General features: G+C 47.1%; 1 protein-coding gene across 1 annotated transcript; it reads left to right on the top strand.

The window, feature by feature from the left end:
* Window positions 1–23,099: 23,099 nt before the first annotated feature.
* Window positions 23,100–131,366, top strand: GRIK4 (glutamate ionotropic receptor kainate type subunit 4). The gene is made up of 19 exons (XM_065417050.1): window positions 23,100–23,112; window positions 26,352–26,516; window positions 37,387–37,484; window positions 41,482–41,647; window positions 50,330–50,508; window positions 55,575–55,628; window positions 75,120–75,281; window positions 82,682–82,834; window positions 84,388–84,492; window positions 95,090–95,197; window positions 96,359–96,562; window positions 111,308–111,421; window positions 118,392–118,501; window positions 120,890–121,063; window positions 121,580–121,745; window positions 124,066–124,291; window positions 126,043–126,171; window positions 130,242–130,360; window positions 131,001–131,366. The coding sequence occupies exons 1-19, from the start codon at window positions 23,100–23,102 to the stop codon at window positions 131,364–131,366; spliced, it is 2,811 nt and encodes a 936-aa protein (XP_065273122.1).
* Window positions 131,367–144,179: the final 12,813 nt, after the last annotated feature.

Below are 144,179 nucleotides of genomic sequence, written 5' to 3'. Positions count from 1 at the left end.
ATTTTTCATAATGGGGTGAATCATTATTATTATTATTGTGTTACAGTAGCATCTAGGAGCCCTAGTTATGGAGGGAGACCCCTCCGAGCCAGGTACTGTACAAACACTGAACAAAGGGGTCCCTGCCCCCCAACAGTTTCCAGTCAGAGAGCTGAAGAGGAATCCTGTGTTGTTCAAAAGCTTCTCTCTTCCACTGGTGGAAGTTGGGCCAGTAAAAGATATTTCCTCTCCCACGGGGTTTCTCTCCAGTCTAATGTGACACTTTTGCAGGTCTTGGAGGAGTCCACCCATTTTGCTTGTTTGCATATGAAAATCTTCATGATTTTGATGCTACCCGATTTTGGGTACCAAACCTTCAGGGTTTTTCACACCCAAAATGAACTACTTTTCAAATGACCTTTTTCATGCAAAAACAACCCATTCGGCAAAGTTGCCCACCTAAGGGATGAGCAAAAAGTCACTCCTAGTAGAAGTGATGCTAGTGGTCATACTCAATTGTACTGCAAGCCAGTTTTGGATGTTCTGAAGTGGTTGCTTAGCAGAGGGTGTTGCCCATGCAAGAATGTTGTTAATGCAGGTTTCACTATGTTTCAATGTATAACATGTGTGATATGTGTTCCCGAGGCTAATTGATGGCTTTAACGCCCCCACACAGCCTGCTCCCACCCTCCCATAAAAATGCTTTTTATTTGTAAGTTGGAAAGGGATCAGGGCTCATTTGGCACCAATTTGCTTTCCCTGGTTGGTCTCATTGATTCAGACTCCTCATTAGATGTTTAATCAGGAACATGACAAACACAGTCAAGCGCTTTTGGGATAGGCAAGCTGAGTTTTGAGGGAGCGGGGTAGCTTAGAGGAGACCCCTGCAGAAAGCCAAAGAGTGGACCTGGCATATTTGTAGCCAGGAACATATAGTTAAGATTCTGAAGAGCAAGGATGGGAAGATATCATCTCTGCTTCTAATCCAAGAATCTCTAATGGTATCCGTTCCGCTGTCAGAGCAGCAGGAGCTGGGGAGAAGATTACAAATCAGTGATTCATCCTACTAAAGAACCCTCAATGGCAAAGAGCCACCTGCTTCCTGCAGGCTGCCTGCTTTCCCGGCCGGGGTGGGAGTGGGGAAGGCAATTGAAGCCCAGAATGTCCTCATCAGAGAGCTAATTCCTGGCTTTAGCGTGGGAGAGCCGAGTGGCTTAACGGGAGACAGCCACAGGAGCGATGATCTCCACCTGTGTGGAGAAACACGTGCTAAGGCTGTCAGCCCTTGAATTCAAAGCTTTAACATGTTTGTGTGTGAACCCCCAGGATAATGATGACAGTACTTTGTAGGATCTCAGTGTGGGTGGGTGGGGCGTGGTTAAGTATTTTTATCCATAATTGACAGGTGCACAGAGAAACGACTCGATTTACCCAAGTTCAGAGGCAGAGTAGGCAGTAGAACCCAGAAACCTGGCTCCTAGTCCCCTGCTCCAACCATTAGCCCATGCTGCTTAAAGCAACTTTGTCACCTGACATGATCCCTTCAATTTATCCATCTGGTTTAAATGTTTCTGTGTGAGAGAGAGCGTAATAGATGTGCCCAGAGGCCGCATTGTGCTAGGCACCATGCAAACATACTGTTAGAGATTATGACTGACCCAAAGCACTTACAATCTAAATAGAAAACAAAAAAAGACAAAAGGTCTAAGAAAGGAAATACTGTCCCTGTTTTACAGCTAGGGAATTGAGGAACAGAGAGATTAAGTCCACAGGGCGTCTGTGGCCAAGGCGGGGTGTGTGTGATAGAAATTCTGTAGGAATGCAAGAGAATTAGAGAATGTGTGGGTTGTCTTCCTACAATATATGTGTGGACAGAATCTAGCACAGGGGTAGGCAACCTATGGCACGCGTGCTGAAGGTGGCACTTGAGCTGATTTTCAGTGACACTCACACTGCCCGGGTCCTGGCCACCAGTCCGGGGGACTCTGCATTTTAATTTAATTTTAAATGAAGCTTCTTAAACATTTTAAAAACCTTATTAACTTTACGTACAACAATAGTTTAGTTATATATTATAGACTTATAGAAAGAGACCTTCTAAAAATGTTAGAATGTATTACTGGCACGCGAAACCTTAAATGAGAGTGACTAAATGAAGACTCGGCACACCACTTCTGAAAGGTAGCCGACCCCTGATTCTAGCACGTTGTGGGTACTGCACAGGCATCTCCAAAGCAGTAAGTGTTTGGAGACCGGGTGGGGAGATCCTGGAGGAAATTATCTGTGAAGGAGACATGGGCATTCCCTAGTGACCACACATGAGGGAGCAGTACAGAAACTAGAATTGATGGGTCGACCCAAGAGAAAGGGGGCTGCCGCACTTGGAGAAAAGGTCCAGACTCCATTGTGTCCTCCTTCTGCTGTGATGCCCAGAAGCTTTATGAACCTAATGCCTCTTCCTCTGTGGCACTTACTGACAGCTCACTTCTAAACGAGATGCTGTGATTTGACAGGAAATGTGGTCTCAGTCCAGCTTCCGGTGGGCTGGTGTCCACCTAAAATATCACAGAGGGCCTCGGTAGGCCCCTTTCATTGTCAGCCTCGGCAGGGAATCCCAGGTTTGACTGATCCAATCTCTTCAGGTCTAGTGCCCTCTTCAGGTCTGAGCTCAGACACATGGGCAGGGAGCAGAGTAGGGGGACGGGCTTGCCCGGCCACTGCTCCCGCTGGGTGGATCAGAAGAGGAGTTCAGCCTCCCGGATGATGATTTGTCATCTTTCCCTAGCACTAAATACACTTAAAAGTAACTATCTGAACAATTCCGATTGGTAATGTGCTGCTTTTCACATCAGGCACTTGCTGGAAACCCACTACTAATTTGTATGGGCACCTCCTGCCTTTCTGCACAGGTCCTGGATGCCTGTTCAGATGTAAGCGTCTGTTGCCATTTCACATTAGTTCCCTGCTGCCTGTTTTCTTTGGACGATGACCATAGATGCACATTGGATACAGCTGTTGGCCGGATGGTTTGTGCCGACAGTTGGTTCAGAATTAGTGGATGCTACTTTGTTTCAAGGTGGCTTCCTGCTGTCATTTTGTAACAATAACACCTTGTATAGAGCCTTCCATCTGAGGATCATGTGGCACTTAACAAACATTAATTAAGCCTTTCAATCCCTCAGTGAAATAGGGAACTAGTTATACAATGGGTAAACTGAGGCACAGATTGCTTAAATGACTTTCCCAATGCAGCTAATCAATGACAGAGCTGGGGACAGAATCCACAGGTCCTGTCTGCCAGTCCCCCACTGCCAGTTTAAGATGGATGCCTCATTCGTACCCACTCTCCCAAAATTAAATGACGTGCACGTTTGGAAAGCGCTCAAAGGTACTGGCCTTCGCTGAGGTTTGATTGCCAACAGTAGGCAGTTTATGAAACGGTAGTAAACAGATCTTATTTAGAGCTAAATTGCCCTACACTGAACCCAGGTTTAAAAAAAAAAAAAACCCAATGCTCTGGATATTTTACTTTGCTCTACATCTAATTGGCGGCCTGACGCTGAGATGAACCAGTTCTTTTATTGGGATCAGGGAAGGTACATCTGCACTGATCACTAGAAACTGCCAGGAATAGAAGGGGCCAAATTCTGCTCTCATTTGCACTGGTGGAAATTTGGAGTGACCCCGTTGAAATCAGTGGTGTTACAACAGTGCCTGGCAAGATCAGAATCAGGGTGACTGTTTCTACTGGAAAACAGTCAGAATACAAGATGAATTTCACCTCTGTTCAGGGGCCCAGCCCAAGGCCTATGTACAAAGTTAGTCCCACTTAAGACCTATTTTGAGGGTGTACGCAGTGCGTAGACCTGGCCATCTGCACAGGGGTGAATTCACCCAGAGGGAAGCTGTTGGCACTAGTATAAGAACATATTGATGCGTCCAGGATAACTGCTAATGAGACGCAAAGTTGCTGAAGAGCCGATGGATCAATAAGTGCCTTCGTAAACATGCCTCAGAGGTCCTGGGCCTCATTGATCAAAAAGCAATAAGAGATGCACGTTCTCCAAAAGCAAACAGTCCCTTGATCTGGTGTGGCTGCAGGCAGCATGGTGGCATGTCCTTACTGGTAAGATCTTGACTCTCGCCTTAAAACCTTGTTGAGTGTCTAGCTAGGAGATAGCTCAGCCCTTCCTGCACTCAACCCTCTCCTTAAGCAAATGCCTAAGTGAAGGGATGGGCCCTCCACCTAAAAGTGAGTAGACTCAGTCTCTGCTTTATTGGCTATGGTGTTCCGTGTGTTCTTGAGCCCTGGTAATTTTCCTCCAGTCTCACTTAGGAAATCACTGAAAGGTTTTATTTATTCCTCCCACCCCGACCCCTACGTGGAAAGGCTTCCTGGAGAGGAGAGAGTCATTTGACTAGCAAGATGTGAAGTTTACCTAACCAGCCTAAGGGCAGAGGCTTCTTTCAGCTGATTCACACTGGGAGACTTTTAAAGGCTTCCTCTAACACTTGCAATATTTGGATTAGGCGTGTGATGCTGAAAGGAGAGGCACAGGTTGTTCAATCCAAGCGTAGGTGGGAAAATCCTTACCCTTTGGGAAGGAAGAGAAAATAGGTCAGTTGAGATGTCACCAACGTCCAAAAAATGTATCCCCAGTGGGACCCAGGTCTCCTCCCAGAGGGTGTCAAAGAAGGTAGAGAAAGGTCCATGCTGGCATAGAGAGCCCTCACACGATGGGGTGTGGGGGCTCAGTTACCTACTACAACACTGCTACAACACGTCAAGTAGAGCTGGTCAAAAAATTTCTGATGGAACTTTTTTCCGTTGTAAATGCCATTTTGTCAAATGTTTTGCAGAAACTTGTCTGTTTTCACACAAAAAACGTGTTGGGTTCAAGGGGGGAGAAATAGTCTCACCCACCCCAGAACAGTGTTTTAAAATTACAAGCGATCACTTTAACTTTTAAGGGGTCCTGCTTGCAGGCGAGAGGGTTCTGTAGGGAAGTGTGTGATCAGCTGCCAATCTGCAAAAGAGCCAGTGTTGAGTGAGGTGGGGTGAGTTGTGCCTCTGCTTCAAGGAGCAGCCTGCTTTGTCTCACTCTGTATTTGGTTTGTTGTATGTTAGATTCTGGAGTTTTAGAAATATAGTAGTGTTACGTTGCAACCTTTCAGGAAAAGTATTTATGTTTTTGTTTCTAACTCTGGTTGTGTATGCTGTGACCACAATAGCTAGGGCACTCACTTGGGCCCCTGCTCTGCCTGATTTGGAGTAGGGACCGGAACCTAGATCTCCCATGTGTTAGGTCAGTGCCTTAACCAGTGGGTTATTGGCTTTTCTGAGGTGGGTTGGTCTCTCTCATCATTTTGTTTTTGTTTTTTGCAAAACATTTCGACAGGTCTCGTTTTCATTCCTCATCAGAACAAAAACAAATATCAAAACCTTGACATTTTTCATGAAATAGAATTGTTGTTTTTTGGCCAAGCCCAATGTCAAGCCATGCATGGCCCTGTCTACGCTATGCTCAAAAAAGAGCTTGTAAGCACAAAGGGGCATGGTTGGCTCCAACGGTAGTTTATGTCCACTTGCCGCGTGGTTAATAGTCACTATGGCAACTAAGCGTTTTGTCCTTGCTAGAAGCTGAGGTTTGCAGATTGTTGTCCTCCTATAACTGGCTTAGCACACTGGTCTGGTGAGTCTGCAGTGTAGATGGGACTACCTATTGGTGTGGTTGTCACTGACCTGGCCAGTCCTTGTATCTGTACAGTAAGACATTGCAGAATACATTGCCCTGTGTGCTCTGGCATTTTATCCCTTATCATGGCAGAATGGTCCAGTGTTTAGGGCATTAGCCTGCAACTCAGAGGACTCAGGTTCAGTTCCCTGCTCCTCCACGGACTTACTGTGTGATCTTGAGACGATCAGTCTCTCCACCCAGTTCCCCATCTGTAAAATGGGTACAATCGCCTAACTCAAAGGGTGTTGTGAGGATACGCACATTAAGCATTGTGAGGTACTCAGGCACTACACCGATGCAGGCCACATAAGTACCTTAGATAGTGAGCCAGGTTTTCCCAGAACTCACTGACATGTGATGGTCTTGTGAAAGGAGCAGCTGTGTGAGTACAGCTCACCCAGGTTTGCTTGCTTTGGTTGTGCTTGTAGGAAGAAGACGCTGTGCACTGGAGGCGAAATTCACTCCATGATGAGAGCCAGCAGGTAGTCTGAGCTCTACTTAAGTGAATTTCGCCCTATGATTATTATGAAATAACATCTCTAAGCAGAGGCTTCCCAGGTCTCTTGCCCCCCACCCCCATTACACAGAGCATGGCAACACTGATTTCACAACTCCCACTCGTGTGTTTCCCATTTGTGGGTGCTTTTTTAATTAACAGCAAACAGCCTGGAAAAGACCAGAAGCGCTCCTTCCCTGTCTGGCAGGAACACCGCGTTGGCTGATGAGCCAGGAGGTAAAGAGCTCCCACTTTGCAGGAAAGGAGGCAGGGCGGGGAGACTTGGAGGTGGGGAGGAGAATAGTAGGCAAGGAATGGTGGAATAAATGACATTTGTTTAAAGACACATTAGACGATTAATGATGGGAGTTAAAGTGTAAAAGCAACAGGGCCTAAGTGTAATATTAATGGATTCCATTTTCTTTGCCATCTCCTGCAGGAACCCTTTGGAAGTGCAAAGGGAAAAAAAATCACTTTACAGTAATAACTGTTATTTATATAACAGAACAGTACTGGATATATCAAAATGTGAGGTTTCAAGGTAATAACTGGACCCTCGCAATCATCATTATCCACTTAAAAGGCAATTTCTCGGATGGCAAATGGATGAAAGGAAACTGCCCCAATTCCACAGCCAGTCATAAACAAGGTTTATTATTTTTATTATTATTATTCAGTTCCCAATCTGATAAGATTGTAAAAGAATGGAGAGGAAAAAAAAAAGAAAAGGAAGAAAGAATAGAGAAGGATGAAAAAGGAGCTGGTAACATTCCTAGGAGCCTTTGCTGAGGCAGTCTGATGAGGTCAATAGTGACTCCTGGCCCAATCCTGCTCCCTCTGAAGTCAAAACTCCCATTGCCTTTTGTGGTGCCCTTATTTCGCTCCCTGGGGAGTTTATGAATAACAAAAAAAGCTGGAATTACAACAGCAGCTTCCAATCTCAGTGGGTTGCTCTTCTTCCATCTCCTAGAATGCACAACTCTTGGGGCTGAATCTAAGCCAGTGATTCTCAACCTATTTACCATTGTGGGCCGCATATGCAGCTCTCTCTGTTTTATATGGGCCACATCCACATAATATATATACTGCCCATATGGCCCTGAGGATGTCACATGGGCCGCAGCTATGTGCTGATTGGGCCTCAAGCAGCCCGCGCGCTGCGGGTTGAGAAACTCTGATCTATACCATGTGACTTAATCCTGCTGCACCACTAATATCTAGTAGCTTATAGTCAAATGGATGGTTTGTAAGTGTGTCCCAAAGGTGGAAATCTGTTTGCATAAAGCACTCCACAAATATTTGATTAATACTTTCTCAGGAATCGGGATAGAATTGCAAATGGTTCACCAGTGTATGGGCGGGGGGGAACGGGACTAGAAAACGTATTGTAATTGATCCACAACAAATAATGTGATCTGCTCTAAATAACAATTGAGTTTGTAAACAGGCCTTGAAGTAACAGGTCTGACAGATCAGTTTAAACAAGCTTTGGTCTCCCCTAGGTAGGTTATTCAGTTGGTGGCAACTACAGGGTGGAAACACCGAGAGCTGCGTAAAACCTCTAGACTAGGGAGAAGCTGGGAAATCAGAAAGAGAAGGGAGCACCTGTCATTTATAAGCTATTTTTGTTATTTGTAAGGCCTTGATTCAGGAAGGCACTTAAGCATGTACCTAAGCCCATCTCTCTTCGGAACAGCACAGCTTTAAGCAGGTGTTTATGTCCCAGGGTATGAAACATTTGCCATTGTCTTCAGAGGAGCCAGGATTTCACCCACTGACTTTATGTGCTGACGTGCTGCCCCGAGCAGGGATGCTTGCCATTGACTGCACTTCCCGGTCAGAACGGTGGGGACGTCTATGCTGCAGCTGGATGTGTCATTGCCAGCTTGGGTAGACGTACAGGCGCTAGCTTTGATTGAGCTAGTGCACTAAAAATAGCTGTGTAGCTAGCGTGGTGCAGGTGGCAGCCGAGGCTAGCCGCCTGAGAACGAATGTCCGAGACCCTAGAGAGAGTCGTTGGGTGGGTAGCCCGCGCTGCTGTGGCTCCGCTGGTATTTTTAGTGTGCAAGCTCAATTGAAGCTAGCGCCTGTACAGTTTGCTGAGCTGGAGATGACACCCTCATGCAGTGTAGATGAACCCTATATGTGAATGCAAAGAAAGAAGGGGTGCTGCTGGGTCAGAATATTTATAGTGCCCTCTATTGCCCTCCTGGAGGGTAAGGTTCAGAGTCGCCACTTACGCAGAAGTCGGAAGGATGATAGGGCACTACATTTTTCCAGGCCATTTTTGGTGGCTGGAGCAATCGAAGGAGCTGAATCAGTAAGTGCAGCTGGTGTTAGCCCACTGGTCTTAAAGCCTTGATCAGTGTCGCTTTCGATGCCTTCATAGCTATTGGAACAGCCTTGCAAGGGGAGCAGTGGAGGCAAAAGACATATCTGGCTTCAAGACTGAGCTTGATAAGTTTATGGAAGGGATGGTATGATGGGATAGCCTAATTTGGGCAATTAATTGATCTTTGATTATTAGCGGTAAATATGCCCAATGGCCTGTGATGGGACACTAGCTAGGATGGGATCTGAGTTACTACAGAGAATTCTTTCCTGGGTGCTGGCTGGTGAGTCTTGCCCACATGCTCAGGCTTTAGCTGATCGCCGTATTTGGGGTCGGGAAGGAATTTTCCTCCAGGGCAGATTGGCAGAGGCCCTGGGGGTTTTTCGCCTTCCTCTGCAGCGTGGGGCACGGGTCACTTGCTGGAGGATTCTCTGCACCTTGAAGTCTTTAAACCACAAGGTTGAGGACTTCAATAGCTTAGACATAGCTTAGGGGTTTGTTACAGGAGTGGGTGGGTGAGATTCTGTGGCCTGCGTTGTGCAGGAGGTCAGACTAGAAGATCATAATGGTCCCTTCTGACCTTAAAGTCTGAGAGTCTATGATTGAAAGCTGGGTGAAATAGAGCGTCAACAGCTGCCAGCAAACTGAGCTTTTTGTCCGACAGCCTCAAGAGCAATCCCCCAATGAGAGGCCTGTGCCACCTACCGGAATACAAGCTGAGCCAGATTCTTCTCCCGGCTTTCGAAGATTCCCTTTTCGTTTGTGCTCAGGCTCACAAACACTGAGCGTCTGTGGCTGCCGTATGGGTTCTCATTAAGGTGGGCAAAAGCAAGCGGATTTAACTATCTGAACCACAACTTTATTTCACTAATCAACTCAAATGCTGGCTTTTTTCTAACATAAACCGCAGCCTTTGGATAACGCTATTGTTTAAGCTTATCATTGTGAACCTGATCCGGTTCCTCGGCGGATTAACGTAACTAATTCAATATCCTCTCTAAGAAGCATCATCATAAACTACAGGGGATGTAATTCACTTATGAGAACCTCCACTCAACCTCTGCTTTACAAGACAAGTCTGACTGGTTTTGTTATTTCTCATTCATGAACTGGAGTAGGTGTCAGTTCCAGTCTAATCCCACCATTTTGTTCCATTTTACAGCCCGGTTATTTTCTGGTACCTCCCTCGCGCTTAACTCTTGAGTTGTTCAGTCTCCTGAGTTATGTTTCTTTGTGTTTCTTTCATCTTCTTCACTAACACTTTCCACTGTGGTTTTTAATTTACTTTATACAATTGATTTTTCCTGCCTCTTGGGTTCTTTTCCATTTTTTCCCTGTTTCTGTTCCTCATCTTTAAATCTCTTTCTCTCTCCTTTCCCCCTTTTTTCTCCCAGATAGATCCAGCAGAATCAATATGAAGTGCCCACCCAAGGGGCCAGCAAAAATTGTTTGTGTAGCAAAGTGAACAACATTGTACTGGAAACCTCAGGGTAGTCTTAAGAAGGATGTTTGCCAGTGGTTAGAGCACGAGCTTGTAACATGGGAGATCTGGGTTCAGATCCCTGCTCTGTGTGATCTTAGGTAAATCACTTAGTCTCTCTGGGCCTCAGTTTCCCATCTGGACAAGGGGGATAAGAGCACTGCATTGCCTCATAGGGATATCATGAGGACAAATACATTAAAGCGTTTGAGTTACTCAGATATCACAATGATGGGAACCATTTCTCCTAAGGGCATTCAGCGCCAAAAAAATTAAAAATTCTGTGCACAATCTTTTAAAATTCTGCAAGTTTTATTTGTCAATAAATAAAAGCAAAGGCTCCAGCATGGCAGTGGGGAGCACAGGCCACTGGCTGCACGAAGGTGGGTGATCACCCTGCAGCTCACTCTCCAACTTCCAGAACACGGACTCAGCGGTGAGGCTGCACCCGACCCTGACACAGCACAAGGCCTGGGCCTGCCCCAGAAACACCCCGGGGCCCTGCCTCTCTGCACCAGGTGCACCAGGTGTGGGGCAGGCAGGCTCATCCAGGCAAGATCCAAGTGTGGAGGGGCTCAGTGTGGAGGGATCCAGGTGTGGGGTGAGAGGGTTCTGTGTGGGACAATCTGGGTGCAGGCAGATCACTGTCACTGGGGGAGACTAGTTGTGGGGGGATCTGGATGCACAGAAGCTCGTTGGGGGGGAGGGCAGGTTCCAGGTGCAGGGGCAATGGAACTTTGCAGGGGCTTCCAGGTGAAGGTGGTTGGGGCTCAGCGGAGGGGTCTGTGTGTGGGGATCTCAGCGGGGGGAGAGTCTGGGTGCTGGAAGAGTGGGGCTTGGTGGGGTGCTGGTCTGGATGCAGCTAGTTGGAGGTCAGTGGTGTGGGGGCCTGGCTGTGGAGGCTTGGGGTGGTGCAGGGGTTGGGGCATCAGGGTGAGGGTTTGAGTGCAGGGAGCTCAGTGGCGGTGGTCTGGGTGCAGGAGTGGGGGTCCAGAGGCAGGGGTGTGGATGCAGGGGGGCTCCAGATGCAGGGGTTGAGGTTCAGTGGGGTGGGGTTTGGGCATGGAGGGCTAAGGGGTTTCTGGATGTACAGGGTGAGGCTTGGCGGGGGTGTCTGGGTATGGGAGGTCCAGATGCATGGGGGTTGGGTGGATGTGGAGCAGCTCACTGTACAGTGACCCCTCCCCCCACAGCTGAGGAGCAATGTGGGGAGGAATCAGGGGAGGATGCTGAGCTTCCTGTAGCTGGAGGGAGGTTTCTGGGGGTGGGTGTGACACAGCCCCAGCCACTCCTTGCAGGGGAAGAGGAAGTCCTGTCCTCTCCTGCCTCCAGCCCATCCAAGACTAACAGCTGATCCTGGCTTAGGGTAAGAGTCACTAGCTGGGGTGTCCCCAGCCCTCCGGTGATTTTCCTCTCCACCGGCTGCTCTGGGTGCCTGAAACGATGAACCTGCTCTGCTAGGGAGTGGTGTGTGACTGCTTTTGCAGCTTGCCTTTGCTTTCCTGTCAGAAAGTCATTTTTCTGTGGGGGAAGCAAAGAAATCTGCGGGGGACATGAATTCTGCACACACGCAGTGGTGCAGAATTCTCCCAGGAGTAAACCATATAGGAGCCTAAGCTGTGTTGTGATGTCTTGTGGTTAAGACTCAGGATTGGGTATCGGGAGATTTGGGATCTAATCTCAGCCATGTGATCTTGGGTGAGTCATTTAGGCTCAAATTGTCAGAAGTGACCATGTGTTTCGGGTACCCATCTGAGACACTTAAGGCCTGATTTCTGAGAACAGCTGAGCACCAGAGGCTTCCCTTGACTTCAGCTGGCGTAGCAGGTAGTCAGCCCCCTTGCAACTGGCCAGAGATGGCTCAAGTTAGGTGGCTACTCTTGACAATTTTAGCCTAAACCTTGATGTGCTTAGTTAACCCATCTCTAAAACAGAGATAATGCTATTGGCCACTGTCAGAAGAGCGGATACTGAGCTAGATGGACCATTGGTCTGACCCAGTATGGCCGTTCTTATGTTCTCACGAGGTTGTTGTGAGACTTCATGTATTGACTGTAAACTGCAGTGAGATCCTTGGATGGAAGGCACTGTGTAACATTGCCACGTATTGTAAAGAGGACAGGTGGGTGCCTGCTAGAAGGGATTATTAGCGCAGTCTTCTCTGCCTGCCTGTCCGACCATCTCCAGATGATGTATAATTGGGTGCACGTATTCTCTCTCACACATGCTTGTTACCCCTTTTTGTTTTTCACTGCACTTCCCACGCATTGTGTATTCTCAAAGCTGCAGAGGGTCTCAATTTCCCTAGGCACTGTAGAAGACGTAGGGACCAATTAGAAGTGTCCCTGGACCGGTGCACAAATAAGAGTGTGCATGCATAGTACCGCTGTGGATCCCAAACTGAGACCATGGTGGTAACATGAGGGCAGCAGCTCTACAGAGTGAGCTCAGAGCAGTCTTCCTGTGGCTGAAAGGGGCTAAAAAGAAATGGAACACGTGCTAATTGGGGGTCAAATGGAAGCTGCGCTTTGTATCCCTTGCATCCGTTTGCAAAAGTAACAAAGAGCCTAATTCTCCCCCATTAATGCAGGGTCAACTCTCTCTGTAAGCAGCAAACGGACGCAGAAACTGGGAGCCCTTTTGCAACTAAGAGGGTTGCCAGGGAATGAAACCATTTTAAAAGGGTCCAGAGGAAAGGATTCCTGACTTGTTTCACCTGTGGGAGCAGAGAATAGTTAGCAAAAACTCAATTAATGCCGCGCACCAGAGAGAAGGGAGGAAGATGTTAAAATAATCTATTAAATTCCCGGGGGCTAGGTAAAAGGGAAAGGATACACAGACTGAGGGAAATTGGATCTGAAAGGTTTCCACCACTGGTGGAGCAACTCTTTAGCATCTCATTTTGATGTAGCTCAGCGGGGAACGTTGTTTTTCCGATGGCAAAGCAAAGAGATGAAAGCAATCCGGAGGTGCATCAGCCAGCGCTCTGGACTCACTGTTCCAAATTCAATAAAGCACCTTTGTGCAGTTTAATTAATATGTCTGAGGCTTCTGTGATGCGGGTGAGGTGGGCGGTGGGTTACCTGCCACCTCTTCTCTCGTGTTCTTCTGCTCCTCCTTCCCTGTCCTGAAATAAACTCCCTCGTTGTCATTCTTCCATGCTTTCATAATCACCTCCTACTCTTAAAACTCCCTCTCTTTTCTCTTGCACCAAGCAACCTCTGCCTAGACATTTGAACGGCGCTCAGCCACCTGGCATCTGTGCATTCGACTCTCTCCCTAAAACACCTGTCTCCTGGAGGCTTTCCTATTGCAATCCATCAAAGTCATCTTCACCACTTAGAGACTGGGCTGTTTCTGAAGTGCATTGCCTGTGTCTGAATTAAACCATAAATTCCTTAGTGCAGGGGCTGATTCTTTATCCGTGTTCAGTATGGTGCTGTGCAAGCACATTATCCATGCATTCTGTCCCTTGCTCTGCTGCTGACTCACTGGGTGACCTTGGATGGGTCATAGAGTCATAGATTCCTAGGCCAGAAGGGACCATTGTGGTCATCTAGTCCGACCTCCTGTATAACACAGGCCGGAGAACTGCCCCAAAATAATTCCCAGAGCAGAGCTTTTAGAACAACTTCCAATCCTGATTTTAAAAGTGTCGGTGATGGAGAATCCACCGGGAGCCTTGGCAAATTGTTTCAGTGATTACTTACTCTGACTCTTAACATTTTATGCCTTATTTCCCGTTGGAATTGGTCTCCCTTCAACTTTCAGCCGTTGGATCGTGTTCTACCTTTCTCTGCTAGATTAAAGAGCCCAATATTAAATGTTTGTTCCCCATATAGGTACTTATAGATTGTAATCAAGTCACCCCTTAACCTCTTTGTTAAGCTAAATAGATGGAGCTCCTTGAGTCTTTCACAATATGTCATGTTTTCTAATCCTTAAATCATTATTGTGGATCTTCTCAGAACCTTCTCCAACGGCCTTCTTGAACTGTGGGCACCAGAACCAAACACAGTATTCCAGCAGTGATTGCACCAGTGCCAAATACAAAGGCAAAATAACCTCTTGACTCCTACTCAAAATTACCCTCTTCATACATCCCAGGATTATATTAGCTATCTGGGCGACAACATCACACTGGGAGCTCATGTTCTGCTGATTATCCACCGTGACCCCCAAATCTGTTTCAGTCCCTCATCCTGTAAGTATGGCCAGCATTCTTTGTTCCCAGAAGTGTATGTTTACATTTAGCCGTATTAGAACACATATTGTTTGCTTGTGCCCAGTTTACCAAGTGATCTAGATTGCTCTGAATCATTGACCAGTTTAGGTGTCATCTATAAATGTTATCACTTCACCTCCCTGTGCCTCCGTTTTGCCATCTGTAAAATGGGGCAGATAAAGCTCATCTCCCCCCCCTCCCTTTGGAAAGCACTTTAAGGTTTGTGGGTGGAAGGTGCTTCAGAAGTATTAAGTAATAGTGGTAGTGTTGTTAATAACCAAAGAGGAAGGATGGTCTTGTCAGTAAGACGCTGGACGGGCGATGAGGAGACTTCTTTGGTTCAATTACTGGCTCTGCCATACACATCCTTTGTGATCTTGGGCAAATCACTTAGCCGCCTCGTGCCTCAGTTTCCCCCTCTGTGATACGGAGATGATAATCCTTTCACACATCCCTTATCTGCTTACTTCAGGACAGGGACCGTCTTTAACTGTGCATATGTACAGCACCTAGCACACTGAGGCCCCGATCTCTTTTGGGTCCTCCAGCTGTTACGACTAGCTGGTGAATATCCATAAGCTCTTCCCATTGAAGGAAGCATGAAACTTTTCCTATTCTTTTCCCCTTCTCACCTTGATATTGCGGCTGTGTCTGAGGCTATTTGCTCTCCTTATAAATGCAATTTATCAATTAGCTGTGGCAAGCTTGGTAATATGAGCCTAGCACCTCTGCACACCGGTCTCTCAATTCAAGCCGTGCAGCCTCTGCAATGCGTTGGTGACTGCCAACCTGAAACAATTCAGCAAGGATGCTGTTTAGTAATGCTCAAGTCCCAATGTCCCTCAAAGGAGGGAAGCAAGTGTTGAAGAAAGAGTAAAATGACTGTACAGGCCAGATGCAGAGCTCTTGCAGGACATGCTAAAAAGGATATGGGCCCCACTCCCTTCTTACTTAAGGGCTGATCCAAAACCCATTGAAGTAAATGGAAAGACACCCGTTGATGCTGGATCAGGCCCCTAATCTCTTAAATCTTGAAGGAAGGTTGGCTCAATCTGGGAAAGTTACAGCAGTGTCAACGTTAGAAGCATTCATCTTGTCACAACACTTCGTTCCAAAGCATTTCACAGACTTACCCTCATACAGGGATCACTTCACCCGTAAAATGCAGCCACCTCTGGGGTGAAACACTATAGCCGTTCAGGAATGTTCTATGCCATTTCAGGAAAGGTAGTGGAGATAGCCAGTTGGAACTAAAGTGGGGAGCGGGGGGGAGAGAGAGATAGAGGGGCCAAAATGCAGTTATCTTAGATTTAAACCAGGGCATATGCATTTATATCTCCTGCCTTTGGTGGGGATAGGGTGACCAGATGTCCAGATTTTATAGGGACAGTCCCAATTTTGGGGTCTTTTTCTTATATAGGCTCCTATTACCCCCCACCCCCTGTCCCGATTTTTCACATTTGCTGTCTGGTCACTCTATGTGGGGAGGTGCTGTGGGCTCTTTAAGTGAGCATGTGTGATTAGGGTCTTGGTTATAAGACTTAACTGAAAACTGCACCCTTCAGCAGCACAGGTCCCTCTACCAAGTTGTTCACTAGCACCACTATTTGGAGAAATCCGGACGCTCTTTGGGAGATGGACTGAACAGGCTGAATCTGCTTAGTTAGTGTAATCTGAGCAGTCTGTGAGGTGAGGTGTCCTGGATGCGGGAGGGTCACTTTGGGCACTGAAGTGGCCTCTCTCTCTGCATTGCCTTGCTGCGGGGGGTCTCTCTGCAAAACCCAGCTGCTGCTGTCTGTCTATCGAATGCAGAATCCAACTGCTGAAACACACAACGGGCCTCTCACGTCCATGATTGCTGCTATAAACCCTGACAGGCTACAAACCCTGGCTTGTCTTTACAAGACCTAGATCTTTAAATATTATTTCTCGCTTCCTTGGTTTTTGTCTGGCAAGGACTTGGGAGTTTGTTTGGCTATATCTCCCCCCACCCCATGTTCAAATTCTCCACTGACTTAATTAAGCTCTTGCTCGTCTCCTGGTCTTGCCTAGTTGGCTCGTTTCATCAGGGTTTTTAGTGCTATCCTTGTAACAACCGCAGCTGCTGGTGGTCACCTGAGACCATGAAATGGGCAGGAAAACCTCCTCTTAAAGCCCAGCTCAACTCGACAGTATTGAAACAAAAGATCCTGGGGAAACAATTCCAGCTACAAAGACCTCAAGACTTTGGAGGCAGGGGGAAAGGAGGAGGCAGGTTCTGGATTTGAATTTCCTAGTTGGTTCCTCTATCGATGATGGACTGAAGCAACCCTACAGAGTTGAACAGTCTCCTGCGTCCACGCTGCGCTTTGGAGCAGCAGAAGATACCAACACATGGATCCACGATTTCCTTCTTATCTGTAATGAAAGCTAGAGATGAGCCACGCTGACTCAGATCAAATGACCACCCAGCTCTCCCACCCTAGAACTTCGCCCATTTTGGGGGGGAACCGTTCTGAAATCCTCTGTATGTCCGGGGTCTGGTTTCCTTCCTGCAGGATGCAAGTCTGTTGATTTCGCTCCTATCCTGCAGTGGGCAGCATGGGGCCCCTTCATTCTATCTCCTGCCATTTCTGCCCAGGACCTAAGGGGCTGGTGATTTGTAAGGTTTTCAGCCCGGTTTTGCTGTTGTCTTGTTCATCCCCTCGCTGGGGCACTTCGGCTGAGAAAAGATTTCAGTCTCTGAATCTCATTTTTGTGTGGCAGCGTTTGCAAGTCACCTGAGGTGGAGTCAGGGGAAGGAGCGAGGAGCGTGGGTTCATTGTGAACGGCTTTGGTCTCTAACTATCAAACGGCTGCTCCGCAAACCCCTCCTCTGCGACTTTTACAACTTGAAGGATCTCATGGCACCTTTCTGATGCTGTCTTGGAGGCTGCCATTGGGATGGATGATGTCTCTGACCAGCGGTTACCAGCAGGATAGATGGCAGGGTCTAAACTGGATCCCTCCAGATGCGGAGTCATGGTACTATCCAGTCTGGGACTGCTTGGAATAGATGGAGGGGACCTCCTTGTCTGATTTCATGGCCTGTTCTGCTCACGGTCAGGGTGCCTTGGATAGTGTCTTCCCCCTCACAGCCCCAGCAGCTTATTCCTTGCCCTAATATGCCTCCTATATATCCGCGCACCATCCTACACCCACAAGCATCCAGGGGAGATTGAGGTATTTACTTATCCTTCTCCCAACACTTCTGCCTTAATTTTGGACTGCTCCCCACATGTCTCTGGGGCCTACCAGTTTCTGGCCACATGGTTTGTGAAACCAAATTGGAGCTTTGCCATAGTTTGACAGTATTTGCATCTGGGGTGGGACATTGTCTTCCTTGACATCAGTGGGTTTTGCCATTGACTTCAGTGGAGCCAAGATTTCACGTCTGGTGTCTACAAGAGACAGAATACTCTGAGCCAATGTTTCTGTTTCTCAGACTCATCTCTGGTTCCAACAGACTGTTGCTGTTTATGCTAGTGCAGCCAGCTGACCTCCTTTGTCCCCAAGAATCTGTATTCTGCAAGGCAGATGATCTCTCTCGGAAGACCAGGACCTTGTCTCATTAGAGTGTTTGTTCCCACCCATGAAGCAAAGGGAGGGGGAGCGAGTGAGGAAGGGACAAGACCCATCTTCCAGGCACCTGCTGTCAGAATGACAGCCTGAATGTTTTTCTGTTTTGACTGTGAAAGGGTTTTTTGTTGGTGGTGGTTGTTCTGCGGGACCAGGCAAGGCTGAATGGGGCTGATCCAGCTTCTCTCGAGTGCTACTGAAAAGTTCACCCTTGAGCGAATCAAACCAACCACTCGTAGGTACAGTGGCCCATTAATGTCTTGCCTCAGTGGCAGGCGGTTAGGGCTTCCGGGGAAGAGATACCACTCCTCTCCATGCAACAAGAGCTGCTTTACCTGAGATTACAGCATGCATCCGCCCATGCAAAGGAGGAAATAGCATCCAGTAACCTGGCAACATTCTTCCTCAGCTGTATCAGATGGACCATGTTTACCTAAGCACAAAGATTAGACTTTCCCATGGTTGTCTGGTAGACACGTGGCATTTGAGTATTAACATACCCCACCCATAGTCATTGGCAGGAAGTCAGCATCCTTCGCAGGCCCACCAGGGACGTAGGACAGAGCTGGAACCCATTGTTTGCCATCCTACGCAATTTTGGGCAGCTGTTGCATAGCTATTTTTTTTATTGTTTAATGCACACAAAGCAATTATTAAGAAAGAGAAAAGAGATGCTGCATTTCAAGCAGTGGCAACACAAAGCCCTGTGCTGTCTTATCGTTTCTCCCCACCTCTCCCTCATTCTCTCTCTTCTGAATTCACTCTCTCTGGATCTCATAAATGAGAGGGAAGCTCCATTTAAATGCAGATTTCGGGTGTTGGCCGAAAGCAATAAATAGCCCTCTGCTATGCTGATCTGATGAACGCTATCAAGTCTGTTTTTGAAGAAGAGAGTCTGAAGCTTAGGTATCTTTTTTTTTTCTCAATGAGATTCTTTTTCCTTCTGGAGTAACAGCAGATTATTATTTTTTTTTCCTAACCAGCAGTTCAGAGACTAAAATGGAAACACAAATGCACCTGTTTCTCCACTGGAGTTCTACTTGACAGACCTGTAATGAGGGAGTTTGCAAATTCCTCACAGTTTACTGAATTGACAGCCCGAAGGGCTGATATTGTAACCAACAGAGGGGAAATTCACAAAATAAGCAAACCTTGCTACCATCTTTAACCTAACCAAAAAATTGGAATTACCTCTTATCCGAACAATTTTAGGTTACAAAACCGATTAAATTGTGAGCAGGTAAAATCAGGTGGTAATAGCAACACAGCAGGCCTATGATCTGTCCATGAAGTGCAGAGAAGAATAGGAAAGAGATGTGGGAGGACTTGAGGACGATTCTCATTGCAGAGGCATTTTCCATGGCAGAACATTACTGCTGGTGTGTCGGAATGCGGCCCTTGGCATTTCAAAGGGGATAGCACATTTCTGAGAATTGGAACAGCCCAGGATGCTTAAATTGGCTCCCGTGCTAAAGAGCTAGCTGCAGTAAATCACATGCTTTTGAATCATTTGTCAGGGCAGGATTGAAAACCCAGGATTCTGAGTTCAGCTTAAGTGCTAGCGCGCATCTGGATTGAACCTAGCTCTTCTGCATTATTTGGGTTGAACTCAGGATACAACTTCAGTTTTGAGCGTCTTTGGAACGTACAAGGGGTTAGAAGTATATTTAGGACATAAATACAAAAAATATGAAATACCTATTAGATGTATGGGTGATATGCACCTTGAAAATACCTTGGGTAAATGGACCTCTTGACCCCAGAGCACTGGACTTTAGGAAGTGAAGTCCTTTCCTCAAGCCCATGTTTCCATAACATTGCATATTCAAGACCCTAACTTGGAAATAACAGTTGCTTTTGATTGATTGTCGGCTGTCAGTATATCCCCAATGGTACGAAAGCCATTTTAAGAGATTTAACGGCACTTAATAAACTTAACAGGGAAAGGTCAACAAACAGTGTTGTTGCAGCAGTATATAAACCTTCCAGTACCATCTGTTCCCTGTTGTTGTTGTAAAAATGCCACTTCATTAGATCTTGGTTGGATCATGAATTAAGTAGTGATATGTAATAAACATGCAATAGTCTCATCTGTTTGCTTATGTTACAGTCCTGTTCACAGAGTAAAAGCACGAGGGGAGTGGATGGTTCAGGGGAATAGAATGCAGAGCTTTTAGCCTCTTGGGCACCAGTTGAATCTAAGGCAGCAGGAGATGAAATTAATTGCTGTCTGAAAATTGGCTGGTGGTCTTTATAGGGTGAGTTGGTCAGTCTCAGCGCAGCTCCAAGCAGACAGCTCTCCATATCATGAAAACAACCCAGACTGTTGGAACTAACTGATCCTCGTGTTGGCAGGATCAGCAGAATGGACAAGAGTTGACCGAATCAGGGAGAATGAACACTTCTCTTGTTCCTAGAGGAGTTTCTTCAAGGGTAGGGGAGAGAAGTTGGAGGAGGGTGGCGCTCTTGCACCTGAGCTGTGGTTAGTGTGAAAACGCTACAGTAAAACTCTCACATTCTGAGTGTTTTCAGTTTCCCGCCGTTTAAAACGAATCCTATGTGTGTTTGTGGGATCAGGGCCTTATACACTGGAATAATTGCCCAAGGGCTGTAGAAGAAGCCACCATCTCTTGGGAGATTGCTAGAAACACTAGAAAACATGCTGTAGAAACACTCTTTGTTAGGGACAGCCAGCATCAGAGGTTTGCAGACATTTGCAGTAGTTTACATTCAACTCTTAATATAGACATGTTTGGCGGACACCTCCCCTCCCATTCACTATCCTGTATCATTCCCATGACTATTAGAGCGATCATTCACATGGAAAGGTATATGAGGAAAGTACTGATTGTATTTTTAGCTGTTGTTCTAATGCAGTTTAGCAGCTGGATAAAAGGAGGAGACAGCTGCATATGATCAGCCATATCTCTAACGACCGGGGGAACTAATAGATGAAGTGTTTATGGCCCAACTTGCAAGAGTTCACTCATTTTGGGGGCCCTATTTAAGATTAGAGATGGTTGAAAATTTACTGTTGAAAAACTTTTTCAAGAGAAAATGTGTTTTGTGGGTGTGTGTGTGTGGGGGGGGGGGGGTGTTGGAAATTTCTGCCAAACCTTTTTTTTAATGGATTTTTTTTGCAAGGGGGGGGGGAAATGAAAACCAAAAATATGTTTTTGGCAGCAGAAATGTGAACATTGATAGCCTAAACCCAACAGTTTTATAGATTTCAGATGAAATTTTTCAGTTTTTGGCAAATCTTGGGGTTTTTTATACAAACCTGAAAACTTTTTAGGAAAAGTTTAAATTAAAACGTTATCCATCTTCAAAATTTCCCACAAGAACCAAAAATGTTCCCTGACCAGCTCTGCTTGAGATACTTTGGGGCTTATTTTTGGAAGCACTGAGCATCTACAGCTCCTATTGACTCCAATAGAAATGGGTGCTGCTCAGTGGCTCCGAAATCCCAAATGGTTTTAAGTCAAGTCCACACACCAGTGGCCACTTCTGAAAGTTGCCCATGATTCTATAACAGAAAAACCCTGAAAGTTCTAAGGAGGAGACATTTATTATGACTGGGAGAGAAGCAGTGAAGCCATTCCGTGGCTAACGAAGTTCAAAGCATTGCTGTACATTTTTTCAGGATTAAGATTTACTTGATACATCGCTCCATATTTTATAGACGGGACTAGATGAAAGTGAATTTAAATAAGGACTTTAGTCTGCACTTAATGATGCTGCTATTAGACTAGATTTGGCAATGTGTCCCCAGACATAAAGTTTTAAAATCAACCTTTTAAAATATTAAATTAATCTTTTGGTCTGCTAGATGGAATGATAAATAAAGCTCAGTTCATCCTCATTACCCAGTCAGATTCATGGGCTGGTTTAATATCTGGTAAAAATTTACTAGTCACACAGTAAGCATGCGGATGCGCAAAAACTAAAGACATAAAAGGACAAGCCCTGCAGGGAATTAGGAATCTGCCACCTATATTTGAAGGAACTGACTACTTTGTATAGGTGCCTCTTCTGCCTTCTTGATGGAATCAGAACTGCTTAGCTGTCTGTCCTAGTTCCTTTAGCTCAAGGAGCTAAGGTCTTGTGCTTTTGGAAAAAGAGGAACTGAGTTCTTTCCCCACTGCTGCAATGAAGTTCTAAGTAGAGCATAATTTGAAGTATAGTGACCACTGTCAAGTGAGATGATCCAAATTCTTTCCCTGTTACCAACCTGAAGTTCCAGGAAACTAGAATGTTCGGTATACCGTTCCAGGTGAAGTCCTAGATGACCGACCATGTTTGCTGCAGCATCATAGACCACTATCTACTTTGGTTGCTAGGTTTAGTCGTGGTGTGCTGAGAGTTATTGCAGTAAGTAGAATTGGAATTGATTTGACTCCTTAAACAGAGAGGCAATTCTGCCTACCAGCTTTAAAAATATGGGGGATCCCATGCTGCTGGTGACTGGGGAGATAATGAGCGGTGATACACCTCTACCTCGATATAACGTGACCCGATATAACATGAATTCTGATATAACGCGGTAAAGCAGTGCTCTGGGGGGGCGGGGATGTGCACTCCGATGGATCAAACCCAAGTTCGATATAACGCGGTTTCATCTATAACACGGTAAGATTTTTTGGCTCCCGAGGATAGCGTTCTATCAAGGTAGAGGTGTATTTATTCCCATCTACCCTAGATCTAGTGGGATGATGGAATCTAGGAGGTACCTGGTACCCACTCTCTATTCCTGTCTCAGAGGGAGATAAGAGATGTTGTCAGTCTGTGCAGACTGGGGTCCTAGGAAGGCGCTTATGTTCCCTGTGTTTACGGCTGCCTTTGACTTTCTGCAATTTGCTGTGTGCCGGTGGGGCATTTTCTTTCCTCTCGCACACGTGTTCTCAATGCAAGCTGTAAAGTTCAGGTGCATTCAGATCGAGAGTTTATGGAGCGAGCCACAAAGTTCAGATCCTAGATTCTGAAGTCTTTGGATCTGGAAGTACAGTGGTTGATTTGGGCCTTCTCTATGCTGTAGTGATGGAAGAAAGGGAGTGAAAGAAATCCAAGAAAAAGTAAGTTGACAGTTAGCTTTTGGGGGTGTTTTCCCTCACACACACACCGGCTTTTATAATTTAAAATACCCATTATTAACTTCCAAAAATCCTGCAGTCAGAGTTCCTGGTCTTAGAAGAAAGTGCAACCTCCTCCAGTTGCATCGCGAGATCAAGATTGTACATGCTTTGCAGATAACGATGGTGCTTGTATGTAAGCAGAGCAGAAGAGCTGGTGTTGCCTGAAGGACTGGGAATGCTCGCCAAGACATCTGTGCAGAGAGACCCATCTTACAAGAATAGCTGCCATGTGTTTCCTTGTCGGAAGCTGGCTGGATTTAACACCCTGAAAACTGGAGCAAAACGGGAAGAGGAGGTCCCTTAGTGGATCTATCTATACCCCTGCCCCCACCCATCTGTCTTTCATCTGTCCCCATACACACCCATCTGTCTGTCTCACTGATACAGATTTCCATCGTATCCAAGTACCTATAGTATGGACAATACAAAGTGAAGAGCCCAATGCCTGCATCTACTCAATGAACTGATTTAATTTCTAACCAGTCTCTGTAATGTTCTCTCTCTTTCGCATGCATTCCTGGTACAAACTATAACACGGCCAGGCAAATTTCTTGGGTGACCTAAAAAAATAAACAAATGGAACTGACTGGAAATCTCAATGTCACGTCTCTTTTATACTCTGCTCCTTGTACCTTAAGCTAAGTGCTGGCCCCAAATGACTGACGGCTTTACAGCTGCCATTGCAAAGTCTGACTTGTCTTCCACTAGCCCGTGTCATATAGAAGCCCAGCTGCCAAGCCGACACTTGAGCACGACATGTTGTTTTATAGTAAATGCCAGACGGGAGGGGAAGTGGAAGGAGTGGGGGGGAAGGGGGAGAAAACCTTGTAGTGCAAAGATGATTCTGCTTGTCAGCTGCCCAAACGCTCCAGAAACACATCCTTAATAGCCCCGACGATGCGGCCGCTTTGCTTGTTTTCAAATCACAACAAGCTTTCGCTGCAGGTGAAATGTGCCAGATTGGAGCGTTTCTCATTAGCGGCGACCAGAGAGCTGCGAACATTATTTATTTATTTATTCGTTTATTTCTCACCAGCTTGCCCGGTGCAGCATTGGCTGGCGTTCTGGGGCTCTCGCACTGAGCTGGGGAGACGCCTGAGTAACTGCTCTCCGTCCATGGGCGGGCCTCTCCTTTCACTCCAGTGGAAGTTCCGCATGCGTCTCTGTGGGGAGAATTGTCATGCGAATTATCCCTGAATGGAGGGGAAGAAGGTGGCTTGCATGTCCTGAAGCTGGAGCTGTGTGAAATGAAACCCCAAATCCCAGTGGCCCGGTTGGGGTTTCCTTATAAACTCTCAGCATAGGCCAGGTTGGTCTAAACGTTTCCTTGGGTTCCCAAGCCTTTGGAATGAACCGGGGTTACAGCGGTATAGGTCCAGCAGGTTGTGGCTGTGAGGGCTAGGTGGGATGGGGTACAGCTGAGGAACACAGGAGTGCCGGCATTGTGCCTTCCATAGATTGAATTGCATGAAGAGGAGCTCAAAAGCTGTGTATGCGAAACCCTGTATAAAAAATGCTCAGTGCAAGCAGCTACCTCCTGCATGGGTCTCTGTACGCCCAAGGCAACCATAATGTGATCCTTATGTGCTTATCCCAGAAACATGTCTAGTTCTCAGCCCCTCAGGCCTCTCAGCCTGAAACATCTGGCTAATAGGGCATCAGGAGGAAACTTTCCCTGGGGGCAGGTTATTCCATAACTGCCCACCACACGATTTTTGCACCTTCCCTTGAAGCAGTTGGTGTAGACCACTGCAGGCAGAATAGTGGGCTAGATGGACCATGGGTCCGATCCAGCATTACAGTTCCTATGACAGAAATGCCATCACCTGGCTCAAATGGCAACTCCTTGGGATGACTTTGGGATCTTTTGGTCCCAGCTGGGAGTTACTCTTTTTGTCCAGCCCAGTGGTTTTCAACCTTTTTTTCATTTGCGGACCCCTAAAAATTCTTGAATGGAGGTGCGGACCCCTTTAGAAATCCTAGACATGGACCCCCAGGGATCTGCAGACCACAGGTTGAAAACCGCTGGCCCTAGCCAACATTCTCCTTTAACTTCCCATATGCCTTCTGCATGTATATTCTCTTGTTTTCCCCCTCCGCTGTTAGAGCAGCACTGTGCTTCAGGTTACAGCCAATTTGCTTTATTTCATCTGTCAGTTCTTTCTCCACAAAAAAAGCTTCTGCAGCAAAGTGATGCATTTCAAAGCTTTAACGAGGCCCCCAATTGCTGTAGCTAGTATTTTGTGTGTGTGAGAGAGAGAGAGATATTTACACCCACATAACTCTGTTTTGGTGGCTGTGATGCTGTTGTAAAACCAGTGTGAGGGAGATAAGCATCGGGCCCATTTGTATTCACACACCGAAAAAAAATGCTCTCTCCCCAGCTAAGATATAATAGCTAAGCCCTGCAACAAGCTCTGTTATTAACAAGACTCAGCAAACCATACTGCAGAAATTTTACTAACACACTGTGACGTATTTAGATTAATGCCACTAAACTCCAATCTATTTTTACCTTCTAGAAACAAACAAACAAAAAGTGCACGATGATATCTCCCCCCGCGTAGGACGGATTTGAATGGACAGCAAATTTGGGCCCAGGAGATAAGATCAAGAATCAAGTGCCTTCTGTTGAAAAATATTTCTCCCATCACTCCCACCCGGGCCCACTCGCTTCCGGAAATATCCAGACTGTGAGAGCTGATTTGCTGGTGTTAGCGCAGCACAGAGACTTTGTTAAATGAATGAACAAAGACCATTGTGTGTGTGTGTGTGTGAGAGAGAGTCATAAATCGCAGTAAATCATAATTGTTCTGGTCATTCATACAAATCTTGGATCTGTCCATGGATCCAAGTATACAACACGCTACTGTATGCTTTGTACTAGGGTGGCACTTAGGACTCTCAATCAAGGATGAGGGTCCTACTGTGCTAGGCGCTGCACAGACAAGTAACAAAGCTCGGCTTCGGAGAGCTCACAATGTACGTGTGAGACCGGACGAAACAGACGGAGAGGGTGGGTGAGGTGATGGTAAAACAAACAGAGCTTAGCGGAAATGCGCGTAGATCACCATATGCCTACCCAGGGCCTGATGATAACACAAGACTTTAGGGGGACTGTGCCTGGGCGCAGGTTTCAGTTTGCCCGGATCCAGCTGCAAGATCGGGGCCTTATTTATTGATATAATTATCTAGCTTGTTCATGCGCTCATACAGGTATTGAAAACCAGCTTTGCAAACTGACCAGTAAAATTTGCCAGGACAGTTGGGCTCTTCGCTTTCTGCCATGCTGCCCGCTACAGTGGAATGGTTAGGTTCTGCTCTGTACCGATTTCCGTTTCTGAGTTGCTGACCTTTCGCCTTGTTTCCTAGCCGCCATTTTGGATGACCCGATGGAGTGCAGCAGAGGGGAGAGGCTGTCCATTACTCTAGCGAAGAATCGTATTAACCGTGCACCAGAGCGAGCGGGGAAAGCCAAAGTGGAGGTGGACATTTTTGAGCTGCTGAGAGACAGCGAATATGAGACAGCCGAAACCAGTATGTACATCGCAATGTCACCATTCCTTTCTTTGCCTGTGTGTCTCCAAGTGCCTCTCTCTACAACGGCATTGTAGGTGTCCAGTAGGTGGGATCTGCAGAAGTTTCCTACTGCATGTGATGCCCACATTGGCGAATAGTCTCATTATAATCCAGTGGAGCCGCTCACTGTAGTAAGCGCTACTCTGTCACGAGCACTGGAAAGATCAAAACCCCATATTCAGACACTGAATGGCTCTCTAGCTTTGATAGTGTCTTAAAGGCACAGGTTTGTCACAGCTCCCCAAGTGAAGTAGAGTATAGGAACAGGGTAGTCTTCCTTTTTAAAAGTTTGTGTGCCCTCTAGTGGTGCTCACAAGCTATTTAAAGGGGTATTACCCTTTTCTCAGACACCACATCATCATGCTGCTAAAGTTTAATGGCTGGCCACATTGCTACATATATGAAGGTATGTCTACACATACTGCACTGCAGTGGTACCGCTGCAGCATGTCTGGTAAAGACGCTCTATGCCGACGGGAGAGACCTCTCCCGTCGGCATAATAAAACCACCTCCGTGAACTGAAGAAGCTGTGCCGGGACATAGTGCTGCGCACAAGAGCGCTTATGTCGGTGTGACTTACGTTGCTCAGAGTGGCAGTTTATTCACACCCCTGAGCGACGTATGTGATGCTAACATAGGCTCTAGTGTAGACGTAGCCTGAAATTCACACGAGTACAAAATTTCCACTGCAGAGCTGTCTAACGGCAGATCTACACTAGAAAATTAGATCGACCCAGCTACGTTGCTCAGGAGGGTGAAAAGGACGTAGTTAAGCCCACCTAGCTCCCCACTGCAGTTCTAGGTGGATGGACCTAGCTACAGCCTCTCGGGAGGGTGGATTCACTACAGCGATGGGTGGCTGTAATGAGCAGCTACACTGAAGCTGTGCCGCTGTAGCATTTTAAGTGTAGACGTAATCTACTTAAAGCATGTCTAGGCTTGGAAAAGAAATAGGGTTTTACAACGTGTTAGCTAACATTTCTTAACTGACATATTCTTAAACTCCACTTAGTGCTTGGTGTCAGCGAAGACAAACATGGTAGCTGGTCCAGTATCTTAAGACACCAATGTATTTGTTTACACTAGGTGCTAAGTAATGTTTTTAGACTATGGTATGTTGTCTGTTAAAACTCTTGAGCTGTTTTCCTAGAGGAAATTTATGCCCTATATTGCTATCAGTTTCCCTAATATAGATTAATCTGTAGTCTACATGTGCCCTTAAGGATTGTGGCTTTAGATACCAGCTTTTCACATCCACATCCATGACTTAAAAGCTGGTTTTATTTTTATTTATTTTTTAACACTGAAGAGTGTTAATAAGTCAGATGTCACCTAAGTCCTTTGGTTAGTTGTATTCCTCCCATCTCCTCCCAGCCCTGCCAAAATTCCCCAAACCTATAGTGACTGCCCCTTACAGAAACATGCATGGCTGGAAGAGACATCAAGAAGTCACCTAGTCTAGTGCAGACCTCAACACTGAGGCAGAATTATGTATACCTAAACCATCCCTGACAGGTGTTTGTCTAACTGTTCTTAAAAACCTCCAATGATGGGGATGCCACAACCTCCCTAGGTAACCTGTACAGTGCTTAATTATCCTTAGAGATAGACAGATTTTCCTAATATCTAACCTAAATCTCCCTTGCTGCAAACTAAGCCAATTACTTTATGTCCAACTCTCAGCGGACATGGAGAAGAATTGATCACCGTCCTCGTTATAAAACAACCTTCCCTCCCACACCCTTCTCCCAGTCTTCTCTTTTCTAGCATAGTATAGCAAGGCTGTAATTCTCCTCTACCAGCTGGTTTTAAAAGCCCATAGAAAATATGTGAAATTATGTAGAGACACAAGATGGGTGAGGTAATATCTTTTATTAGACCAACTTCTGTTGGTGAGAGAGACAAGTTTTCGAGCTACACAGAGCTCTGCTTCAGATCTTTGTCAGCTCAAAAGTTTGTCTCTTTCACCAGCAGAAGTTGATCCAATAAAAGATATTCTCACCCACCTTGTCTCTCTAGTATCCTGGGACCCACATGGCTACAACAACACTGCAAACGTTAAATGATGTAGGTTTTTAGAGCAATTTCTATGCAACCCTATTCAATGACTATAGAACCCTATTGGTTTCATCTCTGTTTAGTTCTGTAGGGCTTTCCCTTAAGGGTGAGATGTAGGATGTTAAAAGTGGGCATTGGCTGGACATCTTCAGTAACTACTTTTCATAACCTTCGGCCTTGATTCCTGCATGGTATGGAGACCCCTCCATCGCCACATGGTTCAATGAGAGTTCTGATGCTCATCACTGCACGTGTGACGTCAAGCATCTGCTCCTTGATTCCCCAAACAGGCATCTATGATGTTCATGCAGCCGTTTCTCTGCATTGGGTAAATACCATACAGGTCAGGAAATACTTGCATTTCCATCGATACATCTGAGCCCATCACCCATGAGACAGGTAGGTTAAAAACTTCAGGGCATGCTTACATTACAGCTGCTACAGTGGCACAGCTAAGGCGCTGCAGCAGCATTGCTGTAGTGTCATAGATGCTTCCTACATCCACAGAAGGGCTTTTTCCATCTATGCAGTTAATCCACCCCCTCAAGGTGCATGGAAAAATTCTTCTGTTGACCTAGTCACATCCACACTCGGGGGTTAGGTCAACCTAAGTACAGTACTCAGAGTGTGACATTTTTCACAGACTTGGGCAACATAGCTAGGTCAATCTGATTTTTAAGCATAGACCCGGCCTCATGTATGGCATCTCAGAGACTGTTTAAAGCATTAATCCTCTGCCTCTGCCTGTTGATCACTTTAGGATCCCGCATGTAATCCTTTCTGGTCCTCATGTCTGATTAGTGCCATGCTCATTCTGTTTTATTCCCCCCATCCCAAGGCAGAGCTAGTAAGTAGAGCATCAGTCGTGGGAGGGCTTCCTAACCTGCTTCATAGTGGGCAGAGAGAAGAGGAGCACTGAGCAAACAGCCCTGGCTGTGTGGGCGTTACCAGGGTCCGTTTCCCATTTGCACTCCTTGGGAAGTGTGTCCCACTCCAGAATACAGCCCATGTCCTTCCAGCAGCCCTTAGTAGGAGAGGAAATGAGAACGGTGCATTGTTTCCCTTGATGGTTTGTTTTGCGCACTTACTGTGTCATGTCTTTGAATTACATGGTAGCATTTTCTGTTCCCCTTTTCTTTAACACAAACCTCCTCTGTGTATCACTATTTGTGTTATTTAACCTCTGCCAGAAAACGGGCAGGGTTTGCAAGGTGGCCAGATTTAACGTGGTAAAAATCTTGCAGCCGATTCCCCTCTCCCTTACACCAGTGTACATTTAATAAGAGCTGGCTGAAAGTTTTCTGACTGGAACATTTTTCTGTTGGAAATGCCAGTTCGCCAAAAGTGAAATGTTTTGTGGAAACATGTCGATTTTGACAACGTTTCGTTTTGGAACAAAAAGCCAGAATGGAGCATCCTGATGAGGTGACAATGTTCCATTTCAGCCTTTTCAGAGAAAAATGCTTTGAATTCCTATTTTGCAATGACTTGTCTTTTCATTTTTTTAAAATTCTGAACCATATAGTGTAATATAAAAGAAAAAAGTGAAATCAGAACAATATGTTTCAGTTTTATTTCATTTAACCCCAAATGATTGTTGTTCAGAATTTTGTTTCTCAAGAAATTTCAATTTTGTTTTGTTTTTGTTCTGTTTCAGAATTAAAAAAAAACATTTTTAAAATTGTGGAATTTCCCGCAAAACAGAAAATCCGGTTCCTGCACACCTCTGTGATTAATGTCAATAAAGTTATTTATGATTTGCATGAATGTTAGAAGAGAACCAGGCCCTTTAGAGTTAAGGATTGCCTGGCTTTTTGAATACCTGACTTCTCAGCTTTAACATGATGCTAATGCTGTCATTGCATTTAATATTAATAAAAGTAGCTTAGATGTTTTAACCTATCACAGCAAAATTTTTGTACACCTCTTTAATATTGTTCTCCGATTTCACGCTTTTTGAATTGCTCCAAAACATCACAGCTAATATATGTAGCTGACTGATTCTAGGAATGTTGCTATTGCAGCCGAAAAATGACATTTTGTATCACAGATGATTAACAGTTTGAGAGAAGAAAGGCTTTTGTGGGTTTCTTTACATTTTATTTTAAAACTATTTTTCTTCTTTTTTTTTTTTTTTTTAGGTTGAGTGAGGTATTTTAATGCATGTGGCTACAAATATGCCATTCCTAGAACGGATAGAAAATGAACAGGTCTTAATCAAATTCATGCATGGTTTGCCACTGCCGCTTTATATCTAAAGGGAAGCAAATGTATCAACTTGTTCTTGTAAGGAAAGCATCTGTAAATTACTATGGTTTGAAGTAAGCCTGCAGTAAAAGGGTTATGGATGGGACAGTTTTGTCATTACAGGCAAAGCCTGCTTTTCTCAGTGTGTTTGACTTTTCAAATCTCTCTACAGAGATCCAAAATGGGCTGTTTAATCACATCTTTATCTAAACCACCTTCTCTTGAGGTCCAAGAAGGGACTGTTTTTCTACTGATCAATCTGTCTCCTGTGATCTAACGCATCTTCTATGAACCTTCCTTCTGCTAATCCAAACACCTACAGGCTGTTCAGCCACTACCATGACCAACTGGGGGATTTCTGGCTTTAATGTACACGCGAAAATAATATTTCTATGTGCTTAGCTGATGCTTCCATAGTCGTAGCCATGCCATATTGTGCTGTGAACCCATCAGATTTCACAAGCTAAGCAGGGCTGGGCCAGGTCAGTAATAAGATGTGGGAATACGTAGGATGTTGCAGGAAATAGTGTTGGCAATTTCAGTAAGTGGTGGTCTCACTCGGAGTTAGCGCCCTAGTATTCACTGGGGTCATTGCATTGCTGGAAGTGTCGTCTTTCAGAAGAGAAACAAGGCTTAGCCATTCGTGGTCAGTAAAGATCCCACAATGCTTTTCACAAGAGCTCAGATGTTAGACCCCTGCCAAATTCCGGCTGAGGTAATTGCATTTGTAACCCCCTTGTGTAGTTTCATTTGGATTCAAGATTCTTCTTTGCTTCCTGTCCCAAATGGTTGTGAAGGGTTGCTATGTGTTGCCTAATAGCTGCAACGGTCTTCACCTGAGGTGGATGCACTTATTGATGCGTGAAGTGTTTTCTATAGAGGCAGAGTTTATGTATGAATATACAAAGTGCTTGGAGATCCTTAGAAATGAAAGCCACCATCTTTATTAATTAGCTATATGTATCTAATCTGAACTCCGTTAGGTTTTTTATTTACAGAAATCGTTCCTTGCTCATTTAAAATGTCTCTTGCAGTTGTCTGAACATGCACACCCATGCTCATTTCCTAGCTTTCGTATAAAGGTCCTGATTCATTAGGGCCTGATTCAGGAAAGCACATAAACACCTGTGTCACAGAGTGAGATAGGTCTGTATCAAATGATATTGTGCAGTGTGCATTGAATGCATATCTAATGCACAGGGCCGTAGCAACAAAGAACGTGGCCCCATATGTCCGGGCGGGGCCCCTTACAATGCAGAAACTGGAATGCGGTATTTATTTTGCCACTTTTAGGGGCCCCCTTCCTTGCAGGGCCCCCTCCGGTCTGAGGGTACGGAGGGCGCTCGCTACGCCTCTGGAAATGCATTCCAGATAGGTGCCTTACCTGGGAAAAGGGATTGACACTTAGTTGAAGGACTATCACAGGGAAGCCATCAAGGTGGGAATCTGGGGCCATCAACTTTGAATGACTCTCCACCCCGGCTTACTCCTGTGGAACAATGTTTTTTCTACACTTGGGCCTGCAGGTGGGGCCAGCATGACTGTGGGAGGGGGGCTGGAGCATCCCAGTGAAGCACACAGAGGAGAGACAGAGGTCTGGCTAAGAACTGGGTGCTGCTCTATGAGGGAGGGACTCCGCCTTGCCTGAACCTCTTGCAAACCTTGGACTCACACAAAGTGGTGAGATCAGTTCAGGTGAAGGGGCTTCTCAGGACTTCAGCTTTGTTTCCAAGATCTTTAACTCTTGAGTGCTTGAAGAGTTAGGTGTGTGTGGTTAAGAAATCCCTCAGCTAAGCCTGTGGTCCTTGCTTTCCTGCCATGCTGTCTCCAAAGCAGCTAACCTAGAAGCCTGGAGTGGCCAAAAGTTAGCAAGGAAGTGGAGCAGAGATCCCAGCTCGAGAGCAAAGGACTGAAAGGTGTGAGGTAGGAGTATGAGAGTTGGCTTCTGGAAGAAGCTGGGAGCTCTCTCATCTGGAAACTGACTAAAGAAGAAAGTCAGAGGGAGAGACAGCCTGAAAATGGAGTTCGCTGGTGAATTGCTCTGGGCTGACCAGAATGGACAGTGCTTGAACTTTTATGTCTCTGTGTTAACCTACAGACATCCAGGGCTGAATTCCACTTGATGATTAAACCCTATTGTTTTGAGAACCACTGTTTGAGTGTCACTGCAAGTATTGTGGGGGTGGGGGGGTGCATTAGTCCTGGAGAGTGTACAAGTCTCTAAGCAGGACAGGCTGAGCAGTCTGATGGCATGAAGCAGGAGGGCTGAAGCCCCAGAGGTTCAGTCTCTGGAGGCAGTGAGGCTTATCCTGAAGGAAGAGTGGGACTCCTTGGGGACCTGGCACATCGAAGGGTTTCCTCCAAGAGACTGTTCCAAAGCTGCGGGCGGGGGCATAGCACCGGTAACACAGGTGAAGATTGGTCCAGATCTTGGACTGTCAGCAGACTTATAGCAATTCATACCAGCTGAGAATCTGGCCTGGAGAGTCTAGTGTCTAAACAATATCCATCAGTTGAAGTTCCAAGTCTTCTATGCCAGTGACTGTGCTAGCATCTGTGGTTCTCTGGGTCCATTTTCGTCAGTCCAGTTACACCAGGGATGAATGTGGCATTATGTGGACAATTCTGCATCCTCAAGAGGGCTGGTCTCTGAGCACACATAGACCGGTGTATGTAGTAGACTTAGGAGTCTAGATATGAGCTACCTGCTGCAGTTTGTCTTCATGGGTAAAGTACCCTGAGATAGGAAGACTGTTTGGGTTACAAGGCGCTCTCCTTACATGGTCTAATCCTCGGCCTCAGGCATCTCCACTTTGTTGCAGTGTTTTTTCTCTAATTCCGTAGTATGTTTCACCCTGAGAGTGATAAGCTGCCTGTTCTTCCTCTGACAATCCTTGCAACTCAGTTGCTATGACTACTTAACCTATTCTCCCAGTCTCTTTGTTCTTGGCTACCTGAGAGACAAAGGGAAAGGGCTCGCCAAACTTTCTCCTGCATGCATGACAAAAATCCCCCCTAGGACTTTTGACTTATTCAAAGGCACACAAATAGGAGAGGGAGCCCACATCTTCTTCCTAGATGCTGGCAGACGCCTGATACTCTGCAGAATAGCTGAACGGTCCCAGCTGTCACCAGGGACTGATGAATGTTTCTAAAACAGAATGCACAGTTTGCAAATTGCTAATATTCTTATTCAAAAAGGGCTATTCAAGAGGTATAAGTGTCTGCAAATTTCTAAGCACAGAGAAGCAAGTGCCAGATCCATGTGAAGTTGCTGGAGAAAAACATCCAGTAATGGGTACACTAGACTGATCTGAGAGAACAAAACCAAGAGGAGATGTTTGCATGGCATTTACGCTTCCTATAAGAACGTAGAAACCTTACTATGCATCCTGGGGACCGGAGGACTTGGTGGTTGAATATTGAGCCTTTCATCTCCAGGTTGTCTGCACAAACCCAGTCCAGGTCATTTGTGCCCACCTACTGGATGTTTGGTGTCCCACATGAAATGAATTTGATTGCTCTCAGTCACTTTCCCCTGGTCAAAAAACAACAACCCTCCATTACATCCTGGTATTTTGCAGCAGAATGGCCAGCCATTGAGTTGCTGGCTTACAGGTGGTTCATTCAAATCGACATAGAGGCAAATAGAAGGAGATGTATGTGGGAAGCTTGTACAGTACTTTCTTGTGTTGTATTGCGGACCGAGGCTTTCAGTGGTATTCATTTGCCATGTTTTACCAGTGCTAGATTGACACCGTTTTTTTAAAACCAAGAGAAGGATGATGGTATGATTAAATTTCCCCAGTTCACCTGGTATTATTTTATCCTGGTTTTCTAAGGTGTTGATGTGTGTTTTTGTTTTGTTTTCTTGTATTTTTTTTTGCCAATTTTAGGATTGAACTTTTTAGGAGCGATCTAATTTTTCATTTTTAGGATGTAAATTTCAGGGAGGCTGGGATGATGTCCTGACTGACTTTGCAATGCACAAGGGTTTTTTTCACCCAAGGAACTCAGAGCTCTTTACAAACATGAGTTAAGCAAATCCTATAATCTCCTTGTTAGAGTAAGCATCATCCCTATTTTACAGATGAACAGAGAGGTAACGTGACTTGCCTGAACTCACAGACATGGATCCTGAGGCGAGATTGGATCACTGTGATCATCTAGTCTGACCTCCTGTATAACACAGATCATCTGGACTTTTCTGAATTAATTTCCTGTTTGAACTAGAGCAATTTTTTTTTTTTAGAAAAATATCCAACCTTGATTTTAAATGGCCAGTGATAGAAAATCCACCATTACCCTTGGTTACTTGTTCCAATGGTAATTACCCTTACAGGTAAAAATGTGCATCTAATTTCTAGCCTGAATTTCTCCAGCTTTAAGTTCCAGCCATTGGATCTTCTTATAGCTTTTCTGCTAGACTGAAGAGTCCTTTATTATCAGATTTTTGTTCCCCATGGAGGTACTTATCAACTGTGATCAAGTCACCCCTTACCCAATTCTTTGTTAAGCTAAATAGATTGAGTCTATCACAATAAAGCGTGTGGTCCAATCCTTTAATCATTCTCATGGCTCTTCTCTGAATCTTCTCCAATTTATCAACATTCTTCTTGAACGGTGGACTCCAGAACTGGAGACAGTATTCCAGCAGTGGTCACACCAGTGTCAAAGACAGAGGTAATATCACCTCTCGTCTCCTATTCGATAGTCTCCTGTTTATACATCCAAGGATCACATTAGACCATTGGCCACAGTGTCACACCGGTAGCTCCTGTTCAGCTGGTTATTCACCAGGATCCCCAAATCTTTTTCACAATCACTGTTTCCCACCATATAAGTATGGCTTGCATTCTTTGTTCCTAGATGCATACATTTACATTTGATTATGTTAAAATGTGAAATGTTTCCTGCATTGAGTCCAATAGCTTGTCGAATGAGAGCTATCTTCTTTTGGAAGACATCCAATCTGGATTTAAAGACTTTAAGTAAGGGAGAATACACTGTATCCCTTGGCAAGGCAGTGCCAATGATTAATTACCCTCACTGTTTAAAAGAAAACAACATTGCGCCACGTTGAATATTTCTAGCTTCAATTTCCGGCCACTGAATCTTGACTAAATTTCACAACTGTTATGAAAGAATCATACCCTAAGACAGACAAGTCACTTGATATCTAAGAGACCACAACTTAGATGCGTGACCTGTTTTTTTTTTAATCGGGAAGTTCACAAATATTTGGTTCTGAAAACGTTGACAAGATGATCCTGTAGGGAAGGCAAATGAGTCTGGTGAACCAATTGGTATCCTCTTTCCTTGGAAGAAACTCACATTTGCGCTAGTGGAGCAAATACAACTTTGTATTTGTTCACAGGGCTTCTTTGGTCTGGTTGGGGAAGAGGTGGGAGAGTGGTGGTATTCAATCAACCACAGTTTTTCAGTTAGCCTGGGCCTGTGATATCTTTCAGAACAACTGCTCACCCACATTAAATTCAGAATATCCTTCAAGGGGTCTTTGGAGCTCAGAAATGACGAAGCTGCTGGTTTCAGTCTATGGAGGCTTCACTCATACAAATTACTCCAGCGGAACAACCCTAGATGGGTTGGTAGGGTTTGAATTCCACCATGGAGGTGACACCAATTGGACGGTCTTTGGAACCCTATCCAGCTCAGTCATGCTACGACTGAAAGCACAAAAGGTTCCTGTTTAACCCAGGAGGAGGCTTAGGGGAAGAGAATTCAGCTTTCTGAGTTTTTCAGGATCCTGTTAATGTTCTATCAAACTGGTGGCATGGATCCAGAGTGCTCACTGCCACTGAGCAGAACACATAGTAAAAACAAACCAAGTATAATAATTTAATTCATATTATTGTTCAGTTCTTCAGAGGATGAGCTAGCAAATTTGTGCCTGTTTGGCTTCTGCCGATGTTGCTTTAACCAGGGTAATGTCCTCCTTTTAGTATCTTCCATAAACTTCAATGAAAGATGTCCTGCAGCAATGGGGGTCTGGTCTGAAAAGAGAAATGTCCTGGTTGTGGGGCAAAGGGATGAGGCTCTGGCTGGGGTTGGAGGAGAGTGTGGTGGGATAACAGGAAAGCGGGGTTATTGAGGGGGGTTCCATGGGATTGGGGTGGAGGGTTTGCTGTGAGCTTTGGACAGGAGACACATGGTGGTGATATGGGCTTTGGGTGGTGGGGATTTCACAAGGTTTGGGATGCTGCATGGTCTGGCGTATAGGGCAGTGGGACTGTGGCACTCCAGGGAACAGGAGATGTGTTGTGGGTCAGGAACTTGACCCCTTAGGAACTACGAGGAACAGGGTGGCAATGACTCCATGAAGTTCTGGGTACAAAGGCAGTGGGTTCTGTATAGTGTGGGGGCATGGATGAATTTATACTCAGCCCCTGTGGATGGGGAAGAAGATACAGTAGGCATTGGTACTTACTGAGAATCTGGGATAACCCCCTATTAATTAACACGTTTCCTCTCCTGGTCTCTAATTCTCCGTGGTGATCCCAGTGTGCCAGATTCTTCCGAAAGGGGTGGTAGCCGTCCTGGGACCTTCGTCGAGTCCGGCCTCAAGCTCTATTATCAGCAATATCTGCGGGGAGAAAGAGGTGAGTGAAATCCCATGGGTGGGAATATCTCGAGGCTGTCTGAGAGGCTGACTGAGCTGCCTTGCAGGGCCCCCATAGCCCAATGGTGGCATTGCATGTCCACAGGGCATTGGGCTGCTAGGTCGTACTGGAGGGGCATGAAATTCGGTCTGTCTGGGACAGGGAGGAAGCCCACTGTTGGGGGGTGAAGGGGTGCAGAATAGTTCCCCTGGCCTCTTTTTCCCACTCTAGCACAATCTCGTGTCCACTGCAAATTCTCTTCCTAACACATATGACTCAGGGCAGGGTAGGCTTTGCTGGAGACCCTCAGGCAGAGTTCTACCCCCCACCCTCTCTGTCGGGCTCTGGATGGAGTGGGTACTTTGCTGTCTCTGCTGAATGTTACCTGAATGCCCTACGATGCAGCATCTCCCCTCTGATTTATTAACTGCAAATGAGATGATTATTCGCCTCCCTAGTTCCAATCCCATTAGACTTTCTGCCTTAGAGCCGCGAGTGCCTCCTCTGCAGAACCAGCAGGGAAGGTGTCCTGCTGCTGAGTCACTTTCTCCTTCACAGGGTCCCAGCTGGCGTCTTCTGCTTTTCTGTCACTCTCTTTCCCCACAGATGTCAGCCAAGGTCTTCCTGCTGTTCCTCCACCCATTTTTGCTTCCAGCTTCTCCTCACTGTTGCTCTCCTTCTTCTTCCTCTCCAGGGTCTGGCTGCTGCTTTTCTTCCGCCAGTCCTAGGAAGACCTCTTGCTGCTTTCCCGTCCGTCGCCCTGCCATGCACACACAGACCCCAATGTGGGTCTAACTACTGCTATGTCAGTTTCTTTCTGCCCAGCAGGGCACTTACACAGCCTTGCATCACCCTAGTATCTGAGCACCTCACAATCACTAGTGGACTCGATCCTCGCAACACCCCTGCGAGGCAGGGAAGTGCTGTTATCTGCATTTTACACCTGGGGAATTGAGACACAGGACAGGTGAAGCGACTTGTCCCAGGTAGCCCTGTGATGTCTGTGGCAGAGCTGACACTTGAATCCAGATCTCCTGAGTTCCAGTCCAGTGCCTTATCCACTAGGCCCTCCTTCCTCTAACCATCTGTGGGCTGCAGCAAGGTGTACCTGAACTTATAATTTAGTGCATGGGTCCCATCTGTCCTATTCCCTTCTCTTAACTCCTTGTTCTTCCTCCTCTCTCATATCACATCTCCTTCTGCTTCTCCGCCAGTCTCACCCCATCTCCCACTTTCTCCTGCACTACCCATTCCTCCAGCTTCTCTGTCTAGCAAAAGCCCTGAACTGCCTCGTCAGCTACAGTCGCAAAAGCCAGCACCTGCTTCGCCAACATAACTCAGCACAGACGCTCCCAGCAGTCACTAGTTTGTGCACGACTCTCCTGGAAGATTACGCTCCCTTTCTGTTTGGCGATGTTTCTTCAATACAACCCTTTTTAATCTACACCCAGATTATGTCTCTGATTTAATATTTTATAAACCCTCAACTGCCGGCGTACACTGATCCGTCTGCTCCGGGGAAAAGAAATTGAGTTCTCTTCTTACAGTTCATCCCTTCATAGCCTGATAACATCTCTCAGCCATTTACTGGACTCTGTCTCTGGTGCCTCCACAGTGTAGGAGCGTCTGAAATGGAACACGGTAAATAGCTCGTATTTGCAAATGAATTGCATTGCTTTATTTCCCTAGAATCAGAGGCATTAGAGCTGGATGAGATCTGCTAGACCCAATTCCCTCAGCTACCGCAGGATTGTCCCCCCAAGTACCTTTTCTAATTGCTTGATCCATTGCAGGGTTAACTGCCTCAAGCATCCGCCACTTCCCAGGCAAAGACCAATCTGCCGTAACAGATTATCAGTGTTTTTCCTGATATTCATCTGAACTCTATGCCTCTCTGATCTCAGCCAGTTGTTTCTAGTGAGACTCCCCATGTTCCACCCTAAGCAATTCTCTTCCTCTTTTTAGAGGTGGTCCTGAATCAAAACTGGGGTTCTCGGAAGTTCAGATCCAGTCTTATCTGTCTGGTTATTGAACCTAATCCTCTCTGCTGTCATTTGCACTGGTATGAATCAGGAATGACTTGTCGTTATTTGTTTTACAGTAGCACCTAGCGGCCTCAGCCAAGATCAGGGCCCCATTGTGCCAGGTGCTAAGGACAGTAGTAAGACAGCCTCCATCCTGAAAAGCTTCCAGTCTAACCAGACAAGACAGGCAAAGGAAGTGCTCTTGTACCGATGGGGAGCGGTTGCACGCAGAGGTGAAGTGACTTGCCTGAGGGGGGACACAAGGCATCTGTGGCGGAGCAGATAGATCTCCTGAGTCACAGTCCAGTGCTTTAACCTAAAGACTGTCGTGTTGAAGTCACTGGCGGTACGCTGGCGTAAAGCCACCTGAAAGGAGACAAGAATTAGACCTCCTGTCTCTGTCTTGGGCTGACCCAAAGCCGTGGATTGGAGCAACCCTCAGCTTTGTGACTTGGGCCCACCTCTTTGGGGATCGCACCCTGCAGACGTTTGTGGCGGGTTCTAGTGTACACCTCTGTCTGCGCATCTCTCTGCCTCATTAATCGTCATTCCCACGAGCCTCAGACTCCATCTGGCTTCAGAGAATGATCGACAAGCCCAGGCTGTAGATGTCCCGTCTACATTAGTTAAAGGAATCTGCCTGTGGCGTACAGTCTGCTTCTCTCCCTGTTAATGGAGCCCAGGCTGAGGGCTGCGGAGCGAGATCAAGGCAGATAGCAGCTTATTACTCTTTAACTTTCCTATTACTAACAAAACAGCTTATGCCTCCAATAAAAGCAGCCATCACAGCCTACTAACAGCCTTCCCCAGGAGGAGACGGATCAGAGGCGTGGGGTGATAGCTTCTGGAAGTGCCACTAATGGAAGCAAAGAGGACTTGACACTGCTCTAATGAAGCAGAACCAGATGTTCCCCTTTTTCTGTTCTGTTTCTTCCAAATAATCCATGCTGTTAAAAAACAAACAAACAAATCCCTTCTCTGTCCCGCTGACCCTCATCCTTGCTGGTCTCCCATCGCTCCCGTTCCATGTGCACCATGGGCTCCTTGGCCCCACGTTGTCCGTATTCCCTGGCATGCAGCGTCTCAGTGCTGCCTCCACTCCCGTTTATGAATGGCAAATGAAATATTATCAGGACTCGTAGCTCAGATCCCTTTGGATTAGCCTGTTACTTCTCCGCAGATCAAACAGCGCAAAGCTTTAGACTGCTGCGTCTGTTTCTCCTTCTCCCGAGATTCACCAGCATGGGGTCATCTTGTTCTTCTTTCGGTCTCTCCTCAAGGTTTCAGCGAGGCTCTGACTGCTAGACTTTCTTTAAGGGTCTCAGCCCGGGACTCCCTGGTCCATTTCTTCCCATCACTCCAAGTCAGACGCTTCTTGCTGCTGTGACTTTCTCCTTCTCAGGATCCACAAGAGCAAAAACACATTTAGGATTCCATCCACAGGCACTGACTTTTATTTTTACCCCGGGGTGCTCCACCCCGCTCTGCCCCAAGATCCCACCCCCACTCCGTTCCTTCCCCTGAGGTCCCACCCTCGCTCCGCCTCTTCCCAGTCCTGCTCCACCCCCTCCTCTGAGGCTCCGCCCTCACTCCACCTCTTCCCACCCCTGCTCAAACCCCTCTCCCAAAGCCCTCGCCACTCGCTGCTCTCCGGCCTCCCCCAAGCGCCTCCCGCAGCCGCCAAACAGTTGATCAGGAGCGCCGCCGATCAGCTGTGGCTGGTAGGTGCTGAGCACCCACTATTTTTTTCCCATGGGTGCTCCAGCCCCGGAGCATGGAGTTGGCGCCTATGCTTCCATCCATTGTCTCCTCCATTCAGTAGAATATTCTGCGCAGTTTTACTGGGATGTCTTTTCTCTCACTTGCTTCCCACGTGGCACTGGGTTGACTGTTTTTTACTGGAGAAATGCATCTTCTCCAATTGACCTTTCTCTCTTTCTTTCCATATCTTCTGTTCTTTCTCATTTTTCCAGGTCCCTCATTTCAAAGTTGCCCCAGAGGAATTCCTCAAGTTCCAGTTCCAGCGATTCACCACCTTGAACCTCCACCCCAGCAACACCGACATCAGCGTGGCCGTAGCTGGGATCCTGAACTTCTTTAATTGCACCACTGCCTGCCTCATCTGTGCCAAAGCGGAATGTAAGTCGCCCCGGTTTGTGTGAACCCCCTGCTGCTCCTGCTTGTTTCTCATTATATCCCCTTTTCACATCCGTTACCTCTCCCTGCTGTGTAAAAATGTCTCTAGGGTCCAGCCCTGGGTGGTGAAATCCCACTGGCAAGGCTAGTGTCAATTGCTGGAGGCCTGGGCTTTTCTCTGATTATAGGGGCCTAAAATAATCCATTTTACTAATGACGGGATCTGTCCTGTCCGGGGCAAGAGGGGAACTTGCTGAAATCAGAGGCGAGTGAGAGGCCTACAGCTGGGGTCCACACCTAGAACCAAGTCCAGACTTTTCCAGCAGCAGTTTATGAGAGATGGGGGTTGGGGGGAAGGACGTTGGCTGCCTTTTGGTTTCATAGCGAGCGTTTTACCTGATGGATGGGTTTCCATAAGGGAAAAAGCCTGAGGTCAGTTCCGGATAAAGCACCGTTTGGAAATGCGTCTTTCTGAGACTTGTGTGCAGTCTGTGACCTAAACCGAGTGCATGCTGGATTTCGCTAATGTCCAGCCCGTTCTGTGCAATCCTGGGTGCTGACTTACTCACTTGCGCATGATTCTGCCGCCAGGCATGCCCCAGTAACTGCACAGCTGTATGCCTGCCTGATAACTTCTACACACATTAGACCTCTCTCCTCTGCTGGTTTTGTGCTCCAGTGTAACTCCATTGACATCCTGGGCTTCACTCCTGATTAGGATGGAGTCAGCGAGAGGGGAATTGGGCCCCGTGTGTTTCGATGTTAGCGTGCGGGCACGTAGATCTGGTGGTTACTGACATGTGCGTCTCTGAGCATGAATGCAGGCTTATAAATCTGACTTTTTGTACAATGTGGATGGGCCCACACTAGACCTCTGGGTCCGAACACCCACCCACAAACCATGGGGAAGTTCAGATCCAAACTCTGCAGCTTTGGCTCATCTCTAATGCACACACCTTTATATGCATGCACCGTCCTTTCCCTGCCATGCCCTCACATGCTTGTGTCTTTCCAGGTAATATCATTAAGATTGCAGCTAAGCTCACCAGACCTCGGGACATGACATGGTTAAGGGTTCCCATTAGCACGTGGTATTTTCTTTTCAAAGTGGTAGCTGGATGCATTAGGGCTGAAGTGTTCCAGTACAAAGGAGCCTGCTGTAGGGGGTGGTGAAGAGGTGCACTGCCCTAGTGGGAGCTGCAGGGGGCACTGTGCATTGGCACAAAGCCTCGGGGAGAAGCCTAGTGCCAGCAGAATGTAAGCTAGCAGCCTGGATCTGTCCTTGCATTCAGGAGAGCAATAGGACTTCCATTCTGACCAGCTCCGGCATGGATGCAAGAAGGGTCCTTGCACCCTCTTCCCAAATTGTGCACCCGCTGAGGGCCAGATCCTCAGGTGGTGTAAATCAGCAAAATCCCCATTGACTCCAATTTACTCCGGCTGAGGATCTGGCCCAAGGTGTGTGCAGCGACACTGCATTGATGTTACTGCTTCAGCCTTAACTCTGGTATTTTTTTACTCTGATTTTTCCTGCTGTACCTTTAACATTGCCATGAACCCATTTTTCATATCATCTTTTTTATACCTCATGTGCAGCTTTTCCTTATCTCCCCGCGGTGACACACGGTGCGATGCACACACGCTCGGGAACACAGACCCATAACCAGGCGTCTGACTGCATCTGCCCATCCACAAGCCGACACACTCAGGTGCCTCCCACTTAATTCAGTCCCTGGTTAATTTGATCCTTCATTTAACTGGATCGAAGAATCTCAGGAACCAAATGGCTTGTGTTAAATAATTCAACGTCCACCCTTAATTGAATCAATCTGGGTAGCTTTAATCAGGGACTGCTGGATAACTCAATTGCTGGCTCCAGGAAGTTACCCCTTAGGGCTAGTGTGACATTTAGCCACAAGGCCTGAGTAGGAGGAGCCCTGTCCCAGGCCAGAGGAGTCCTGGAGAGAAGGTGCCTCATGCAGCTACAACTCCCCCATCCTGCTCTTTGCACTAGCCATTATGCTGGCACAGAGGACAGGAATGGACCATAGTCCTGCTCTGTGGGGGGGAGCAGAAGCCAGCACCCCAAGCACAGAAACTGCTATTGGCCACTGTCCTTGAGCAAGAGCATGGGAGGGGAGGGCTTTTTGCATACCCCTTTCTAGCCGAGCCAGGACCGCACACAATCTGGCCATTACTTGATAAGGAAATTCGATTTTGAGGGACAACACTGTTTGTTTTGGTGCGATAGCTAGAAACTCCTGCCCAAGGAGCAGAGAGTCTGAGCTGTTTGGTTTAACGCAGGACTGTGTGACAGGACTCCTGGGTTCTATTCCTAGTCTTGCTACCGACTCACCCTGCGACCTCGGAAAAGTCTTGTCTGTGGGCTAGTTGTCACCTATGCTGGAGTGAACAGAAAGTAACTCTCTCTCGCAGTCCATGGAGTTACGCCGGTGCAAAACCAGTGCACTTGGGAGCAGACTCCGGTCCCGTGACTCCGTTTCCCCATCTCAGAGAGGTTGCGCGGGATAATTCGCCCTAACCTGGAAGGCGCTGCGTGTTTTTAGAAAACCCGCGGCAAATAGGACACAATTCCAGCTCCGATCTGTTGTGGGCGGAGATCGCTGTTGCTATCACAATCCCAACCATGTGTTGTACAAGCTGTGATCTGCACCCTGGCAGTGAGAGGGAAAACAAGGCAAGCTGCTTAATTCAGTCCAAGAACCAGGGGTGAATCAAAGCAAAGGAGCAGGCTCTATGCCTGAGGCCACACGGATGCCTACCAGTGTGTGCACATTTCGTATCTGTGCCAGCATAATGGCTGGTGCAAATGGCTCACCCTCGGGGAGCGCACAGGGAAGACTGCCTGCAGGTGGCATCTCCCCAGTGGTCCTCTGGGGCCGAGGCATCCCTGTGCCATCATCCTCTGCTCAGGTCAAGGCTTGTAGCTGAATACTACAGTGCAGGGAATGAACTGCCTGCATGGATACATGTGCATGTACAGATCCTGCTTTCTCCAATAGCCCTTGATCACAGAGACGGGAAAACACTGTTATCACCATTGTCTGATGGGGAAAGGGAGTCAGCAAGGCTCAGGACTCTGGAGTAGAGCTGGGTGAATATATTTCAACTAATAGTTTTTTCATCGGAAAAAAAAAATTTCAGGTCCCCAAACCTATTTTTCGACTCCGAGCTGAATTTAGCAAAAGGTTGAGTTGAACCAAAAAATAGTTTTAAAGCGGAAACGTTTTGTTTCGACCATTTCGTTTCAAATCAACATTTGGCCAATTAAAAATAAAGGGGGGGGGGAACGTGTGGAAAAAATAGTTGATTTGAAACAACTCCCCCACCCCCACCCCCAAATCATTTGGAATCAACTTAAAACAATTGTTTTTCAAGTTTTTATTTAAACAACAATTTACAGGGGGTGGGGGAGGGAAGGGGAGAAGGCTTTCCGTTTGAATTGACTGGAATTTTTTCGGCTCGGTCGTTTCAGGCCCCGGACGGAAAACTTCATTATTCACTGTTGTATTCCTGAGTCCCACTCACCTGCTCTAGCCACTAGAGCAGCGATACTCAGACTGTGGTTCGCGAACTGCAAGTGGTTCTTTAATATGTCTCCTTGCAGCACATGATGTTAAAACATTGTGTGATTTAATTAACCAACTGGGAGGCATTTACTGTGTTATTAACCACTTGTAGTTGATAAAATAATAATACTATATATAAAAACTAAATATTTCCCCTCTCGTACTGTTTAAATATGAATGTCTAGTACTATAGTAAATGAAACAACGAATTCACCCTACTGTGGCTCTTGTGGGTAAGGTTGATCACTAATTTGGCTCCTGAACCACTGAGGTCTGAGTATCACTGCCCTACATGAAGCTGCCTCTAAGTCCCCAGACACAAGCTGAGTGGGTACCGTGCTTGGTTTGGGAAACATTCCGGCTTTGCCGCTCCCAGATGAGCCCCGGTGAATGGCGCAGACTGTGTCCACATCTGCTCATGCCTCTCCACGCTTGGTGGTCCTCATTTATGCTCTTCAAAGTTGCCGGGAGGGGTCTACAAGTCCTTGCTCATGTCTGGCCTGTAAAACAGCCTTCTGAAGTGTCAGTCTGTCAGCGGCGGGCGGTCCGCTTTCTCGTGTTACTAGAACAAAAAGGGAATCTCTTCAGATAACAGAATCTTCCCTCCCCACGCCAAGAGGCGGGGATGACGGTGCTATGGGCAGGATATAACGTGCTGGGAATGATAATTCCCTCAAGCCAGAGGAGAGGAAATCAGCTGTCTCCGCCGAGCCTCCTCACCCCCCTCGTGGTGCCTGATCTGGTTTAGAAACTGGCCAGCAGGGCTGTGCCTTCTGACCCAGAGAGTCTCCACCGCTGTCTGCCTGCAGTGGTGGGATAGAGTAGGACTCGGGAAAGGCTAGGGTAGGGCGAGCACTGGTGGAGGGCGGTGGGGTGGTGGGGGAGGGATAAAAATGGAAAAACTAATCAAGAGAGATGAAATGAGGGTCTGATGTGACTTGCGGTTCCATTTAGCGGCTGCGTTAGGGGATGCTTTCCAATCTGCCTCATTAATGCATGGCTGAGACACACGGCCTGCAGAATTAAGGAGCAGGATCTAATTTTATTTTGCGGGGCTGAAATTAGACACACACTAGAAAATTCCAGCGTGTCCTGCTGGCTTTTCTTTCTCTACCGGGGAATTTCTGCAGATTGTGGGGGGCAGAGCCTGGTGTAAATTGACCTCGCTCCCTTGGCTCCACTCCCCACCCGTGGGCTGCCCAGCAGAGTATGAGATGGAGCAATAGCAAATGACTCCCCCTAAGGCATTCCCGGGGGAGGGCAGCTCGGGAGGTGCTGCCCCATGTTGTGGACAGATTGTAAGTGCACAATCCAGCTGCCTGTGCGAGAGACTCCTATTCTGCAACGCTTTGCATAGAGCGTCTGCTACCGATGCCTGCCCCAGTGTTTGAGCTGGAGGAGGGGCCCCTGCCTCCTCCGCCTCCATATGTGTTCGTTCACCTGGAACACGGAGCTGAGAACTCCAACGTGAGCTCTGCGCCCACCTGCCAGGAGTCCTGCTACCTCCCCACTGTCATTGCTCAAGATGGAGCCCGAGCGTGACCGTGTGCCATGCAGGAGGCTCCCCTGAGTAACATCTCCACAGCCGGCCTTCCACATCTTTAACCAGCTTGCAATAAGGCAGGCGTCCTCTTCCCCCTCCCCCAGGACTTGCAGTCCTGCTGTATTTGGTATTGATCTGGGCAGATGCATCCTGAGCGAGGCTAATGCGTTCCTGAAGTCCACAGTGAGGGAGAGCGAAAGTCATTTGATTTAGTCTGATGTGCAGCTCAGGCCTGTCTCTCTGCAGACAGGAGAAGCTGGCTTTAACCCTTCATGCACCAGCATCCTGCACCATGAAGTCCTTATTATGGGTTATCATAGCGCATTGAGGGCCTTGAATTGGGGCCTTGTTGTGCTAGGTACTGTGCAAAGACCGCGTGAGAGACAGGCCTTGCCCCAAGGAGTTCGCAGGTGAGAGAGAGAGTGAGAAACTGAGGCACAGAGCAGTGAAATGACTCACTCTAGGCCACCCAGCAAGTCAGCAGCCGTACTGGGAGTAGACACCAGTGCCCTTTCCGCCAGCCCGCACTGCCTCCCGTCCTGGCGTGATTAGCTTTGCCACTGAAGCCAGCAGGGAGGGGAGTCTGTAGAATTCTCATAACCTACGGCCGCTCCTTGCAGGAAGAGTTTAAATGTTTCTTGGTGTTGCTCTGTAGATGCCCAGTGACTGTTATTCTGTAAACACCCAGGGCCCTCCTATGAGAGTCCCCCTGCTATGCTATTGGGGGGCAAATGTTGTTCAGTTACTGGGCTAGGAATCGGGAGATGGGGGTTCTAGTCCTGTGTGATGATGGCTAAGTTATTTCCCCTCTCTGGGCATCAGTTTCCCCATATGCCACATGGGGCTAATGACACTGACCTACGGCAGAGGGGAGTCGTGGGGCCAAATCCAGTCATTGAGATGATGGATTGTCTTGTTGTTAAGGCACCGGCGTGAGACTCAGAAGGCCTGGGTTCAATTCCTGGCTCCATGTGTGACCTTGGGCAAGAATCTCTCTGGGCCTCACTTTCCCCCACCTGTAAAATGGGGGTTATAATCCTTCCTTTGTCCTGCCTACACTGCACATCTCTCTGGGCAGGGGATGGTCTCTGGCTGTAACGCTGTACGATTCCAACCACCAGGGGGCCACAATCTCAGTTAAAGCCTCCTGTCACTACTGCAATGCTAAGAATACAAAATAATTCATGTTTGCTTTAGGAATGCCTTCCAAAGAAATAACACAGCCAGTTGTCTTGGGATTATCCTTCCATGACTCTGTGTCAGCTCTTGTGATTTTAAGTGCTGGGGCATCAGTTAATGAGACAGAGGTCTCCTCACCACCAGGCCTCGGGTTTAAAATCAGCTCAGGTTGGTAGCAGCAGCTTGGGAACTTGCATTGTCCTCCTCATTGTCCTTTTCTTAACCAAGAGAAATGCATAATTGCCGTGAAACTGGGCCACTTTTAGAAAGACAAAGGAAACACAAAAGCTTCCTTTTCTGAGGGCTTAATGGAATCGTGGTGAGTGAAGGTGCTTCTCAGATCTTTCTCGTGTGAGCGCCGGTTCGGAGTTTGCCTAAATAATAGCAGAGTAGTTGTACTTGCACCCTTTCCCCCAACCTGTGTCTGGCTTGTTTATAGATTGTACATTCTCTGGGGCAGGGACCATCTACTTCTCTGTGCCGGTGCAATGACACCCTATTCTTGGCTGGCCTTTAGGCACGACTGGAATAAACGTGATTAATAATAACCGACTGTTATTGCTGGAAGCGTCTGCTCCTTGGTAGGAAAGGAGATTGCAGGTGTGGAGGAAATGAAACTGTGCAGAGACCTGGCACAAAGCTTAGACAACACTTAGATCCCACTTAAACCCATAAAATAACACTCAGGTGGTGTATATGGCCTCTTAGAATTTCACCCTCCATGAAGAAATAGACTAGGAAGTTAATTTCAGCCCAGAGAAATCCTGCTGACTGCAGTTGCTTTAGTCCCCAGCTGAGTTCCTCCTGGATTAAGGAGGAAAGGCAGGGGGCACCACATGGTAAAGCACTCAGTGCACGCACACTGGTTTGCTGAAAAACCTCTCCGTGAATGAGACTCCACTCATGTAGGCTTCATCTCTTTAATGCATCGCTTTGTTGCCTTTTGTGAAGAGTTGGGCGTTCTTGAGAGCAGCACTCTCCCTCTTGATTGCCTTGCATCGTACCGCAGTGTATTGCTTCCCCAGCCCTTGACTTTCTGGGTGAATAAACGGTTGAGTGCAGTCAAAATGACATTTAGTTGAAGAGTTGAGTGCTGGGCTCGAAACACAGGAATGGTGAGGGTATGTCTACACTGCAAACAAAAAACAACCCCGTGGCAGCAAGAGTCAGAGCCGGGTCAAGTGACTCGGGGTCACGAGGCTCATGTTACAGTGCCAAAAATATTAGTGTAGACGTTCCCGCTTGGGCTGGAGTTCAAGCTCAGAAACCAAGCGAGAGAGGTCAGCCTCAGGGCCTGAGCGTCAGCCCGAGTGGGAATGTCTATACGGCTATTTTTAGTCCCGTAGCGTGAGCCCCAGTCAGTTGAGCCAGGCTCAGAGACTCGGTGCCACTGGTTTATTTATTTATTACAGGGTAGACTTACCCCGAGTGCCCCTCTGACAGCCAGGGCACTGGCCTTAAACTCTGGGTTTGAGATCTGTTCTTTGTTTGCTTCCTTTGGAGGGATGCTGGTAGTTAACTAGTCCAGTTTCCATTTGTTTAATTCCTCCTTTGAAAAAAGCTAACCAACCAAACTCCTCCCTTTCGAGCCCAGTCTAGGGCTGGATGCTACATAATCTTTCATCATGCCAGGAATTTTACTGGCTTCATTGCATACATAAGGGTTTGCCGAATCAGGGCTTTGGATTGTAAGGTATTTGGGCTAGGGACATGCTTGTTGTTGTTATTTATACGACAGAAATGCCAAAAAGCACAGAGGCAGAGTGAGATAACCACTGCCCCAAAGAACTTATAGTGTGAATCAGGGATACTCAGACTGATGAGGTTCAACAAGGACAAGTGCAGAGTCCTGCACTTAGGACGGAAGAATCCCATGCACTGCTACAGACTAGGGACCAAGTGGCTAGGCAGCAGTTCTGCAGAAAAGGACCTAGGGGTTACAGTGGACGAGAAGCTGGATATGAGTCAACAGTGTGCCCTTGTCACCAAGAAGGCTAACGGCATTTTGGGCTGTATAAGTAGGGGGCATTGCCAGCAGATCGAGGGATGTGATCATTCCCCTCTATTCGGCTGTATAAAGAATGACCTTCAGAAAGGCCCTGTGTCAAGATGATCTTCCCTCTGAGAGAGGGCTGCAGGCTGTTCCATCAGATGGCCATAGAGAGTTACAAATTGCTCCATCTCTTCCCCTCCCCTGCTGGTCACAGGAGAGACCCTTGGACATAGACTTGGCTTCTTTGCTTTGCAGCATGTTGCTACACCATTTGTCCGACCAGGTTTGCAAAGGATGGGTTCCTATGGAAGAGGATAGCTGTTGTCATGGGTGGGGTACTCTTGATTCAAAAGGTCTGTTTGTGTTTCTTTTATTTGAAGGCCTTTTAAACCTAGAGAAGTTGCTTCGTCAGTTCCTTATCTCGAAGGACACCCTCTCGGTCCGGATGCTGGATGACAGCCGGGACCCTACCCCACTCCTAAAAGAAATCAGAGACGACAAAACTGCCACCATCATTGTCCATGCGAATGCCTCCATGTCCCACATCATCCTCCAGAAGGTAGGCAGCTGTGAAATTACAGCTTCATAAACTGCCTTGCTTCCACCAAATGATCCTTCTACATGTGCGTTGTACGGTTCTGGAGCTTAAAAATTCCTACCGTGCGGTCGAAAATTAGCTACGCTCCAGGGAGATTTCCACTGATTGATGCTGAGGTCCTGGGGATAACAGTTTGCTCACTGCCTCCGGGATTCTGGCTGTAGAACAAATAGATTAAATACTCTGAGTGCATGCCCCAGAGGTGTCTGGCTTGGCATCCAAGATGCCAAACTCTTACTGCTCCTATTGACTTTGAGCAAGGGCAGCTCAGCGCTTTTGAAAATCAGTCTGCCGGCAGTGTGGACTCTCTTTTCTGAGCACGTCTCTGTTGTGTTTCTCTGTCTGGTTATTTTTACCAGATTGGGTTTGTTTATTTTATTGTCTCCCGTACAGTTGTTGTGTTTGTTTAGAGAATTTGGTTTAATCTGAGCATTGGCTCCAGTTTGGGCTTCCACTTTAGTGCAGTTCTCCAGAGCCTCTGTGGAATGGGAGGCTTTTTAGCCTATTATCAAATGAAATAAATATAAGTTCTGGCTCCCTAGATTCATCTCTCAGTAGACCAATGGGGCTAGACGAGGGATTCCTGACAGTGTAGAAGGTGTGGTAGTCAATCATCTGAGTCTACGAAACCGAATCCAAAGCCCATTGGAGCCAGTGGGGCTCTCCGTTGGTTTCAGTGAGATTTGGATCAGGGCCATGATGCTGTGTGTCATCTTCACTGCAAGAACAGAATGCATGTTTTCTAGGCCTGATGTATTAGGCTAGTGGTGGTCCTATACAACTGTCAGTCCCACTGGCTGTACAACTACATGCTAGTTTCCACGAAGAATCTTGTCCACAAGGAAACCGTGTGCCATGGTCCCAACCTACCAGAGTTGGAGAGACTTTGTATGACAGCCGCCATCTTGGCTGACTCATCAGGGATTGACGTGGGGACCTCCAGAGCTAAAACCACAAGCTGCTACAGCTTGAGCTAAAGGACCCATGCTCCCACGCCGCGGCTGTAACAGACTCAGATGCGCTGTCAATCAGCACAGTGGGGCACCTGTAGATCATGTTCTCCAGTGAGTTATGTTTCCAGCTAGACAGGAAATGGTTTTCCCATCCCAGGAAAATTTCCGCGATTTCGGGAAACGTCCCCATCCTGAATCGGGACGAAAAGTCGAAGTCTCAAAAATGTTTGTGGACCAAAATGTGGAGAAAAAATTGGATTGGGTCAGTCACGACATTTTGTTTTGATTTTGACCTTTTAATTATTTATTATTTATTAGATTCCTCCCCCCCCCCCATTCACTTAAATTTCAAAACGATACGTTGTTTCGAACTGAAAAATGGAATTTTTCATTTTAAAAATGAGGAAATGGGACTTTTTGAAACTTTCCCCAAAACGGGAGCTTCATTGAAGCCAACCCTTTCCCGCTGAACATTTCGGTTTCCACAAATCGGTCTTTTCCAAACGAAAAATGTTAAATTGAAAAATTCCTGACCGGCTCTGGCTCCCTTTGCTTTACTACTGTGGTGAAAAGAATATGAATGTTGCCTTGGGGATGCAAAGAAACAGTGGCAGAAGTTCAATTGTAGATAGCTACTCTTGGGACATGAGGCATGACGGCTGATGAGCGTCCATTCAAAATGTTCCCCTTGCTAATCTTTGCTGGTACAGATGTCAGACTTCGGTCCAGAGACTGACATTAGACTAAGGCTTCTAATAGAGTCTGTACTGTCGCAAGTGACACTAGCTGGATCTCTCATCAATCCATTCCGGTGTCGTTTTAATTGCACATGTAAAGGCAACATTGTAGTTTTCACTGAGGAACAACTTTCCTTTTTTGATTTTTGTTATTTCACTAACCCCTGTGAAGCTTCTTATGTGCGGGAAATCAAAGACAAGGGTTCAGGTTGGGGTGGATTTGTATTTATTTATATATTTCGTCTCTGAGTTAATAAAGGATTTGAATGAGCTCTCTCACTGTTGAGGGCTATCCCCTCAGCCTGTTGCCATAGTAATTTTCCACAGCTACAGAGCACAGTTGCTTTTTAGACACACTCGCTCTCCCTTCCCATCTCTGGGGGATTCTCAGGCCGTGACCGATGAAGATGTCAAAGATTGAGAAGATTTTGCAGCAATTCAATAACATTTAATGCAGTCGCCCTGTGCAGAGGATTCCAAGGAGGAAGGGAAGTGAACAATGCTCTTATGATTTATGAACTTCTTGCTATTGGTGAAACTGGGAACTGTATACTGGGAGAGCAAGCAGAACAATGAGTGAAGATAATGATTATAAAACAGTTTCCTCCTTTGGGCTCAATCCAAACAGAAAGACTGACATTAATTGTAAAAGACTTTGGATCAAACCCTGTATTACCAGCCCTTCTCTTGCTCTCTGCTACCTTTGGACAATGAGGCAGAAGCTACAACTTCTCATATCTTCCCTTCCCCCATGGTCTAGAGACACATGGTTGCTTCTTATATAGCCAGCCTGCCCCAGCTTTGCCAATAGGTATGTTAAATGGATGAGATCAATGGAGGAAAGGAGACCGCTTGTTGCTTTCTTTGATTTTCTTCCCTTGAAATAAGACTTGCTGATTTCAGAGTAGGTCACAGGGAGAGCAGACATTGCTGTTCTCTTTAGATATGAAAACTGTGTTGTGCAGCGGTCAGAAGATGAGAGGCACTGTGGTCTGGTGGTGGGAGGCAGTGGTCAGAGCACGTTGCCTGATGATCTGGAGGATCTCGTTTTCTCTCTGCCACTGACTTGCTGTGTGTTCTTGGGCAAGTTATGTTCTCATGGTCTCCCTTTCCCCATCTGTAAAAGACAGGTGATAGCGCTGTCCTATTGATCTGTGTCACAGAGGTGTCTGTGCAGATTAGCTGCTTAGTGTCTGTAAAGCACTTCCTAGTTCTTGGGACGGGATTTTTAAAGCACTCAACCTTTGCCAAATTCTGCTCCCACTGAAGTCAATGGTATGTCAATGTCAGGGGAGTAGAGGTAGTCCAGAGTGTTTTGAGGCTCTTATCCTAACACGCTGTGCATAAGTCCTAAGTGGTGTTAATATTAAAGTTCCTCTAATTTCCCCTCCCCGCCCCCGTCTTTTTGTACTTCGTTTTCCAGCTTTCAGCTTATCAGCAAAGGGTCCCAGCAAATAGCTACCAGGCTACAAAATCTCCTTTTCATTTTCCCTGCAGAGGATGCATCACGCCAGCCGTTCGTGCATCAGTGGAGGCTGTAGATTTGTTATGTTCATAAAGATCAATAAAAATGATAAGACGGTTAGAAAACATGACCTGCAAGGAAAGGTTGAAAGAACTGGGCATGTTTCGTTTAGAGAAGAGAAGGCTGCAGGGGGACATCATAATGGTCTTCAAATATGTTAAGGGCTGTTATAAAGAGGATGGTGATTACTTGTTCTCCAGGTCCACTGAGAGTAGGACCAGATGTAATCGGCATGATCTGCAGCAAGGAAGATTTAGATTAGATATTAGGAAAAACGTTCTAATTCTAAGGGTAGTTAAGCTCTGGAATAGGTTTCCCAAGGAGGTTGTGGATCTCCGTCACTGGAGGTTTTTAAGTACACATGATCAAACACATATCAGGAAGGGTGTTAGGTATACTTAATCCTGCTTTAGCACAGTGGGGGACACTAGATGCTCTCTTGAGGTCCCTTCCAGCCCTACTTTGCTATGTTTCTTTGATCACAGGCATCTGACTGAGAAAGGGGAGTGGGAAAAGCAGTGAGGACTCCTCCATGGTGAGGGCAGGATGTTTGCAGGGAGCAGCATTGTCTGCCTTGCTTTGAATCTTTACCTACTGCTGGTTAATCAGGCCAGGAGCTCCACCTCGTCTGTATCTGTTTCATCCCCCCACTTCCTGACACCAACAGCCTCCACCTGGGGGGCAGAGAAAAGATGGGAAGTGGAGGAGCTCCCCCAAAATCATTCGGGATGATTTGCACATTGCAAATCTGAGCATATTCAATGGTTGGATCATTACAGGGCAAAACAAACAGTGGATTTAATTGAAACTGGAAGAGGAGTGAAACTGGCAGGGGTGTCAAGCCACCTGATACAAGAGGATGAAAATTGCCACGCAGAATTATTTTTCAGCAGTGTCTCTTTACTTTCTCCAACAATACCTCGCTGTGTATTCCTTCCCTTACAGATAGTCTGTGCACACAAATTGTACTGCTTTAACTCTACCGATATAGCTAACCTCATGCAATCCCACCTAGTGTGGATACAGTAATGCCAGTATAAAGATTTTATTCCATACTGGTATAAGACACCCTTTATACTGGTATAACTGTGTCTACACTAGGGGTTGTACCCGTAGAAATATATTGATTTTTTAAAAAAACTCACCTCCCTAACCAACATACTTACACCGGTACCAAATGTGTGTGTAGACCAGGCCTGGCATTAGAATTGAATCTTGTAAAGACCACACTCTGGGTTTGATCTTCAGCACGTCATCTGGCAACCGGGGACTGTTAAAACCATTGTTACGAGTAATTTTTGGCCCTGTTTCGATTATTATGTCTTCCTTCCCGGCTCCCTTTGTCTTTATTCACCTGTGATGAATTGTCTAAATCCTGGATTAGAGCTAGGTGTAGGGACGAATCCTCTGTCCTTCATTATGCACGAGGTTGAATTAGATGGTCATAATGACCTGGGATTTAAAAAAATCAATGAATCGTTGGGTTATTTGTTGGTACAGTGGGGCCAGTTTGGGTCCATAGGCACTACCGAAATCGAACTAAGTAATAATTCATAATAACCTGCAGCTTCCATTAACTTCAGTGGGAGCTGCAACGGCTTAGCACTTCTGAAAAAGCAGATCCCCATCTTTACTTTAATAGGCCAAACTATGCTTCTGGGTGCTACCCTTTATGGCTTTTAAAAGGACAGCAGAGTCCTTCATGCAAAGTGATAGATATGAAAAGCAAATCTGATACAGGCTCCCCCAGTACTGCTGCTGAGATGGAAGATTGTCACTCTCTAGCCTAATCTCCTTTCCTCTCCTTCACAGGCAGCTGAACTGGGAATGGCGTCAGCCTATTACACGTATATCTTCACTAATCTGGTAAGACGTTTTCTCAGCTCCTCTCCCCTGCATGTAGAGTCATGTTAATGGCAGCAGATCTGCTCTGTCTTGGTGGTGTTTGGTGGAACCACAAGCTCAGGGGAGTGGAGGAGGATTTATAAAGTTGGGGAGAGGTGCTGGGGAGATCTAGGATCCCTCCAGGAAGCCAAACTTCAGATGACAACAAGACTTCGCTCTGACATGTGTGCGGTGAAAAAGGCTTAATCCACCAGTGGCACCGATTCTGTAGAATGGGAAACAGACACAAACACTAAGGGGGTTCTCATACTCCATACCCTGAGACGTATCCCTCTTTAGAACCAGTAACAGAGACACCTGATCTCCTGATGGGGAAAGCTGGGCTCTAACCACAAGACCATCCTTCCTCCCCTGGATGAGCTGGGATAAAGAGGTGTTAGGGATAGGTAAAAGCATCATTTATAACATAGGCCTTACTCGAAGGACCTGATCCAAAGCCTTAGAAGACAATGGGAGTCTTTGCACTCATTTCAATGGGCTTTGGATGAGATTCTAAGCGACTGATTCTGCAACACCTACTTACCCAGTGCGACTACTTGCATGAACAAGGACTGCTTGTGTGAGTAAAGGCCGCAAGCTTTCAATGCAGCCACAAGCTTTGGTAGCATAAACCAAGAGCTGAAAGTTAAGCCATCCCTTAAAGAAACTTTCCACTGGCCCCTCTGTGATTCTCAAGGATGGAAATTAAATTCTAAAAAAAAGATGGCGAATCTTAAAACCAAACCAAACCAAACCAACCATGTTTTCCTGGGGTGGAAATACTCTGTAACAAAGTGGGTTGGAGTCTCAGCTGGTGGAAATCAGCACAGATACGTATAGCCATGAAGATCTAGTTTGGGCAAAAGGGGAGCAGGCTGTTGCAGTAGCCAGAGAGAGGGCTGCAGAATCGCACCCAGAATGGGATATGAGACATATGTCTATGTGTCACAAGGGGGAGTGACTGTGTGCATTAGGGGGAGAGGGAGACGGAGTGCATGTGTGAGACAAGGAGAAGGGGATTGTGTGAATGCAACAAGTGGAGGGGGTATATTTTGTAACGTAGCTGATTGGATTTAACTTTACAGCTCCTGTTATCACTAATGGGCATCATGTGGCTAGATTCCCATGCACTGTGCTGAACAAGAGGCAGTGGGCTTAAGTAAAAGCAGGGGGGAAGCCAGGCTAAAACGCTCTACCGTCCAGCGGGTCTTGAAAACAAGCCGCCAAGCAGGGTGGGGGATAGCTCAGATGAGCCCAGACACCTATCAAGTAGGGATGGTTTAGGGATAATGAAATCTATCCTGCCTTGATGCAGGGGGATGGACCAGATGATTAACTGGAGGTGCCTTCCAGCCCATATGATTCTCTGATTCTATAATTTCTATGAATATTTATGCCTGGGTGCACGCGTGCCAGGAAAGCCGAGAGCTGAAGCGTGCTGTGTGTCTATGTATTTGGGTGGGAGACAGACGGAAACAGATGGAGCCAAGTGTGTAGGAAGGGTGATCCAAACGTAGGAGAGGGAGAACGAAACGGATGGGTGACAACACTGAGAGCAAGGCGGGGAATGGTGTGAAGAGCTGGAGTGTGAAAGGAGGCGTCAGAAAGAGAAAAATTCCACACACAGTCTCCCTCCCTGTGCTAATATCATTCCAGTTCATGCTCAGAGTCCACTCCATCGTTCCTAACCGTGGTCAGTACCATTCCACAGTGGACTAGTCCATTTGGTCCTAGTCCTAATTAATTCAATATAAATGATTGGCAACTGCGTGAGGAGTAAAGAAACCCTACTAGAGCTCAGCTGGTAACATAAAGCTTGAGCGCAGAGCCCAAGCTGCTAAGATCCTCAAATGTCAGGTTACTTTGTATTCAGGTGGTGGTGGTTTCATATTGTGATTTCTAGTCCAAGGGTTCCTCCTTCCAGTGAGCATTCTTTTATGTACCATCACACCAAGATGACTCGAAGAAGATCAGGTGCTGTACGTACACGCAATGAGAGAGAGTCCCGGCTCATGACTGTTCCCCTTAGTCCCTAATCCAAACAAGTTGATGTAATTGTGCCCCCGTCCCAAGAATTACCATTCCTATTGGTCTCCAATCCCAACAATGGCTGTTTTAATTGTTTCTCAAACCCAACCACTATCAGTCCCCCCACCCCAACTGGTTCTTAGGCCTGCCGAGCACCAGGCTCAGTTAGTTCCCAGTGCTCTTGAGCATCAATATGGCTGGCTCTTAATCCCAGTCAGTATCATTTGGTTCCTGGTCCCTACTGACTACCATTGTACTTGGCTTCCAATGCCAATTGGTATCAGCACATCTGGTTCCCAAGCTCTGGGATTGTCACTTAGTCTGTTATCAGTACTGGGTGTAAAGTACCAGCTCTATAAGAGGGGGGCCCTCTGCTTCTCCTATAAGCCCCATCTAATGGGTAAGGAGCAGGAGGTGTTGTGAGACAGTCATCAGTCTAGATAGGATTGCCAGGCAGAGGAGGCCTCTGTTGGGCTGCTCCTATATCAAGACTGAGAGTTGCCTGAGCCTCAAGACCCCACCAAAAATTGGGTTGGATTGTGTGTGCAGGTATCATCTCCGTGTGGTCTGTCATTTCAAGTAACCTGTGTCCCAGGAAGCCAGGGGATGGCGAATGTGAAAAAGAACTAACTGCTTGTGTTCCAATCACAGAATGGCCAAGAGGCTCATCCCATTGCCACAAGTTGGCCTGGATGCTAAATGTAGTTGGACTGTGGGTTGTCTGGCAATCCTACAGACTGCCAGGATGGAGCAAATCGGCCCTACTGCGCCCTCACTGCAGGAGGGTAACAGGCTGATTAATTCTTAATCCCAGCAAATCCAGCTGGCTTCAGAGGACTGAGATCCAGAGTTAGTTCTCGGTTGTAGGGAACCCAAGCCAGAATGAAGAAGACCAGGGAAACCCCTCACCCAGCTTAGCTGATTCCATTAATTCCCCATCCTCATGAGTTAACTGTTCAGGCCATTGTGAAATCTATTCAATTCTAGACTGGATGGTTCCAAAAGCTAATACTGCTCCAGTGCTGTACTGAGTGACTCAAATTTCCTAGTAGATCTGGTTCTCCCACCACAACTAATATGCAACTAGGTTAAACATAAACTCATCCTCACTAGTTCTAACAGAGGCTGTGTTGCCAAATAGTTACAGCACAAGCCTGGGTTTCTACTCCTAGCTCTTTCAGTGACTTTGTGTGTGATCTTGGGCATGTCTCTTCAACTGCTCTGTGCCTCAGTTTCCCTATCTGTAGATGGGGAGAATAATTCCTGCCTCACAGGATGTGTTGTGAGGCTTAATTTATTAGTGTTCTTAAAGCACCATGAGGTTCCCTGAGAGAAAGTGCAATATATTATTACTAGATCTATTGTTATGAAAGTCAACTACACCCCAAAATTGTGTGTGTTAAACAGTTCTTGATGTAAGCCCTGCTGTGTGCTATGGGCTGTGGTAATATTCAGTAGAGATGGGCCTAAATCCAACCCCCCATATCATCCCCACCAGGTGTATCTGTCTCATCCACTTATCACATCCTGTGACTTGTAGGCCATAAACTCTCTTGGGCTGAGATTGTTGACTTTGTTACTTCTAGCATAGTTGGGCCCTGAGGCTTGATTGGGGCTTGTAGATGTTACCATAATACAAATAATAAATGATCTGTGTCCATACAGCACCTAGCACGATGGGGTCCTGATCTGTGACTGGAGTTCCTGTGGGCTACCACAATACAAAAAATGAATAACACCTCTGAATTTGCATGAGGGGCAGTTCAGGTTTTGGCTCTTGATCTGGATCTGAAGTTTGCAACTGAAGCCAGTTTCTCTAACCCAGTTTAGAGCGATAGGTTAGGGCAGGTCTTCACTACAGGGGGGGTCGATTTAAGATACGCAAATTCAGCTACGCGAATAGCGTAGCTGAATTCGACGTATCGCAGCCGACTTACCCCGCTGTAAGGACGGCGGCAAAATCGACCTCCGCGGCTTCCCGTCGACGGCGCTTACTCCCACCTCCGCTGGTGGAGTAAGAGCGTCGATTCGGGGATCGATTGTTGCATCCCGACGAGACGCGATAATTCGATCCCCGAGAGGTCGATTTCTACCCGCCGATTCAGGCGGGTAGTGTAGACCTAGCCTTAGAAAGAAGAGGATCCTAGAGCCATTCGCTCTTGCTTGAGATCAATCAAGAAGAGTATCTATTTACTCCAGTTTATTTTTCCACTTTGTTAAAAAGACCAGGTCTCCATAGAGCTGACTGGATTTTTGACAGGGATCATTAAGAAGAAGGGTGATGCTGGGCGAAACCTGGGCAGATGGAAGAGATATTTAAGGAAATTAGTAATATTTAAATGGGGACGAGAGATGGAAGCGAGCAATTTAAACTAATAAATCTGGAGGGATTATCAAGCTGCTAATGAACCTACTGAGGTTTGCAATGACTGCCTAATAGAAAAGATAAAATCACTGTGAACTGCTCTCTGGGAGAGCAGGCGGAAAGACGGTTTAAATGGAGGAAGGACCTGCCAAACGAGGGACTGCCAGTATGTGTAGTTAAAGGCACGGATATGAAACTAATGGGAGCTGGGGAAAATAATCGGACCTAAGAGAAAGGACGGGGGGAGAGAGGGTTGGAGGCTGAGTTATGCACAGGCAGGAGGAACTGGAGGGCATATCTCCGGGCATTAAGCTCATTGCAGCCATTACAAGTGTTTCCTGAACAATGGGCAGTTAGGCACCTCTATATTATTTCTTTTCTCCTCTGGGGCACCGGATGGAGGCAGGTTGCTGGGACTTGATGGCTTTCACACGGAGCGGCTAGATTGGGGAGGCTGGCTGCTACATATAATGATCAGTGATTCACAGAGCTTAAACTCTATTAATTAGTCAATTCAGCAGGGAAGAAGCTTGGCATGTGAAAGCAGATGCCAACCTCCGGCAGAGGGATCTCCCAGCCCTTTGTGCATATAGGCTGAGGGCTAGATGCAAGGGCTCTGAAGTGAATACCTATAGAATAACTTAAGGGTACCTGTGAATTCATTATTGGCTTTCCCCAGCCAACCAGGGGGCAAACATCTTGTCATCGTGAGGAGTTTGGCCACATTTTCCCCATACTCAGCCAGGAATCAGAATAAATCTAATGAAAGAGACTTTATTTGTAGCACTTTTCATCCACAGATCTCCAAGGAGGGTGTTGTCATCCGTGCTTTCCAGATGGGGAAACTGAGGCACGCTGAGGGGGAAATTAGTTACCCAAGGTTCCACAGCAGCTCAGTGTTAGTGCTGGGAATGGAACCCAGGTCTCTATTGATTCCTGGTCCCATTCCTGTCTTTTTGAACCACACTCCCCAACCCATCCCACCCCAGCCTGGGGGGAAATTTTAAATTGTCTGTGGCTACCTTGTCAAAGGGGGGTGGGGGCTTAAAAATCGTCATCTGGGCTGGCCCATGAACATTAAGGCTCTCAGGAGGCACTCTTTTTTGTAAGTAGAAGTCCTCTCCAGTAGCCTTGTCCAGATTGCCCCCTCCCCTCACTAGCTTATGAGGTGTTATACACCACTAGGATTTTCACCATCCACCCAGAGGTGGCTGCATTTCAGTGGTGCTCTGTGCGTATGTACAAATTTGCCAAGCGCTTTGATTTCTTCCGGGATTAAAAGTGACCGTGTAAAAGTAAAAAAGAGAAAAAACAGGGAGTAGAGCCAGAGCCCTGTTCTGGAGTCTATGGCAGCTTCACATAGTCCTGGGAGTGGTCCCAACAGCAACGGCATCTCAGAGACACACACACACACACACCCTTTAGCTTCCCTCTTGTAGCTAGTTGCTGTTGACCCAATAGCAGGTGCTGATGCCATTCTCTTACCTGGTTGCGCTGGCTGGCTGGGGATAAAATTCCACTCCTTTACCCCGTCACTCCCCACCCATGTGTTCCAGGAGCAGAAAGTAAGCAGGCACATAGCACCTATTTCTCTGTGTGCATCCAGACCCAGTAGGTCTTGCAGGGGCATATAGGGGAGGGGGGCCTTACTCCTTCCTGAGTGCTTCTGTGGATATGCTGGCCAAGTCCTAGTCTAGTCCATAGCGACTAAAACTCCTAATTAAAAAAATTTGTTTGGCAGAGAAACTTGACTTGATAACCATTGGGGGGGAGGGAATGCAGACATGTTGGCATTTGATTTATAATAATAATAATAAGGACGATGCGTAGCTAGAGCATTGCAGATAAGCTACCGTGAATTGCAAGGAAATAATTGCATGTCCTAGCCCTAGAAATATTTGAAACCACCAGAGCAGATCACGAGAGGCTTTGGATGTCTCCAAAACCCTGTGATGGAATTAATTCCTTGTAGCTCATTAATTCCATGTAGCTTGTTGTTGTTGTTTTGGCCTTTAAAAAAAAAATAGATGGACCTGAGGCTGGATTTAAATTTCAAAACATTTATCAGGGAGATTAGATGGAAATAATTGAAACTATTAAAATTACTAGTACAAGAGGGAAGGTGTGAAGGAATTTTAGTAGCGCCTGGAGTCAGATAGTATATTCTTTGTATGTTGTTTTGTTCTCTGACAGTATTGTGTCGTGTTGCTGTGCCCTGATAACTGCTGCTTTGTTCCATTGTCAGAGCTGGCGTAAATCTGTGGGGGGGGTGGTTCAGTGAAGGGAAAAGATTCTTCTATATAAAGGGTGAGATTTTCAAAGCTGCCTAATTGGTTTGTATGCCCAGTTAGAAATTAATGGGAATCTAGCGTCTAAATCCCCTAGACAGCTTCAAAAAATGTCAGCTTTAGTTTGTAAATCACTTTACCTCCACTTATGTTTATCTCATGCCTGCCTCCAGAAGGCTCCTAAAGTGGTATAGTGAATTAGGGTACTGGCCTGGGAGTGAAGAGACTAGATTTTTATTCCTGGTTCTGCCACTGACCTGCTATGTGACATTGGGCAAGTTATTTCACCTCTCACTGCCTCTGTTTCCCCTCCCACTCTTTGTCGTGTCTATTTAGGCTGTAAACTCCTTCAGATGAATCTTACTGTGCATTTGTCCGGTGCCTTGCATGATGGGGCCCTGATCTTAGCTGGGGCAACTTAGCTCTACTGTGATACAAATAATAAAAAAGATGATGGGTCTGAATCAAACTGATATAAACATCCTTCCAAATTTGAATTTTGCAGAGGCAATCTCTAATTTGTGTCTTTGGGTGGAGTTCATTCTGGTGCAAAGGGTCCAGACAAGGCCCTTTATACTATTTAAACTTTTCCCTATGTTAGGGGTGTAAATGGCGTGGAGGGTCTTGGGTAGGCACTCTGCCCTGGGTGAATTTCACCCATTGGGATTAAGAATGACAACTCAGTTAAAATACAAGTGGCCCAAAGCATCACTTAGAATTCATCAGAACATGAGGATTGCCATATCCAACCACACCATTGGTGCCTCCAATCCAGTCTCCAAGGAGAGTGTAAGAAAGCTTCTCGTGGGCAATTATAGGAGAGTTGGCCTGTGGAGGAAGCTCTCTGTACCCCTTGCTGGTACAATAAATCTGATCTTAACTTTGCTGAGGTTTGAGAAGTATTTAACTTGTTTCCCCCAATATGTTTAATTTGGCAGTGGCCTCACGACTTCCCATTCCCCGTCCAAAGGAGAAACGTTGGAGTGCCGTCAGAGTGAGAGACTTCTCTCCAGACTTGGGGCCTGATGGAAAGATCCTGGTTGGGAATTTCCAGGCTGATTCAGAGATTTAGACACACAACTCCCATTCATTTTAATGGGGGGTGTCTAAATCCCTTAATGACTTTGAAAAACCTCAGTCCCTCTTCTCCTATTTCCAATCCCAGTTCTACAAACACAAAAGGACCTAATTCATCCCAGGTGCAACTCCATTACATTCAGTGGAGTTGCACCAGGGACTTGCTTTTGGTCTCAAGGGGTCTGGAGTGTTTGGATGAATTTGGGAGAAGGATTGGAAGTTTTGGGTGCTGTTCTGCTTAGAAATTCTGGAACTTTTGAGATCCACCTGTCAATAAAGGTAATGACCCCAAGAAACCCTACTTTTGAAGGTCATTAAGACTACAACTCCCAGAATGCTCAAATGACCCAATATGTCTGAATGAACCCACAGAAGAAAAAAAAAGCGAAAGTTCGTCATTCAAATGACTTTCTTCTGCCAGGAAAATTGATTTTTTACTTGTGGTTTATTATACCATTATTGATTCAGTCAATATATTGTAAGCGAATTGAGCCATTCAAAAAAGCCATAATGCATTTAGCATAATCCTGTACACTTTAGTGACCAAATAAATATGTTTTTTAGAGCAACTTAGAAATGATTAACAGGCTCAGCAGTTCAGCATTTATGGACCCTGAAGACAACAAAATCCACAGAGGGGAGAGCATCAGATTCCAAAGGCAGTTCTTCTCCTGGTGTTACACCTAACATAGGAGAGGACTTAACATGCTTTCATTGGGAAGGGCGCCCCAGGTTTAGGAGGAACTGACTATCTTAAGAGACAAAGCTGTGCAAAATTCAAGTGTCCCATTCATAAAATCAACCCGTAGCCACACACAAAAGGCCGGTGTAATTACATTGATGTCCGGTGTGTCCATTTGTTCATTTTCATAGATTGTGGAGTGAGGTGTAGTGGGGCGGCTGTCCCACTCCATGAGAAAAAGGGCTGGAACAGGCTGGAGAGGCTGCGCAGACCTGCAACCAATCAGCAAGAGCCTGTGGGGAGCCAATCAGGGCCAAGAAAGAGGCAGCCAATCAGGGTCAGGCTGAGCCCTATATAAAGGCTGCAGCAAAGAAGAGAGGGCAGTCTCTCCCTGACTAGCAAGGGAGGAGGACTGACTCCTGAGTTGAGGTAGCACCTTGGACAGAGCAGTGCTGGGCAGGCTCGGGGGAGCAGAGGAGAGCTCCGGCCCGTTACCTGCCAGGCTGCGGCCCCTGCTAAAAAGAGTCAAGAAGGTACAAGGGCCAAAGGGGAAGCGGCCCAGGGAAGATAGGCAGACAAGGGGAGAGAAGGAGGGCAGAGAGAGGCTGCCGCTAGAGGGTCCCTGGGTAGGGACTCAGAGTAGAGGGCAGGCCTGGGTCCCCGTCCCCCCTGACACTGCACCTGGCTGCAGAGGAGCGTGGCTGATACAGACTGCAACTTGCCCCTGAGATGAGGGGCTAGACTTTGGGTTGTGGTTGGCCACTGAGCCAGAGGAAAGCAGAAGGACTGCTGATACCTCCTCTCCCCCCGCCCCGGAAGGGGGTGAGAATGGAGTAGTGGGCAGTGTCCTGAAGAGGACACCGTGGTCCAGAGAGTGACACGTGTCCCGGTGGTGGAGACAAACAGCAGAGCAGACAACGGGTGAGACACCACCTCAGAGGGCGCTCCAGAGCTGGACAGAGCTAATTCCCAGAGCAACCAGCAGGAGGTGCCACCGTGGTGAGCACGCCCTGCTACAGAGGGGCATAGAATCACAGAAACATAGGGCTGAAAGGGACCTCAAGAAGTAATCAAGTCCATCCCCTTGCACTAAAATGGGAATACTAATAATGGAAATTTCCCCACTTCATTAACTTTAGCTGGTGTAAATCATCATTGAAGTCAATAGAAGTATTCCAGTTTACACTAGCTGAGGATCTGGCCCCGTGTTGGTAAAGTACCATCAGATCCTTGCATAAAAACTGCTATGTAACTTCAAAGTATAAATTGTTAGACCAAATCCCCGAGGTCCTTACTCGGGCAAAACTGCTATTGAGATCAATGGGAGTTTTGCCTTAATGAAGATGGAGTAAGGAATTCAGGATCTGAGCCATTATTAAAAACTCTTCCAGCCTCCCCACTCCTTCCCTCTCATACACAAACAGAAAGAGGCCAATATGTTCTGGCCCCGCAGGGCAGATCCCCAGCTGGAGGAAATCAGCCTAAATTTAAATTTTAAATTTATTGGAGATATCTCCTAGAACTGGAAGGGACCTTGAAAGGTCATCGAGTCCAGCCCCCTGCCTTCACTAGCAGGACCAAGTACTGATTTTGCCCCACATCCCTAAGTGGCCCCCTCAAGGATTGAACTCACAATCCTGGGTTTAGCAGGCCAATGCTCAAACGACTGAGCTATGGCATGGTATGGTATTGTCACCCTTACTTCTGCGCTGCTGCTTGCAGAGCTGGGCCCTCACTCAGCAGCAGCCGCCACTCTCCAGCCACCCAGCTCTGAAGGCAGCAGTGCAGAAGTAAGGGTGGCAATACCGTGACCCCCCTAAAATAACCTTGTGACCCTCCCTGCAACTCCCTTGTGGGTCAGGACCCCCAATTTGAGAAACGCTGGTCTCCCCCATGAAATCTGTATAGTATATGGTAAAAGCACACAAAAGAGCAGATTTCATGGGGGACACGTTTTTCAAGGCCGTGAACTTGGTAATCTAATCTCAGACCCAGGCAGCAGCAGCATTTGAGGACCATTTGGAGGCTACTAATCAGCAAATCTGGAAATCCAGTGAAGCCCTTACAGTAATCAATAGGGGAAGATACACGCGTGTGTCAAGGTCTCAGGGTTACTGCAATCAAAAAGAGCAAAGCCTGGCAATTCTTCCCAGGGTGGGAGGCGACCCCGTTGCTTTGCTTCCCCGGGTGACCTGGTTTATTAAAAGCATGATAAGAATCTCGCAAAGGAGCGAGATTCTGTGCATGCAAAGGGGACGCAGAACAATATTGCCAGCCAAATTGATAGAAGTGGAAGGCACTCAATAGCTGACACAGAGAAACTAACAATAGCAAACTGTCCTTCTCGACATTAAGAGATAAGCAATTACCAGAAGCCAATCACTGATGAGGGATCAGCAGTGTGACAATGCAGATAAATCCCAAGGCTTCTGAGCCTTGAGTTTCAAATACGTGTACCTATCATCGGGTTATTACAATAGCAATAATACTCTTGCCTAATGCCTTTCGACCAAGGCTCTTGGATCTCTTTGTAAATATTAATTAAGTCTCTCGACTCCCCTGTGAGCTAGGTGAAATTGGGCAACAGAGAGAGTAGAGGCGATTTGATCAAGGTCACGCAGCCCAGGCTGGGAACGGAACCCAGGTGTCCTGACTCCTGGTCTGCCCACCTAAGCACTGCTCACCGCTCCCTCTCACTGTTAGTGATAACCCATTGTATGTGGAACTTGTGGCGAGGAGGGGATGCATAGCTTAGACAGGAATTGGTCAAAGAAAAATCCCAAGACCGTGATCAACCTTGATCCGTGTTACACTGAGGCAGTGTGTGTAGTGGCTAGAGAAGACCTGAAATTGACTCTCTTGCTCCATCCTTGGCTCTGCCGTTGGGAACATGCACAAGTCATTTAGGGCCAGAACCCCAAAGGTATTTAGGCTCCTACCTTCCATTGATTTCTATGGAAGGTAGGAGCCTAAATCCCATTGAGGCTCTGGACCTTAGGCTCCGATTCAGTAAAGCATTTATGCACGTTTTTAAGTCTCACTGGTGATTTAACAGACCCATTTCCAATCAGGTTTGGGGCAAAGCAAGGATTCTCCTCGGTCTTAGCCTTTTGGGTTTATTCTTCACTGCGATGAAGCCCTCCATGGTTCTTCAAACGGCATCTTTCTACGCTTTCGCACTTTCTAGCTCTTTAATCTCTCTAAACTACATGTGAAGAGCAAGGTGATTGAAGTGTTGATCCAGGAACTGCTTTCCACCCATGACTGTACCTTGTGGAACACTCTGAAACAGCACTACAAAATCTCACAAACCGCTTTGCTATGGCGGCTCATAACTTTGGCCTTACCATCAGCTGAATGAAAATTGAGGCTATGTATCATCCAGTTCCTCAGCAACTTTACGAAGATCCAGCAACACGCTTGGAAGATACCATGCTTAAAGCCATTAAACCGTTCACTTACCTCGGCAGCATGTTAAATAATGAAGCGACAAACAGTCACGAAGTGGATGCGTGAATTCAGAAAGCCAGCACCACACATGATCTGGAAGCAACACGGAATATGTCTACAGACAAAAATCCAAGGGTATAATGCTGTTGTCCTCACAACATTGCTCTACGGGTGTGAAAGATGGACCATTTATCAATGGCACATTAAAAAGCTTGACAGTTTCCATTAGAGACCCCTATGACAACTGCTGGGTATCAAATGGAAGGAGCGGGTGTCCAACATAGAAGTCTTGGCAAAAGCTGGTTCAGTTGGAATTGAGGCTCAGTTGATTTGTGTCCAACTGAGAGGGACGGGTAATGTCATTCATATGCCTGAGACTCATCTAGAAAAACAAATTCTATATTCAAAATTAAGCTCTGGCAACTGTAAGCATGGAGGGCAGATGGAACTTTTCAGAGATGCTCTGAAACAAAATCTGCACAAGACAAATATTTCTGAGTTGACCTTCGAGTCTGATCACATGGCATGGCACCACGCCATAAGGGTGGGTGTCCATGACTTTAAGAACCCCTTGGGCAGCTGGCAGCAGAGCGCCCGGCATAGAAACAAAGTGCAGCTCACTTAAATCAAGCAGGGAAATGGCTCTGTGGTCAGTGCAGTAAGTATTGTTCTTCCCAAATTGCTCTCTGGAGCCATGCGAAGACCCATTAGTACAAGCTGTGATTGTCAACGGGTCCTTGGCATCGCAGTGACTAGTGTTATTAATTGAGTCTCATTGATTTTAGTGGGATTTAAGTATTTGTTTGTGTGGTCCACTTTTGAGTGTGTGTTAGAGTTCCCCCTCTTTGCCGTGCCACAGAGGATATGGATTGTTACGCTGCCCAGCTATAGAGCCGGGCTCCTTAGCTTACGCTTTTATCTCTGGAGGCCCCCAGTGCAAGCCCTGGCCATCACACTTAAGGCTAAGTACCTGCTTTAAGAGCATTGCTGAACAGCAATGGATTATGGTCTTAGGCCGCATTCCTGCCGCCACTGAAGTCAACAGGAGTTTTTCCATTATTTCAACTGAAGCAGGATCGGCTCCTTAGCAACTCTGTGCCTCGATTTCCTCATCTGTAAAGCGGTCATAATACCACCGCTACCCGTTAGGGGTGAGTGCGGAGCTTAGCGAATTAACAATGTGCTTTGAGAGGCTACGCTGAAAGAGACAATGTGAGGGCAGTACATTGACGCTCTTTTATTATAGAAAGAGAATGGACAGACCTAGCAAGTTGGGAGCAGAGTTTTAAAAAAGGCGCCAATCCAAGTAGTACAGCGGCCACATCCCCAGCATGGGCTGAAATCAGTGAGGATCGTGGGTGCTTAGCCCCAGTTCAGATCAGGCCCTTAATCATTGTATGTGAGTCAGAGACTTGTGTGGAGCAAGATGGTGAAACCTGGTGATGGGTTTATAGTCCCACAGCCTGGAGAATGTGTTCCGTGAATCTCCAGCTCATCATTCACTGCCACCAAGTTGAAGCTCCCCACGCTGAAAATGTGACGTACGGAGGCCGGCAGTGCTGTTTTTATTAGAGAGCTTCTCCGGATGAGCTGAAGGGTTAGGTTTGAGAATGCAGGCCAAGCACTGCATGAAGAACAGAAACCCAGGCGTGACTTCAGCCTGTAATAATTCCTGCAGTGCTGTCTCCCAGGGAACCCCTTTCTATTCTATTAGTGAATGGGTGCCTAGCGCTTTGAAAATAGAGCGTGCCATATAATCGCTAAGTGTCATCATTTAACTGTACACGTTTTATGGGTAAAGCCATGGACTGGAAATCAGGAGATCTGCGTTCTAGTCCCTGACTTTGCTACAGATGCACTGAGCAATTCACTCGTAAGGCCTCAATTTTCAGAAGGTTCCATCAATTTTGGGTGCCTAGCTTCAGACATTCCGGGCCTGATTTTCTGACCTCCAGCACCCTTCCCTCTTTCCCTGTCCCGTGAAGTTAGCGGCCATTGTGGGTGCTCAATACCTTTGAAAGTCTGATGCAAGGAGTCTTGAATCGAGTGCCTAAAAATGAGTGGACACTTGACATTTTTGGCCTTGATGGCTCTGTGCCTCAGTTTCCCCCCAAGTAAGATAAGGATCACACCAATAATTAGCCACATCCCAGGATTGCTTTGAGGCTCAGTGCAGGAGAGGTACAATGGAAACACAAAGTACAGGGTTTTTTTTATTTTATTTTATTCCTGGGAGAAACCAATCTGTGAAAGGTTATATTGTTTATGTCCTGGTCAGTGTGTGGGCGCATGAGTAACTTGCATGAGTGTATTTACCTGCCTGTCATTTGCACCTGCTTATGGGTTCATCTGGTAGCCAGATGACCAAAGGCATCTCTTGTATGAGTGCACATGGTTATGAAAGCGTTGGTGTGTGAGTTCTTGTCCCGAGAGCGGTACTGGGAGTGCAGATTTTGCTGTGAAGGACAAATGACCTGTCTCTGGCCAAGGTGATCAATCAATGAGAGGCAGCACAGAAAAGGAGGCTGGGAAGGCTGGACTGGCAGGTTTAAGGGCTTGGAGTATCCCACTAAATAGAATTTGCTGACAGGTATGAATTAGTCTCTCAGCAGCTCCTTGCTCTTGGGAGCTATTACATGACATGCAATCTTCCAGCCTGCAAAAGCACAGGCCCTCAGCACAGACAGGAGAGAACAAAGGCACCAGTGACTAAAAGAGAGGAGGAAAGGGAAGGCAGGTTGTGCCAGCAAACCAGTAGCATTCTGTGCACCTCAAGGATCCTTCCGATTCGCCGCTAAGAAGCAGAGAAGTGCTGGGAGTGAATTGCATCCCCCCTGTACCCTCAAGAAAGCGGCTAGCCCACAGCTGCATCCTACAGAGAGGTGGGTCCAAATTTCTGATCCAAACTTTCCACGAGGGTTTGGAGTTCTGATCCCGGGCATTGGTTTGGCCTACTCAAAATGTAGAACATGATGTATGACGATAGCATAGTATGTAACCTCATATTATACTAAGACCACTGACACAGATGTGTTAGCCCTGGGCTTCAAATGGCTCAGCAGTGGTCAAACGGGGATTGGGAAGCCCAAAGAGAGGAAGGATGGTCCAGCGGTTAGAGTGCTAGGCTGGGACCTGCAAGACCCAGCTTCAATTCAGTGTTCTGCCACAAACTTCCTGGGTGGCTGTGGGCAAGTCACTTTGCCTCTCAGTGCCTCAGTTTCCCATATGTACAACAAGTATAACAGCATGGCCCTATCTCCTAGGGATTTTGTGAGGATAAATGCAGTAAAGTTTATGAGGTGCTCAGGTATTATTGTAAAAGGAGCACCATAGATAAGAGAAGTGGTTGAGGTGATATCAGGGTTAGCTAACCCTGACCTAACTTTGACATTTTCTGTAGTGTAGACGCCTTCTGTAGTGTTAACACCTTTTACCTCTATGTAGCAAGTTGAGGTAGATCTAAAGGGTTGTTGGTGGACGTGGGTTCTAATCCTGGAACCCACGTCCACCTGTGCTGAGGGCCTGTGCTCTTCTCCAGCCTCCCCACATGTCCTTTGGCAAACTATTTAAGCTCTCAGGTCTCTAAAATGGGGATAATAATTCCCTACCTCTCGTGAGGCTAAATCCATTCAGGCACATGAGGTGCTGTGGTGAAAGGGGCCATATAAGAACCTAGCCAGCCCAGTCTCTAGAGCAGCCTCCCCTGTACTCCCATTTGCCTTGCACCGGCGCGCAGAAAGCAACAGTGCTGAACCGCTCCAGACGCAGCTAGGCATTGAAAACCCACCCCTTCCCTTTGGCTGGCAGTAGCTAGAGCGGAGCTGAGCGATGGGTCTTCAAGCTCGGGAAATCAGCTGGGCAGTACAGGCGTTGAATTGCAAATGAGTTTGTGTTTGGAAAACGTGGATCTGAAAATGTCAAGCAGCGTCAGTGGCCATGTAAGAAAAAAATAAATAAGGGACGGAGGCTGAACAGACGGCTTTTAAATCAGTCAGGCGCTGTCACCTCTATGCCCTCCACTGCTCCCTTGGCCTCACCAAATCCCTCTTATCCCATTCCAAATGAAGCATCTCCTCCAGGGACTGTTTAATCCACATCTTATTCTCGAGTCAACTCTCCGTTCATTTACTTATTTGTGACTTGGGTGCATAGAATTTTCATGAGAACAGCTGCAGAAAAACCTTTATGAGAGGTGGCTGGGGTTGGAGGTGGGGCCAGGAGGATGCAAGGTGGCTGGGCGGGCATCTGCATATGTACAGGCCATTCGGTGCCCAGATGCCATGGTGATGGGTGCCTTCTGAATGTGATGGATAAACAGAGACTTGTTTTTTAACAGCTGGAGGTTAGCCTAGAAAAAGAGAGAGAGACATGTAGTGAAAAGTGTCAACATAATTTGAGCTGGAAAAGTCTTTGGTTAACATTAATTGGAGCGAATTTGTCTCTCTGTTTTGTCAGCAGGCGCCTACAGGCTAGTCAGCAAAGGAGGCAGTGGGGCCTAGTGGATAGAGCGCTGATTTGGTGTTCAGGGGATCTGGCTTCAATTCTCTGCCACTGGGTGACCTTGGACAAGTCACATAACCTTTGTGTACCTCAGTTTCCCTGTCTGTAAAAGGGGGAAAATGATGCTGACTTCCTTTACAGAGTGGCTTGGGATCTACAGATGAAAAGTGCTAGATAAAAGCTGGGTACTAGGGGACCAACTCTGCAAGGTGCTGAACGCCCCCAAATCAATGTCAGAGAGGCCAGTTGTTTTTTTAAATCCACTGATTTTTGGATGCCTCCATTTTTGGTAGGTCCATCCAAGACACCTTAAAGGGGCTGATTTTCATGAGTCCTGAGCACCTGTAGTTCCCGTTGGCTTCAGTTGGAGATCTGCCGGCGCTGCGAACATGTGCCTCAGTTTCCCCACCAACACAACAAAGCCAGCAAGCGCTAAGGGCACCTCTCAGGATTGGGTCCATTGTGCCCCAAACATTTTGCCTTCCTGCCCATCGTTCCAGCTGTGGGGAGGGTGTTGTTTTCCGGTGGCGGCATGCTGCTCGCCACACCGTCTGCATACAGAATCTCCTCAGGCCCTGACTCTCATTAGCCATCTGCCCTTGTTCTGCAGGTTGACAGGGGTGCAATGAGTAAATGGATAACCTGTCAGGGAGGCAGGAGGATAATATCAGTCAAATGCATCAATAGTTCACAGGCAATTTCATGTTACCTAACGTTCATGCATTTGAGTCCAAAAGACACTTAATCCTGTGTCGAATCTCATCCTCCTAGGAGTTCACCGCGCTGGAGGAGCCTTGTAATTCCACGTCTTTGACTCAATGACATACTGTTCCCATGCGCACACGCACACAAAGGGCAGGACTGGCTGAAAACTCCTGTTCCACAAAGCAAGAGGGAATTCGTATTAGTGATGGGAGGGAAAGGGTATCTGGCAGCTTCCAAACCTGTAACCACTGCCTTCTATCTACCTTTTAGCAATTAGCAAAAAGAAAGAAAGAAGGCACCTGTATCCCCCAAGGAGAACTAAGAACTCCCCCAGGTTTTTCTGGTACCACTGCTTCCCCTGTGGGTATCAATGGAATAAAGCTCTACTGCTTTGCCTTTATTTTTATGTGTTATTAGTCTAGCTGGAGCACCTAAGCACCCCAGCCATGGACCAGGGCCCTGTTGTGCTAGGCACTGTACAAACACAGAACAAAAAGATGTTCCTTGCCCCTAAAGAGCTTATAATCTAAGTAAAAAAGTTCTCTAGTAACTTCCATCTGAGGATCCCAGTGGGCTCTCAGCAATGAAGTGTCACAAGCTCGGTGAGGGAGGTGGTATTTTCCCCTTTTACAGATGGGCAAACTGAGGCACAGAGCGAGGTAAAGTGACTTGACTAAGCTAATCCAGCAAGTCAGTAGCAGAGCTAGGAATAGACCAGAGGCTTTCTGACTCCCAGTCTCTGGCTCTAATCACAAGACCACCTGCCCTGCTCCCATCTTACCCTCTCCCCAGTATCACAAGGGCCAAGGGCCTTGGGTCGCACCCTCCCCCCCAACCGATTCCCGTGTGCCTGAAGAAGTAGGGCTTCGAGCAAATTCCCTCTGACTGGCAGGTGGAGACAATCCAGGCTGGCCCTGTGCAGTGGGACTGGTTAAACTGGTTTTATGTTTAAATGAAAGTCCCATTTGTAACATCAGGCAAACCCCTGAAATTGCCTATCTGGAAAGTGGCAGCAATGGTCCGTGGGGGTCAACTCAGCAGTATCTGCACCCCGGGCCAGAGCCCAGTTAATGGTTATTGCAGAGGCTAGAAACAGGAGGTAATGAAATAGCATAAGGTTCCATCTAGACAAGGGCCGCCATGGTCTGTCACCCCAGAAGGGCTGGAAATCCTCCATCGGTTTGGATGGACAACTGTATACCTTGCACTGTACCTGTCTGGAGCTCTCAGCCGTAGCAGGGAACACTTGTGATTCCCAGATGAGTGATGCAGCCTGGAAACTGAGTGTGGTCACAGATCTCTCTAGGGACAGGAGCAGTTCTGTGGCTTGGGCTCCTCTGTCTGAAAAGTGCAGCGATCCCTTGGGCCTTTTGGAGAAGCAAGCCATGGAGGAGATTAGCAGGGAGGGCTGGCCCAGGACAGCATTTCTCCATCAAAGCAGTTTGCGGAATTAGGGGAGCCATTGCTGGAGTGGATGTAGCACTAAATGTGCCGGAGTGACGGGCCTGGATGCCGAGGGTCTTTATTAGTCTGCAGAAAGATACTGCCTGGGTGGTGGCAGGTGCCACGGGGGCTTGGGAGGAATATACAAGAACAGAAACATTTGCATGGAGAGAAAACTTTGTTGCAAGGGCCTTGGTGCCTCCTTGAGCTGGGCTCTCCGCCGCATACAGAACTCCGACCCCTTTGGATCGGGCTTCTCTCTGACTGTCCTAACAGTTTACCCGTTCAGTTGAAAGACTCCAGTCTCTCCCTCACTAGCCCTCGCATCGCACTGATTCTCTTACTGCACAGAGGGGTGATGCTGCTGTGCCAGAGGGGGCCACACAGATGGCATCCCTGTGGCCCAGCTGGGCACGGCACTTCCCTTTTCAGCACTCAGTTTGACATTGTATTAACCATGCTTCTCGGGCATGAGATCGCTGTGCTTTACTTAAGCACTGCTGCTGGGAATGTGGCTTCATCCTTCCCCAGCCCTACACAAGCTTCCCTCTTACCAGCGGGCTTCAGCTCCGCTCCGGAGCACCCACCGCAAGGGAATGAGAAGGGAGGTGCCAAAACCCACCGAGTCTTTGGCCTCTTTGCACAGCTTGCCACTTGTGGGGGTGGGCTTAGCTCATGTGCCCATTAAAAGCTTGAGAGAGGAATCCACCCGCCTTCACGTCACAGCCAATTAACAGCCATCGTATGACGCTGACTTTTGGTTACCAGTTGCCTGGGCCTGGCGGATTTAAACTGTCAATCTAGAGGTGGTAAACCCCAACTGCAAGTCCTCCCAGCTGTCTTGGAGAGCCATCCCTCCCTTCATTCACATTGTGAGCCTTTAAGTATCTGCCGCTGTCTCCTAATGCTCTTTTCTGTTTGCTGGGATGCTTTAGGAGTTCTCGCTCCAGCAATTGGACAGCTTTCTGGATGACCGGGTTAACATCCTGGGATTTTCCACCTTCAACCAGTCTCATGCTTTCTTCCAAGAGTTTGTCCAGAGCCTCAACCTGTCGTGGCAGGAGAACTGTGATCACGCTCCCTTTACTGGGCCGGCCGTAAGTAAAAATAATCCCCACCGTTGCACTTGGAACGGCAGTCGAAGCCTGTAATGGGGCAGCAAGTGGCTGGGGCAAAGGAGACAAGCTGTGGGGGTGAGAGAGGCTGAATGGGGGACAGCTGCTAATGGAACCTAGCTAAAGAGCCCCTCAGCTGAGGAGAAGCCCTGAGGCTGGTACTAAAAGGTTCTGGAGTGGGGAGGCTTCTCGGTGGCTGTATAAAGTACGTGCCCCTGAGATGGGAGAAGGGGAGACAAGAGTAGAGATCAGGAGAGCAGGGGCACAGAGGCAGGAGAAAGAAACAGATGTGAACCAGGAGGACATCATAGGTGAGTAAAGGAGGCAGATGCGGTGTTGGGGTAACTTGTTGTGACTTAGGAGAGAGCCTCCAGCTCTGGAAAGTAGCAAGGTGAGACCCTTCAGTCTTGCCAGTGCTAAAGGAACTCTGTTAGGCAGATGCCATTAGAGCCGTAGGAGATGTAGGGAGACAAAACCTGGATAATCTAGGAGGTTCAGGGAGGAGGCCTCACAGGGCTTAGCTGAAAGCCAAAGGGCTGGGTTAGGCCTGGACGGTGCTACCTTGCATATGTCAGTGTCTCCGGATGCTGCTGCAGATTTCCCTGAAATCACAGCTGGAATCTGCCCCGCAAGGCTTCAACCAGCTTGGAAGGTTTGCGGCGCAGCTTTGCCAGATCGGGGAGGGGACAGAAAAAGCCAGCGACCAAACAATGTATGTGCTGACAAATGAAATAAAAAATCCCCTCCGTTTCCTGAGGCAGCCCCAGCGTTCCTGGAAGTCCCACTAGTCTCACTGCAAATTGACCTTACGCGAGCAAACGAGGAGTTCTCTCTACTTTGCATTTGCTTGGCACAAACTGCCAGCCCTGGTTCACACCCAACTACTACCACGCCGCTGCTCTTTGGTGTTCTAGCCAGCTCCTCCCTGACATCCTCTCCCCACCCCTCGAGCACAGGTGGCTGCAGCTAACTCACTGCCTGGTTTGCCGAATCTTGCTGCAATCTCTCCCTGGAAGCCGCCTGCTTGGGCGACAGCTGCGGGGCCGTTGAGATGCATTAAAAATAAAGCTTTTCAAACAAAAAAACCCTAGAAACCCAAGTTCTGAAGGGGAAAAATATAATCCTGGTTTCTTCCCTCCAGTTGGCCCTGAATGAGCAGAAAAGCTCTTTAGATGCAAAGGCCAGGAAGCTCCCGCCTTACCGTTTTCAGTGTATTTCGGTGTGGTGAATGGTGCTGGATTGGGAGCCTCTGTCTAAAGCCCCCATTGCTGTCATATTAATATAGCTGGATGCTCGATTCCTGCACAGAACTGGTTCAGTAGCAGGGCGGGCTTACTCCTGATCTGGTGAGGCCACCTCTAGGGGAGCATGGGAAGGAAGTTCAGTCACCCTAGCCCATTCGATCCTAATCTTCTCCACTGAGAGAGCTAGCCCTGGTGTCAGTTAATCACTGTGTGGTCTCCAATCCAGCAGGGACGGGAGGGAAACTCACCAGTTTATGTCACATCCCCCCACTACCTATCAGATTATTATGCTTTTCGGCTATTACCGACCTCACTATTATTACAGTTTATTATTGTAGCACATACAGGCCCCAACTGAGGGCAGAGCCCCATTGTGCCAGGCACTGTACGTACACATAGCAAGAGACAGCCCTTGCCCCAAAGAGCTTGCAATCTAAATAGTCGAGGTAAAGGATGGGAGAAAAGAAGGATTATTGTTCCCATTTTGCAGATGGGGAAATGAAACACAGAGAGATCAAGTAATAATATCTAGCTCTTCTCACCTCAAAGCACTTTGCCAAGGAGGTCAGTGTCTTTATCCCCATTTTACAGATGGGAAAACTGAGGCACAGGGCGACCCAGTAGCAGAGCCAGGAATAGAATTCAGGTCTCCCAAGTGTCAGTCCAGAGTCTTAACCACAAGAGCACCCTAACTGTCCTGTTTAGCGACCTAGAGGTTCTCCCTGTGGGCGTGTTCCCCCATCACCCTGGTCTCTGAGCATCATTCTTCATTCCCGAGCCATGTGGCCTCCCAGGGATAAGAACTAAACACTGCCAGACATCTGGCAGCAGGGCAGGTACAGAGGAGTTGTTAGGATGACATAAGTCAGAAGCACCACACTTATTTTCTCCCCTTCTGCCCACTAGGAGCATTATCATGGCACAATGAATTGGCCTCTGTCTTTTTCGTTTTAAACAGTTAATGTCTGACAGGTCTGCTTTTGGGAAAGTCTCTGTCTCCGTCGGGATTTGGGGATTTCCCCCCGTAGTGTAGGGGAGCTGAGGGCTCCTGGGATTGTGTAAAGAAAGGAGTTCAACATCCGGACTCGACAGGCGGTGAAGTGTAAGCTGTGAAATCCCTGGGCTTTCTTGCTAGGGATGGGTAAGAGTCTAAGGAAGGGCGGGGGAAGTTACTTCTTCAAATGCCATTCTCATTAATCACGTTGCAAGGAAAAGAAATCAGAGAAAATCATTAAAATTACAGATGGCTAGATTAGGTAATTAGAATTTAGGCTGAAACAGATGTTTGTAATTAAGTGTTTATTTCATTGAATGAAATCCAGATTGTAAAGTCTATTTCACAGGATTTTAATGGTTTTAATTCTCTGTGTTATGTTTGGGGGCAAATATACAGATGACAATGTTTCAAGAATGACTCCCCTTCACCCCTCCTAAACCTGTCTATAGTCCTCGGAGAGCAGCTTGACTTTAAACATGGCCTTGACGCGAGAGATTTTGGTAAATAAAACAAAAATCTTCTCTTTAAACTATGATGGATCTCTTTGTGTTTCTGTAAATATGTCTACACTGCAGCCGGAAGCCAGCATCCCAGCCTGAGTAGACAGATGGAAGCTAGCATGCTAAAACGAGCAGTGTGGACGTCACGGCTCGGGTGGCAGCTCTGACCCTCAGGCCTACCCAATCTCCTGGGTCCGTGCTTGGGTGGCTATCCCGAGCCTCCGCTGGAGCCGCACCATCCACCCTGTTATTTTTAGTACGCTACCTCGAGCGCCACTAGCACTGCCTACCCAGGCTCGGGGGTTCACTCCCAGCTGCTCTGTAGCTGTACCCCACAGGGCTAGATTTGGGGATTTTAGCCGCAGCCCTGTGCTGCGGCCGGCGAGGAGCTGAGCCGTGCCAGGGGGCAGAATCGAGGGCATCCTGCATCAGGAAGGTACAGCGCATTCTGGAATGCTTTGTTTGTGCCGGGCGGGGGAGGGTAACTTGTGACACATGCAGCGTGCTCCCCGCTAGCCCAGGCACTGAAGGGGGCGGAGCTATGGCTTTGGGTGCTCCATGCCCCTTTGCAAGTGAGTTGCTCCCAGGGTGCGCCATACTCACTCCTCATGCAGCTGATGACACATAGAGGAACACAACTCTACCCACGCTCCATCCCCCTCCTCCCTATCTGGGGAGCTGCTCCCCTGGTTTTCCAGCCGTGCAGTGATGTCCCTGCAAGATATGGGGGGAGGCTCTTTACTCCCCTACACCCACACGATCATGTGAGTAGGAACCACCATCAAAACCGTTGGGTCTTTCACATGCAGTGTTGCGCGGGCACTGTTCACCACAGAAGTGGCACAAAATGACAACGATCAGCACAAATCAAGAATGCACAAAAGCGAGAGACACGTGTTAATGTGCAAATTGTTTTTTGTTTTTTTTAATGTCAGAACGAAAAAAGCCATGTTTTTTTTAAATGACTCTTATCAAAGGAGGAGGAGATTTGATAAGGGGTGGAGAAGAGAGAGGGATTGGGGAAGCCAAAGTGAACGAGCTTTAAACCGGGTGGTCGGAAGAACCAAAAGATCGGCTAGCAGCTGTGCTACGGTGAAATGCAACTTAATTTTGCACAAGCGTCTTCCATGCAAACTGTATCCCAATTTGCTTGACTGAGTTAAATACAGTTAACGGAGTTTACAAATAAATAATGGCAGACGGAAATAGCAATTAGGAGGCATAGGCGAGGGAGACAATATTGTGTTTGGCTGAGATTTGAAACGAGCCGGAGAGCTGATGAGCCGGAGAGAGAGACAGAAAAGACTGCTCCAGATGGCAGAATTAGCAGAGGAGAAGGCTCTTGCACCAACAGCCATAGGAAGAAGTGGAAGTGGCATAGAGGATTCTGATACTAGGTGAGCAGAGGGAGCGAGGAGAGGACTCGAGCAGAATACAGTTCATGATTTTGGATAGGGCAAGTCCATAGTGGGCTTTAAAAGCACGTTTGTGAAATAAAGGGGGGAGCTGGTGAAGACGTTTGAGGGTGGGTACTGACATCTTTTTGTGCATGTTGCAGTATGGCTGTCCCCCAGGGTTTAAAAGCCCTGACTCAGGCCCCTCAAAATCATGAAACTGGCCTAGACTCATAGTTCTGAGCCCATGTGGATAGGGAATGGCTGGTCTGATACACAGCGTTAGAATTGGAAATCGGGTGCTTCCCAGGAAAGCTGTAAGTAGAGACAAGAGAGAGGGAAGTGTAGGACTTGGGGGATGGGGGAGGATCCCCTTAGCAGAAGTCATCACCCCTGGCAGCAAACCAAACCAAAAAGGACATGTTTGAAAAGGGAAGTGTAACGCCAGAAATACCAGCAAATTGTCTGAGGCTAAAGAGTAAAATATTCCAATCAATAATGTCAAATGCTTCACTAAGATCTACAAGCCTCTTGCTTAGTAGCTAATCAGAGATCATTAGCTGCTTAAAGAGAAGGGAAATGAAAACCCGACCAGAGACAACGGGCCAGTTTTCAGAGCTGGGGTAAGGGGATAGAAACTCCCAATGTCAGCGGAGCTGCATCTTCTTGCACCAGGTCAGAATTTGACCTGTCGCTACTGATAAGGACCCTGAGACAGCAAAGCACACGGGTAAGTCCCAGTGAAGTTAAGCGTGTGCATATGTGCTTTGCTGAACAAGAGCCAAAGCACCCAGCCGGTTGAGGATGGAGAACTCCTAGTTGCAGTAACAAGCAATGGAGCTAGGAGTGCAAGGAGATGGTTTGAGTCAATAGGGGTGAGGAGGGAGGATAGCTTCGCTCTTTTAACAACTCTGGAAAATGTAGCCCTGGAGGGGAATTCTTAAGCACAGATGTGACTATTTAGGGAGAAAGTTGGAAGTCTTATCGCCAAACACAAAAGGATAGGCAGAGAGGGATGGCATCTGACGGTTCAGACAGGGGGACTGGGAATCAGGCTGCCTGGGTTCTATTCCCAACTCTGCCGCAAACGCGTGTGTGTCCTTGGGCAAGTCACTCATCCTCTTCTGTGCCTCAGTTTACTCTTCTGCACAGTGGAGATAATGATACTTACTGACTCGCCAGGCATGGCTTGAAGCTCAGTTAATCCATAGTCGGAGAGCGCTTTGGTCGCAGAGCGGTACCGACAACAGGGTTCATCACTATTGCAGATGAGATCAATCAGATCCCAAAAGTACGAATCACGCATAATGGTTGCTACTCACGTCGCTAGATTCGCTCCTGGAAAGTGCTCACATACTGTGGTGAGGAGGGTGGGGTCAGAACATACACAGACTAGAGTAGGGAGAAAATTAGACATCGTATTAGGGGTGATGCCAGAAATACCAGCAAATTGTCTGAGCTCCATCTACCTTGATAGACCAAATGTGAGAGACGTTGAGGGGTGGGAGATGGACATTGGGGATTACTGGCATTATTAGAGCTGATGGTTAGGGTTTGCTAGCACTAAGGGTGGCAGCGTTAGTTTTTCATAGTGTCTGCGTGTACATTTCAAAGCCCTGAGTTGCTCATTAACAACCTGATACCAGACCATTGAAGTCCATTGGACTTTCGCTGTTGACTTCAGCAGGGGTAGGATCAAGCCCTAGTGGGTTAAATCTGGCTCACTTTATTCACACAGGTAAGGCGGTGGAAGCCAAAGGGTCTGCTTAACAAGACGGTCCCCCCTTCGGGTGACTGGGAAGTGAATAAATGTGTTCAGGCTCAGAGGGGAACCTGAGCGGTAGATATAGTTGAACTGTAAATGTCCACATATGGGGGAAGGCTCAACCAGCTAAAGAGCAAATATGTTGTTGGATGCTGCAACGGTAGAGCGGAGACTCTTTGAAGAGGGAGGTAGGAAAAGGGAGCTTTGACAGTAATGAGATGTGGCAACCAAGTGCCAATGCAGTCAGGAAGTGACGATAATTGAAAGTGAAATCTTAGTCATAACAATGAAGAGGAGATAGAAAATGACCGGTTGTTAACTTGATCAAAAACTTCGAAACAATTGTGCACGGGGAACGTAACGCTCCGCATGAGACAAGATGGTAAATAGAAGTGATTAGAAGTAAGTGGGTCGAAGAGGGGACAGTCAATATGGATTCTGAAATCTCCTATAGCAATAATTCTTTTAGAGGGACGACCGGCAGTAGAAAAGGGGACCAGATAATTATGGTAAAGGGATTAAGAGGCCAGTGTGGGGACTGGAGGACATAGAAGGGAAGGGAAGCAGATAAGAGCAGAAGGGAGGAAAGCGAGGATGCGAAGGGCAATAAGAAGAAACTACCCGAGATATGGAGGGTAAGGTAATAAGCATGAGAAGAGGAGGAGGAAGTCCAAGGAATGGACTCGAATCAGGAATGGCAACATGAGTTACGCCTACCACAATGATTGACGTGGAGATGCCAAAAGAATGATGATTAAAGGAGTCTATAGGCCTGATTCTCCGCTGCCCTGCCCTTGTGCAATGACTCACACCTAAGAACGTAAAGGCCATACTAGAGACCAATGCTCCATCTATCCTGTCTTCCGATAGCGGCCAGTGCCAGATGCTTCAGAGGGAATGAACAGAACAGGACAATTATCCAGTGATCCATCCCCTGTCGTCCACTCCCAGCTTCTGGCAGTCAGAGGTTTAGGGACACCGAGAGCATAGAGTTGCCTCCCTGACCATCTTGGCTAATAGCCATTGATGGACCTAGCCTCCATGAACTTATCTAGTTCTGTACCAAATCAGAATGGTAGTATTTTATGCTCACTTTGCACAAGCATGAGTGACTGCTTAAGGCACAGGGCACTGGGCAATCTGGCTCAGATGCCTTGTCTAGCTCCTTCTCACTAACCCCAGCTCAGACCGTGAATGGGATGTGAGGCGAGGTAACTCAAGGCATGACAGAGATGGTAGGGTAACTGTAGCTCCATGGTGTTGAATGGAGTCGCTGTAGGGTGTGTGAGCAGATGTAAGCTTCTCCACTGGTGTACCGTATGGGTGTGTAGATTTATTTTACAATGTGTGTGTAATTGTGTGCACACATATGGCAGAAACAATGGACTTGTTCCTTCAGTAAGTGCAGGTTGGGTCTTATTTAATTTTCCAACCTTTGCTGTTGCTCCTCTGAGCTCCCACCTCTCTCTCTCCTGTCCACAGCTCTCCTCTGCCTTGTTGTTTGATGCCGTTTATGCCGTGGTGACAGCGGTGCAGGAGCTAAACCGGAGCCAGGAGATTGGTGTGAAACCACTGTCCTGTGGATCCGCACAGATCTGGCAACATGGCACCAGCTTGATGAACTACCTGAGAATGGTGAGAAGTGACTGAAGTTTGCTGATTTATCTGTATCCACCCCCTAACTGCCAGGAGCAAAAGACATGCACATGTGAACGTGTGTGAGATGATGCCCCTGCAGTCAAAGCGCAGGATACCAACCTGTTTGAAGGTAGCGCTGTGAATGAAGGAAACAGCCATGAGAGAAATGTTTGTAACCGGCCTAGGAACTACGTGAAATTCACCAACTTTCAGGCTTTGTTGCAAACACAAAGATCAGCAAACTTTTTAAATTAAGCCGGGCTAAGCTTTGTGAATGTTCCCTACGTCCCAGTTTCAAGTGAACTTGAGCTGATTTATGGTCCCACCTTGCAACCAGGAGAAGCTCAGATATTGTAAGGTTTCAGAGTGGTAGCCGTGTTAGTCTGTATCAGCAAAAACAATGAGGAGTCCTTGTGGCACCTTAGAGACTAACAAATTTATTTGGGCGTAAGCTTTCGTGGGCTAAAATCCATCTGATGAAGCTTATGCCCAAATAAATTTGCTAGTCTCTCAGATATTGTAGATGAGTTTCTCCTGCGGGGGTGGATGAGTTGGACTTTTTTGAACTTAGGGTGTTGTGAACTCATATAGATCAAAAGTAACTACGGGTCAAAACAGAACCCCAGGTTTGAACCCCTCAGATTCCTCGAGAGTTTCAAGTTGAAGTCCCAGAAGTGAACTTGACGTGGGTTTTTTTGGTTCCAGTTTGAACATTTTTTTCTGGTTCTGCTTTGGATGCAGCTAAAATCTCATGAGAACAGCTATTCTCATGGGATTTCATCCCAAGATGGTAGAAGACTCACTGATGTGGCTTTGGTCTCGACATCTGACCCTTCCCCCCCCCACCACACACACCTTAACCTACTCCTGATTTAAACACCACCTCATTGCCCCATCCCTAATCAAATGTTCACACAAACGCCCGCAACCCCAAAATGACAGAGCTTCTCCTGCATCTTGTATCATTAACTTAGACTCATTGCTGACAAGGTGCTTGAGCAGCACTAAGCAGCATTTAAATCCGCTGTGTGGGATTTGACTTTCGGCATGGGACTCTTTGCAATGTGACCCCCTGTTAACACAAGCTTCGTGCAGTGCAATGGCATGGCACGGTTTGCCACAGAATCCCCAGCCGCCTATTTCAATGTGACACAATTAAATACGTCTGCCGCTGAGCAATGTGAAGCCTTGGGGCCATGGAGATGGAATGAGGTTACAGGGGAGGGCAGGCTGGGGCGTGGCTAAAAAGGTAATGAATGGAACCTTCATGAGAAATGGAATTCTGGAAGCCTTGCAACTTACAAGTCTTTGTTTTGTTTTGGGATATTTTTCCCTCTTCCCTGTCTCATTTCTACTCCAGGCGGATTCTGAAAGCAATTAGAATTGTCCCATGGAAATACTGTTTATACTCCATCCCCGTGGATAGATATCAGAGCTCCACAGTTCTGTCCTAGCTAACCGGGTGAACAGCAGCCACGCGCAGGCTCTGCTCAAGACTATAAGGGGGAATGATCTCAATTTGGTGCTGTAACTCACTCTCTCTTGGACAGGTAGAATTGGAAGGTCTCACCGGCCACATCGAATTCAACAGCAAAGGTCAACGGTCGAACTATGCCCTGAAAATCCTGCAGTACACACGACGTGGCTTCAGACAGGTAAGATTGGCCCTGCAGGCCTCTTCCTAGGGTCTGAACCTGCCAGGTGCTGAGTGCCTCCTAGGAGGTGCTGAGAGCCCGTCCCCACCTCCACTCCCCCTAAAGTCAATGGGAGTGGAGAGTACTCCTTGCCTTGCACAACCTGGCCCTTAGCAAGGAACAACCCCAATGCTGCTTTTAGCTGCAGCTCTCTCATTGTTCATGGCTTGGAAGGAAGTTTACAGTGAAACCCTGTGTCCCCCTTTGTGAAGAGACCACCCCAAGGCATCTCCAAGCATTTTAAATTACCGCCTTAAGGGACCATCTCTGCAGCATGACTAGCAACACCCAGCATCAGCCCCAGTGTGACAGCAGCCCTCTCTCCTAGAGGATAAGATTCAGTGCCTACAAACCATGTCCTGGATACACATACACACACAGGCCATGTCTACACACGAACTTGCACTGGTTTAAACTGGTGCAAACTGCTTTGTGGACACACTTATTTCAGATTAAGAGTGGTTTATTTCCGTTAATCTTAAACCTATCCCTAAATGATTTGGGGGAAAGTTACATGAGAAAGTTTTAGCAGTTACACAGGTATAGTTATACTGGTTTTACCCACTGTGTAGACTCTTATTTTCCTATATGAGTGGCTTTTTTTCTTTTTCAGTTTAAGTTAAATCCATCGTCAAGAGACATCAGCTAAACCAAGAAAAGGACCTGTTATTAGAGCAGGCTGGGAAATGGTTTTCCCATCCTGTGAAAATGTTCAAGATGTCAAAATTTCCCCCCTCCCAAATCAGGATGAAAAATAAAAGTCTTCACAATGTTTGGGAATCAAAAATCTGAACCTTTGTTTAGTTTGGGTCAATGGAAACATGTCGTTTTTGATTGTGGCCATTTTTTATGTATTTAAAACTTTCAAAACGAAAAGTCGATTTGAACTGGACTATGAAAGGCGACTAAATAAAATGAATCAAAACGATAACATTGAAACAAAATGTTTCAGTGGTTCCGACTGAATCAAAGCTTTGGGGGATTTTCCTTTTGTGGGAAATTTTGAAATTTCAGCCTTTTCTTCCAATTTGGAAAGATTTTTTTCCCCTCCCCCAAATATCAGAATTTCCCGTGGAATAGACATTCTGGTTCCTGACTAGCTGTAATAATCATCGCCTGAAACTGCTCGCCAATCCCTCCCATTGTTTGTTTTCCTCCCTACCCTGCACCTCCTTCTGTATTGGTGATGGGGGCTAGCTACTGTTCTCCTCCCTGTGTATTGCTTGTACGACCATCCCCTTCTGTTGGGGCACAGTCTGACTTTCATTAATTTTCAAACCTGGGTGCCTATATAAGCAGCCAGGCTTTCAGAAGTGCTGAGCACCCCCAAATCCCACTGGAGTCACTATGAGCTGCAGGAAAGCAGCACCTTTGAAAATCAGCCCACTTCTATTGATGGGCCTCAGTAAGGATTTAGGAGTCTAACTTTAGGCAAGCCATTTTGGCCAGTGAGTCTTTATGGGCACCTGGGCAGGGGTGGCTTAAGAGTGGCCCTATAGAGGAGATGACTCCTACCAACAGCAGGTGAACCCCCCCCACACACACACACTTGGTACCTCACCATTGGCTGGACTCTCTTGAAGATGGAGGATAACCGGGCAAATGCAGAGCAAAAGGAGTCTTGTTTCAGCCTGAGCAGAGGCTGGTTAGTGCACCGGGAAAGGCTCCCGGCAGACTAACTGATCGGTGGAATTACCAGAATCCAAATCACCTGGAGCACTGATCCATGCTTGCTTCCTTTTCTGCAAGAAGCACTTCATCTTTCCAGCTCATAGTGACTTTTTTTGATTGAATTATAGAATTTGTGCCATGCATGAGACATCTGCAGCCTCCACAGTCCCTTAAGTGGTTAGTCCTTGGCATATTCAATGCACCATATTCTCTCATGCTCTTGCATTGACACCTGTCTGCCCTTCGTTCACTCTCTTGTGATTGCAGCACAGTGCTCGCTCATCCCCACGTCCTCTGCTGTTGTCGTGCAGCGGCCCTCAACTCAACCCTGGTTCACTCTCTTGTGCTCTCATGGTGGTCACCCGATGCCACTATGTCTCCTGCAGAGTCGGCCTTTTGATTGCTACAGCCCTAAGCTGACGGGGGGGAGAAACTGGCCAGTGAGATTCCTTCCCCCTCCATGCACAGACACAGAGGGTATGTCTACATAGCAGGTGGGAGGCACAGTTGCAGCATACCTGAGCCCCAGCCACACTGCTAGCTCGATGAAAACTAGCTCAGGAATGCCAACACGTGCTGTCCCAGTTGCAGCGTAGACATTCCTCGAAGGGACTTCACACCAGACCCTTTGGTTGCAGAGTCATTGCAAGATCCAAGGAGCAATGAGTTGCACCAGACTCTGTGCATTTGCTGCTCTCAGTGGTGACTAGGGATATTGGTGTATTTCCAGCCTTCAACAGAGATTCAGTGTTGTGTCTCTGTGGTTCTCTTTATGGACCTCCTGGTTCTGCAGCAGAGCAGGAAACCACCACTTAATTCATTAGTGGTTGAACTAGTTATTCAACCCTTCTCTTTTGCTCGTTTTTGTTCTCCCACATTGGTATTCTTGTCGTTTTAACTTTGGCAGGAAGCTAAAATGGGACAGGGTGGAGGGGACTTACCTCACCATATGAAGAACATGGGAATTGCCAGATTGGATCAGACCCATGGTCCATTTAGCAGAGTACCCGGTCTCCAACAGCCAGCGCCAGATGTGTCTAGTGAGGTGCAAGAAACCTTACAACAATAGATCTCAAAGCGCTTTACAAATGAGATATATTATCCCCATAATATAGATGGGGAAACTGAGGCACGGCGAGGGGACATGACTGCTCGACATCACCCAGCAGGCCAGTGGCAGACCCAGGAATAGAACCTGGTCCTCTGTTCAGTGCCCTAGCCACTAGGTCACACTCCCTCTATTTCACACCTATCTATTTTTAATAAATAATAAAGAAGTGCATGTTTATTTAGGAGAGAGCCTGGAGAGCAAAGGGGGATTTCAGCTGAGGTTTGCAAGGAGGTGGAGAGATTCCAGAGGGAGGCCGTGCCACATGGCAAGAGTTTCAGAGGAGAAGGGTCCCGCAATGGCAAGATTGTCGGGTGGAGCAGAGAGGAGGACAGTGGTGGAAGCCAGGTGCCAAAGTCAGGCAGGATGATGAAGTTGTGGAGCTGAACCTGCTTACACCAGCTTGGAACTTGGCCCAGGCTCTGTAGGACTGGATGAAGCAGCTCCATGGAGGTCATGTTTTCTGGGAGAAAGCAAATCTGATATATGAAGCAGACTAGGGAGCCTCTGAACTGGGGTCTCATCTTTAATATTCCTATCTGGGCAGCTCACTGGGAAGTTACAGATCAGCCCAGTGGAAAGAACCCTTGTCTCAGAGACCACCCCTTGTCCAGATGTTTGCCAGCTGGAAGTGCCCCATCACCGAACAAAAGCAGTGACATCTTACCCATCTCTGCCTGGGACTTGGCCTCAGGAAAGTTCTTATGTTGCTGCAGCAGTTACTTTTAGCCTTGGCTGGAATGTTGCCTGCCAGTTTCTACCTGACAGCTCTGCTTTGACACTGCCTTCAGCTCCCTCTGAGTGAGCAGGGAAATGGGATGTCACTTCCCACACGGAGAGGTCTCTTACAGCATCAGTGCCCTTTTTAGCCATTTCCCTAGTCCCACTTGTTATGAACAAAAGTGACAGATCCAAACCCATCCACACTAACGAGAGTAGCCATTAGGCGGGAGCCGGGGAGCGAAATGGCTTTAAAAACCAACATGATTGCTATATTTTTTAATACATTTTAAATGTGAGGGAGAGTTTTGCCATAAATATGCAGATCCTTCTGAATCTGTGTTTTGCTGAGAGCGCTGCAGTGCAGTTTTGATTGCATGGACATCCCGGCTAGTCTTACGGCTGTGTTCCAGCTCCTGGAGAATGACTGACACGATAAAGATTTTGCCATCAGTGGGCAATCACTTTTAGGGTTTGGAATGGTGATGTAGCCGTCTTGGTCGCAGGATATTAGAGAGCTCCGTGGAGCTCGAAAATTCGTCTCTGTTGCCAAAAGAAGTTGGTCCAATAAAAGATATCCCCTGACCCACCTTGTCTCTCTTTTAGGGTTTGGAGGCAGACTCATTTTCCATGATGCAAAAGAACTTTCTATTTGTTGAACAAAGCTGGTAAATGGTCCAGTCCCATGTTTCACACACCCAGGGTCTGCCTGCAGATGACAGTGTTTAAACATGCTGCTGCAATACAATATCAAGGTGTAAAGAGCAGTTCTGCATGAAGAGCAGTGACTGGATAAGAGGCATCCCGGGGTTCCCTGTTTGTGTATCAATGATGCCAGATCAAGCTTTCTTGGTTTCCAAGTAGCGAAATGCTTTGCCTTGCTTTTCCCTAATGGCCAGTGCTGCAGACTTCCCCCTGGAAGTCAGGCTGGGTTCTTTTATCTCACAAACCCTCACCAGAAGTAAGGATTGTACAGACCAAATTTTGACTTGAATTACTTCTGTTCACTGCCGTTGTCTCCTAAGTACACCCATCCAGAAACAGGGATGGTGCTGTGTGACTTACATGACCAGTCCCAACCAAGCAACATACATGGAATGTCCAATGGGGAGAGTCTGATAGCACAGCACAAAGCGAATGGGATTCATGAAAGATCCCATCAGAGCCTCGAAGAATCAGTGCATTCTTGAAAATCCCAGTCTACTGGGAGCAATAGGTGGAGCCAAAAAAGGCAACCTTTTCTACTGCAGGTTATGCACCATAGGCAGCTAAGTAAGTGGCCTGCTTTTCAGAGGTATCCCGCTGGAGTTAAGCTTTGCAAACAGCCCACCAGCAAGAGGTGATCAATTACTACAGGTTATGCTGACAAGGCACCTGGACAATGGAAAGCCCTGCTGGTGTTGGCTGCCTGGTCTCAATGTGTGGTGGCCTTAAATAAACCATCCCCTGTCAAAAGCCTGTCCAGGTGACCTTATTCTGCACAATACTGGTTTGTATTCCAGTGGCCGCATAATTCCTCAGCTGGGCCTCTACCTCTGAGCTGGAGGTCAGGCCATTGCCCAGAGGGCATATTAAGGTTAAGCAGGGCCCAGATCCACCCAAGTTACAAGCCCTCCAAGCAGGCTCTTATACCCTGCTTGCCCCATGCTCAGGCTCTCCCTTTCAGGCCCCCAAAACATGTCTTCCCCCCAGATGAAACATCCCAGCCCACCAGCCTCACCAATTCATCTGGACCCCCTCCAACCGTGAAGCCCAGTTCCTGCCCAGCTGGGTACCTCTCACCCAAGTAGGAGGTGCCGGTCCAGGTTTCTGAAATCCAGTGCTGGATCCTGCAAGGTGCTGAGCATGCCTTCAGTTCTCAGCGTTTTCAAGTGGGCATTAAGGGCCCTCCAACCCCAGCAGCAGTATAAGGCTTTGAGATTAGAATAGCTCTAGTGGGCTGCTGATTATTCTCCAATTTTCCTCTTCTCAGCCAACCGTGGGAGAAATTCCCATATTATTATATATTGAATAAATAAATGAATAGTTAGAAATCGTTTAAGTAAACCCACCACTCAGGAGCAAACCCTTGTGTCCTGGGGACAAACTGCTCCCAAGGGTCAAATTAGCTGACTTCTGTCTAGTGTTGTTTGAAGCATCCTTGTTGCCTTTTTAACAGGCTCATGCTCCCTGCCCATGTCTGTCTCTTTCAGCCACAGGGGCTTCCAGCTCATCAGCTTTGAGAGAAAATTCACCAGAAGTTGAAGCTGATCCAGATTTCAGCGAGCAAACAAATTAGAGACTCTCCGATTTTCAAACTCCTCGTTGCTTTTGGGCAGGAGAGCCAGGGCATTACGTGTTTAACTTTTAATAGATTTATGTCATGCACTGAACGCATTTCCGTATTTAGTTTCGCTTGTGGAAATATTTTCCCAGCTGCACGAGAGCCCTCTGTTCACGAGATGCCGGATAAGGCAGAAGCTCATTAGCGTGTGTCTGGGATCTGGAGATCTGACAGGGGCTGACTTTGTACATTTCTTTTTGCTTTCTCTCCCCTTCCCACCCTTTAAAAAGCATTGTAGCATCTCTCTGGAGTTTAGATTAAACTCTGGGGACTGGGATTTGGCACTTTAAAAGGGGGAAGACGGGGGATGTGTTGTAGGTGACCCCTAGGAGAGGAAGGAAATTTGGATGGGGAATTAATGGCAAGACTGGGATTAGAACCCACCAATCTTCACAGCCTCACCTCCAGGAGACACCACATTCCCTCCCTGTGTGGGTGTGTCTAATTATCCACTTATGTGCAAAAAGGCCTCCATGCCTTAACATAGAGTGTTGGGGATGGCAGGAGGGTGCCTAATTGGTATGCTGATGAGATGCAGATGAGCTGACAGATCAGAGACCCTCTGTAATTACCGCCACTTCAACCCATCAAGCCCTTTTAGCATATAAATGGCTAAGCAGCTGCCTCAGGACCTGTGCTCCTCCCTACCTACTCCCCGCCCCAGCCTCTGGTGAGGGTTCTGGGCCCGATCCTGCAAAGGAATGAGTGCCCTTGTCTCCCATGGACTTCCTTATAGTCTGATGGTACTCAGCACCTCATGGGAGGCTCTTAGCAAAGGATTAGGCCCTCAGTAGACAACTCCTGGAGGTTATTGCCCCAGCTAAGGAACGGGTCCTGGGAATGAGCTGGGCATGGGGGTTGTCACCCTGGCCAGGGAGTGGGCTGGGGGGAGGGAATGTTGCCTTAACTGGGGAGTGGGCAGAGGTTGCCCCAAGGGGAGAGTAGGCAGGGGGGACCCTGGCTAGGAGGTGGACCAGGATGGCACCAGGGATGGTCACATTAGCTGGGGAGTGGGCTGGGGTCTCCCCAGCTGGGAAGTGGGCCAGAGAGACCCACAGGTTTGTCACATGTGACTGTTAGTCATGCAGGTTTAATAGGTGACCCTCCACGTGTTACCTGCCAGCCCCTCTGAGCATGCTAGACATTCAGTGGCTGTGAGCTCACTGTCCTGCAAACAGGGGTCTTCCAGCATCCTTTAGAAGCAGCAGGCCTGGCAGATTTGTGCAGCCACCTCCAAGTTTCTGTTCTGCAAGGGATTCTAATCCCCCTCTCTCTTTGGGCTGATAAGGAGCCGTTTGCCAAGTGCCTAATTATGTCTCCTGCCGGAAACCTCCCCTACCTGTTAGCATCAACAAGGCTCTTCAAATGCAAACTCTCTTTCTCGGGCATGAGAAGTGTGTTTGTTGGGGTGTGTGATGAATGAACTCAGCAGGACGCTGCTTGCTAATCAGAGCTCAGAGGAAATCCACCTTCATTGCTCTGGAGGTGCCTAGCTGTTTCAAGGCATTTTCAGGGCCAGCTTTACCCTGGTCCCTAGTTGCAGGGGTAAAGATGGGGGCGGGGGGAGCTTGTTGCCTCAGAAGATTACAGAACGGTCTCACCATGTCATCTCTCCCTGACATCACCTGCTGCTCAGGCCTGCGGGGAGCCGCCAAAAAAGCATGTCATGAAAATCCTTCGTTTGAGTGGTGTTTTATCATCTTGTGCTTTAAGGGGTTGGGAAGCTCAGGCTCGTTAGTGCCGATCCCTGTCAACCAGGGGAATTTAAGGGATTGAAGGAGTGGGACTGGAACACCAGGCTCCTCTCACGTGAGCTGGCGGCCATTTTCTATGGAGATGATAAACCTGTGTTGGTGTCACGCATTACGATAACTCCTTTGTGGGGCAGCGAAGTCAAGAGACCTTGTCTGCCCAGGGAGGTTAAGGAGGGATGCAGTCAAGGCTGCTGTCTTGTTCTTCGCAGGTTCAGCTGCCCTGTCTGAATGCACATTATTTGTATCACAGTAATGCCTTGAGGCCCTAACAGAGGTCAGGGCCTGAGTATGGTAGGTACTGTACATACACCTGGTAACAGACAGTCCCTGCCCAAAAGAGCTTACAATCTAAATAGGCAAGACAGACAAAGGAAGGGCAATTATCCCCATTTTACAGAGGAGGAAACTAGATTAAGTGACTTGCCCCAGGCCACACAGGGAGTCTAGAGCAGAGCCAGAAGTTGAATCCAGGTCTCCTGAGTCCTTGTCTAGTCAGGGTACATCTGTACAGCCCATGGCAGCAAGCCTCCCAGCCAGGGCCCACAGACTCAGGCGTGTGGGACTCACTTTATGTAGCCATGTAGACGCTGCAACTCAAGGTGGAGCTCGGGCTCTGAAGCCTAGGGTAGGGGGTGGGCCTCAGAGCCGAGCCCCAGCCTGAGAAGCAACGTCAAAGCTCTTTCCAAACCGTTATTTTTAACACGGTAGAGTGAGACCCACACGCCTGAGTCTGTCGACCCAGGCTGGGAGGCTGTGTAAACATATCCTCAGGGTCTTAATCACAAGGCCATTTTACCCAGTTGTGGATAGGGTATCTGATTGTTTTCTGAGGTGTATTGAAGAGATTTTGTTGGTGGTTCTTTATGTATATATAAATAACCATATGTATATGTATGTATATATATGTATGTATATATATATGATTAAAATTACCTTGGCATCTGCATTTGAGAGAGAAAAGATCTGAGAATCCTAGTAATCTTCCAGTACATTAAACTTCAGAAACACTGAGCGTTGTGGGGAGTCAATTAGTGCCATTACTGTACCATCAAGGGAGTCAGTACCAAGCACAGCACGGAGTGGGAATAACCTTGGCATATCGATGTATTTAGCCTCAGTGCTATGCTACAAGAAGGGTCAAATCATCTGTCATGCTAGAGGAAGAGGAGGCAGTCAATTACAGTATGCCAGCAGGGAAGGGAAGAATCTGACAACAGCAAGAGTTGTTAAAATTAAAGATAATCTGTCACTAATCTCCAGTTATCAGATCTGACAAAATAATGCATTACTGAGAACTGATCGCTATCTTAGAGAAGCAAGTGTAGAGGGAATGTTGTCTAGTCGTTATAGCAAGTGACTGGGGCCTTGTGATAAAGTCCAGTGTAGCTAAAATCCATCGTGTTACCCGAGTTTAAAGGCTTGATCCTGCATCTATAGACGTGAATGACAAAACTCCCATGGACTTCAGTGCAGTGTCTGCCCCAGACTGATTATTGCACTCAGCCAAGGCACAATGAAAGCCGTTTCAGTGCATCTATATTAGGGGGTTGCACAGATGTAACTAGATTGATTTTGAGTTAAACCGAGGCTGATTTTCTAATAGAGGTCAACGAGGTCTGCTTGGGTCAGTACTAGAGCATCATGGAACAGATGACCTTTGCTCCAAAGAGTTCCTTGCAGGCACCCCAAACATTATGGGGTCATCACCTAGCTATTAGGGCAGCAGTACAAGAAAGACAACTCGCCTCAGCAAGGTCAAGGGGTTTACTCCACAGTCAGCTCTGCAACATGCCGAGGGCTGGGATCTTATAAGGCGCAGAGAGGCTTCCCAGTGGGAAAGGGACTCTGCCAAGGGTGGAATGGATGAGGCTGGCTGCCTGTTACATGACCTTGTTGTGGTATTCTCCTGGACACGCATGTCATAGCGTCAGGTAGGATTTATATGTCTCTTCCATGGCGTTGGACGGGAAATTGGTTTTAATGCAATAACACCGAGGTTTGGATAGGGTGGCTTAGTCTCCGTGTAGAATTGTTGGGGCTGATTGGCCTAAAGTGCTGTAGTTTGGGGGGTTAATTAATCTCCAGGCGGCAGTACGGGTGGGGGCTTGGGGAGATTAGTCACTGTGCAGTGCTGCTGCGGCTGTGGGTTAGTTTCTAAGCACGTTGTTAAGGTGACACCACATGGCAGGATTACAAGACGTTTGTGTCAGCACTGCACCGGTTGGGTCTGATATTTGGTAATGGAGGCCAGGAGGCTGTGATACTACTTCCTGTAGGGCTTATCCTCCAAGGATCTTAGAGTACTTTACCATGACTTGAGCCTATTGGCCCCCTTTGAGGTCAGTCATGTATTGTGATCCCCTTCAGATGGGTAGCTGGGAGGAAAAGTCACTCGCCCAAGGCTGCCTGGTGAATCAGGGTCAGAACCAGGAACAGAACGTCCGAGGTAAAATGCTGGTGGGGAGAAAGCACTGTGGTTTCTATGAGGATGAATCACTGGTGGGGGTATAGCATTGATCCCACCTAGCTACCTTGGGCTAAAACCACAGGGCCTTGTTTCCACTGGGATTTCACAGCAGGATAGCTCAAGTGCGTAGTTATCTTGTGTTAAAAACACACCAGTGAAGACAAAGCTTTAGTCCTGGTGCATCAAATAGCAGTAAGCACCCCATCCCCCTCCTGTGCACCTCTCCGAATCAGGCGCCTGGCTGTGGTCACAGTATAGATGCCTGGATCAACCGCTAGCAATTTGAACCTGGGTGGTTCTTAGCGCGGTGGCACGGGTGGTGTGTGCCAAGGCTGCCTACCAGCGGCATAATCTCTCTGCCATAATGTTGGTGGGGTGCACTGTAAAGGTAATGGAGCGTTAATAAATATCTTTCACAGGGCTGGCCTGATCCTTGTCAGACCTAGGAGCCATATGGTAGGCGCGTATGGTAATTTGCACTGTAAATTTCATTATTCTGCTCTTTACCCCTACAGATTGGCCACTGGCACGTTTCTGAAGGACTTACCATGGACAACAGAATCTTCTCCTCCAACATATCGGATAGTCTCTTCAACACCACTCTCATCATCACCACCATCCTGGTAAGTGAGGGGGTCACCGACAGTTCCCGTTAGCTCTTCTCCAGCCTGGCGTCTAGGGATGTCATTCTCAATCAGCCAGGATATTATTCCCTTCTTCCACCCCTCCTCTGCCCCCTGCATTCAGCGCTGCACGCTGATTTCATAAAGAACAGACGATCAAATCTCTAATTACAGCACTGAGGACAATTTATGACAGTGTAATTAAACTCAAGTTGATGTTTCATATGGAAATGATATTTGATGAGTTCAGAAGCAGCTGGGGAGAGGGCTGTGATGGGGATAAGTTGCAATTTTAAATTCATCTCCGAGTGATGCTCTTGTTCCGGATACAGCTGTTAGGTGGGGCGGGAGAATTGTCCCTTCTCTCCATAAAAATTACTAAAAATGAGTAAGATGAAGATAATTGGAATAGACTGGGACTGTGAGGGTGCAGCCACCACCATCCTCACCTTACCAAGTCCTTGTGCTGCCTGCCCCCCATCTTGCCCAGAGTCCACTACCCCCCTGAGGTTTTACCAGTGCCCCTGCTGCTAACACATACACACCCGTGAAACACGCTGGGAGCCAGTTCTGTGGGTCCAGATGAGCTCTGTTTGAATCAAGACCCAAACTACAGCAGATATGTCCTTATACTGACTTTCCCTCCCTAACTCTCCAGCCACCAAGCCTGTGACTATGGAAGCCAGTTTGACACATACACACACCCCAGCACAATTTAGAGCAGCCTTGGGGCTGCTCTAAATTATTTCCAGCTAGTTCAAGATTGCTGGAACTGTGGCCATGCCCTAGAATGCCCTCTACACCTTGGTAGATCAGACATGTCCAGAGAATTCCACCAACACAGGAAGGACCAGGAGCAAATGTCACAGAACTACCTACGCTTTCTTTACACCACCTATGGATTTTCTTAGGCAAGCAGAATCCACAACTGGTACTTGAAGCCAGCTTTTGGTCCCCTCTTGCACCCCAATCCCACGAGGAGGTCAAAGGGACAGAGCAGGACTGAAGATCTGGCCAGTATCTTTTGCCAGAGCTCCTGCCTCCCGTGGCACTTCCCAGTGAGCCCCCTTCATCAGCCCCGCTTACTGATTCACGCTAAATGCAGCGCTGTTGTGATCCCATGGCTAAGATGGGAATGACAGCTGCCCAGTTTCGATGCAGGAAAACCCTTATTTAATGCTGAAGGAGAACCACCAGGCGCTGGAGGGGAACGACCGCTATGAAGGCTTCTGCATGGACATGTTGAAGGAGCTGGCGGAGATCCTGCACTTCAACTACAAGATCCGCCTGGTTGGTGACGGGGTGTATGGCGTGCCCGAGGCGAACGGCACCTGGACTGGCATGGTCGGAGAGCTCATTGCTCGGGTGAGTGAGACAGCCTTTATAAGAGTTAAATAACTCAACAGCAAAGGGCTTCAGTACTTATAAGGGATCATAAGATGATGATGATGATGATGGTGGTTTTATTCAGTAAATGAGAATCTGACATGAAGATCTGCGTTAAAAGGGTTTTTTTCATAATTGTAAATGCATTTTAACTCACTGCGACAGTGTTCCTAGTGGTTAGAGCAGGAACTAGGCCTGCTGGATCCTCCTTGCCTTTGCTGCGTTAAGGAATGTGATTTAGTGGTTGGAGTAGGGGCCTGGGAGTCCTGAATCATTCCATGCCCCCCCCACCCCCACCCCCCATGGAAAATTGCAGTGTTTCATAAAAAGAAAAGCACATTTTGGAAAAAAAAACCCCACAAGTTTAGGGTTTTCAGGCAGAAAGTTTTTGATGGAAACAACAGTTTCTGCAAAAAAGCAGACACTTTCTGCAAAACCTTTTGTTTAGCTGACAATCAAAGTTCTCATAGAAAAACAGTTTCAGCAAAAACTTTTCAATGAGCCCCATGCTTTGGACCCAGCCCAGGCTCGCGGTGGGGGGGAGGGATGTTATCTGGTGGTTGGAGCAGGAGGCTAGAAGTCAGGATTCAGGGTCTAGTTAGAACAGTGCAGTAACGAGGGCAAGGCGAGTGAGGCACTTGCCTCGGGCGCAGAAGGTGGTGGGCGCAGAAAGTCTCTCCTTCGGCAGCAATTCGGCGGCAAGTCCTTCCCTCCGAAAGGGACTGAGGGACCCGCTCCTGAACTGCTGCTGGTCGTCGGCAAGGGAGAGGGGCGGCACGTCCGGCTCTTCGGCGGCGGGTCCCTCAGTACCTCTCGGAGGGAAGGACCTGCCACCGAATTGCCGCTGAAGAACAGCAGCAATTCGGCGGCAGGTCCTTCCCTCCGAGAGGGACCCGCCGCTGAAGAGCCGGACGTGCCGCCCCTGTCCCTCGCCTTGGGCGCAAAAATCCCTAGTTACGGCTCTGAGTTAGAAAGGGGCCTGGGAGTCATGACTGCTGGGTTCTGTTCCTAGCTGTGGCCGGGAATGTTGTCCTGTGGGTGGAGCAGGAAACCCGAGGTCTCTGCTGGGTTCTGTTTCTGGATTTGCTAGTAACTCTCTGCATGTGTGAGCGTGGGCAGTCTGTGTCACCTCTCCATCCTTCAGTTTCCCCCCACTAGCAAAACGGGATAATTATCCTTTCTTCGGGACCCTGAGGCTTAAATAAATATGGTTTGGAAAATGCTTTGAGGTCCTTGGTGAAACCAGGTAAATAAGAGCAAATGATTAAGAGCTGTATTATCAAAACCTGTATTGGTTTGCTCGCTGGCTTGGTGCTATGGGGGTGCTTGTGAGAACTGGACTGCAGAACTCAGCTGGTGGAAATCACCATAGCTCCATTAAAATCAGTCTAAGGTAGTTATCTGGCCCCTGTCACTGTAGTAATTGAGTGCCTCACAATCCTTAGGGTTTGTCCACACGAACATTTAGCTTGCAGCAAGCTGGCTTCCTTAGCCCTCTTTAATCTACTCCTGTTTCAAAGTGGTGGAGGTCAAAGCACACTAACCAGCTGTTAGCATGCGTCAGCAGGGTGCATGCAGACTAGGGTGACCAGATAGCAAATGTGAAAAATCGGGACAGGGGATGGGGGGTAATAGGAGCCTATATAAGAAAAAGACCCAAAAATCAGGTCTGTCCCTATAAAATCGGGACATCTGGTCACCCTAATGGGGACAGTTAGTGTGTGGCAGTCTAGATTCACGCCTCAGTTTGCCGCAAACTAAATGGTCTTGTAGACAAGCCCTTAATGTATTTATCCTCTCAACACCCTTGTCCCCATGAAGTAGGGAAAGTACCATTATCCTGAGGCACAGAGTTTAAAAATGATTTGCCCAGAAAGTCTGTGACAGAGCAGTTCTTTCAAGCTAGCATCCTAACTCCTAAACCATCCATCTTCCCCATGGAGATATGGAAACTGACCCCAGCTGCGATTCTGACCTCTTATTTTTTATTTTTTGTATTTTCTGTCCGATTGTTTGCAAATCCTCTGGGCTGTTGGCAGAGATTTTATCCATCTCTAGCTATATATAAAACAGCGCTGCGACATTTCTTTTGGAAGGTGCGGAAGAAAGCACACAAAGCAGTGTGTGATCTCTGTAAACAAAGGGAAGAAAGAAACACGCCCGTGACATTTTTGGCCTACTAACCTTGACGGCGCCTCTCTGTTAAATGCTAACTGCTGATTTTTGGGGACATAAGTGTTTGAACCACCTCCGCACAGAAACAAAGTATTTATAACTCATTTAACTCTAGTTCAGGAGGGTTTTTGTTCCTGTGCCAAGAGGACCGAGCTGGAGAAAACAGAATAAAGAGAAATGCATGCTACGCCTTGTTCTTTCTAGGCCAGAGGCTATTGGAATCTTTCAGTTGCTTTCAGTGGGTTTTGGTTTAGACCCTGTCTCTCCCAACCCTACCAGTATCATGTCTAGTGTTTTTCTCCAGAGCAGCTTCAAATGTCTCTTCCCTTGATAGATCCCGCAGCCAGATAGAGTTCATACTTGAGAACGGTTTATTTTTCCCCTGACATTCAGCACAAATGTAATTTCCTTCTTAATTCCATCGCATTGTTTCTACTCAATCCACCCTCAGCGCCTCTAGCAATGGAAATGGGAGGGAGGATACTTTTTCTGGGTTTATTCAGCACATGGGCTCTCGTACTGAAGTGCACATGTGCCACTTAGGTGTTTGTGGGACACCCAGCACCACAGGACAGTGGTCCGTGACTGGGGCTCTGAAGCACCACTCGGATGGGATTGGTGTGACCCCAGCCCTGACAGCATGACCTCGCCTGCACCACACGTGTGAGATCATGCCTCCCGGAGAATGCCATTTTGAGGAGCCAGCGGCATGACTTCTCCTGCACCATGCAGGCCAGCTCCTGCAGGCACGGGGGGGGATCCCTGTGCTTTTCAAAATGGCGTCCCCTGTGCGGGCTACTGGCAAAACCATGTCCAGTTTTGTCTCAGTAGCAAACAGGGGACAAACTATTTAAAAACAGGACTGTCCAGTTTAAAACCAGACGAATGGCCTGTCTAGGCACGACTGCTATAGAAATAATAATAATCATTCACGAGAGACTGAATAATAATTCACTTGGCAGAACTCCCAGTCTAGACACCACTGTACCTGCACTGTTGCACGTCTCTAGCCAGATACAAATTTTCTTGCCTTTTTAAGGCCGGGGAGGACCATTATGATTATCCAATGCAAGGGGGGGCAGTGGTCCTAGTGGCTAGCAACTGGATGGAGACTCCGGAATCCTGGATTCTATTCCTGGCTCTGTCACTGGCCTGCTGGGTGACCTGGGGTTAGTCCCCTCACCTCTCAGTGCCTCAGTTTCCCCATGTGTAAAATGAGGATAATGCTACTGACCTCCTGTGTAAAGTGCTTTGAGATCTATAGTTGAACAGTGCTATGTAAGAGCTAAGTATTATTATTATTTATTATGTAGTCTGAACTCCTGTATACTAAAGGCCATTCACCCAATGTCTGCCAGGAGCTTACCGGGGTGAGCTGCACTGTACAGATCACACTGCTCCAGTGTAAATCATGCCTCCACTCGAGGTTTGCACTTGTGCAGCTAAGCAGTGGCTGCAACGCCAGTATAGACAAGGCCTAAGTCAAGGCCACCCAACTCTGCTGCTCACATCCCTTCCCATTCAAAAGGTCTGAAGTATTCCAGTCCCGTGCCTGGATCCCAGCTCAGAGCAATTTGGGAAGAGCAGCTCAGCCCAACTGAAATTAAGTTCACAGCAGCAATAGGGTTTGTACCTCATTAGTATTTAGGACAGAGTCTAAGCTCTGGTTTCTCACTGAATTGGACTTAGTCATTTCTGGGCACGCACACACGCATGTGTGTGGGGTTTTTGTTTGTTTGTTTGTTTTTTTCTTTTAAATAAAACATGCATGTTTGCTTAGTGAATAAAACTGCAAAAGTACCTTAGCTTCAAGGGGACTGATTTGCAGCCCACCCTCTAATTTTACAGGCAGTTTTGCATCTGCAGGTTTTGTTGTTGTTGGGTTTTTTGCATCCACAAACGTAAGCACTGATCCTGCAGACGCTTTGCGTTCGGCACCTGAGTGGCCCCATAGATGTCAGTGGGACTACCCTCGTGTAGCGCATGGCTAAGTGTTTGCAGGATCTGAGCCTAAGTGGCCATCACCGCAAATCGGGCTCTGTAATGCCAAAGAGGTAAGATTTTGGAATGTGACTTTTCTTGGTTGATCTGGCAGGACAAGATGAAGAGGAAGTTACCCCACCCATGAATGATTATCAGTAACAACACAGGGTAAAGTATCAGAGGGGTAGCCGTGTTAGTCTGGATCTGTAAAAAGCAACAAAGAGTCCTGTGGTACCTTATAGACTAACAGACGTATCGGAGCATAAGCTTTCGTGGGTGAACACACATCCGACGAAGTGGGTATTCACCCACGAAAGCTTATGCTCCAATACGTCTGTTAGTCTATAAGTTGCCACCGGACTCTGTCGCTCAACACAGGGTAAGATTGTCAGTCAGCCCCTTCTTGGCCCCTGTACGCTGGATAAGAGGGCTAAGATGGTGTAAAGGAGCCTTAAATAATCCATATGTGGCCAGCAGAGGATTTTCACAGCATAGTCCCTGTGGGTGACAGAGGGAAGGCTGCCCTCTGAGGATCCCCTCAAAAGCTCTGGCAGAATTGAAGCACTGGGCAGGAACCCTGTGGAGATTCCAGGCAGAACTGTGGCCCCCAGGGCAGCTCCAGGAGGCTGCCAGACAGGTCCCCAGAGCTGTCTAAGTTATTCCAGGGGCCTCTCCAGCCTCCAGCTCTCAGAGCAGCCCAGAATCAGGGCACAAAGGTTTTTAAAGCTACCGTAACCCCGCCTAGGATCACACCCCTTGACTGAGTTCTGTGCTGTTCAGTGAGGCATTTTCCATAGTAGTTCAGACCTCTTGTCCTTCAGCTATGTTACCATACCTACAACAGTGGCCAATACCTGATGGTGCAGAGGAAGGCAAAGCACCTAATTGCTTATGCAGTGATGTACAATGGTTAGAGGGTGATTCCTTCCTGACCCCTGCAAGAGGTCTGTTAATGGCCAGAAGCATGAGATTTGGTTACCATGCTCTTAGCCTAGGAAGGTCAGAAAATTATCCATCCCTATTTTAATATCCCGTTACAGTATTTGACTTGATGACCCCCAGCTCCTGGGGCACTGAATCTCCACAGAGCGGCTAGATGCTGGAAGGAAAAAGTATTTCATTGTATTGCTTCTAATTTAACCAGCCATTGATTTAATCTTTAGTGCTGGTAATTCTATTATGGCTAATTCTTCAGGGCCCTAAGATATGACTGAAAAGGATGCTGTAGAAATACAAGTTTGTTATTGACCCAAATAGACAAGTACATATCTATCGACCTGCACGCAAAACTAATTAAGAGCTGAGGAACACGCAGACAGGATGACTCAGGCCATTAGTGAAAGGGCCGTCGTCTTTCATATGTAGGTCAGCAGTTTGGATCCAGCTCAGGCCAGTGGTCACATAAAATTGTTACCGTCTGATGGCTGTTTGACGGAGGCAAATTTAATTTGGGAGGACTCCACCCAGTTCCTAATAAAAATATCTGTATTTCCCAGAAACCACCCTGCTAATAGGTGCTGGCCTCCTTTCTCGTCCTTAGAGGTGCGCTCAGGACTGAAGCGCAGTAGCAAGACCGCGTCAGACCTTCCTTTGCTATTCCTGTCCTGTGGCTGGATTGAAGACTTCAATCTCCAGTTGTCAGGCTGACACGTTGTATGAGCACTGACTATCACAAGGAAACAGGAAAGAATAACAGAGCTCGCACATTGCTTCATGTTCAGCGCCCCAGCCTGCAGGGATGGGCTGAGAGAATGTCTTTTTTTTTTTTCTTTTACAATATCGTCTCTCACTTTGAGTCCCTGATGGTTCTCTCATCCTCGAGCCGGAATGCATTCACTAGCCTGATACAAGCCAATAACTGTATTTTCAAGGCAATGTGACAGCTTCCCCTTTATTCTGACACAACTGCATTGGCTGCCTTTTGGTAGCGAGTGGCTGGCTATGCTCAGTGTCTGTGCGTCATCTTGTGATGAGACTTCAGGGATTAACTCCCGTGCTGTGACAGCGCTGGGGAGCAAGGTTTGCTGTGAGGGATTCAGAAGCAACAGCTATCAAAGGCTTCCAATCCACCTGTCTCTCATCCCTCATTTTCATAAAGAATGAGGCTAAACTAAGGGACAAGTTGCTCACCATGCAACTTAATCAGCAGGAACTTAAGCTGCAGCGTCGCTACAAGTCACCCCTGTCGTCCTCATGGCTTATTTATTATATGTGTTGCGCGGCTCGTAAAAGGCTCGAATCAGGGACGCGGAGTAGACAGTCAATTCTGCTGCTCCCTTTGACTACAATGGGAGCTGCAGCAGGTCCCAACAGGCTACTGTCAAATGCAGTGGGCAGCTGGAGTGTAAACTATCAGTACATGGATCCATACAGACCAGCCACACCCCCTGTGCAATTCGGCAGATTTGATCTGGTCGGTCGGAGCATCACAGGTTCCCTTGCAATGCTGAGCGCACACTAACCACTAGCCAGGTGAGCAGGCTGTCAGCTGAACAAACTCTGCTATTAAATACTCCTCGTCCAGCCTTGTGAGCCTACAGAGAGCCCAGCTGCATTGCAGACAGTGAGGAATGTAAAGCTGTGTCTACACTAGAGCGCCTGGGCCGACATTGCCCCAGTGTAGACGCAGCGTAGGCTGATGGAAGGAATAAGAACACCACCTCCCCGAGTAACATTAGCTGTGTCCAAAGCAGCTCTCTTCCATTGGCACAGCTGTATCTACGCTGGGGTGGAAGGGCTGTTGGCATAGCTTTGTCACTAGGGTGTGTGTTTTTTTTCACCCCCCCTGGCTGACATAGCAATGCCTGTATCAGTTTTAAGAATCGATCAAGCCTCAATATATTTGGTGGGATTGGGTGAAGGGGAATAAAGGCAGCGAGAAATAACCATCCCCCAAAAATGCTAGACTTGGAAAACAGTTTGGATGGCACAAAACAGGTGAAAGAGGCAGGGTGCCACCCCAGCTACTAGGAGTTTTGCCAGATTAGTTTTCAGATCCCCTCCCCTTGCAGCCAGGACCTGGTAGTTCAGAGGCATCAAAAAACCCATAGCAAGGTGGGGAATATTAGCCAAAGATTTCAGACTCTTTAGAAAGGCCTGGGGTCGGGGGAGAGGGGGATACAGGTGGGATCCTTGGGCCATAAGAGCAGAGAAAGCACAGGAGCACGGCACAGCTGATTTCTGCCAGCTGTTGGTGCTGGCAGGATGCCTCACGTGGGAGCTGGAGGAAGAAGTGTACAGTTGGAGCTGCTGAGACAGGCGGGGGTGGGGAGACTGGGCCAGACATTACCCACTAGCAGATCAGGACCCCAAACGCCTTTGCTCCATTGCTGTTGAGAGTTTCAGGTTCAGTTATAGAGGGGTGTAATGATTTGGCAACGCTGCTTTTGTCCAGACTGGTTCTCCCATCGCTAACATGGGGTGTAAAAATATCACACACTCACAGCCACTCCCTCAAGTGCTGTGGTATCGTGCTCTATTCCCTCCCACCCTTAGGCAAACCAGAATGAAAATTTTCCCCTTTGATGGACTCGATGGGTGATGAACCATGGAGACTTCTGCATCTAGATCATCTAGGTCTTCGGCTGGAATCAAGCCTGTTTCCATAGTGACTGAAGGTAGTTGCCATGTGATGGCACTAATTGGCCCTTAGTTGACAGTCTTAAGAACTGAACGAGTCAGGAAGATTGAAGCACCCTTTTCTATCTCAGACATGGTCCAGGAGCGAAGCACATGAGTGGGCACTGCAGGAGGAAGTTTGTGCTGACATTGATCATCCCGTCCCTGTTCTGTGGATGAAACACCTGGAATTTTCAGAAGCTTTTAAGGGATTTAGGAGCAGAGCTCTCATTGGAAGTCCAGGACTCACACTCCTAAAGGTGCTTTGGAAAACCCAGCGCTTCCAGGCCTGTCAACCTGGCATGTGTCACCGGGGGTGAAGTCACACAAAATCATCTGCCCAAAACCACCAAGTCTTCAGGGTTTTCACTGAGTTTTGTTCCACTCGCTTGGCAGGAAGCAGGTGAGAAGTTGAAGGGAGGTAGGTTTGTGTCCAATGATTAGGGCACGGGCTTAGGCTGTGGGAGACCCCGGTTCATTTCCCTGCTCCACCAGGGACTTCCTGCATGGCTTTGGACCTTGCACCTCTCTGTGCCTGAGTTCCCCATCTATAAAATTAGGATAATTATGCTCCCCTACCTCACAAGTGTGTTGTGAGGATCTAAAGTGTTTTGAGATCTAGTGATAAGAAATGCTCTATAAAAAACAGGCATTGCCATTATTAAGGGCCAGGGCAGGGATCATCTCCCAGGCCGTCCTAAGGGCCATGGGGAACTGGCATGAGTTCCTTTCTTACCAAACTGTCGACTAACATCACGCGCCATCTATCACCTTTAGTGTCAGGATGAGCCGCCTCTGCAGTGAGGGCAGTACCGGAGGAGAGAGCCGGGTCCTTTGGATGGAAAATCCCAGTGTTTTACTTCTTCAGGCTGTTTAATAGTGTAACAGCTCAGAATCCAGGCTCAGCCTCACCAGTTAATAACGTTCCCAGCTGCAGCGCAAGTAGGTTTCCGTGTGTGTGTTCAGAACGCCGACAGCATTAATGCTTAATGGCAGCTTTAGTTAAGGCAGGTCATACGTTTCATTTCAAACACCAGTCCACCAGGGGATCCTCTGATCCAGCGAGTCTTTTGTTCTCATTTCAGCAGTCTTCTGCTCTGGAAGCATCTGGCTGCGCTACAATAATGCACTTTGTCTTTTTTGAGTTTATTTAACATTTATAGCTGGGACACAGCGTAGACAATGGCAGCATGAGACGCACACATGGCACTTGGACGGAGAGGAGGGAGACTCGAGGCTCGAACTTGGGCAGAGCGCAAAAGCAGCAAGGAAGGAAGATGTGTGTCTGCCCAAGATGTGGCGGTATGAAATCAAAATAACTTCTGCCTCTGTTCAAGTGGGGAGTGGGTGTAGAGCGTTAACATTTGCGACGCTCCTAGTGTTACTAAGATACGTTGACCTCAGTGAGTCATGGGGGGGGAAAACCCCATCTCTCTTGGCCATTTTGAGGCAAAAGGCACAAGCTCTAGTCAGATGATATTCAGGCACAGAGTACAAATGGGTATGGCTCACCAAAGTTTAATGCCTCTGTGTGATTTCCCAGTGTGTGTGTGAGAGAGCCTCAGATACGGCACAATAATAATAAAGAAATGAAGGCCCAGGTCCTCTGCGTCACAGGGTTTTCACTCTGTGCATCACAGAGAGGGATGGATTTGCACTAGATCTTGTGTAGGTTAGAGCAACCTGGGGCTGCTCTAAGCTCTGCCAGTTGGAAAGGTTGTGAAAGGAGAGTCTGCGAGCTGGGGATAGCTGGAGCGCAGTAAACTCTGCCAGCATCTCCTGCTGCCCTTTATGCCAGGGCTGAGGGTGAATCAGTGCTGGGTATGCCTGCTCTGCATCAGATGAAAGCTCCCTGAGGGTGGGGCCTTATCAGCAGGCTAAGTCTGGCTACTTTACTGCCCCTTTGTACCGGTGCTTTAACATCAGGGGAGCTATGCTAATTTACACCAGTTGAGGATCTGACCCTCGGTCAGCAAGTTTAGATGCTCAAAATAATTCCTGGCCAGGAGAAGAAAATGCTGAGAGTTTGTGTGCAAGGGGCCTATATTCAGAATAAAGGACACTTGTGATTCCTTTATATAGGTTTTTCTTTCTTCATCACTGAAGCTGGATATTTTAAAAAGAATCGTTTCTCCTATCTCCACAGTCTCAGGCGAACAGTCTCTTCAAATTTGTATAAGCCTTCTCAATGTACAGCACAGGAAATAGGATTTACTGTGACACCGAGACGCGGTAACCTTGGAACAAAGTCTTCCAGGATTGTAGAGGTTGCTTTGCTTCTTGCCAGGACAATCTGACTTAGTCTCTCCTCCCTCGGGGATGTTGTATCAAACATGTAGCCTCTCCTCATGTCTGACCATGATTCTCTCTTAGGGGTACTACTTTCCTCACATAGTTAGTTGCTGAGCTCTCCTGCCTACAAGTCCACTGACGCCCACCTATCTTTTGCTCAACAGCTACCACACAGAAACTGTTCCTGGCACATGGGCGGAATTGATCTTACCATTAGGTGGAGTCACAAACCTCCTCCTCCTTAAAGCACCAAGCCATTTATGCAGCAAGAAAGGTCATCATGCTGGCTCAGTGGCTCCTCTGTGTTCTCCCTTCTAAGCCTTCCCTCCCAACCTGTGTCACTGCATCTTGGAAAAGCGTGTTCCTGTTTCTGTGCTCAGTCATCTGCACTGGGTGTCTTTTGAGTTTCCACATGTGCCCCAGAATCCTTTGCACTGGCTGCAGCTGTGCTTTGGAAAGAGAGGTTGCAGCAGCCAACACAGCTAATTGTAGATCACAACCACGTCTAAAGCCAAAGGTACCCGCGGCTGAGTTGAGACAGGGAAGATACCCCTTTGGCCTGGCGAGACACGGGGAAGGACCATGTACACGACGCTCTGCAGCCAGAGAAAGGATTAAGAAAACTGACCTGTTGATTGATGTGGGACAAGAGCATTCTTAGTGCTATTCCGGTTAACACCAGTCTCTCTGGTGATCTCCTATTTGCTCTATCTTAGGCCTCCCCCACTGGTAGAATTTCTTAGATACCATGGCATGCAGATCAATAGATCCAATCTTTGAATACTGGTGGTATTTATATAACACCAGTTAATCGAGTATCTAGACACCATGCCAGGTTATGATGATAGATACCTTTTAAAAATACCTTAGGTGGACAGCTGGATAGGTAGAAATTCCCCCTGACCTGTGACTAATTCCAGTCTGAACTTCATAAGCATCATCTATAGCTGCCTCCAAACAGCCACAAAATCTGGCACTGGTTACTCCAATAAATCTTATGTGCCCAGAATGTGACATGAGGTGTAATTAGTCCTGCCATGTGTTCAGGGGACTGGGCTAGATGACCTCTCGAGGTCCCTTCCAGTTCTATGATTCTATGTCACCTTCTCGACCCATGCACCCTGCTAACTCATGGGTAGATTTTTGCTGCTCTGCTAGCCTTCCCCCCGCCCCCCTTTCTTCCTGCAGGTAATAAAATAGAACTCCAATAAACCAACATTTTGTTTTTGCTCTTGCCGCTCCTCCTGTATTTTATAGCCCTTTAACCGAGAGACTTTGAATGGAGGAAGGATTTTTTCCCCCCCACTTCTGCCAGAAAATGATTAATCCAGTTATTCTTAAGAAAATCCTGCAACAGCAGCAGGTTCAGGCAGCATGCAGAATGAAGCACACATGCAAATTTGCCATCTCACAGTGCATTTACAACTAGGGCACGGATGTGGAGAAATAAGTCGCATATTTTATCAGGCCTACAAGGCTTTTCAGTTCCCTACCATTCCAGGGGCTTCGGGCATTGATGTACCTTGGTCCCTCCTGTTCTCGGCCTGTGGCACACAATAGTCTCTGAGGGCTGCGATTGGGCTCAGTACAGGAGTAACTGGGTGGGACGTGTGGAGGGTGGCGTGTGAATGTGCAGGAGGTCAGACTAAATGATCTGCTGGTCCCTTCTGGTTTTCAGCTCTGTGCTTCTCCCCCATGCTGCCCCGCTCCACCTCAAAGCCTCCTCACAGAATTACAGCCCATGCTACGATAGGAGGTGTGTGCCTCCTTTTATGGCCTCCCCAAATCCTGCCCCACATAACAGAACAGTCCCTGGTTTCCCTGCATCTGGGGATCGCCCCACACCTGTGCTGGGGTAAAGGTGGGTGGGGAAGCTGGCTTTGCCTCATTAAGGTATATAAAACCTCTTCTGAAAAATAAATACATTTGGTGGAGGGTAGGTTCATAGCGTCCCTCACTTCATTTTAAGCTTTGAGAGTTCAGGGCTGGTGGAAGGTGCAGTAGTGACAGCTGTGGAGGCTGAAATTCACTCCCCACAGAGCAGAGCCAGCGTGGGAGCAGTAAGGAAAACTCCCCCATGCTGACCCAGCCAGTGTTTTGGTGGCTTTGGTGACATGGCCACCAGTGTCTCTTCAACCTGCCACTTTACCGTTGTATTGAACTTGGCAAACTTCTTCTCTTGGCCTGATGGGTGCTGGATAAAGGAAAGCGCTGTTTCGTCCAAGAACAATAGTGCTCTTTAAAGGGCCCTACGCTGCTCTCCCTGAAGTCACTTGATTTCAGTGGGTGTAGAATCAAGCCCATCATCCTTCCTTTGGGATTTGCACAGGTTGAAAAATGATAAAGATCTTTTTTTGAAAAAACAAACAAACCCTGAAATAATCTTCATTCCACAAGGAGCAAGTTTGGGGGGTTTTCATGGAAATCTTTGGTTGCAAAAATGTTGTTTTGAAAATGTTCAATTTTTTTTTATATTTCCTTTTCCCTTCCTTCTTTCTCTGCCTTCCCTTTCATCCTCCCCTCCTCTTTTTTCCCTTTTTTTTTCTATTTTGCCCATGAAAAAGTGGGGAAGGGGAGAGAGAAAAACAAAAGGATTTGGTTCAAAAACAATTTCAGAAAAACAAAGGTTGGCGAGTTCCCCTCCCCCCCCCCCGGCTGTTTTTTTATTCAAAATATTTGACCAGTGCTATTTGGGGCTCCTTTCTTGCTGATATTCTCTTTTTGTTTCTGCCCAAGAGGAGAACTGGTTGCAAAGACTAAATGAAATGTTTCATGGGGATGTATCGGTTTCAACAGAGATGGACCGATCGACTCACTCACTCTCTATTGCCTGATGGTTAGCTCACTGACTTGGGATGGGGGAGCGCGAGGTTCAAAATCCCGCTCTGTTTGATTCAGAGAGATCTGCGTTGAAAAACTCTGCTCTGATTCAGGCCAAGCCGGGTCTTGAAGCTATCTTCCCCATATCACTGGCCAGCACCCTAACCACTAGACCATAGTCTCACACCTTTGCAAATTAAAAAGCTCAAGTTTTGCTCTGTAAATGGACATTTTGACCCAATTCTGTTTTTTGCAAAAATGTTCAAAAGCTTTTGGGTTTGTTCCACTCCGGAAACCTCAAAAATTGCTGCCGGATGGAAAGGGTCAGCTGGAGCCAAGAGTATAAAAAGGATTTACTAGAGCTGTTTTGTGACTTCTATCCAAACTGCCATCTGTCTCTCAGATGCTCACAATCCACATCAGTGTCATTGTCATCAAGTCCTTCATCTCAGTGTCATTTTCCTCCTTTATATTATCTGTCATCCTGCTCCTTGTCCCCATGCAAAGCTTGCATTCAAATACCTCTTCTGATCGTTGGGAGAGTTCGGAGCTGGTGCCAAACTCTTGCGATTTTATCGGCAGTCTTACGAGTTTGTTCTAAAAGCTCCATCTCGTGGAGTCAAGTGATTACATGAGACACTCAGTTTTCATTTGTTTTAAAAAGTACATTTCTAGCCCACAGGGTTGCGGTGGAGAAACGCTTGAAAAATGTGACTTGAGCCACCGCCTAAAAGTTCAAAAACCTACAAGGTCGATGCAAAGAAACTATTATTTTTAATCTCGTGATTTTTAAGCCAATCTCCTGGTTTGTTTTGTTTTTCGTGCCTGACTCATGATTTTTGAACTCTTGGGGTTGGCAACGCTGCAGACTTTGTGGCTTGGGAGGTATCTCTAATGATCTTGTTTAAACTGTGAGCTCCCTCCTGTGGCACTCTGTAAGTAACAAGAATCCTGTTTGGAAAGGGGAGGACATGTCTTGTGGGGTCGGGCTTGTCTCCTCTTTAAACCATTACAACACTCAGTGGTTCTACAGCTGTTTTCATCCAAGTATCCCAACGTGGCCCGGGTATGTGGTTAGAATGACGGACAACAGACCAGCTAAGTGTCTGCCCTCATGGTCGACCACGTTGAAGATGGAGCAAGATCTCAGAGCTCTGAATGTGAATGACCATCAAAGGGAAAAATATGCCCACAGGCGGTGGGGGGGGAGAGGGGGGGAAAGGAATTGCGAGAACAGCCAAGGACATCCATGGTCTGTAGAGCCCGGGAGTAGAGTAGTATTTTGCAGATGGATAAATTGAGGTAAGAGAGTCTCGGAACTCCCCGCGCCCCTGCTTACTATGGTCAGGAAGAGGGAGAAAGCCTGGGAGGTGAATGTCTCAGACCCCTGATCTTGGAAAAGGGAGAACTGATCTTTGTTCTGAGCTTGGCCTAAGGCTTGGTGAGGCTGGTGGAGCACTGACTGCTCCTGGACAGCAACACACTCTGCAGTGACGTGGGGTGAAATTTACCTCATGCAGATTCCCTGCACAAGGCCTAGGCTCTAAGTGGGGCCTAGGCCTTACCCAAAGTCCTCTGCTCAAGGTGAAATTACACCCAGGAGGGAAACATCCTGTCTCGTTGAAGTCAATGGCAGAACTCTCATTGACTTCAACGCGGCCGGGATTTCCCTCATAGTGAATAGGTGGGTCTCTCTGGCCGTGGGTTTTGCTGACTTTGTGGGGATGAGACCTTTGGGGCTGGGGATCCTTCTGCCAGGAGTGTGGTTTCTCTGCCCCCCTGGGGTCCAGCCTTTGGGGCAGGCTGTTGATCTTCTCTGCATTCCTTCCTCTTTAGAAAGCCGATTTGGCAGTGGCTGGCTTGACAATCACGGCTGAACGGGAGAAGGTGATTGATTTCTCTAAACCTTTCATGACTTTGGGAATTAGCATTCTCTACCGAGTTCATATGGTAAGAGACTTATTTTATAACCGTGTATGTCATTACCGTTATTTGCATGCAAACACACATAGTTATAGGGGAATAATGAATGACTCAGACGAATATTTTGATTTCTTATTTAAACGCAAATGTGCTGGACTCTCCTCCCCTTCCCCCCCCCACACCCTGTTTCAGCTGCATGGGTTCGGTGGAGAGACACTACCATTCAGACTCCCAGTGCCAAATCCCCCATGGAGCTCTCACTGGTTCCAGGGGGAGCTCAGCACACAGAGGACTGCACAATCTGCCCCACCCGACTCAAAGGGTATGTCTACACTGCAATAACCCCACCCCCTCTGGCACCGAGTCTTGGTGCCTGGGTCAGCCGACTCGGGCTCGAGGGGCTCGGGCTGCGGGGCTAAAAATATCAGAGTAGAGGTTTGGAGCCCAGGCTCCAAGTCCCATCCCCTTCGCGGGGTTTCGGAGCCCGGGTTCCAATCTGAGCTTGAATGTCTACCTGCAATATTTAGCCCCGCAGCCTTAGCCGCGCAGCCTGAGTCAGCTGCCCCAACCCAGCTGCAGCCATGCTGCGGCTCTTTTATTGCAATGCAGGTGTACCCTAAGAGGCTGATCCAAAGCCCATGAAGTCAGTGGAAAAGCTCCCGTTTGGTTCTGTGGGCTCTGGAGCAGGTTTCAAATGCAGCAGGTGCACGACCATGACAAACGCTGCAGCTTATTGCTATCCAGCCATGCTACTTTCCGGCATCATTTTATGGTGTTTCTGAAGACAAGCAGGATTGGGCCTGGTTAGTATTTGGATGGGAGACCTCTAGAGTTTGCTTATCTAAAGTATAAAGTGGTACACCTCTAACTCGATATAACGCTGTCTTCGGGAGCCAAAAAATCTTACCGCGTTATATCGAACTTGCTTTGATCCGCCAGAGTGCGCAGCCCGGCCTCCCCGGAGCACTGCTTTACTGCGTTATGTCCGAATTCGTGTTATGTCGGGACGCGTTATATCGGGGTAGAGGTGTATTATAAACTAGGGGCCTGATCCTGTCACCCTTACTCACTTGTGGAGTAAGATTGTATTTTACTTCTCAGGTAGTCCCATTGATTTCAGGGAAACTACTCATAGCGTAAGGTATAGCTCCGTATGAGTCAGTGTGATTGAATCTGGCCCTCAGTAGAGGAACACCTAGGGTGTCAGAGGAGGCATTAGTGATTCAGATGGCTCTATGTCTGTACTGATCCAATGCCTCAAGGAACAGTGCTGCCGGGTGGGGTTGTGTTTTGGACAAGATGCAAAATAATATTACTTGGTATCATGCTTTTTCATCCTTAGATCTCAAAGCCCTTTATAAACGTGGGCAGATATTATTGCCATATGATAGCTGGGAACTAAGGCACAGCCAAGTGAAGTGACGTGTAGGACAGGCAGCAAGTCAGCAGCGGTACTAGGAACAGAACCCCAAGGAACAGACCTCCAAGTTTTGCCAGTTAACGCCTATGTGAGCCACCTGAAGTCAGTAGAGCTTCCCAGGGATAACTGAGGAGACTGTGGCATTGAAGTTGTTTATAACAAGATGCTGTAATATACCTAGTCGGTGTTTTGATATGTGCTTTGTATGGCTCTGTAGGCAATAAGAAATACGGTCTTGATTACCCATCAGCTGAACAACAACAACAAGATAAAACAATTAAAGCCTCTTCTATCCCTCCCCCCGCCCTGTCTCAATACACAAGGCTGTTAAAGATGCAGCATCTGACACGAACGTAAACAAACTTGCACACACAAATCTGTGTGCCGGGTTGTCTCCTGCCAAGAACAAACAAGTAATTAAAATCTAGTTAAAATTCCATTTCCTCTGGTACGTGCAGAATGAAGGATCAATGAGTTAACTGATCAAACAGGATCAGACCCTTTCATGCTTTCCAAGATCAAATGCATGTAAATATTCCTGCCTTGCAATGCATGCTTTCTGCAACTCCAACTCCCTCCATGTCCCAGATGTGTTTCTGAGAATTTCAACCTGCTTGTGTTCTGGTGGGGTTTTTCTTTTCTCTCTTTCTCTTTCTCACACATGTTTAAAGGGAGGGGAATTGAGTTTTGAGCATGCTCTGCTTCTGACTTACTCTGTGACCTTGGGCAACTTCCCTCGCCCCAAACAGAAGCCTTATTTACCTGTCATGCAGGGAAGTGGCGAGGATATTAGTACAGGGCTTTGGGGAGGTAACACCCTCTAAGTTAACTGTTGCTGCCCCTGAATCTAGACGAACATTTGAAACTGCTGCAGGTCTAAGAAGTGTTTTGCAAATAATGTTATGCCATGGATCTGTTACTCAGGGCTAAATCCTCAGCTACCTCATCAAGCATCAGTGCATAGAATAGCCAGCATCAGTACATAGAAATTGCCACGCTTAATCAGACCAGCTGTCTGTCTCCAACAGCAAGGTGCAAGGCACCCTGCACAAACACCACTCAATGGTGAACCACTGAACCACTGAGGTTTCAGTATTTCCTGTGCCACAGCTGCCTGGAGGCAGTGGTGAGCAATCACTGGTGGATCTGTTTAGCAGCAGATCCCATCCGCATACCTCTTCCCCCCACTCGCTATCCTTCCAAACGCTGCTGTGCAGGGAGCACCCCCAACCCCCAGAGATGGATTCCGTAGCTGCAGATGCCACAAACCTTCTCCACCGCAGCACCACCGCTCAAGCAGCAGCAGAATCACCCCAGGTGCCCTGCATTAGGTCCCTCTCCCACCCCCTCAGAGTGGGTAGGGTTTCCCACTTTGCAGGAAGGTAGTGCATAAGAGCAGTGTGGCAATTAACGAATTAAACCAGTAAATATTTATTTAGCAGGGGAAGGCATGATAGCTAATGGTTGTAGTTTTCCTTCAAGGATTCAGTTTGCAGAGCAGACGAAGGCAACTCCAGATCCCCATCTGCTCTTCTCCTTTCCCATTCCTCGCACATGGAGAACTGCAGCTGACGTATGTTAATCCACGGCTCCGATCAGACGGTTCCTAATAAATAACTACAAATAAATGCCAAGGAGTTGTCTCCACGTCTCCGTGTCCCCCACCCACAGCTTAATGACATTGTATTTTATTTTCTGTTTAACTTCAGTTCCAAATCCTTTCTCCCCCTGCCCCCATCCAACCACCGTGCTGTGTGTCTTTCCTATCACACATAACCAAATATGGCAGCTTTAAATGGGGCTGTCATTTTTCTCAGTTTCACTTGTTGTGATATAATCAAATATGGATTTCTGACACGGGGACTCTAATGGACTTTCTGACTCACGGGCTGCTGAGAGAGAGTCTCCCCCGCCCCCCGATCTTTGTCCAGCCAAGGGGATACTGTGGAGAGAAGCAGAGAATGAACATGAGCTCTAGACAAGTGTTTGGACCAGGAAGGGGGCTGTTTTCTATAGGGATCTGGGGGCAGGAGAGTATTATTTGTCTTACAGTAGTGCGTGCTGAGAGCATGGTCCCATTGTGCTGGGTGCTGCATAGACACATGGTGAGTCCTGGCCTCCAAAGACTTACAATCTAAGTAGACAGGACAGACAAAGGGTGCCACAGGTCTTACAGCAGGTCAATGGAAGACTCCCACAACAGCTCATGCTTTTAGCTCTACAGATTCCCAATTCAGTCCTCAATGTAACAACTGTCCCATGTGCAAACATTTTGGCTTTGACCTGCACAGAGACCAAGCGGCTGGGCTGGCTTATAAAGAAAAAAAGTGCTCCCCTCCCAACAAGGTGCAAGAAATAGAATTTATGATTCCTCGCTACGTCGGTGAAAGAAAGGACCGAAAAATATCCCAAAGAAAAACACACAGCAAAGGTGTTACTATAAATAACTATAAACAGCATCAAGAATGAACCAGAGCTTCCTTATAGCTAAGCCTCCCTTTTCCAGAGGTGTTGGCTGCTTATTTCAATCCAGGTTTTTGTGCCTTGGGCTAACTTTTGAGTCCCGTTTGCGAACTTGCTGCACCTGTGCTTCCTGCAGGGTTTGCCCAAGCTGGCTCTTCCAATGAGCAATAGCAGCATCCAGCAGCCATCAGTAGCTTTTGCACAGGAGTATATGTGTAACTCACTGGTCAGCATGTTAGACATCTCCCCACTGTTCCTGTTTCACAGATGTGAATCTGTTACATCCCGGAGTGCCTGGTTCTCGAGTCTCTAACAGCTTGAGCTAATATATTCAGTTCTAGAGGTCCTCAGTTCATTTCCAAGTGTCGGCTGTCCTCCCTCCTTGTTTTCTAGAAAAGATAAAGACAGACAGAATATTACAATGGGTAATGAAAAGAAGAGAGAGGAACCAAAGATGAATGTAGTCTGTTTCACGGTTCATTCCTATCCCCATTCACTTGCACGTTGGATCTGGGGGTTTTGATTTGGTCCATCTGGACTTGAATTTGGGCCTTGGTTTGTTTTATAAGGCTCTTGAGATGTTATGATAGACCTTGTTGGAAATGGGATTTTGGAACACCACCCAGAACTAGGGCAAATTAAGCAAAGGGGGCTTTTTCGCTGAAAAATTGGAGTCATTTTTTAGTAAAATCCTAATTGGTTTTGAATTCCCAAAATTCAAAAATCTACGAAAATCCATTTTTGCTTCAAATTAGGCATAGTTCATTGTGAAACTCGCCTCTGCAGGACAATTTCCCTTAACAGTCACTGACATGTCTCGGCCTGGAAAAAATATATTGTGGTTCTATTTCTTGGGGAATTTGGGGGGGGGGGGGGCGGGGAGAATTAATTGCTTTGGGTTTAAAGACAGCTAAAAAATCGGGAGTTTGATTTGTGAGGGAAGCGGGTTTCATAGGGGTTAGGGGTCAAGTATCAGAGGGGTAGCCGTGTTAGTCTGAATCTGTAAAAAGCAACAGAGGGTCCTGTGGCACCTTTAAGACTAACAGAAGTATTGGGAGCATAACATCTGAAGAAGTGAGGTTCTTACCCACGAAAGCTTATGCTCCCAATACTTCTGTTAGTCTTAAAGGTGCCACAGGACCCTCTGTTGCTTTTTATAGGGGTTAGGGGTTATTTATTGTTGTTATTACTTTATGTAGTGCCACACCTGGGCAAAGTAAGCCAGTGGACTAAGGGGAAAGTGAAGTGGCTCTCTGTTGAAGATGAGTCCCGTGTAAAGCAAAAAATCTCACAATTCAACAGCTGCTTCACTGGAAGTTCTTTCTCTCCGGGACACACTGGGGGATGACTGCTCAAGTGAGCCGGATTGAGCAAATGCCAGTATATGCTTGTGGGAGGCATCAGAGTGAGGTACCAATAAGGAAGGTACAGAGAACTCAGCTGAGATGTAATAGAAGGATCCATATACCAAGTCTCAATGTCCATCTCTCAGAGCTTGGAAATGATGCAGAGAGGGTGGAGAAAAGGCCATATCTAGTCTGACTTTAATATAAGAAGATCTAAGTCTCAGCTGGCTTCAAGATTACAAGTGCTTTAGGAAATCGTACACTAGGATGTTTGGTGAGCGTGTGAGTGACTTAGCCATCTATGCGGAAGTTGTAGATTCCCACAAGCGACAGGTTCAAATCCTAACTGGGTCAACTCAGCTCTTCATCCTTCCATAATGGATCACTGAGTTGCATGCTTTTTCCTGTGTGTGTCTTTCTGCTGAGACCTTAAAAGCAAGTAGCTTGATTTGCACAAATGCTGAGTGCCCACAATGCCCACACAGGTGTCAGGGGCCCAAAATCTCTGAATAACACATCACAAGATGCTTTCTTCTTTACATTGATATTAAGGAACCTATGGAGCTTATTCTGAAAGAGCAAGTCTTGACGCCAGTGTGCTTTGCCTCATTTTTTACTCCTCCCCATGGGTATGCAGCGTGCAGTGGTGCTGATGGATTGTAGCTCTCTCTATTTCAGAAGCGCTGTATCTGAGTGGTTTGGAGAGGAGTGAGAAAAATTCTCAGCAAATTGGGACATGCTTAATATTTGAGATTCACTCCAATAAGAAAACTTCATGAAATTTCACAAATTTTTCTGCTCAAAAATTAAAGTATTTTGAGAGAAAAACAGCCTATTTTTTCCAGCAGAGGAGTGTCTGTTTTCAAACAAAGGTGGCTTTGCAGAGAAAACTTGAAATTCAGACACGTTTCCTGAGATAAAGTAACCATTTTACTTAATTTTGCAGAAAAGGAACATTTCAAGGGCTGGAGAAACAACATGGCAAATATTTCTTTTTCATGTGAAACTTTATGCAAACATTTTCTCCACTTCTCACTCTAATGGGATCTGATGCTCTTTTACTCACCTACAAATGCTCCCATTTACCACTACCTGGCTGCTATGTAAAGATTATTTGCATAAGTAATGATTGCAGGATCAGGAAATTGCACTTTTGAGATCCTTCAGGTTCACTATAGAAATGTAAGATAAAGATATTGGGTCAACTACCTCACTGGTGTATCTCCAATGAAGTCAATGGAGTTATGCCAGCAGTAATTTTAGCCCATAGGGATATAAACCTTCATGCTTCAAGGTATATGTCAACCTCTAACTAAAGAGGGTCAGGAAGGAACCGTCCCTAAGGGTAGGTTTTCCCATTACTGCAGGGTTTATTGCACCTTCCTCTGAAGCAGCAGGTTCTGGCCACTGTCTGAGACAGGATGCTGGCCTAAGTGGAGCCCTGGTCTGATCTGGTCTGGTGATTCCTATGTTCCTATATTCCTATTATAATCAAAGTGAAGGGGTAAAGAAGAGGGCCCTACTGGGAAATACATGTTGACTGGTGAGCTGCTGCCGAGCTTAATGCCTTGTTCCTTTTGCCCTCTGCTCCACCTGCATCTCCTCCAGATCATTTACTGATCCCTTCTCTTGTTTGCCTGCATTAATCCTGCGTTGCTCCTGTGATATTTCGCTGCCGGTTCTATGTATTTCATTGTGTTATTTTGCAGAATGGACTTTTTGATTTAAAAAACAAAAACCCGCTGGACTCTTTTTGTCTCCATCTTAGGGGCGCAAACCTGGCTACTTCTCTTTCCTGGACCCCTTTTCTCCTGGTGTCTGGCTCTTCATGTTACTTGCCTACCTGGCTGTCAGCTGTGTCCTCTTCCTGGTTGCTCGGTACTGTTACTTTTATTCCAGTTCCTTTCCCATCCTCGTGGTGCCACCTAGTGTCAGAATTTGAGAACTCCATGGGGGGGGACGGGGAGGGGTTAGGTTGGGGGGGGTCCTCTGGGAGCAATAGTAACGGGGGTTGAGTGTCAGATCATCCACCACCCACCTCTGTCTGTCTTTGCTGTTCAGACACATGCGCAAACACATGCCACTGATGCAAATGGCAGTCCTGTGACCCCCATTGAGAAGTACTGGCATCATCGCAATAAGACAGGGGCAGTAGCAGATCAGTCAGATTGGCATGTATTTGGCTGCATTGGCATCAGCCAGTGCCGGAGGCAGCTTTAAAGTCTGGAAGGGGGAGGTTTGAGGTTAGGTCTCATGCAGCACAAATGGGCAGAGCCTTGCTCTGTTTGCATGCTAAATTCATCACAGAGAAGCCCAGCTGAGCGCTTTCAATGGGAACCGTGACGGCCAGCAGATCCGGACAGATGGCAGGATGTAGAGATCGTCCTCAGAAAACAAATTCACAAGCGTTCCCAGGATCTCTGCTGGTTTCTCTACCTTGTCAGGGCCCTGACTGTACAGAGATTGGAAACCGCATTAGCATCTTTCTGGAGACTCACAGTTTAAGCACTGGTTTTGCTGGACCAGTGTCAACTCAGGTTACCTGTGGCCAGGTGTAATCATATTACTGAAGGCTCCTCGGCAGTACTTCTCCAGTTGTGGAGGGGGGGACTGTGCTACAATGCTGTTTTCCCCTGACCCAGTAATAACATGGTTCTTTTGGGAGCCTAGATGTTCTCTATGTCCTGGCAGTGCGCTAAGGATTTGCCCAAGGGCACTGTTTCAGGGCATGGCTAATACCCAGCCCTCGTTACAAAATGGAACTGTGTAGTCACTGGGTCCCCTGGCCTGGCTGGAGTTGTAATGTTGACAACATTTTCAAAATCGTGTTACAGCTTCAATAACACAGCTCTGTAAACCATTTAACAATGCAGTCAGGCACTACGTGCACTGACATTTGGAGCCAGGGTACCCTTCTGTACATGTTTTAAACATGATTCTCTAGAATGGTGCTTACATGATTTCTGATCTCAGTGGAGGAAGATTCGTAGAAAATACTCTCCCAATGTGCTCAGGAGTTTGTAGCTCACTGCAGGGCCGTTTGGCCCTTGTGATTGGCAGAAAAGCTTCTCTCGGGACAGCATTTCGCTGTCAAATATCCAAAGAGAGGAAACGCTACCTCTCTGGAGTCACAAGGCACAATGAGATCCAAAAGCAATAATACATACCGTAGTTTGGCTAATGTCAGTGTGAGCCGGTGGAGTCCCCACCCAGTTCCCAACACAAGCTGCAATCATAGCATCAAAAAATCAACCGCCTGGGGTCTGGTTTTATTAATAACAACACCACATTCACCCCAACTCCAGCCTTCTCCCCCGGTTTGGCTGCTCCTATGGTTCCTCCCCGTCTGCCCCAGCTCCTAGATCCCTCTCCCAGAGGGCTGCTCCCAAATCCATGTGGAGTGTAGGGAAGCACGCCACCCTTAACAATCATTAATCTGCAAATCCGTCGAGAGTCCCAAACCCCTGCTTAACGGCTGGGTCAGCCAGAGAATCCAGCCACCTTATTACACTGACAAAGTTTGCACCAGTTCCCTCTTGCAGCAGATTTGTCTGTCCATCCCTTGGGCCACTGTGCATGCCTCACTTAGTAGAAGGAGAAAAGCTCACTCAGAAAAGAGTTTCACTGCAGGAACAAGGCAGCCTCCAGCCTGACAACTCGTGTGTGCCCATGCCCCATTTCTAAGGATGCTGGCTGTGAAAGCAAGCCAGCCACAAGAGGATTTCTCCTCCTACCAGGAAAAAGGGGATGAAAAAGAGACGTGGGCCTGGGGGGTGAGAAGGAGATGGAAAGAGAGGTAGAAGTTGAGGTGGGGGATGAGAGCCACTTTGCTGATTCACAGGCTAGGTGCTCAAATAACTCCTCACCTGTGATGCCCGGGAGTTCTGTCCATCCCTAGCACCGTTATTCTACATGGGAAGCGAAGTAAGTGCTACTCTGGAGATCTGAGCTACCGTCATTTCAATGACACTCCACAGCCAGGTTGATCTAGCAATCGTTATCCTTTCTACAGTGTGTTCTGTGTATATTTCAGCTCCACCCCCGTGAGCTAATCAGAGCACATGGCACTTTCTAAACACCAGGCTCCAACTTTGTGTTTGAACTCTGCAATGAGCCCCTTGATGCCTGTTGCCAGCAAAGAGTTTCCTGCTTAGAAATTCTGCCTCCTGGACAGTTAGAGCCTCGTCACTTTTCTTTTCCCCCTCCTGTATACGGTATTTCCTGTACCGTGAACATATTTAGCCCGGTTGTTTCTTGTCACTGTAGACTGACGCCATACGAGTGGTACAGCCCCCACCCCTGCTCGCAAGGGAGGTGCAATCTCCTAGTGAACCAGTACTCTCTTGGCAACAGCCTGTGGTTTCCAGTCGGGGGTTTCATGCAGCAAGGATCTACTATTGCCCCTCGAGCTCTGTCCACACGGTGCGTCAGTGGAGTCTGGTAAGGAAACATGCCCATCAGAACTGTAAACAGCCTACAGTCACGGTTCAGGGTACTGTAGTGTCGCTGCTGTAAGCTGTTTTGGAGCTTTAGGGTAAAACACCGTGGGATTGTTTTTACAAGGGTTTTGACATGTTGGCCGACAGCAGACAAGTCTCGGATAGTAGGTTATTACTCCACACTCCTCCCAAAGGAGCTCCAGATTGGGACAATCCTGCAGTTAACAGGAATTCTGCTACCAGAACGCTCCCTATTAAACTTATGGCCAACCCCAAGCAGAGGGCCGCTAACTTGTTGGGCTCCAAATCCACTCTGTTTGGTTTGTAGGCTTCAGATGAAGAAGGTTTGGGTGTTCAGGGGACTTTGCATGTGTTTGGCCTATCGCTGGGCCTTTACTGGAAGCAGCAGGTCCACAGCACCTCTGGCCTATCACTCCAGGAGGGGTAAGAGGATTGAGATCAGATTGAATCCTAGGGGGAATCTCAGTTCACCTTTTCTTCATCCTCCCTTCTCCAGGTGGGCATTCACCTTGATCATCATCTCCTCCTACACGGCCAACCTGGCAGCCTTTCTGACCGTGCAGCGGATGGATGTGCCCATAGAATCGGTGGATGACCTGGCTGACCAGACAGCTATTGAGTACGGCACCATTCACGGAGGCTCCAGCATGACCTTTTTCCAGGTGAACCCCATTCTCTTGCTATCAGGGAGTGGGGGAGCCCTCTGTTAGAATCAGATGCTCCCCAGGTAATACACCTTGTCCTGTCTTCGGTGTGTCCCGTTCTAGTCTTCGGTTTGTGGGGGAAATTCTAGGAGAGCCCAGACCAAGTGGCACCCATAGCAGTTTGGGCCCATTTTATAGTCACTGATACCATAATTAGATTATTTATATGGTCCCATTTGTGTGCTTGGTGCCTTATAGACATGTACAAAGTCAAGGTTCCTTGCCCATTAGACTGATAACATAGCAAGAAATATGAGTAGACTGGGATTAGGATGGGAAGAGGGGAATCTGAGTTTGTAAGGGTTATTTACAAAGAAATTTCTGTTTTTCCTTGGTTGTATTTTCAGTGGGCCAAATTCTCAACTCCTTAATTCAGACTGTATCCTCAACCTAACCTCCTGCTGAGTGACAGACTGAATCTAAGGGGAGTTGTCCTCAGGGTTGGGCACAAAGTCTCAGATCCTATTTTTGAGGAGCTGGGCCAAGTTGCTCAGAGACAAGAGACAAGAGACCAGATTGTGCCAGAGCTGAGATAAGTGAGGGAAGGCTAAGAGGTGAAATTTGAAGGAGGCATTTCCTAGCACAGCAATGGAAACACTCCTTGGAAGCTAGATGCCTAGATTCATGGGATATCTTTGCAGGACAGCCAGACAAATGCCTAGCTTCTCATACTCAGAAGATCAGTTTGTGCACAGAACACCAGAGAGTGGGTAGTAAAGTTGTCCGTAGCCATATGCTTTACCCACCTGATAATACCATCCCTGACAGCTAAGTATTTTGAGCCAATTTTTCCTAAGTGCGTATGTATTGTTAGGCGGCCCTAACTTCTGCACATGCAAGACTCAGTTTGTATCAGCACCTAGGTGCTGGCCAACCCTGATTTGCACAAGCAGACCTGTGTGCGCTGGTGCAAATCAGGGTTGGTGCATGTGTTAGAGTCTACTCACATGCAAGTCATAGATTCATAGATTCTAGGACTGGAAGGGACCTCGAGAGGTCATCGAGTCCAGTCCCCTGCCAAGTTAGGCACATGCAAAGGTTTTCACCTCATTTAGCCCATCATAGACTTCCATATATCTCTGCATTTCCCTGTTCTGTCCAGAGTGGGAATGAATGAGTTAATCTTTTGCACAGCGCTTTGAACACACAAAAAGATGTACAAGGATTATTTATTTATTGAATGCTGAATTACCAAGGGGCAAGCGCTTTTCTCACTATATTTTCGTTTTGAATTGAAGCAGGAAGCCCTCGAAATCTCACGAGTGAGTCTGATCTTTCTAGCCCAATTTTGCAGACCCAAGAGGTTTGGCAAAGGGACGCTTAAGCAGAATGCTGTGTCTAACACTAATTGAACAGAGCATGAGTGAATAAAAGACTGTGCCTAATGCATTTACTTAGTCCTGCTCTCTTCAGGGACACTGCAAGTTACAAATCATGGGCTTGAGTCTCCATTGCATCTTGCATAGTCATTTACGCCAGTGTAAACGGAGTAAAAAGTAAATCAGCATGTGGCATTTTTTACCCCCATTTTGCAATCACTTTGCATTGGCGTAAGTGATTGCACAAGATGCAGGGTGATAGAGCCCCCCTTATATTAAATAATAATAATTAATCATAAAAACTTAGAAATACTAAATCTGAGTAAATTTTAACTGTAATTTAATTTCAGTATCTATGCTGCTGGTTTAATGTTTGCCCTTCACTCAGCTCAGGAAGTAGAGATTAGTTTAGTCAGTTTCCCTTTTGTTTCAAACACAAAATCCTAGATTTCAACAGCCGTACATTTTGAGGGAAATCAAATTAGATGTTATTACTGGTCCCAATATGGGGCCTGATCCAAAGCCCATTGAAGTCAATGGGCTGCACCAAAACCCCAGATCCAAACATCCTCAGACTCCAAGAAAGTTTGGGTCCAAACTTTGTGGCCTAGAGTTTTTGGGCCTTTAAACTTTTTCTTTCTCAATGCTGCAACATTTGGGTTGCAATTGCTGCATGGGAGTGTTGGTTGATTTAAAAGCAAACCAGCCAAACAAAAATATTTGCCACTGCACTTAGTTTTTCAAATGTCATTGTGAAAACGTATTTTTCATGTTTTATCATTTTAAAAAATGTTTTTAAGCTAGGAGCTTCAAAGGAGCCTAAGGGAATTGGGCATCTGGCCCCCTTAAGCTTCTTGCAAAAATCTAAGCCTTCTATTTCAATACACTTTTTAATTTGGGACCTAACCTATCAGATGGGGTCCCCTGCAACAACTCTTCTTCCTTCCTCTTTCTTGCAGAATTCCCGTTACCAGACGTACCAGCGGATGTGGAATTACATGTACTCCAAGCAGCCAAGCGTGTTCGTGAAGAGCACGGAGGAAGGGATCGCGAGGGTGCTGAATTCCAACTACGCTTTCCTGCTGGAGTCCACCATGAACGAGTATTACCGTCAGCGCAATTGCAACCTCACGCAGGTCGGGGGCCTTCTGGACACCAAGGGCTACGGGATTGGCATGCCAGTCGGTAGGCGGTGAAGAAAAATTATAGCTATTCTCAGCTTTCTGCAGAGGATCGGAGCATTTGAAAGGCTGAAACGGCTCTAGGAGCAATGTCAGTTTTCACAGATGTGCCATGTGTCACTTTTATTTCAAAGAGACGCCATCCAGAGGAAAAATCAAATGTATTTTAATTGTTCATCTGCGTCCCTTTAGATTATATAAAATGAAAGATTTTAAAAATATGCCATTATTTTGGCTGCATTTGTGCTCGTTGTTTGCTGTTTTGCCCTTCACTCAGCACAAAAAGTGAAACTAGATTTGTTAGGTTCACTTCCTGCTTCTAGCTCCAGTGCACAGCTGTAAAATAACTGCTGAGAACCCCAGGGATTTTATCACAAGTCTGGTGTTTTCCTTAGAGCCTCAGCTTCTGGATTCAGGTTATTAGCAGAGAATCTCAGCTTTCATTTTTTGGAAAATGAAAATGTCTTTAGCCCTCGTGGTTGAAGAGAAAAGCCTGAAAAGTGAACCTTAAAGGTTCCAACTCCAGCTGACAAATAAAAAGGACCCCAAATTTGTTATCTATAAATATCTCTTGATTCTTAGGCCAGTCTCAGGATTTGTGGGGAGGGGGCACCTGCTTCGTGACTTTTGAAGACTTGGGGTTAGCAACATTGAAATAGTATCATTTATAGCTTCCTTTCTGGTTCTCATACACATTGCTGTCAAGTATCAGAGGGGTAGCCGTGTTAGTCTGAATCTGTAAAAAGCAACAGAGGGTCCTGTGGCACCTTTAAGACTAACAGAAGTATTGGGAGCATAAGCTTTCGTGGGTAAGAACCTCACTTCTTCAGATGCAAGAAGTGAGGTTCTTACCCACGAAAGCTTATGCTCCCAATACTTCTGTTAGTCCTAAAGGTGCCACAGGACCCTCTGTTGCTTTATACACATTGCTGTTGTCTTTGGATTGTTACTATTGTAGAGGATGGTTTAAATCCTAGAATAACTGCATTTTAACATTTCCATTAGGTTTTGTTAAAAAAAAACAACACCACCTTTCATTTACTAAATCTAAATTACAGGCTTAAAGTAGCTGTCTGCGTCCTGTGAAACTGTAGAATTGCAGTGGATAAAGCACATGCTGCTACTTTTTACACTGGTGGAATTTCATTGAATTACTCTGAATTTACCCTGTTGTACAGCATAATCTGTCTGAGGGTCTGTCTTCTGGATCTCTGATAGTGAAGAGTACAGAGAGAGCTTGTGGCTAGGGGCTTGAACCTGGCTTCTAGTGAGAGTTTGGGTTTGCCTGGTGGTTAGATTAATTGCTGCTATAGACAGAAAGCGGTTTCCATTCTTGTCCTCTACTCCATATGGGACTGATGGCCAGAACTGAGCTACAGTTACAGGCACAAGGAGAGGGAATTGAACTGGATGATTCAGGGGAATGGGAATCAGACGTGCAGTTGCCCATTTGAATCCTGCCCAGCATGGCAGTGACCAAAAGTTTTTCCCTTATGCTGGCTGTGTGGCGGCCTGTGGGAAACACCTTTGATCCCCACCTGGTCCACAGGGAACAAATCATCGCCCACAGCTGGGACTGATTTGTTGTCCATCTCAACGGCGAGGACTGAATGGGCCATCAGGACTGAACTCCCCTCTATCTTCTTGGTAGGAGGGTTCTCTTCAGTTCAGGCACGTTGACAGGGCAGTGTGTGTGGTGTGGGGAGGGGAGCTGCCTAAACTATATCTTAACTCCCCTCCCCCTGGGTGTTGCAGGCTCCATATTCCGAGATGAATTCGACCTGGCCATTCTCCAGCTGCAAGAGAACAACCGCCTGGAAATCTTGAAGCGAAAGTGGTGGGAAGGGGGCAAGTGCCCCAAAGAGGAAGACCACAGAGCCAAAGGTAAACCCTGATTCTCAGAGACGCAGGTGCTTCCTGCCCGGTACAGAGTCTATTAATAAGGATGTACAGCAGTCACATTATTATAGATGCTAGCAGAATGAGCTCACGCACCATCCGCGAGCGATACCAGCCGGAGGTTTGGTTTGGTTTTGCAATTATTCTGACCTGAGATTTCTTCCTTAACAATGCAAGGAGAAAACCAAACAGCTCTGCTGAACCTCATGCTGTGTGTTTTTGCCTGGGGCAAAGATAGTAGCAACAATCGAATGACAAATCTTGGAGGCATATGGAGGGTAAATTAGCTTCTAATGAATGTTCTCAGCATTACATGGGAAAATAGATGGCTGAAAGGATTGCATCCAAATCCTGGACTCCTTTAAGAGAAAATGGAATTTCATCACAGAACCTTTGGTTAATGGGTTAATCTAAAGCTCCTTTAGAACAGGAAAGGGGGAATGGGGACTTTATTAATAAGGCTTTAAAACAGAAGAGCACGTCCTTCTGGGTAAAGCGATGCAAATTTCCATAAAAGCCATGGCCTTGGGCTGATGTCCCAGCATTAGGAACAGTTGCCAGCTTAAAGCAATCGCTACATTTTTGGCAGTTGCTTTAACTTAAGCAAGCATTTTTTTTTCCCTGCAAGGCTAGAAGGTTCCTTGGCTGAGAGAACAGCCTTTTGACCCTTACAAGCCCGGAGACAAAGAGCCAAGCAGGCTTCTGATTGCCATTTCGTTTACCTGGCACATCTGACGCAAGGGTTTTTTTCAGTTTATAAGCCAGACTGTATGGATCACACACGGGCTTTGTCTAGCATGGAAACTTCCTCCGTATCCCGCTTTGCTACCAGAAAACCCTGCTGTGTACTTCAGATCATAGGGAAGGATGCTGATTGCTGGGAGTTACAGATGTGAGCTGAGCCCCAACATCTGGAATTGGATTCCAGATTCCTTGGGTCTGGGTTTTTAGGTCAGCCCCTTATCTTTCCAGGGGAAGGATGATCCAGTGAGCACTAGCCTGGGACCTGGGAAACCTGGGTTTAAGTCCCCGCTCCACCACAGACTTCCGCTGTGATTTTGGACAAGTCACTTTGTCTGTCTGTCTCTCAGTTCCCCTTCTCTGCAACAAGGATAACAGCACTTCCTACCTCACAGGGGGATACGGGGTGCAATACATTAAAGAGTATGAGATGCTCTGCTCCTACAGTAATGGGCATCAGAGAAGTGTTACAGATAGAGTCTCTTGAGGCCATTTGGAAAATGTGCACCCTGCCTTGGATTCCACGCCCCCCCAAAGCACAGGGATGTTTAGTGGTAAGGTTTCCGTTCATGCCTGTTAAACCCCCAAAGTTTCAGGGGAAGGAAGCGTGGGGAGCAGAGGGGATGTCTAGATACGCTGCTCCACAGGCCTCAGCACAAGTAGCTCAAATTCTCTACAGGTCTCTCTTAAAATCACACAATAATCCCTATTTCTAGCCATTCAACACCAGTTCCAGGCCCCTCTCACTGGGAGTATTAGATTACAGGAGAGTCTCTGAGTGCCTTGTTGGACAGAAACAGCTGCCCAGTGACTTGTGAGAGCGCTAATTGCTTTATCTTGACATCCCAAATGCATAACCGAGCTTCAAAGGGATGAAAATCAACTGATAAATTATTAAAGGCATTACCTTCCATGGAGGGGAGGAGAGAGGAGGGGCACTCAGCAAGCTCTGCAGAGAGCAAACTCCAGACAGGCCCTGAAGGGCAAAATCAGAAAAAGGGTCCAGTTCTGGTGTAGTTGGAGCAGGGGGACTAGGAGCCAGGATCCTGGGTTCTGTTCCTGGCTCTGCCACTGACTCACTGCATGGCATCAAGCACGTCACTACCCTATTCTGTGCCTCAGTTTCTCCATTTGTGCAACTGGGATGGTAATAATCAGCTCGCAAGAGCTGCATGGAGTTAATGAAAAGTGCTTGGGAGGAGTATTGTTTTAAATGAAAACCCAGCTATATTCTAATCCAGTCTTTGGAGGAAGGCTGAGCCAGGCCTGTGGGTGAGGGTGGGGATGTCTCTGAGCTGGGCATGGGGGAGAGGGGAGTCTGAGCTGATATTGGGCAGTGCTTATAGGAGGCCGAGGCAGGGTCTGGGTTGTGAGTTTGGGGGGATGGGAGGTGGGGTTTGAGCTGGGCCTGGGCTGTGACTATGGGATACATTTTATGCCCTGTAATTGCTGTTTTAGCGGAAGCACCTCTGCCTGCAAAGGTCTGGTTTACTGGGTGACGAGAGCCCCTGAAGGTTGCCAAAAGAATGATGGAGAACGGGGGAGAAATGTCACCCTGTGAGTTTTAAAACAAAGCAGGTCAGCGATTTACAAGGATTGGGGGGAGGTTTTTATGTCGAAAAGCCACGCAGAGATTAGGTCAGTAAATCACTGATTCTCTTGCTTTGATTTAATGTTACAGAGGGGAGAAGATTTTACAGGTGTCCTGGTTGACTAATAGCCACATACAGTCCCCTCAGTGCAAGGTGCCGCATGCTTCATTGTAATCAATTCAATCAACAGTCCAGTCCACCCGCAACCCTAGAACAAGTAGTGCTGAAAGAAGTCATTTCTGGGACTCTGCGTGCTGAGCTACGGGCCCAGCTTGCTCTGACCTCTTGGCCTCGTTCCACAGCTGCTACAACAGGGATGGGAGAATAGAAGGCAGGGAGTGATGCTTCCGTCCGATTCATCGGGGGAACAGGTCAGAGTGTGTCCAAGGCTGACCAGCTGGGTGGCTTCCTGGTGTCAATTGATATAGCCCCATTGGACTTCAGTGGAGCTAGGTCGATCTATATCACCTGGGGACCTGGCCCATTGACGCCACTGGAGTTAGACCAGTTTACACCAACTGATGATCTGGCCTATTGACTTCAATAGGTCTCGGCCAGTTTACATCAGCTGAGAATCCAGCCCATTGACTTCAGCTGGGGAGCCTGGCCCACTGACGTCAATGAAGCTAGCCTGATTTACTCCAGTTGGAGATCTGTTCCATTGACTTCAGTGGTGCTCAGCAGGTTCACACCAACTGGAGATCTGGCCCTTGGAGCCAAATTTGCCCCTGCGGTAAGTGAAAAGTCAGTATTCGAGATCCCAATCTTGCTTACATCAGTGAAAATGCAGAGCAATTCATTGCCAACGGGGTTACTCCACTTTTGCCCCATTGTAACTGAGATGCAGAGAACATGGCCCCTTGATACTAATGACTTAGAAAGAGTATCTCTTTCTTGGCACGATTTTGTTGGCAGTTGGGTTCCCCTCAGTCCTTGGGCTGAGAGTTGTTTCAAAGACAGATGAGGAAATGCCCTTTTGCTGTGTCAGTGCTATGAGATGCATAGTCTTAGTGACTAGGCCATTGGAGAGGCACTGCGGGGACCTGGGTTCTGGTTCCACCAGTGACCTAATGTGTGACCTTGACTAAGTCACTTCTCCTTGTGCCTCTGTTTCTCCTTTTGCCTGTCCTGTCTATTTAGATTCTAAGCTGTTTGGGGCAGGGACTGTCTCTTACTGTCACCTAACACACTGCGGCCCTGATCTCAGTTGCGTCCTCTAGATGTAAATAGTCATCATTTCCCATCAGCATTATTGCATGTGAATGAAGGAATTGCTCTTGGTTTCCATCTCTTCCTTCTCTTTGCTTTGTCAATGATGCTTTCTCATGTCGATTTACTGACTTCATAGCGACAACCGCTGAGTAAATAATTTGTACGACATAATTTATCTGATTGATCTTTCCCTCCTTTTCCTGCTTTGTTTGTCTGCACACCGCTTCACACTTCTCTCAGAGGTATTTGTTGTTTGAAATTATTTGCTAAATCATACTTCCTAGGAAGAATTCTTCGATCGCCAGCAGATCATTGCATGTAATTTGGTATTTACAATTCAAGCTGTGCTAGTTAATTTTGATTGGACAGCAAAGGGCCCATTGTACTGTTTTTGTTCCCTGAGTGGATGAGCTCAAAGATGATTAGAAGAGTCAACGTTTCTGTGTGGTTCCGAGCACGTTTGTTGTCTCTTCCTCTCCAGTTTATTTTTTTTCCTTTGCTTTATTTCAGGTCTGGGAATGGAGAATATTGGTGGAATCTTCGTGGTTCTCATATGTGGCTTAATCGTAGCAATTTTAATGGCAATGCTGGAATTTTTGTGGAGCCTACGACACTCTGAACAGACAGAGGTAGGCTCAGGACTGTCACTGATGTTACAGGAAGTACGTACGTTAATGTTTGTGAGGTCCTCAGGTACTGCAGTGAGGAGCACCATAGAGAAGCCTATAAAAACGTGGGATGGGTCTGGAATAGATGAGGGTTGTGGGTCTAAGTATGAATGTTGCAGGCAGTGAGACCTAAAACACATGAGAATTCCAGGTACAGAGCAATATAAAATTTCCAGTGCACTCAGCCAGGTCTAGAACTTACAAACATCTCATGTGCAGTTAGTAAGATGTAGATTATATGCAAATTCTAGTTGCGGTGGTTGGGGGCCTAGAGCATATGGAAATTCCATATGCAGTTGGTGTGGTTTAGAACACATGAATTTCTGTCTAGAACAGATAAGGATCCCTGACATGAGCTTGAGGATCTAGAACATGTGAGGACCTTTGATGTGGATATTGGGGTCCAGAATCAGTGGGAATTCCAGTTAGTGGAATCTAAAACAAGTGGCAGTGCTAAATGCCAATTATGAGAACAGGTGAAGATCCCAAGCACTAGTTTTGGCATCCAGAACAGTTGAGCATCAGGATCCAGAATTGGTACAGATGTTGGGATCTGAGCAGTATCTTGGAAATTGACCTCTTGCCGGTGTGTGCCTTCCAGGTGTCTGTCTGCCAGGAGATGGTGACAGAGCTGCGCAGTATCATCCTCTGCAAAGACAGTTTCCACCCTCGGCGAAGGCGAGGGGGGATGATACGGACTCGGCCCATTATTGCCGAGGAACGTCGACCCCGCAGTACAACCACTCTCAGCAACGGAAAACTATGCGGCGGCGGTGAGCCAGACCCGCTGGCGCAAAGACTTGCACAAGAAGCCGCTCTGGTTGCCCGAGGCTGCACGCACATTCGGGTGTGCCCGGAGTGTCGGAGGTTCCAGGGCCTCCGGGCGCGGCCAGCTCCGGGTTCACCTGCACAAAGCGAAGAGAGCTTGGAATGGGAGAAAGCCACCAACAGCAGCGAACCTGAGTAGAGTAGGGCAGGGGTGGGCAAAGAAACTCATGTTCCATTTTACAGAACATGGACTTGTACAATGTCAGACTCGTTTTTAAATTAAAAGCAGTTATCCAGCTCCTCGAGAGCAAGACAAACCTTCAGGCTGAGAACCAGGCCCAGCCAGAGATTTTTGGTACTTCTCCTATCTAAGAGGACATTCATCCCACTTGGATTCTGAACCACTAGGTGGAAGATTCTCTGGTTGGCCTGTCTCCAGCAGCTTTCCCCCACCTCAAAAATCTGGTTTTGGGGTGGGGATGACACACACAGAGGGCAATTCATATACCAGAACTGCCCCAACTAGGGGGAAGAGTCATTGTCAGAACTACCCCATCCTAAGATAGGAGAAAAGGACACTAGTGTCATCTGTCTTGATCACACAGATTCAGTAGGGATGTTCTCTGGGAGATATTTTTATTTGATGGGGTGGGGGGAGGGGAAGAGAGGAGTAATCTATTATATTTTATTTTATTTTTGGTACATCAGGGCCTGGAGGCTCCAGCACACCGGATTTCAGGTGCTGAACTCTCCTTCCTTTGCAGCGACGTGGCATGTGGGGTGTGGAAGGGAGGGACAGGAGATGACTCCCAAACAGAAGCAGCGGATGAAATGAAAGTCCATTCAAGGAGATATTAAAAATAAAAATGCCAAAAAACAACCAACACACACAGTGAATTCAAAGAGGCCTTGAAACACCTGGAATTTCAGGGGTTCTGTGTCTTTTTTTGTTTGTTTGTTTTTTCTGTCAGGGAAGGTGAGTGTGTATAGTGAGTATGAAGCATCGAGGAAGGTGTCACGGGCAGGTGCTGTCGGATTCCATATGCTTTCTTAGGAACACTGCCTTTTCCCCCCAGCAGAGGGCAGTTGCACTTACTACCCATTGTCACGGGCTTCTGAAAGTACAGTCGTAGGCATCATGATAGAAACAGGTGCTCACAGGAACAGCACATTCCCATCCTATGAACTCTTAACACTGACCCCAGGCTCCATAGCTGGGCCTGCGTGTGACCCAGGTGGCATCTGGGATCTGAGGGTTTCCTTGCTACCAAATGTCCTTGAATGAAGAACATGGGGCAGGGAGGTCAGGTTCAACAGGAGGACCACTCCGCGTCTTCAGTGAGAAAAACCTTCCTTCTAGAGCAGCAGCAGCAGCAGCTTGCCCTCTGCTTGGTACAAACGTGGGGTTTACATTGAAGAGTTTAATTTTCTGATTGAAAAACAAAATTCTATGCAATTTCTGATTGTAAAATAAAAAGGGGAGAAGATATGGGGGGTGGCGATAAACACAGACCTTCAGCAAAGATATATCCTGTTGTTGAATTATTTTCTTTCTTTCTTTTTTTTTGAATGTACTGAAATAAAAGATGTCCTTGTACAATTATAATTCCCCCCCCCCCGCCCCCCACTTTTAAAGCTTTGAGGCAGTTTGAGTCCCATCACTCGTGGGGGCAGCCCAACAGCACTCCCGGAGGATCTGAGAGGTACTTCCAGCCCGCTTGGTCTTCACTGCAGCAGGTTGCTGCTTTGGCCTCTGAAAACTTCTAGCTACTTGCATAATACCTAAAACCTCTGTTGCTGTCATTGTCTGTAATCATTCCCAAAGAAAACAAAGGAAAAAAGCTGGGCAGGACACATGGTCACTTTAGAAAAAACAACACAATCCCCTTGGCCCTATGCTGCAGTGAGATCAGAACAACGCAAGCCACAGCCTCTTTTAAACCTGATTGCTGGAAACAGGGGTCGAGCATGGTTTCCCTGCACACAGGATTCTCTGTAGCAGATCAGATCAATGGTCCACCTTGTCCAGTAACTTGTAGGCAGATACTTTACAGGAGGGTATAAAGAACTCCAGAGAATGCAGATACCTGCAATGGGCACTGGAGATTATTACACAGTCTCTCTTTTTCATAGAATATCAGGGTTGGAAGGGACCTCAGGAGGTCATCTAGTCCAACCCACTGCTCAAAGCAGAGCCAATCCTCAATTTTTGCCCCATCCCTAAATGGCCCCCTCAAGGATTGAACTCACAACCCTGGGTTTAGCAGGCCAATGCTCAAACCACTGAGCTATCCCTCCCCCTTTTTTGGCAGCACCCAAAAAAAAGATACAAAGTAGGGAACAGTCCCTGCGCTCAGTGAGGGTCTCTGGCCTGGGTTATGCAGGGGGTCTAGATGATCATAATGGTCCCTTCTGACCTCAGAATCTATGAATCTGTGCAGATCTCACATTCTAAACAAACAGAGCTGGGAGGGTAGAGACGAGATGAAATGTACACGTAGCGTGAGCATGTGAGAATGGGACTCTTTCTGATAACACAATGTTCCAGTAACAGGGCCAGCTCCTTAGGTGCTGTAAATCAGAATAATTCCACTGACTTCACTAGAGTGGTACTCATTTACTCTGAGGATCTGGCCCATAATGCTTTGGGGGTTCTTGGCTGGAAGCAGGAGGAGCAAGTCAATTCAAGACTACCCCCAAATACACCAAAACCTTGCCACGGTCAGTCGGGGCGAGTTCCACATTGACATCATAGAACTAAGTCTTCAGGAGAAGAGAGCAGTGGCTTTGCCGAGCGACTCAGGCAGGGCGTCCCATGCCTGGGAGCAGTGTGGGAGAGGCAGACAAAAAGGACCTGGCTAGCAGGATAGCAGGGATGGGGATTCGGGGGGGATTGGAAAAGAGACCAGACAGTAATGGAGTAACCTGCCCTTAGGGTGACCAGACAGCAAGTGTGAAAAATTGGGACAGAGGGTGAGGGGGTAATAGGATCCCGTATAAGAAAAAGACCCAAAAATCGGGACTGTCCCTATAAAATCAGGACATCTGGTCACACCTACCTGCCCTTAGGGGAAGATTTGTCCTAACCCCATCAGATATTGTTGGCTTCTGCCCTGAGAAGGGACCGTTGGGTTGATAACTGATTAAAATCTCTCTTGAACCATTTAGCTAGCTGATGGGGAGGAGGGAAAAACATAATCCCTTTCTTTCTTGGTCAGGGAAGCCATGCTAGCAATGTGTGTTTAAACATGGTCGCAGCCAGCATTCTTTTGAGCCAACTGTGGACAGGGCCTAAGTCAGAGTTCTGCTCAGTGTGTGCAGAGTGAGCCAGCCCCTCAAGTGGCGTACATTAATGGAGCTGTATTTTGTCAGTGGAGTCAGGGGCAGCTTACACCAGCTGAGGGTTTGGAGCAAAGTCTGAGTGTAACCCCTGCCTGCTCAGTGTGACACTCTGGCCTCTCTCTAGTGGTGGGTAGGCCAACTAGCATTTGAAAAGCCTACTACAGCTTTAGCTCAGAGAAATGTGTCTGTCTGCTCATGCGGTACAGGTTCCTGCATTTTGCTCAAGAGGTCCCAGGTTTGATCCCTGCTAATGACATCCAAAATGGTTGGTATTACAAGTAATAGCTCATATGGGGAATTCAACTCAGGGAAGTCTATGCAGTTCAAGATGCACTTCCCGGCCTCGGGGGAGTATGTAACTCCTGCTTACTTGTGTGGCACTCTGTCCCCTTATAGCAGTGGCTAGGCTAGGTAGTTGTTAAGGAGCCTGCTATAGCCTTGGTTAAAAAAACAATTCCTTTAGCTCAAAAGGTCTGAGGTTCAATCCCCCCTCTGACATCCAAAGTAGTTAGCATTATATTAGCCCCTAGCTAGATTCCTGGGGTCAAATCTTCCACAGATGTAAATCAGTACAGCTAAATTGATGTTAATTTGGCCAGCTCAATTTGCACAGAGTTGGCCCAGATCCTCAAAGTTATTTAGGCACCTAACAACATCCATTGACTTCAATAGAAGCTAGGAGCTTAAATACTGTGGGGGATCTGAGTCTTGGCATCTAGCTAGACTCCTTGTACCAGCTCCTCCACTGGTGAAAGTCGGTGCCACTCCATTAAAGCCAATTGTGCTGGGTGGATTTCTACCACCTGGGGAGGTGGGCCCTTGATTTTAAAGCAAATAGTGGTGACTCATAGCACGCATTCTACGATTTGCCAGCATATTTTGCATTCCTGACAACAACATTGGAGACCTCAGAAAACCTCTGATGTTTGTTTAAAGGCCAACATGTTCTTACGCGTGCCAGGCACTATTCATCAAAAGACACTCGCTTTTGAAAATTTATTTACAGATTAGCAAAAGAAAAGATTCCTGTCCATCATTTATCATATCTGATTTTTTCCCCCCGTTGCTGCAGTGAATAAAGAGGGAACTTGACAGTGCCAGACATTTTTCCTTTTGCTATGCCGAGGGAATCACCAGGTGTCACTCAGACTGAGGCCATCAGAAAAAATAAACCAGCCTGGTTCGCTCTTGATTTGGCTTTACTTTTATCTATTTTTTGTCAGCTTCCCTTTCCCAGGCTGTATTTTCTATCAGAGTCTGTATATTGAGGGGTTTTTTTTGTTTGTTTGTTTGATCAGATTGTTTACAATAAAAATATAAATAAACCTTGAAATAGTAGTGGATGGATAAAAGCTGCTTTGGTTTGAAGGCCTTGGCTGGTGTCTTTCAGAACACACACAGAGGAGGGGCTTACATGGTGCGTTCACACTCAAAAACTAGACAGGGCCCTTGTGCTCATCTAGGCTGACCTGTAGACCACAGGGCATTGTGCTGCCCCCAAAAGAATTCTGAGACCATATTTTATAGAAAACCTTCCCACCTTGAATTAAAAATGGGGAATCCGCCACAAACCTTGGTAAATTGTTCCAATGGTCCAGTTACTCACATGGTTAAAAATTTACACTTTATTTCCAGTCTGAATTTGTCTAGCTGCAACTTCCAGCAGCGGTTGCACCACTGCCAAATTAAAGTGGTAACATAACCTCTCTACCCCGCCTTGCTATTCCCCTGTTTATGCAGCTCTAGTTTACACAGGCGCACTTTTGGCCACAGGCTCACACTGGGAATGCATGTTCAGCTAATATGACCCCCACCCCCCCAATCTTTTTCATAGTCACTGCTTTCCAGGAGAGAGTTCCCCATCCTATAAGTATGGCCTATGTACAAGTACACAAACAGAGCAGGAACACACACTCAAACTGGAGTGGGACACTGCCGCCCCGCCCCCCCCCCCCCACTTTGTTCTCACCCTGGAAACCATTTTGATGGCCTCTTTCATTTGGCTAATCCCACTCACATGTTAATGAAGGTCAAGATTTGGAGTGGTTTGCTATCCAACTTGCACTTTCCCAGCATAGCCATCTCTTGATAAAATGGGGGTAATTCTAGTAAGCTAGCTCTGTGGAGTCCACTGGGAGGCGACGATTAGATCAATTAAAATATAATACTTGGCTTTAATCCCTTTTAATTGTTTCAGCAGAGCCCCCCTGCCTCCTCTTCCATTACAAGAGCTTCGCTGCAGAACCCAGGAGGCATGGACACTGAGTGTTTCTATTACCTAAATTCCCTGGGTTACCTTCCTCCCTTGTTAATATGAAAACACACATCCTGCAGATTGGCCAGTCTTATTGGTTAGGAGAAGCTCTAGTATGAGAATAACTAAAACTCTGGGGATTCTTTTCTAATGAAAGTTTTATTCGTTTTGCATTCCAGGCAGTTTAATTTTTCACTCAGCACTTCCCCCTGAAGTCCAGCCTGTAACTAACTGTGGGCGCTGGGAAGGTGTCGATGCGGACCTAAGGCCTTTGCAAGACTAGCATAGGGGTTGTTACTGAACTTGGCGGCATCATTAAAACACAAGAGACACATATTGAGGCTTGCAAGCCAGCAGGACTATGCCAAGCTGAAAATGACAAAAGTGGAGTTGATCTCTTTTTAGTTCAGTTCTCCTGACTGGATAATAGTGAAGAAAACAGTTTAGCCATTTCAGAACCAAAAATGTTGCTTGATGGTGGTGTCATAGGATGGGGTTGCCCTTTAAGGGTCAGCCCTCCTGCCAGTGATTAATCAGTTGCCTCCCTCCAGGTGAGAAAAAGGTCTGACAGGAAGTTAGCTCAGGGATGAGAGTTACAGGGTGTAGGGTGGGTCTGGGGTAAGGAAAGGGTTTAGTGTAATGCTAGCTAAGTGAAAGACCTGGGTGGGGAAAAGTGTAAGCAGCGTTAGAAGCTAAAGCCCTCTGAGGTAGATACCTTACGAGGGGCCATGCAGCAGGACCTGGTATTCTTGTTTTGACTGATGTTAGATTGAGTTTGTTTGAATAGTAAATAGGTTCCTGGAAAAGGGAAGGAAAGAGCTTCCTTTCATTGATGCAGCTGGCTGGTGAGTTGGTCCACTGGGGTATGTGAGAAAGGAGAAACATAGGCAGGGTTCAACACTGAGTTTAAGGAAAGCCTTGTTATATGTTGCCTATAAGAACAGGAAAAAATGCCTGTTCAAAGAGACAAACCATAGCTAACTGGATTTAGATCCCATTGTCCCTAACTAATTACCTATAATATCCCACTTGTCCTTCCTACCCCTTCTAATAGGACTTTTGGGCCCAATTGTCAGCAGGTGTAAAATGGGCATAGTTCTATTGACTTCAGTGGAAATGTGGATGTAGTTGTACATTTAAAGACCTGATTCTAAATTCACATTGGTGTAAATCAAGAGTAACTCCATAGAAGCAAGTAGAGTTACACTGATACAATAGTAGCATAAAGGAGATCAGAATTGGGCCCTACATCTGCAAAAATTCTAAACCAGACTTTAGATAGAGATCTAAAAGAAAAATTGGGGCAAACCAGGATACCTAAAAGTCCAGTGTCTTATAAATTCCCTTCCAAAGATGCTGCTGCCATACTGGGAAAAGTCTAAATGCTGGTAGGCATAATTTGTAAATGATTCAACTTCCAGCTTCTCCTTTAGAGTTTGTACAGGAGAAGATAAATGTGCACAAATGCCTGCTGAGTAGAATATAAAGAACCCAAAGTGCCAGAAATCCCATTATGATTTGATGGCCACAAACTGATTGAAAACACACACCTGAAAGCAGTAGTGATGAATTCAGTAAAAGTAGGATCCTCTGATACTTGATGCCATGGTGAGAAATTCAGTCTCTTATCAGTTGGATCAGTACAATGGATACAACTCAGATTTTTCAGGAAGGAATGCACTCCATTCCCGCTGAATTAATAGTCCCTTTTACAGCAAATAATATTGCATCTTTGGGATAAAAGTACTTCACAAACTGTAGGCAGGGATCAGCTGAAACCCCATTAATGTGCAGCTGCTTCTCAAGTGGAACCTGGCCGCCATTTAACAGTGTAAAGTGCAACTTAAAACCAAAAAGGTCTGCTAAAGAGAGATCGATAATAAAAGGGAAGGAAGCTAACTTTATTAGCCCAATATTCTAGTTTCCTCTTCATATTCCAGCACCGTAGTTATCAATAGAGCTGTCAATCCTCTAAGACCCAAATGTCACTGGCCAGCTTTAAGACAGACACAGTCATGTTTGTGATTATATATTTTCTATATGTTTTCATACCACACATCAAATACTGAAACATTTGTTTCAAAACAAACATTATCACTGTGACAAATAACAGCTTGGATTACTAAAACTGAAAAGATTTAATATTTACTTTTTGCACTATTTACATTATTTGGCATTGCCTTTTTCACAGTTGGATCAATGAGAATAGGCTAGTCAGTTTCACTTTTGTTTTTGGTTAGTTCTGCTTTCCAGTTCTCATGGGCTAGGGTTGCAATGGAATGTTTGCTTAAAGGTGCCCACTGGAATTTAAAGGTACTAACAATGGAATCATTTCTAACAGGCTTAGGTTTTTGTTAATGAGCTGCTAGCATTCTTAAATAGGCAAATCCTCAGCTGCTATAAATCAGTATGGACTTCAAGGGATTTATGTTGATTTACACCAGTGAGGGATCTAGCCCAAACTGTGTACTATAGATACAAACTGAAGTGCAGCACAGAGAGGGTTTAATACACAATATGAGCCAGATCCTCCACTCATGTAAACAGCACAGCTCCATAGACATCAGTCGACCTACATTGATTTATACCAGTTGTTGATCTGGCCCTATATCTCTGCAGTTCTGTTTGGCCCCCCAACAACTCATGTTGCTTTAGACCCCAAAGAGAGAACACTTCCGGTCTCACATCAGCCCTTCTCTAGGGCCCAGGTAATGTTAATGAGTTTAGTTCTTTGACTTTCTCCAGACTTAGTTCTCGCTGAGCTGAGATTGGATGTAATTTATTTCTAAACCTAAAGCAAATGCAAATGAGCGTGAAAAAAAGACTTCTCTTATTTCCAGATGAGTGTTAAGATGACTGATTTGTCTGCCAAAAACCTATTGTTCTTCCAGAGTCCACAGTAAACAGCCCAAGCACATTTGCGAGGGTGTTCACAGGAGATGCTCTGATTATTGGTTGCAGGATTAAACCAGGACTAGATGAACATACAGCTTCCGGTTTTATTCCTGCGCCATTTATCAGCCATGACAGGCTTCGTCTATAGGCAGCCTAAATGGAGGTCAGAGCGTAGTAAGGACCCTGAAACCCAGAGTGACACTGCTAAGTGCCTCTGTACTGAGGGTCTAGTGTCAATACAACTCACTCTGACATTAAGAGGGTCTGTTTGTTGGTCATTTCAGATGGCACGGAGCTGGGCAGATGAGTGCAAGAATAATGCAGATTTCTATACCAAATTATGATCAAAAGTAACAGCTGAGGTTTCTTAGGACTTGGGGAAATTGACCAGCACAGCTGTAGCAGAATAGCTATTGCACGATAGCTATTCCACTAACACTCCCATGTGGACACGCTATTCTGGAATAATTACTCTGCTGGATTCTCTCCTTTCCCAAACCTGTGGGGCAAAAGAGCATGAGTTAATACTGACTAAATCAGATTTAGGCCGTGGCTACACTCAAAACTTCAAAGCGCGGCCACGGGAGCGCTCTCGCAGCAGCGCTTTGAAGTGCGAGTGTGGTCGTGCACCAGCGCTGGGCGAGTTCTCGCCCAGCGCTGCAGGTACTCCACCTCCACGCTGCGGCACTGTTTACACTGGCGCTTTACAGCGCTGTAACTTGCAGCGCTCAGGGGGGTGTTTTTTCACACCCCTGCGCGAGAAAGTTGCAGCACTGTAAAAAGCCAGTGTAGTCAAGCCCTTCGCTTCCTTATCTATGCTATGTACCTTATCAGTCACCTTCCCTGCCCACCACCACTTCTCCCTTCCATTGCCTGACGGGACAGGGCAGCAGTGTTTGCTGAAGCTTCTGGTGGTACAGCTCTACCAGAGCCATTGCCAAGAGACTGAATGGAGCTCAGGGCCAGGAGACAATAGAGAGGCACAGTCTGTGCAGAGACCACCCCAGATCCTAGTGACTCCCCCATGTTCTGTAAATTGCAAATCCCAGTTACTACCAACCGTCACAGGCAGCCCCTGGGCAAGATCCCATCCCTCATTACAGCCCCTTTGTGCCACTGTGGAGGCAGAATGGTGCAGGATTGCTCCCTTGGGGAACTTTTGTGGTGCGCCACCCCCTGCAGTAACCCCCCACCAGTGTGGGGGAGGGGTCAGGGATGTCATAGGACAGGAGGGGGAGCATCTGGGACAATCCAGCTATTTTGAACTACAGAGCAGCCCACTGGTGGCTGGGGGGACGCAGTTGTAAATTAATCTAGTTCCAGGGCTACTCTAATTTAGGCCAGGGACTTAATGCTGGTCCCTGGAACATCCCAGAGGTGCAAAACTGTGAGACTTAAACACCCATGCACACACTGGGCTGGACTTCCTGTGAGGCACCACATAGTATCTGGCCTGTTGTCTTTACATCAGATCTGATGTTACCAGTCTATCAGCACTGCACATGACCTGTCTGTTGGGAACACCTTTGGCCTACATGAACAAATCACAATGTCAAAGGGACCCTATCCAAAGATGGAAGGCCATAGCATGCCACAATACCTCAGTACTGTGTGCTTGACCACTCAGCCTGTCCTTGCTTTTGCATATGGTTATTTTGTTTACAGAGCACAAAGTAACCACCTGGTTAAAGCAGGGGATTGGAACTCCTGCTGACTTACTGTGGGACTTGGAGCAATTCCCTAGACCTCTCTGTGCCTCAATTTTCCCGCAAGTAAAATGGGGAAGATTATCGCTGCTATGAAGAAAGAGGATCATGCAGTGGTTAGAGCACTAGCTGGAACTTGGGAGAGTTGGAGATTCAATTTCTTGATCTGTCACTGACTCCCTGTGTGACCCTGAGCAAATCCTTTAGCCTTTCTGTGCCTCAGTTTCCCATCTGTACAATGGGGATAATAGCATTGCCATGGGAGGAAAAACACATTAAAGACTGTGAGACACTCAGATACTAGGATGATGGGGACCAGATAAGTACCTTAGATTGATACATGGGAGCGAGGGGAGACATATTGTGAGGCTGAATTCATTTGCATTTGCAAAGGGCTTTGAAAGCTTCCAATGAAAGGTGCTGGAGCATTGCCATGTGTTCGCTAATAATAATTGCTTCAACATAAGGAAAGCTGGAATCCTATAAATAGGCCGGCATCTTTCCAGAGGCCAGATCCTGTGGCCAATCTGTATATGTAAGTCCCTTTCCACGATCAGGGAGAGCTACAGAGCTCGTGATTTTTCCTCCCAACTCCAAAAGTAGCCAAACTCCAGCAGGGCGGGCAAAGGAAGGCCCAGCCAGTTCCGTGCCTGGCGCCCCAGGGCCTGTTCCCCTCTAGCTAGGCCCGTAGATGCTTTGGGTTAGGGTTTAGAAAGCTGACACTTTCCCATGCCACTTGTGCTCTTGGCTGTCAAACCCCGTGACATGAGGAGCAGCTGACAGCGGATTCTTTCTTAGCTGCTCCTCCTTCTTGTATTCCATTCTGGGCAGAGAATGAGGTAGAATCAGGTCTCCGCAAACTGTGCAGAGGACAGATAGTGCTGGCTCCTCGTTGGAGAATTACAGACAAACCCCCAGCTTACCAAAGGAGTTATTGACCCCTTAGGAGGGTCTAAGTGGGCTACACCAGGGACCCTTCTCAGCTTGGTGAGGACTCTTAGCATAATCTGTGCCCATGCTTGCCTTTCATACCTGCTGAGTTTCACAGGTGCGTTGTTATGTGGCAGGAATCCAGAGTTTGCTGAGCTGATTTGCATGCTACTGCCCATGGTGCCCTCTCAGGTCTCTCTTAGAGCTGCTGGTGTCTGAGCTGAATAGAAGGTCTGCCGTTGCTTGTGGGTGCAGAGAGCTTTTTTCCTAGAGAGGATACAAGGAAGGCATTTCTCAGTCGTGGCCTCAGCACTGTTCTGAGTGGGGTACATTGTAATGCTAACATACCAGGCAACTCACTTGGTGGGGCACACATACTAAGTGATCATGGCATTCATATTAACACCTGTTGGTCCCCCGCATTCACTGCTATGTCTAATAACACAACTCCGCACTCAGATTGCACTTTACAAGTGAAATCTTGGCCCCGTTGAAGTCAATAGGAGTTTTGCCAATGACTTTATTGGAGCCAGGATTTCACCCTATATGTTCAAAATGCTGTACAGACGTTATCTCAGTAATCCTAGGTAAGTATCATTAGCCCCTTTTTACGCATGAGGCACAGAAGCGTGAAGTGGCTTGCCAATTCTGCACAGGACGTCAGCGGCGCAGCTGGGGTTAAAACCCTGAATTCTGCACTCTAACCAGTAGGCTGCAGTGCCGCCGTATCGCTGATTACTGTTTGCTCAGATTGGTTTTGGTGCCAATTGCATTGGTTTTGCACTGTACAGACATTTCTGCTTTGGAACCTTAGCGCTTTGTGCTACGCACTGTACAAACACAATGAGGTCCTAGTCTGTCATTGGGACTCTGAGGCATTCTGATAATACAATTAATAATAGTATCTCAGAAACACCTGCTTTTTTGTGCTTTAACCATTCCAACAGTCCCTTGATCTGTTTATGTATTCCTATTTTTATTAAATTGCACCAAAAAAAACACCCCACCTGAAGTGTTCTGGGCTCCCTTGTCTATCTTGTAAAAACACACAGATAAATTAACAGACCCATCAATTATACCAGATCAGACCAAATAACCCAGAGACAGCATAAATATAACAAACATTCATCAGCTTTCTCCGTGCAATCCCTGCCAGAGTCTCGTACCATCACTAGTTACCACCATCACCTATTCAGGGACCTTGAGTTTCTTTCACCTTCTTTTGCAGTATGGGGTGTGGATCACCTGCTGGGATCATCTGGGCCTGACTCACTTAATCAACATTCTGCCACTCCACGGGCCTTGGGCATTGGTGGCACCTTGGTCTCTCCTGTTCTCTGCCAGGGGCACACAACAATTTAGGACTGAAATGCTTTGGTTTAACAAAAGTCCTGGGGCTCAATATAAGGGTATCTGGGTGAAATGTTAATGGTCTATGACAGGGGTGGGCAAACTACAGCCCAAGGGCCACATCCAGCCCGTCAGACATTTTAATCCAGCCCTCGAGCTCCCACCGGGGAGCAGGGTCCAGGGCTTGCCCCGTTCCGGCCCTCCAGTCGGGGAGCGGGGTCAGGGGCTTGCCTGACTCCACACATACCGTGGCTCTGCACAGCTCCCGGAAGAAGCGGGATGTCCCCCCTTCGGCTCCTACACGTAGGGGCAGCCAGGGGGCTCCACACGCTGCCCCTGCAGCCTCCCATTTGCTGGGAACCATGGCCAATGGGAGCAGCAGGGGCGGTGCCAGTGGACAGGGCAGTGTGCAGAGCTGCCTGGCCACGCCTCCGCGTAGGAGCCGGAGGGGGGACATGCTGCTGCTCCTGGGAGCTGCTTGAGGTAAGCACCACCTGGAGCCTGCACCCCTGACCTCCTCCCATGCCTCAACCCC

This window comes from Emys orbicularis, chromosome 15 (assembly GCF_028017835.1).
Source record: "Emys orbicularis isolate rEmyOrb1 chromosome 15, rEmyOrb1.hap1, whole genome shotgun sequence".
Lineage (NCBI taxonomy): Eukaryota > Metazoa > Chordata > Testudines > Emydidae > Emys > Emys orbicularis.
The sequence above is the reverse complement of the archived record's forward strand: the minus strand, read 5'-3'. Positions and strand labels throughout refer to the sequence as shown.

Coding starts and splice junctions, on each gene's coding strand:
- GRIK4 (XM_065417050.1), top strand. Junction 55,629..75,119: donor CGTATATCTTCACTAATCTG/GTAAGACGTTTT, acceptor GGGATGCTTTAG/GAGTTCTCGCTCCAGCAATT. Junction 82,835..84,387: donor TGATGAACTACCTGAGAATG/GTGAGAAGTGAC, acceptor TCTCTTGGACAG/GTAGAATTGGAAGGTCTCAC.